A 144,179-nucleotide genomic window follows, 5' to 3' on the forward strand; every position below is an offset into this window, starting at 1 on the left:
TTGCGTCTATACGGAGTAAACATGTCGCTATACGAAGTTATACTCCGTATACGCATGCCTACACGGAGCCGTACTCTGTATAGCTGCACACTCCGAATGGAACATATACATCAAAACACAAAATGGCTACTGCGAGGGCTGTAGAGTGAGAAGATGACAAAAGGAACAAAATGACGATTCAATAAACCCCTAACCTAAAACTATCCCATGGAAAGGTCCTTAAGAAAGGAAACCTTCTCTGCATTTTAGCAGAAAAAGGAGAATTCAAAAGGCTTTTTGTGAATACCATGAGGCAACCTTAAACGATACGTCCCTTTTTTTAAGCAAAACCTTGAATACATCTTTACGATAATTCGGGAAAACTAACACTCCATCGCAGCTTATTTTGAAATCAGAGGAGGTAAACACTTTTATCAGAGTTTATTAAGGAGAAAACACGTTTTTTCGTGATAACTTTTCTTGCCGTGTTTTGTTTTAATGAAAAGTATACATAAGTTGTATCTTATTATTATTATTAACGTTTCCTGAAAATTTGAAAGAAATTGATACAACGGAAGTTATAAAACTGAAGAAAACACGCTTTCGTCTCTAACAAACTCTCATAAAAACACAATTTTTACCTCCTTTTTATCCAATATTGTAAAACGATGGAGAGCCGTAGGAATGCATGTACAATTGAATTATCGTAAAGGTGTATTGTTTGCTCCTAGATCTTTAAATCTTGAATACACTCAATCATAGTGCCGTGTTTTTCCTGCGCACAGAAATGGAGGTAACTTTTCCGCTTAGTTTGTGTACATTTTTACCTCCATTTCTGTGCGCACATCGGGCGTTACGTAATCACTTTAGATGCATGGCGCAAGTAAATATCGGGACTGTGATTCCATGTATTGAATCCTTGAACACCCCTATGAAATATTACTTTTTCAAGTATATACATATTTTAGGTTTGGGTGCATGGTTATCTGTCTCTTGTACTGTACTCTCTCACTCTCTCCTTTCTTAACAATAAATACTCTTATCTATCTAGTTAGTTGATTCGTTCAATCTTCTTCTAATCATTTTCTTTTTTACTTTGGTACATTCTATTTATGTTTGATTGTCTTCTTTTTTCCAAACTTTCATCTTCTTTCTTTTCCTAGCTAGGTTAGTGTCTATTTTAACCATTTCTAATCTCCATCTTATTATCTTCCCTTATTTTTGATTCCGACTTCCTATAGCTAGATAAAATTTATCTTGACTTGGCAGACTTTGTTTAGTCCGTGGTGGGTACAAAGCAGTTGCGCGTACAAGCTAATCTAAACATGATTAAAACATAAGTAAGTGTTTTAAAAATATTACCACTTATCTGTTCAGTCATCGTCTTTGAATAATATAAATATTATCATGTCATGAACAATTAAAGTAATTAACTTTTTCACGGACCCAGATGGAAGCAATAAATTGATTTAGATCTTTCCTTTTTCTAAAAGTTCGCTTTATGTTATGTTTCTTTTTCTAAAAGTTCGCTTTTTTGTTACGTTTGTAAGTAAGTAAGTGTCAAGCGAAAATAAATCAAACCATCTTTTTTCCAAAGAGAATTTTCAAATTAATTTGATCTTTATAAAACCATCCTGAGGCATGACTAAGAATAAATGTGCTAAAATAAATAAAATAAATTCTTTCTGTAGATGCAGGAAAGCCAGTCTTAAAACGAAACTCAGTAATAAATAAATTTTGTTTTTTTAAACGTATTAACGATGAGTGCGAAGTTGAAACAACAACATTTTTGATTTCTCTTTCCCCTTTTAAAAAGATGTTTTAAACTTTATTCAACATGCTTTTTCTTCGGTATTGCATCACGAGAACATTCGTCCAAAATCTGTATTAAGGTACAGGACACCTAACCTCTCCCATGTTCTGGTTATATTTAACTTGCATGGGTGCGCACTCTTCTCGCAGTATTCTCTGTGACGATGAAGGTCGGACTGACTTGTGGAGTGGTTCCAAACGGTCTTCCGTCTTTCGTTTGAGTCTCAGTGTAATGCACCAGCCGAGCATAAGAGTGTCAGCATGAAGGGGCCGACTTTAATGTTCTCTATACCTCACATTCTTCCTAATAACACCGACCATTTTTTGATCGCAGGCTTTATAAGCTTTGTGTTTTTGGTGCTTCTTATTTAGTACATTCAATTAAAATATAAGAAAAATATATCGTAGATAAAATAAAATCACAACCGACCGACCAGGTCAGTGCTGAAACACTCACCTCGGTGACGGCAAACATATTTTAAAGTCCAGCCTAACAAGAGATTATGGTTAGTTTAAAATCACACATATAGAAAAAACTAGTCAAGAAAAAGTAAAAAGCAAACCTTTAACTTAAATCTTTTTTGTCAAAGGGATTTCTAAATCAAAACCTATTAAACTTAAACAAGTTTTATCTGCAGAACCTTGGTAGATTCATTCCCTTCAGGTTTTATTAACGGTATTGGGAAGTATAATGTAGGCACTAACTACGACAAGCTCCACACCTCAGTGATCACGATTATTCTTCCCATTGTAACTTGTGAGAGGACGACGAAGGTTTATTCATTGTAGTGAAGGCTCTCAGGTTTTCCTTTTTCAAAGGTCATTTTAAAAAGCTTATGAACTTTCTCTTAATATATATATACAGAATTGATAAGGTCAATGTTATGACGATGCTGGCAATGTATCTGTTAAAATTAATAGTTGTCATGCTAACATTTTAAAGCAAAACAGATTAGCTTTATACATATCCTTGTTCTTCTCATTGCTTAAATTTAGTGGTCTGTAATTCATGCTTTGTACATTATTTCTGAAACATGATGAATCGAATCAAACGTAACATATTTTTACAAATTTTCCAAAAGTAGGTTAAAATTTTTATGCAAGAATGTTCCTTACTTAACTAATAATCTTATAATTTTAATGTTTGTAACACGATGTGTGGAACGTATTATTAACACGAGGGTTTTCTTTAATTTTCTTTAATAACTTTTAATCTATAAAAAAACATTATGATGGTGTTGTGTTGTCTTATTGCTGGTTTGATTACACCCTTGATGATAAAGGTTTTAATGTATTTTATGTTGTTCTTTATTCCCCTTTTTCGGTCAATTCGATCAATACGTCTATTGCCTATGTCAGAGAGTCGGTTTTAAGACGTTTCAGTGCTTAAAGGGTGTAAAAAGGCATTGGCTTTCAGGGCTCCGCCCTGGACTCGTTGGGGGGCTCACAACGCCCCTCAAACCCCCAGTTGGTTATTATCGCACCTGCGGTGCTATGTTCACCCTGCTGGTCAATGGTTCAACTAAGGTTTATTTTTTTCTGGCTACACCCCTGTTACCCTATTTCCCACAGCAAGATCAGCGTTGCAGCTATAGAAATAAAAAAACTCAATAAAAATTACAGCAATCGCGCATGCTGGAAAACTGAGACGCACAATAATTTTTTAAACCCATACCAAAAAGCGTGTTTACTAGGGTACCTGTATTTTCATTTTAAATTCAACACATCAAAATTTGCTTGAAGAAAGACAACTCTAATAAGCGCCTCTTTTTGGCCGTTTATTGCAGAATGGGGTTTATTATATTTTGTATTTTCAAGGAGGGTGCGTTTATTGGATTCAGGCGTTTCTTATTGTATTTAACGCATTATACATAAATAAACCTTTGCAAACAAGAAGCAAAAGTCATAGGTTATAAAATTCAGATTTGGGTTGTTCTTAGTTTTAAAAACTGAAATGATTTGAGCCCAAGCCTGTTCTTATTTTGTTCTTACTTTTCAGGAAATTACGAGGCTCTTGTTTTTATAACATTTATCTTATAAAAAACATGAAGATGCTTTTTAGAAAAAAATCTTTTTGGTAGTGTTGATGTTTTTTAGACATCGCAAGAGATGTTTTTGGAATTTTCTTAACAAATTGTGTTGCTGGTAATTTCTCAGAAAAGATACAGTGATTTTACCCTTCGTAAGAAATCTTTTAAACAATTAAAGGGGGAAGAAATTGCACAAATTTTATTTAAATTTCAATACATTTTCGGGAATTCTAAATTCGGGAATTTATTTAGAGGTTTTTTTCCTTGGGCAAAATTATGGGTTGTCCCTAAAGACATTTAAGCTCCTTTTTCTCTAATACAAACTTTGGTATAAATGACCAAGGCAAATTTATATGTTGTATGCTGAGGACCAAGCTTTCCTTATGATAAACCGGATAGGTGGTAAGTTAATGCTCAAGCTGAAGGGTCCACTTGAATCTTTTGGCACATCATTTTTGACTTGACTCTGACCACTGAGTTTGCTTGTATCAACTCCATTTTGAGCTTGAGCGCGTATTTCTATTAGCTATTGTGGAGCTCACCCTCTTGCACAATCAAGCAGCGCTTAAAATTTGCCTATAATTGCTTATAGTTGCTGACGTAAAATACCAAAATAGCGTCACAGGCTTCTTATTTAGTAAATATGTGCTTACATGATCAATCACGTACGCCAGTTGACGACATTACGCGATTGCAGTGTACCTAACTGCAATCGCGTAATGTAGCGTAGTGTACCTAATTTGCTGCAGGTACGCGGTTTTCAAAATGACTATTTATTTGTTTAACAACGCACATGCAAAGAATGTTACGCATGCAATATGGGCTCCAAGGTTAATCTTTGTTGCGCATTCATTTTGCGGAAGAAAAGTGGGGGACGTTTTAAATCGTTAACCCCAAAAACAATAACAAGCGTCTACGTATAGTGACTCTTTCAATCTGAACTTCCTTTTCTACTTGTACGAAATAGCATGGCTATACTGTCATTTTTATAAATTTATTGTTTATTTTTAAGGTCATCCAAGCAAAGAGGCAAAAATGTGCTTGTTTTCAAATTAAAAAATTTTTTTATCCACATGGCTTAAATAAAACTTTAAAATTCATTTGGAAAGTTCAACTACATTTTAACCTAAATTTATACATAAAAAAAAATTATACCGCATGTTGTCATTTTCAAAATTGTTTGAATAAAACTTGTGGCATAAAGAAAAAATCTAAAATTCGGACCTGCTATGGTTTCAATTGTTTTGTCAAATAAAGAAATTATCTACAATTAGATCCATAATAAAACGCTGTTCCGTCTGTAAGTGCAGTCTTGCAGACTTGCTTTATCCGTGCTCTGTCGGCGTTCACCTCCGCTTTAGTTAAGAATCACATGGCTGGTTTTCTTGCGTAAGACCTGGCTACCAACTACTAAGAGGCCAGGCAAAAAAAGATTTATGTCTACGTAGTTGTTTTAACTAAGTCAGGCGTCAGTGAATTAGCTAGGATGGTCAGGTAGGCTATATATAGGCTTGCTCATGGATTAAAAGGACCAGGGCTATTCAAAAGAACACAAGTTTTGTTTTTACAATATGACTATTTTTCATTAGGAAGTAATCTGTCAATGGAGGTACACAGTTCTTCCCCTACCTCACCTAATTCAGGTACGTGATAGGGCGCAGAAACGGGATTGCGAAAAATGTATAAAAAGAAGTTCAGAAGTTCTTTCTCGTACATGACGCAGTAGGCAAAAGTCAGCCCTGCTCTCGGTTTTGTGATGAGAGACGTTCTGTGAAGACTCATTTGAGTCTCCTGTACAGTTTTGCTTCATATTGAACTGTGCCCGTGACAACCATTTTCGAAGCATGTCACTGGCGACTTCTGCCATATACAACGTAATATGCCTGACCTAATGACTTCAACTCGAAACATAAAAAGCCAGTTGGCAGTGAACTACTAACTTATAGCGAAGTTCACCGTCAGGAAGGTATATCAATGAGACTTGTACTCCATTTCTATTTGTCATCATCTTAGGAGATCAATACATCTAATTTATGAGAAGTTCAGCCCCAATACAAGGTGATTGGGATGAGTTTTTGCCAGCTAAAAAATTTTACTGCCAAAAAATATTGTTGATGCAAATCAGCTGAGTACTACGTTGTACTTTGCGATTAAAATGTCCTTTTTTTCCAGACTCCGCTTTCATCATCATGATTTTTATCGTTTAGCCTGGTTTAAAATCCAATGCACACAAATATTCCTATAAATAATAGGAATTTATTTTATGTATTGCTTATTATAGCATAAAGACATATTTTGACTAATATGTTGTTACTATTCACCACTGCATATTTTCCAATGAACTTTTAAAACATTTATTTGTGATTTTTTTTTCCCAACGTGCTAATAGCCTTTTAGGTGCGCAATCTGAAAATACTTTTAGCAGCGAGTTACAAATTAATTTTCTTTTCCATACAGTCTCTGTGTTTTTTGGTCTTGATTTTTAATCTGGCAACTAACGTATAGGCAGAAGCATATTAGATATGCCTTGTTTGTTCAGCATAGTGTTTACAAAATAGAGGACGAAAGTAGCTGTGTGAGGAAGGAAGCTCTAAAAGTTTGAAAAACAACATCATTGTACTGGTACTTTAAATTTATTAATTTTTAACCTGAAATTCGTTAATAATAGTATGTATTCTTTATGTAAAATGACTTCTCGTTTTTAGCAGACACTACCCTTAAAGATATTCTTTCCAGGACCACTTAATGTTGTACTGGACATTTCTTCTATTTCAATTTCTTGTCCACTGCCACTACTACACCCGTGAAAACTTGTGTAAAAAAGTTCACTATTTTAAAATTTTCATTATTTGTGTAAAAATTTCCATTTCTTATCCATAATTCATTTCTCCCTTTATGAAACTCTACCAAAGCTGGAATGCTGAACATTTTTTCGTTTTTTAATGTTCATTTTTTTGGTAATGTCAAAGCACCAATCATTTTCAACCTTTAAGGCTGAAATACACTATTTTTTTTTGATAAACTTTTTTCACAAGCTGCCTTGGGTTTCTGCATTTTTACTGTTTAGCCATCTGTAAACAGACCTTTTAACATCAAAATAATATAGGCGTTTTTAATGTAGTTCATTGGTTCCTACAATCAAACAACCCCCTATCCTAAAAGTATTTCTATCAAAAGAGAGTAACTTGTACGGATGTAGAATGCATCTAATGCAAAAGAATTTACAGGGATGATCTAGTACTTACAAAATTTTAACTAGTTTTTTAATGTGGAAACTATCCCCATCACAACACAATTTTTTAAACAAGAAACTATATTTGCATTTTATTAAAAAGTAAAAAAAAAACAGGTTTTTTGAAATTGAATTTTGACACACAGAAAATGTTACTTTATTTGTATGTTATACTAAACTGAGTACATATGGTATTTAAACATTTTTTTCTATTTTATACCTGTATATGCTGTCAAAGAGGGAGTTAACCCAAAATTTCCAGTTTTGTTTTATACTTCTCACAGAAAAAATTAAAAAAACTCACACTTTCACTTTGTACGTTTGGATCAAAATCTTGACCTGTTTAAAAGTAAAGAAAATCTAGATTGAGTACAGTTTATGATGTGAATGTATTAAGAAAGTTGTTCCTATTAAAAAAAATTACAAGGTTCAGTCTGAATAAACACAAATCCTCTAACAGTAAACATTATGAGAACATTATGACATAGAACATTATGACAGAGGTGTGGTACCATGAGGTAGACAACAGGTGTGGGACACAAAAGAAGCTCGATAGAGCTCATAAAAAGTAAGGTTCTTGTGATGTGTGGTATAGAAAATAAAAAATTACAGGAGAGAATTAGTTAGGATGATAACATTTCTATGAGAGAAGCTTTGGATGAAGTGGAAAAGAGTGTATTTTTATTAGGTGCATGCACTTGAATTTGAGCCTAGAATTCTCCCCCAAATTCTTTATATTGTTATTCTCTGCTTTGCTTATTTACTAAGATAAAATCCACACACCTAAAGTTTATTCGGAAACGACATTGGACCTGTAATCATAATAATAACCCTCATCCAGGTAAATTTCATTACTTCAAGGTAACTGGCAGGTAAGGATGCATAAAATAGTGATGTGGGATTTTAGTTTTCATTTTCATACGTAACAAGAACCTACTCTTTATGAGCCATTCTAGCTTCTTTTGTATCTCAAACCTGTAAGTAACCTTTGTATTTACCCAACTTTTCCTGGGATTACATACATCTTGACCGTTTATGATTGCCCAGGGCAACTCAGCATCTCCACCAGTAAAAGTTCACAAATCTTTACAATCACAGTGGAATAGCCAATCGCTTCTACAACTAGATCAAAACCTTGCTGGTTCTAACCCAAATTTAACGCATACAAGAAAAGGGTGGTAGCTATGGTTTAGGCAGTATTACCTGCTTTGTTTAACTAAGACAAACTATTTTAGGTGAATCAGACTGCCTTATGCATCCATATTGGTACACATATACCATGTTAGGTCTAATCTTTAGATAGTAAAGTTACTAAAATAAGAAATTCTAATCCCCTGGAGTAAATCTTGGTTTTTTGTGTGAAAAGGTTACTAAGTCCCAAACCTTTTAATTTTCAATTATTTTTTGCAATTATTTTGTTAGTAATCAGTCCTTTTGATATCACCAGGTTAAATGTCAGATTCATGCTTGTATGAGAAATTCAAAAACTAATATCCAAATCGGCTGCTTAAGGCTTCTCTCTCCTCAGTATTGTCACTTTGAATAAACAAAGCCAATTTTATTTGAATATTCACACTGGTTTCCTGTAGAGTAATCTGATAGGAAACATAAATTTGGTATTCCTAATATATCGTTAACACAAAGATATCTCTAATGTGATTAGCTATAAGAGGAGTAAGATATTGAAAATATTCAAAATCATCTCATAATGGATGGAATTGGCAGAGGTTAAATTGTTAAAATTTTCGAAAAATATGTCATATTGCACTAGAAATGTTCAGTACTTTATAATCTGTTGATTTCAAATTATGATTAAATAATAATTGGCGTATAACGTATCAGTCATTTTGTTTAAATGTTAATATTTTATAATTTTAATTTTATTATAATTTTATTTTTTATTATCCTAATTTTATTTTCAAGTCAACAAAAAAATGCCTGTCAAGTGCCGACGTGAATTAGAAAGATCAAGTGTGAAGCACTGTTTGACAACACAACTGTTGACTTAATGTTTGTTTTTAATTTAGATATAACTAGTACAAAAATGTCAATCTAAAATCTGTATTGTAGAAGTAATGCATGGTGTGTTGTTTTTTTCAGGTAAATTTTAATTTAATTTACTAATTTCGTCATTAAGTCATCTTTATATTATCTATATATTATTGGCGTTTCTTAATGTTTATATATAGTTTCTTTGTTTTTTTAAGATATCTACAAAAAGATGTAAGAGGTTAAAAAAGAATATTAGAAAAACTTACTCTATTGTTTTCAATTTGTTTTCTGTGTCATTTTTTAAGTCTTTGTGGGTGGTAATGTATTGTATTGAAGGAAACATAAATATTCTTTTAATCTGTAGTTGTTTAGCATTGCCTTAAGTAATTTTATTAAAGCTAAATTTAGGTTTATTTGTTAATCAATAATATTGAAAAAAAAAGCATTTTAAGAGCTAGTGTCAGAGAAGTCGCAATATTTTTTATGTATATAAAACAGCATGACTGTGATTATTATGTTATATAATTACTTACTTATGTTACTTACTTACTTATGTTAACTTTTGAAGTTGTAGCTTCACGCCTGTCGTGGACGACCGACGTCAGTCACTTCTTCCTTTTTTTCTACTCCATCTCTAAAGAGAGGAGGATGCGGATTCGATCTGAACTACAGTGACTATACTGTTTTCTGAGGCTTCTACCTACTATTATTTATTTTTTTTATTATTATTTATTTATTTTATTACCTACTTATATTATTTAAAGGATTTTTTTTTAATTTTGAAACATTTTTATGTATATATATTATATGTTTAATGTCTACTTTGTTTAGGTAAGAAACCATGACACGTGACAAGGACATTTGCCATTCTGATGTGGATTCGAAACGAGAAAAACTGAAGAAACTAATCAGTAAGGCACCAAAAGCTCAACTACATCTTCATTTAGATGGATCCCTCTCTTGCGATTTCATTATGAAAGCAGCAAAACGTTTGAAAGAGGACAACAAGGACAAGGTTTTGTTTGAACATAATTGGGAACCAGAAGACGAAGAAAGTTTAGTACGCTGGTTTATGAATACAGCCAAAGTCCAACAGAAAAATAATTCCAAAGCAGATGACAATGCTAATTGGAAGGTTTTTGATGTTTGCAATCAGTTTCTTCAAACTAAAGAAAATTTAAATGATGCTACGTTCGACTTAACAAAGCGATTGTGTGTTGATCATGCAGTCAACTACATAGAAATTCGATTTGCTCCACTCTTACATACACAAGAAGGACTGTCTGAAAGAGAAGCTGTACTCGCTGTTATAGAGGGCTTTTTAAAGGCTAAAAGGTTTCTAAGCCATAATGGCTACAATATATCTGGTGGGATTATCTTATGTGCTTTGAGATCTTTTTCTGTTAGTGAAGCAATAAAAGTTGTGAAGTTAATCAAAAGTTTGGATAACGAAAACGTTGTTGGATTCGACATTGCAGGAGATGAGGCTTCGTATCCTCTGCATTTATTTAGTGAAGCTTTGCATCTTGCGAAAGAAGAGAAAATTAATATAACAGTTCATGCTGGTGAATGGAACGAGAATAAAAATAAAAATATTTTGGAAAATCTCAAGTTAGCCATTGAGCTTGGTGTAAACAGAATTGGTCATGGCTTAGCGTTACGTTCCTTTGAAAAAAACAGTGATATATTGGTGCAAATGAAAGCTAAAAATATTTCAGTTGAAGTGTGCTTAACTTCTAATTGTGACAATCCAGAAAAATGTGCTGACTTTTCCTCCCATCCTCTGCCATCCTTCCTGAAGAATAAACTAGCTATTGCTGGCCTTAATGTTGACAACCTGATGTTAGCTGGAGATCATCAAACTGGTTTACCAGATCCTTCCGGTGAGATTGCACGAGCAATAATTGATTGTGGTGTGCAGGGAGATGATTTGTTGACAATCATTGAGAGTAGTTACAAAGCTGCTTTTAAAGCTGTGCCTAATAATGTAATTGCAGACTCGTTGAAAGTTTGGAAAGAAGATATTATTCCCCATATTGACTTTGATTGACAACGTCCTGGATTTTAAATTTTTAAACATTTTCATATACACTTAGGTTACTGTTGGTTTTACTGATTGACTGGGGTGGAAATAATTTCTTGGCTTATATAGCAAATCTTAATGTTGTTTAAGTGATTAAGGGGGAGGCATTGATTGTGATTGCTGAATCTGTTACACAAGAGGAATTCCAATAAGATTACCATTCATTCACCTGTGTAGAATTGAAATGTTTATTACACAACCCTTCTCTTGTCTCCTAGTGTTTTTTCCTGAATCTAGATTATCTATGTTACCTAATAACAAAGATGAGATCTTTTTATATGTATAATGCATCATAACAAAGATCTATTTCTCCCACACTGCACCCAATATCACCTAGAGTGTAGACGGCTGTGTTTACTTTCTTTATAAAACATAGGATTAAGATGTTTTAATTTTATTGCCATTTTTAGAATTACCAGATCATGTTTTTGACTTGTATAATTATCTAAAATATGCAAAACTAAATTTTCTATAATATAGTTATTTTTATATGCCTATTTTAATTACGTTCTGTTTTGTTATAAATTATTTTATGTAGAATTTCATCTGGTACAATATTAGTTGTGGAAAAATATGTAAAATAGTAACTATAAAGTTTAAATAAAGTTTTATTGTTTTGTTCATCGTTTGTTCATCTTTAATTTGTCACGACCAGTATATCTACAAGTAAATTCATAATTATTACGTCTTCTTCATTTTTTTTTTAGTTTTTGCCAGCAAACTGCCAAAATATACAAAACTACCCTATATTAACTAAACTTACTTCATACAATCAGTAGTTACTTTTTTCCTCATAAAGAAAGTATTATGTATATAGTCATGCATAGAGTGTGTATTTTTGATTTAAATCTAATTTTTATGATATATACTTATTTGTTTTAATTTTACAATTTTACATATATATATATATATTTAACTTTTGTTGTTGTTTTTCAGTGTTTCTTTTTAAGTAATAAAAGTTGGACAATGTTTTCGAGATGTTTGTATATCTCCTTTGTGAGCTTGAAATGACGTTTTGAGTAATTTACTTATGAAAAGTTCTCTAAGACCACTTGAGAATGTAAAGTGTTAAAAAGGTTTATTCCAAAATTAGATGGAAGTATATATCATATTCCTAAACAAAATTATTGATTTTTCCCTTTCCATGCAAGGAAAATTTAGAATGTATCATATTAACTTTATTGTGAAAATCATAATGTATATATTCAACAAGCTATGAAACAGTGTATCAGTTATTTTTCTTTCCTTCCCAAATTAAAATTTGTAGCACATTTTTGTTGAGTTGCATCGTATTCTGTGTGTGAAAGATTGTGGAATGAGAGACCAGCCGTTATTGCTGTTATTTTTGAAATTTTAACACATAAAGGACTGAATCTAAGCTTTGGGTCTCAAGGTATTTAAGGTCAAAGTAGTACTAGTAGCTACCATGACAGTGTCAGTGAGGACTTTCTGTTTGGTAAATTACTAACTTGTGTTACATAAGTCAGTAGGGATGTAAACAAACGCATTTTGAATGAACCAAGTAAGGTAATGCTAAAGGAATGAATCACTGGTATTTCCTGTGAGATTGTTTGAGATTGTTGGGAATAAATGTCCTTAATCTGCTAGTTTTAAAAACAAAACTTTAAATGATTATATCCTGAAATTGAATTTGTAAATATAAAACAAAAACAGTTTAAAGTTTTTATTTCTTTACCTACTTACATGGTAAATTCTTAAAAATTGTTTTACTGGAATCTACCTCGTCTCCTTCATTGCTTGAACCTGACCATAAATTTAAATCACTTTGAGGAGATGAAGAAGTGAGTGAGCCTTCAGTGAGCGAATCCATCATTTTACAAATCCTGTTAGCAATGTACATTTGTTGATATAATTATCATTTTTAAGGGGCAAAAATATTTAAAAATCTTTAGATTCTCTCAAAGATACATTTTTTTGCAAGTGGGCTTTAAAAACCTAATGCATTGGCCATTTTATTAACATAAATTAAAAGAATATTTCAAGGAATGATTGGATTTGGACAATTTAGTATTTAAAAAATCAATGTTGAGCTGTACTAACTTAATATAAATAAATCTAAAAAAATTGCATGTGTTTCATTCTTAATAAAATAGTAAAATTGCATTATATTATTTGTAATCAAAGAGTTGTTAAAAAGAAATTTACGTTATGGCAAACAAAAAAAAAGGATGACACTGGATTTGCCCCTACCACAATTGTAATGCCAGCATTCAAAACAATCTTTGCAAACGTAATAACTTTGATCTGATTTTTTTGCTATTACAGTCAAAAATACATCACACAATGGACAAGGGAAATCACTGTACAACAGCAACTATGCCATGGTGAGTTTTTTAATAGCAAGAAGTGACGGAGACTAAAGTAGTAGTCCAGTAGAAGTATTATGGTGCCACTTTTACCTAGACCAATTTTCATTCATATTTTCTCATTCATACATGTTTTGTTATTTTCATGGGATGGTTTACAGGCAGATTGTGGTATTTTGCAGACCTTATAAAAACCGCTGTGAAATTTACTTGTTGCTATACAAAGTGTGTCAAATTCGGAAAACAGCCAAAATTTGGCAGAATTTAAACATTTCTGTCCTAAATGTTTAAAAAATGAATGGAATCGTTAAGAGGATAAAAATTTTTTTTAAATTTTTTTATGGTTTTACAATTTGCCTTTAAGGAGATATTCCAAGTTATAATAATGACTTTGCAAAATTTGTAAAAAAATTAAGAATTGATTTTTGTTGTGTATGTATATATTGTTTTGGATTTTATTTTTTTTAACTTTCTATTTCACTTATTGTATGCTTATATATTTGTAAGAATACATAAAAAAAACTAAAAAAGCTAATGTCAATTTCTCACGTTTAAGTTTTAAGTGCTACAAATTATAGCCTATAGCTTATTATAAGTAGGTTGATACTATTCTTGTTAGTCGGTGTGTTCTATACTTCCAAGTGATCACACCAACGCATAACTAAACTTAAAGAAATCACTTTTGTTTTTGTAGTATGTTATCGTCTCAGCCATTTGTTTTGATTAAATATCAAAACATTCTTTTGTTTATCTTAGAATGGATTTTTAAATCAATGTGGTTTTTATTTGTGGGAAGACCAGATCATATGTAAGTGCTCTTAATAATTTTTAACCCCCTTTTATTATAGATTCACAAATTTTAAAACCAGTATCACAAACATATTTCTCTACACAATTTTTTGTTGCTGTTTGTAATCAAATTTGTTTGTGATCAAGATTGTTTGATTTCTGTTGTATTTATGCCCTTGTGGGTAAAGATATATACATATACATTTGTAAATTAAAAACTGAATTATATGGCAGCAATAACTGCTTTGTAAATATTGATACTACTTTTATAAATCTTAACATTGATTTAGAATGACATACCCAAGGTTTCTCTTATAAGCTCAAAAATACATATGCTATAATAAACACCCTACAAGTAAATGCTCAGATAAGAAAACCTCTTAAACTTAAACCTCTTGAAGGAATAGTGTTTAGGGTCAATAAGAAAATAAAAAAAGTTTTTTTTTCACTTTCGTGTTAAATGAAAAGTACTTTGTCAGTGTTAAATGTTTTAAGCTAATGTAAGTAAATGCCCTTCCTGATTGTAAAAAATATTTTTCTTGTTAACAACTTAATTTTTTTTAAAACATGTGCCTTTCTTAGGTAAAGGAGTTTTTGGAGTTACAAGTTCTTTACTTATGATAACTGTCTTTCCCAGACTGAAAATATTTGTTGTGTTTTTACCCGTTGTCCCGTCTGCCATAAGTATGCAAGATGTAAATAGAATTTGATACCTCTTTGTGCTGTATCATTTTTAATTTTAGAATAGAAAAAAGTCAGTTTTCACATAAGTGTGAAGTCATAAACAAAAAGTCATTTAAATTCCTATGAAAATAGATGAATTTTTCCACTTTGATAGTATTATAAAACCATGTTATTTTTCTTGACTAAAAAAAACCTTTTTAGATTAATATTCTAGTATCATTTTACGCTTTTATTACATTTAATTTTTATGCCTTTGATTTTATTAACGTTGATAACAAGGGATTATATTTTTATAATTTATAATTTCATCGTATTTATGCTTTTTTTAGTGTGCTGGTAAACTATCGAACAAATGTTACATGAGCAGAGCAGCATAAGAAGGTAGAGATATTTAATACTCTTAATCTTTAAATGTTGTTTACAATTATATCCTGTACAAACTTGCTACTTAGGATGACGTTAGTCTGTATAAATTGTCATCAAGCTATGGATCATAAATTTCGTCACAACTCCTTTATTTCAACAAAAAATGTGATTAGCTGTTTAAACAAATGTTGGGTTACAAAAACAAAACTCTCTGTTGATATCAACAAGTTATACATCATACCAAAATGATATGATTTCATTTTGCATGTTGGGTGTTTATTGTAAACAAAGATGTTTTTTATAAACATGACTGTGCTAGAATTTTGTAAACATTGATTTTTAGGTCCTTGATTTATAATAATCGTTAAGTGCTGTGTTTTTATTTTTCTATTTTATTCATTCAATGAATTATTCATAATTGTTTGTTTTTCTTATGAAGCATTAGGTAGTTCAGATGCATTGTTGCCACTCGGTGACATAAGGTTTTAAAATCCATTTGTATTATTGCGTTATGAAAAAGGGTGCCAGCTTAAGTATTTTTCACAAAGTTTTAGTTTCTTTTCTTAAAAACAGAAATGCATTTATTACATAACAAAAGGAAGAAGATAACAAACAAAAGACCCAAAGTAAAAGTGAAATCAGATATTCGTTTTAAATGTAACTTTCTTATGTTTGTTTAGATCTTAATAATGCAGTATTCATACAGATACTTATGTTTTGTTTGAATGTTTTCATCATTTTTGCTTTTGTTGTCTCTCCAATTAATTTAAACCACAAAAGTTTGTTTTCATGAGTTTTTCTGCTAATTAAAAAGCTAGTGAAACTAAAAAATATTTGTAAGAAATATTCTGCTCAGGTATGCAGTATCTTAGTCGGCCTTCTAACATTTAAAATACCAAACAAACTTTTTAAAACAAATTAACTCTTAAAGATGCCACTGATTGGCTCATTACATAAAAGATGTACTTTATTTTCCAATTTTGTGTCTAATTTGAATGTTATTTGAACATTTCAGTATAAACCTTTTGTATTGAAAGTAAGTCAACACACTGAAGAGGAGAAATGACGTTGAAAATATATGTGGAGTGATTTTGTTATTACCATATTTTTATTTTTATTTATTTAATGCTTGATATTCTCCCTATTTTAGGTAACAGCAAAATTTATCAGCACAATATGTTGTCTCGTAAGCCAAGGAAAGACAGAACATGGACAGTGACAAAAAGTGACGATGATCTGATGAATCCAATAGAGAAAGTAAAATTTTGGTAAGTCAACTCATCTGCAGGTGCTAATTTTTTTTCCTGTCCTGTCCTGAGAAATGTTATTGTCTAAGAGAACATTTTAGAAGGTTATACAGGGTCTATTGATAGGTCTATTGAAGTTGAGAAGAGAATACTAGTAACAAAAAAATTCTCCCTTTTAATTACTGTATTTACTCACCTAATCATTCGGGTGTTAATTTTTAGACTTTTAGACTTTTTAGGTAGAGGAAGGTGCCCTTTTAAGGAAGATGTTAACTTGATTTTTTATTAAAAAGGCATTAATCTGCAATTTTTTTCTATAATTTTTTGTAAGGTGTAATAGTGCCGCAGACAATTTGGTTGCAATATTTTGTTTTATTAAAAAGTCCTGAAATAAGCACTATTTCATTTAAATGAGTGCCTTTTTTTGTAAATAGTGTGAACGCTCATCCAAGAAAGCACTCAAAAATATTTACACAAATGATGTGTCTACTGCAGGTACATAACACAGTTTTAAAGTCATCATAATGGATTACTTATTTTTTTTGTTATGTTAAAAGTCAAGTACTTAAAGGCTTAAAACAGGAAATTACAATTTTGTTGGTTAAAGAAACTATTTAGGGACTTGCATTGAAAAGCAGTGGCAAGTATCCAAAATATTTTTTTACAGTCTTGAAATTTGTTAAATGGGCCCGGCAAAGATATATTAGATATTGTATGGGTTAGCAAGTTTTATCCAGTACAGATAATAGACTCTAAAAAGACTTGTGTGAAAGTAAGTTATGAGAGTCTAATTCCCTTATCTTTGTGCACTATAGACAATTCTGGTGAATTTTATTAAAAGTTAATGATTGCCTCTGAAAATTTCTTTTTTAAATACAATAAATACAAACATCATGTTTGTATTCTCAAAACAATTGTTTATGGATGCACTTGTTATTGATGCCCTCTTTGCTGAGGTTGAGACTTTTACTTAAAGTTAATGAAGACGGTATCAGTCTGAGTTCTTTTATAATATATTAAGTAGATGAAAACTTTTTCTGAGTTATAGAACAATGTTTTTCTTTAAATTTGACCCTAAATTATAACTGTTTTTATTAATGGACTGATATACTACATGGGGTGATGTTTTCAAAACAATTGCTTTCAATGCCATCCATTGTGGACGGTGTCAAATAAATTTGACATTAATGTTATGTTTATTTCAATCTAATAAATGAATTTAATCTAATATTTTCCTTTCTTCACAAGTTTTTCAATTAAAGTTTATTTTTTATATTGACATTTCAACAAAATGTCTGGACTTTCCTTTCTTTTCAAGAATTCAAGTTCTTTTGATGTTTTTAGTAAACAATAATCAATATTGTTAATACTTTTTTTGTCTGTTTATTTGTTTATTAAATCAATTTCTGTAAAATAAGTTGACTTGTTAGTGTTACTGGGTTACAAACTTGATAGTTAAAGATAACGGTAAAATGATCTACATAACAAGTCAGTTTTTAATTGTATAATTTTATCCAAATTTTGAGATACTTAGCATAAATTAAATTGTAGAGACAGGAAACATATAGATATAGCTGCAGGTGGTGTATAATACCTAATATAACATAATGTTAATAAAATCAAAGGTTGCTCCATCTACACCTTTTTTTTTAGTATAGGAACTTGCAAAATTGCAGCCAATTAAATATTTGATTTAATTAAACTGCAAACAAGACTTTTTTATTCAGTTCTTAAGTCTTAATTTTTTAGATTTCATTTTCAATTTGTAATTGCAACTTAACATTCATAAAAAGTAAAAGTAAAACCTCAATCATAATTATCATTGAAGATTTTTTTATTAGAAAAAATGGAACGTAACTTAACATAACATTTAGTAAGACAATCCTGTGAGAGGTGACATCTTTTAGTTCTGAGAAAAAATTATGCAACAGGGAAGCTTCATAAAACGAAGGCGTTCTTCATTGACGCAACAGTTACTTTTGTACCAAGAAGCTTTTGTTGCTTTATTTTCAAAAAGGTAAGTGTTATCTAATTTTTTTAGTCCTTTGAGATATTTAAATAAAAAAAGGTGCTCTTACAGAGGTATAAGCTATTCATATTTTATCAAATCCAGAAAAATATTCTGTTCATTGCTGCAATTGCATTCTGCATTTTTTATGTCTTCATTTGCTAAAATGTCTTATTTGATCCTTATTTGAATAATCCAGATTGTTTTTTATTACTTCTTTGGAAAGATTTTATAAAAAGAAAGATAACTTTTATAAATTGGACACATGAAAACATCAGTGCACATTCAGCTCACATAAAGATAACATAAATATTTTATCTGTGTTACATGATGAGGCTTGAAAATATAAATATTTAAATTTTGGTGTATATGTAACATGAATCAGATATTGTGTTGGTATCTTTGAAAACAATAACAATGTATCGTGTGAAATGCATTCTTCTCTTTGACGGAATCCTTCATGTGTATTTATATTTCAAACATTTGTGGTCAGCAGAAATAAGTTTTAGTTAAGATATGACCATGTTGTGATTTGTGTTGCAAGTGAAGCTACAGAGAGATTTGTTGATAAACTTTTTCAGTCGTGATGTTGTTTTTTCTTGATCTTTGTATATTGTACTTTGAAAGTGCCAAACTTGTGACTTAATTTTTGCAATAGATAGTCTCCTTTCTTCATTATTTTTGTATTATATGCAACTTTTTAATGTTAAATGGCATGTTATAGCTGATTAAACACAAACTTTGGTGTTATTAAGTAGATTAGATACTGTATATTTTTCCTAGCATCACCAGGTAGCAAATAAAACATTACTATTATAATATTACATGCTTTTTAAAACAATTTTGAATGACTTTTAGTAAGTGAAGCAGTTTCCATATTATAGGCACAAAACCAACAACAATGTATTCGAATACAAGAACTTACTAAGTTTTCTTATGAAAGTTAAGGTTGTTTTAGATATTTGAATGTTACTTCACATTTTTTTCTCTTATTTAAACTCTTAGTTAGAAAGCATATTTGTTGCTAAAAGTGCCTTCTATTTCTTTCTTTCTGATTAATTGAGTGTGCCCTTTTGATAAACCAGTTACTTGTTGAACATCTGTGATAATTATCATCATGGAAGAATAATTTTGCATAGTGAAAAAAATAAATAATGTTGATGTAAAAATATTTTCTTGTACCTTCTGTGTTTAGATTAAAACAATGTATTTATTTTGACATAATATATTAAAATGTTTCCAAGTTACGGAGCATCACTTTACTCTTCAACAAGCTTACTGTTAGCAACATTGTAAGTATAGCGTGAGAAAATATATTCACGCATCAAAGCCAATTTTTATAAGCTTTGTTAGGTGTGAGTCTCTCTAATAATAGCTACTTTTCCCTGTTTGTCAGACAAAACTGTGTCATACTAAAGCACTAGCAAAATCTTGAAGCTAAAAATAGCAAATGCGTTTAATTTTTATGGACTTTGCTGCTTTGCTGATTAGTATTGCTAGATTAGCTTTTAGACTTGTTAATTAGGTTCTAAGACAAAAATCGTTAAATAATTGGGTAATTGTTTACGTCATTAGACTGAATATTTTAGAAGAACTTAAAGTAAATCTTAGACCAGATGTGACAGAACAAGTTTAGTTGCCCTTGCAGAGAGGCTAAACTAACTGTTAGAGATTTTAGGAGAAGAAGAAGCTCAATTGTTTCAGTTGTTAAGTGTTTCTAGCATACCTAATATACATGTATAAAGCACCAACCAATCATGTGACTGATCATATCATATCATTCAATTTGTTTCAAGAGTTTTAATGTTTATAAACTTGGCAGCTGTCAACATAATCTAAAGTAAATAAAACCACTTCTTAAAGGACTTTACTAAACATATGAAGTGTATATTTATATATTCTGTTTAACACATTTTGTTATAGCGAAAGACATCTCTCTCTTTTTCTACACTTTCTTGTTACACCTGCAAATTTGCTTGTTAATTTGATTACAAAATGAAATATGGAAAGCTAGTAATTTTTTATCATTTGAGAAACTGTATTTAGTGTTTGATGTAGCAAATAGTTGTGGATAAAAATGTAGGTCGAATTTTTTCTGTCAGGCATGTGGTGTTATTGATTATCAATTTTTGGATAGGACCTTTCAGAAGCTGTTACCTTCCATGAGAGTAATAATATAACTGACGTTGCAGACTTGGCTAAGTTATGACTTGGTCATTATACTTTTTAACCTGATTCTTTTCTTTCTGTCTTAACATAGTCTGTATCTTGAGAACTATTAGTTTGCTTATTGTAAGTCTTAGTCACACATTTATTTTTGTATTTAGTATTAAGATATTATTTCTTTCCAGCTTGGAAGATAATCAGAACAACCAAAAATACTCCAATATTTTAATGTTAATGGAAAAAATACTGACACATGGGAGGTATTAAAAACAAAAAAAGACTGAATGTCCAGTTAAAACTAGACTCTAAGATACTGTTATACTTTTATTCAATTAATAAATAAATTTCACACATGAAGATCAATATGCTGTTGAAAATAGTGTATTTGCAACTTGCTTTCTGTGCATAAAAAATAAATGACTTATATTCTTAAGTAGCTATTTAACATTCCTTATTGTCTACAAAATCCTTCCAGAATCTAAGCTAAGGAAATTACGTCTATAAAAAGAAATATTGTAAAATGTTATACATTTTTGACTTACTTCTAGCAAAAAAGCAATGCAACAAAATGATTATTATACCTCTTAGTTGCACCTTTGTTTTTTATGTATTTGTACAACAATTAACGTTAAAATGTTTGTACAAAGTGACATTGAACAAAGTCAGGTTACTAAAATTAACATTATTATTGTTATTGAGATTTTATTTACCCAGGATAGCGTTATTTCTATTGGTACTGCTATCGATTCTACATTCTTGTTAATTAATGAACAATGCACTAACCAGCCTTTTTCCTAACATCGTTAACACTTGGTCACATTGTTTAATGTGTAATTTAAACTCTATTTGGTTGTTTATATAAAGCAAGTAGGCTTACCTTACTGGCTGACTTCGCAAAGTGACCACTACCTTTACTAGAAAGATGGGATTTCAATCCGATTCGTTAGGAAGGCAGGATAAATTTTTTGTATGTAACATTTTACTGGACCAGATCGATTGATGTAGGCAGGATGGGTTTCCTATGTAGATGTACATGTATTTTCTTTTCTTTTTTTCTTTTGTAATGAATTTTTTGTTTTATTTATTCTGTGTGGTTTAGTGTTTTAAAAGCTTCAGCTTTTGATCCCACCCATTGGGACACTTCTTGTATAAATACACAGTGTGAAATCTAGGAAGTAAGCCATCTTAGTTTGCTGAATCAGTCAGTCATTATGTAACAGCCCCAAGTTAGACATTACAGTAATTCGGAACCCAATATTCTCGTCTCTAATGAACTTTTTCATTGGGCTGTAAAGCTAACTTATAATACTAAAGCTTTGGACGATGTTAAAGATTATTTCTTCCATATTTATTTTTGAAAAGAATTTGAATTTGCCAAAACAGGAAATTAGAAGTTATTAGTGCTATATCTTATCTGTTATGTAAACCACAATTTTTTAATCATTTTGTCTTATTGTATAGATTATAATCATGATCTAAAGCTCAAGGCAGTATACTATTGTCCAAGTTTAACTAGACTAACCTTTTTTAACATGAAGATGTAGATACAATTTAAACTTTTTGTCAGTAAGCAACAGTGGCTTTTTTGGAGTTATGGTGGCTTGTTAACTGCTATGTTTTTGTTTCATGTATAAAAAAGACATTTTTAAAGTGTTTTGTTTTGATAGAAAATGTTTTTTTAATAAATTCACACACTTATAAAATTATTCATAAGAAAATAGTCAACTTTATTAAATATGTTTTTTAAGAAAAAATTAAATAGTTGCAGAACTAAAAGTATCATCTAGATTGTTGTATTTTAATGGATTTATAAAGAACACAATGATGGAGTGTGTCATATATTTATGTTTTACTTGTTACTATTTTCTTCTGCTGTAATTTTTGGTAAGAAGGAAAACTTTAGATTGCAAAAAGTGTAATTTTATACTTTGGATATTGTTAAGTATCACATCGTATTCCTTACTTTTGTTTAAAATATGAATTCTTTTAATTTACAACAATAACTTGCATTTCAAACTAACGTGAGTGGATTAGGATTAAGGCCTTGTTAGTAACATCACTTAGTTGACTTTCAGGCCCAACCATGGTTGTTCAAACAAACGTTTTTGTTTGTATGACAAAGGAGGAAGGGTTAATCTGCCCAACCCCCCAGTGAAGCTCTCCCCACTCCTAGTGGAGCTCTCCTCACTCCTAGTGGAGCTCCCCTCACTCTAATTGGAGCTCCCCTCACTCCTAGTGGAGCTCCCTTCACTCCTAGTGGAGCTCCTTTCACTCCTAGTGGAGCTCCCCTCACCCTGAAATCTACAAAATGAACCATTTAATGAACTTCTTACAATCTGATCCTTCTACCAAGTATTTCTTGGTTATTTCTGCTCTTTGTCCCATGATTTATCAAGTATAATCTCTCTCTCTAATCTCTCAAACTCTGTTCATCATTGATTGGTGGTTGGATTTTATTTTGTGGCAATTAATTGTATCTACATTTTGTAGCCGCTCACATAAATTTCACATCTTCATTTTATTTGTCTTTATTTGTTGTTTTCATTAGTATTACTGAATATTAGTCAAATATGTCTTACACTGTATTGTTTAGGTCATCCAGAAGCAGTTTTGGCAGTGGTGGTGACTGTGATTCACTCTCTCCCACAGATCCGTACCAAACAGATCAAAACAGAAAGAACAGTAAGTTTTATAGTTTCACATTATCTCGATTTAATAAACTTCCAGTCTCTTATTCCTTGGTAGTATGGCATCCTATTAATGTTTTATTGTTTTTATATATTATTGTTTTAACTACAGTTGCTTGCATTTGCCTGCATTCCAGCAATTTAGAAGCTGTTTTATTGACTAGCTTTTAAAAAATCATAAAATAGTAGTGCTTAGATGTGTGTAGATGTAGTATTAATAAATAAATATATTAAAGACATATAACCAAGTATGTCAAGATGCAGTTAAAGTCCACTTTGCTTTGTCACCTACCGGATCTGATTTATTACACTTGTATCGCATATCCCAAGGTTATACAAAGTTAATGAATCAAGTTATTTTCGATTGAATGCAATGAATTTGAAAATAACCATAATATTTATCTGGAACTTTACCTACAAACGGAAACTATATACATGTGAAACAGTGAATTATGTTTGAATGAACAAGTATAATATATTTTCTGTTATCATTTTCTCTAGTGTATATAATAATTGATTGTCAATAATTGTATTAAACTCTCACAAGAGGTGTAAATAATAATTATAAACAAATTTAGTGTTGTAGTCATGTAGTAAAAGTAAAGGAAAGCAAAAAGGTGGGTTAGTTGTTTTGGTTTTAATTTCATTTATAAACTTAGCTACCTTTCTAGACTGTTATTTGCTCTTCCTTGTTTATCAATCAGTTGTGGGTAAATAGAAATTAATAATTGTCAATAGAATGCCAATAAATATAAACATGGAACTCAATACCAACTCACTACACAGCTGGTATTTTAAATATTTGCATCATTTGTCTGCTATTTCAAAGGTATCTATTTAGTTGGGTTTTTTTTCTTTTCTTAGGAAAAATTTGATACAAAAGAAACATAAATATGTTTTTTTAGCAAAGTTCTTCTATTTTTGATGTATTCAGGATTGGCTACCTTGTAGTGTTTAAAAAAAGTTTAAGAATTTGGCATCACCTAGCTGATTTTCCTGTCTTTATTTGATAAATCCTCTAAAGGTCCTTTTGGCTAATAAATTATTCTCGTATGGTAACGTAATAATTTGATTTACATTCGAATACACTGAGTTGTTTAAAAAAATTATTCCTTATCTGTTGAGTTTTTTAAAAGCTTTATTTATTCTCACTCATTGTATTCAAAAGTTAAACTTTACAGCATGATAGTTCTGTACAAGTTACTAAATTTGGAGCCACATGTATTCTTTGATTTTTGCTTAACTACTGTTGATTAAATTAAAACGTTTTGATTTTATTCGTAGCCTAAACTAAACAATTTTTTTGCTTCTGCTAACAGTTCTTCAATGATTTTCAGTACACTATTCCATTAAGTATTCTATTTTTAGTAAACTTGATGTATAATTTATTGAGCCTTAAAAAGCAGTAGTTACTATGACTCCTATAAGTTTTTGTCAATACCCGATTAACCCACAAGTAATCAAGCTCGGAACACTAGGTTGATTAAGCTTTGCTATGCTGTTTTGTAGCTTTCCAGTTTCATTTTTTCATTGGGTGTTTTGTTTACTTAATTTGTTTGCTAGAGACTAACAGAGGTGCAATGAAAAGTGCATTAACATTCCCATAGCAATTTGCTCGTCGTTCTAAACAAAACAGTAGATGTTAAATGGATTATCTGACTGATGCATTTATTAAGGTTTCGTGTATGATCACCATGGGCTTCTATGTTATGTTTCTATTGATAGATTGGCTTTTTATGCTGTTCCAATACACTGGTCATTGTTAAAATTTTAACTATTAAGTTTTCTCAGTTTGCCCTTAAAAGTCACTGGTACTTGGGAATTACAATTTTGGATATTTAAAGGACTATTGCCCATGTTTTTTCCATATTTTCAGAACTTACTTGTTAGGTTGCCTGTGTACTTAGTATGGAGTAAGAGTTTAAGAGAAAGGTTTAGACTTTTGTTCATTGTAGGTGTAGCATGGTTATCACTGTATAAGACCCTACATACTCCAATGTTAAAAACATTTGGATGTAGGTACCTTTAGTTTTCTTGTTTGTGATATTATTTCCGTTGTAGCTGCTTAGTTTATTCTGATCTATTCTTCTCTACATCAAACATTTTGCTTTCTTATCAACAGTTGGATGTGATAATAAAATACATCAAAGACTTCAATGCTTGACAAAAATTATAGGGATGTATGCACTGGTTTTTACATGTGTCTGATAAATTAAGATCCATAAACTTTAAGGAACAAATGTCTGTCATAAATTGTGCTCATATATTTTTTAAGTTTTGGAGAAGTATAAGAATTCTAAAAAAAGTTGTTAAATCTTTATTGAGAAATTACCCTAAAAGGAGCTATTTTAATTAGCAATTAAAATAATTAACTAATATTAAAACCAAAAAATGTCTACACTCCACCACACTTTTGAATTTTTTAATACATTTTTATTACCTGGCCTTTTTATCTCTCTTGTTTCATTTTTTTTGTTTGCATTAAAGGATTTTAATTTTTTTATGTGTAATGTAAGCAGGTAGAAACCACGTCTATGAGTTCATCTTTCAGCAGTTTATTGACCATAGATCATTAAATCCCAAAGAAAGGAACATTTAAAATGTTTTTTATTTTGAACTAAAGTAGCATTTAAATTGCTTTGTTGTTTTATCCTAATCTGTTAAATCAGATTTTTTAATTTATATTTTTTTATGCTCTTCTGGCATATCAATATAAGGAAATGCAAATAAGAACATCCAAAAATAATATTTCAATTTATGTCAACAATTTTGTGTAAATTTAGCATCAACAGTGTGTATGAAGTTTTCGTTCAAGAAGTGAATAATGATCTGTTCTTAAGTTAACAATAAAATGCAAACAGTCACTGACATAACCATAAATCCTGTTAGCCAATATTAAAGGAAGGCTTTAGATTTTGTTTTTGTTTTGAGCTAGAGAAAGGTTTCAGCCAGTTGTTATGGCTACAGATATTGGTAACCCTTTGTTTAATTTGGTCAAATTGGGACAAGCTGTGAAAGGTAAGAAACTCATCTTGAATTTATCTTGTCATCAGTCATAACTCGTTATGCTTGATAATTAAACTCCTTAATTACATTTTTGCTTTCGTCATTACACCTAATATGCAGTCACATACTTTTGCCACAAATTATGAAATAAAAACATTGTAGTATCAGTTTTGTTTTCAAGTAAATTCCTGATTGTTTACGATTTTTGTTTAGCATGAAAACAGGTATGTGGAACAGTATCTAAAATTTTAACGCTAATTATTAAACTTTTTTTTGTTTCCAGAAAGTACTTATGATATTCCTTAAGATTTGTTGACACAGTAAATGAAAGTGTTGCCCTCAGTATTTAGATTGTGAAGAATGTTTTTGTCAAGCTTTGTGATTTATGCTTTTTGTGTCAGTAGTCCTTCATGTTTAAGCACAGCATGCTTACTAAATTGAACTTAGATTGAACTAGGCTAACACCAACATTGGCTGAACAAACCTGTGGTTTTCTAACACACTGGTAACATTATAATTTAAGAATAGTAATAATATCATGGGTTTTGAAAATTCCTTCGACATCTAAGAAATTTTCCTTCTTTCCAAAGTTTCTTATCAATGTATTTGTAGCATTTTATATTTCTTTAAACATACTTTTGCTTTGACAATCAATTAATGCAACGTAGCTTTTGTTCTTTCCACCTTCAAACTTTGCTTCTCAGTGAAATTTTTTGTTAATAATTTAATAATGTAAATCTGTTGGCCTGTTTTTCTTCTTTTTAGCAGTAATTTTGTGTGAAAATATCAAATATAAACATAACGCTAAGCATACTTCTTGTCTCGTGATCAAAAATACAATAACAAATAATCATACATATAGCTTTGCTCTAGCTTGTGTGGCTAATTAGCTTTCGGTCAAAAACGTTTCTTTTCATCTTATTTGGGAGTTTGCCTGCCGCTACTTGCAGCTACTATGAAATTCTTTGATAGCAAAATGTTAAAGTACCTGTTTGTATTGGAAAATATTTTCCTGTATCTAATTTTTGTGAGGGTGGGTAAAATAATCTATATTATAATACCCATATACGTCTGTCCGTCTGTCACGCAAAATGGTACCGCAAGTAGCGAGATGTACGCAACGTGATCTAAAAAGGAAGGGTGAACTCGTGGATTTTTCTACGGGCTATCGACTAGTGTAATAAAATATTATTAATTGTTAAAGCATGGCTGGATTTCCTTTTGTGGGAGGTACTCAAGAGGTGTTGTTATTGAAAGGTCTTCGATAGTCAGAAAAATATTAATATTAAAAATCAAAACAAAGATGACAAAAAAGTTAACTGGGAAATTTCTTTTACCTATTCAGTCCACTATCTCTTTTACAATTTTTTATGGCTATGATATTGAGTTTTTATTTGTTTATCTATTAGCCGTATATCAAACATTTAGGCCCCATACCTACAGAGCCTTAGATATGGCTATTACTCAAAACTACCCCTTAAATTTAAATGAAATTCTTATAATCTTAGTAAAAATAATGACTTTCGTTATGAACATTTTTCCCACACATTGTAAAGTTTGGTCACATTAACCCGAAAAATTGCCCCAAAAATGTGATTTTCGAGCAATTTTGACTTTTTAAATATGAACTATGTAAAAACGGGAAAATATGTTATATAACTTTTCTCTGGATGTTAGGAAAAACAATGTTAAAATCACAAAAAAGTCCTGACGTAAGCAAAAATTATTGTTGCCATTTACTTTTTTTTATGACGCACTATAAGTGTGCCAGTTTGATTCTATTTGAAAAAACAGAATCAGTTCCCTCAGTCATAATATGTTGAAAATACCCTGAACCAAATAGGCCTAAATGTATATAGACAAACTAATTTATGTTAAGATTGCATTGCTATAGTGGGTGTTTACTTTAGAGAATTTTTGTACTGAAATTGTTGAATTAAAGACAAAAAACGAGAAGAATAATGTTTGTGACACAGATTGTGACATGGTTATTTTTTGGATTTTGCCATGCAAACAGATCAACTCTGTAACTTATTTATCAAAGTGTAGGTCAGCATACCATTTTTTCATAAATTTACGAATTAATCTTTTACAACAAATGATCAATTTTTTTACTTATAGTTAAATTTTAAATAAAAATATTGCTAAGATATTTTGGTTACTGATCCTGTTCTTGCCATGTAAATACCACTGCCATTTCTTACGTAGATATTTATCTAGAGAACTGGATTTGATACCAAAAAACTGTCTGTTTGGAAGTCTGTTAAACAAAAATCTTGTACTCCCTCTGTAGACAATGGTGGTTTGAAAAACTGTATTCACAAAAGTCTGAAAAATTGTCTTTTTAGTCAAAAAAAGGCAGAAAAATTGAAAATGAAAATTGACTTGCCATTCTGTTGAGTCAGAACTTAAATAGTGTGCCTGGAGGGTGAAAATCTTTTTAAGGTTCTTTTAAAATCTTAATAATTAACTGTTGTTGTTGTGCTGTTACCTTTTTAGGTAATCCCGCCTACTTGAGTGGATCCTTGAATATGCACCCACTTGCTTCATTTATGTATTTGGCTGTTTAAAAATAAAAAAATATTACTTTCCTGTAACCCACTTATGTCATCAGAGCAAGATATTACATACTATTTCAAAATGATTAGTCTTATAATTGGTTGTTTAAAAACAATAATTTAAACCTTTGTCATTGTTTATAAATTTATTAATTGGTGTGTGCTCACAAAATATAATTGACCACATTACGGTCTGACTTGACCTCTCTGTTATGTAATAAAAGTTTAAAGAATACTAATTGTATGATGGTCTGGTGGCCTTGCGGTGGAGTACCTGTTTTCCGACATGGAAGGCTTTAAATTTTTTATATAAATTTTTATAAGAAAGTTAATTCGTTGAGCATAACAAAACCATGGAAAAAACTTGTCCTGCCTTTATAGGTCAGGGCGTAATTAACCATCTCTCAGCATGGCTGGCTGGCTCTCTTCACGTATAAAGACGTTTTGTTTTTATTGAAGGTAGATAGACTTGTTCAGACGGAGTCAGCCTGAACAACTGGGCTACATAAAACGCTTCCTATCCTATATTTAGCCAAAAATGCACCACATTTTTTTAAAGAAATTTAAGCAAAACTTTTTACATATTTTTTGCAAGTACATGCACGCTCAAGCATAATGACGAGAATCAGCTAAAAAAGTTAAGCAAGGATAGACAGCAAGCATTATAGTGTCGGCTAGTTAACCGGTGGGAAATCCATAAATTTATTTGCCAGCCGAAAATTTTCTGGGCTTCATTGGTATTATGTGCAATTTTGTCTGGCTGGGAGCACAAAGTAATGCAATTACCATTAACCATTTTCAAGATACAGCTTTAAGATAGTTTACTTTTGTTTGACACTTTTAAAGTTGTTTTGTCCAAAGAGCATTATTTTTAAGATATTATTTTTTAAATAGGCCAAGCATTGACAGTTTATAAGCCTGTCTTTAATAATACCGACTGAAGGATGTCAAAAATATGGATGCTAATTGTATGTCTAATATTCAATACAAAGTTATAAGAAAAACATGGTATGAATGTGATAAAAAATTTATGTCGTGTATATTGGCTTTTGCGTGCAATGTAAAAAAACTATATCATTTTCAGCACATTTTGGATTCTTCACCCAAATCTGATACTTAAAGTGTCACTTTGGCAAGATAAACCTTCTTAAGCTTTTTAATCAAACAACTGATTAGATTCTACTCATCAAATGAAACCATTTTCTCAGAAAAGCAATATTTTTATTTGTGATAATTGTAACATTTAATATATTTTTGATTATCATTATCAATATTTTTTGTTGTAATTTTGTTTGCATAGTACATTAAGAACTTTCTTTCTAAATTACTTACATCTTCAAACCTTACCTCTGGCATTCTATTGAAATTTTCATAGTTTTTTTGTTGTGAAGAGCTATGTGCAACATTTCAGTGATAATCGTTATCACAACAAGACACTTATCATTGAAGCCTTAATTTAGGAACAAAGACTAAATATATCATCAGATTTTTTTTAACTTGGTAGAATTATTCCACATCGTAGGTTAAAATTTGAAGTTTGATTATGTCAACACAGGTTCAAACGATTTTCTAGATTTATACGACTCTGCATTTCATCAACAATGAAATCAATTTCCAATTGATTTCTTTGAATGTGTGGGTAAATCCTTTGTATTATTCTTCAGTCAGGTATCCAAATTTATCATTCTAAAATTAAAATAAAACCCGAAAAATTTGAAATCGATAAAGGTTACATACTATGTAGACAACTGTCAATTAAAAGACAATTTGCATGCAGCTTGCCATTACATGTCTAATGTACTTTAAATGATGTCTGCCTTTCTCTTGGAAGATAATAATCAGCAGTGTGGGTTGGCCTTTTTGTTTGCTTGTTTGTTTGTTTCTGTTGGTTCCAGATTCCACAAAATCATCGGTTTTTTCCAGAATGACATTGCTAAAACATCTAATCATCAATCTTTCCATTGTATAAAGTTTTACATCTCAAACAATTCATATAGTATTTAGCTGATTTTCTGGTGCGTTGAAGTTCATGTATCTTTTATCATTACTTGTTATAAGATTTGTGAAATAATTCTTCATCACTGTGATGTAACAGCACTGGTTTATTCATGGAAGTTCTTTATGGACTGTGAATTTCCATCTTAACGATGCAGATGTGGTAAATGTAATAGAAATAAATGACATTGCCATTTGAATTACTACCATTAGAATTACATCTCTTCTGAGCTTGTCATGAATCACTATATTACTGTAGATATCTGTTTTGCATTCGTAGTATGTAGGCTTCTAATTTATATAAAAATAGTTTTACAGTGGGAGGTTTATATAAGTAACTGTCGCATACTTCTTGTAAACTTAAAATAAATAAATGAATAAATCACAATAATGACACCAACTGTCCACTGTAAAAACCGCCTGCAATTAAACCGAAATACCGAGTTAATTAATCGTTTAGCAACAATTTTGGGTGATTAAATTCCTTTGATTGCTACACTTGTACTTTCAACCATGTCAGTCGGCTTTTGTTACTGTTTCGCTTATCCTGACGTTAAGGAAAAAGTTGTGGAAGTATATGGAGGGTTTTATTCAATTGAAATTGTCTTCTTTGATTTGTTTGTTTTGTTTTTTGAAGTAAGGTAGGCTCGTGTAGGATTGTAAGCTGTTACAGTTTTAAAGATTTTTTGTTTTAGTTTTGCTCGGTAATTTAAATTGGAACATAGTTATCATTTGTATAGATTATTAAGTGTTATCAGATGTTTGATTACAGTCAGCAAGAAAGTTGTTTTGAATGCATGTTGTGTGTTGAGACTTGTTACAATGTTTTATATGGTGGTTGGTTTGAAACATGGTAAAATTCATTTTTTAGATTTTTTACACTGTCATTGTGTTCGAGTTGTTACTTCAACCTGTGTTTATGCATTTCTTTTTGAAACTATTGTACTCTTGATATTTTGCTATTTGGGAATTTTTCGTTGTTGTTTGCTGTAGTTTTTTTATTTTTGTTGTTGTTGTTATTGTTGTTGTTATTGTTGTTCTTTTGTTATTGTTGCTGTTCTTATTTTTAAATGTTGTATTTATTTTTGTTGTTATTGTCTTTTTTAGAAATTTCTTTGTTGTTGTTGTTGTTGTTTTTTTGTCGGTAATAATGTTGTTTTTATTAGTTCCTCTTCCTCTTCTTCTTCTTCTTCTTATTTTTTACAAATTATTTTTTATTTCTTTGCCTCTTACGATTTTAAAGAAAAACTTCGTCAAATCATCCAAATTTATCTTTTAGAATTTACCATTAGGTCTTTTCAGGCAAGGAAAAAATTATTTTTATTAAAATGGTTTTCTGTTTTTGCTTCTTGTGTGTGTGGTTTTTGTTCTTCTAATTGAAGCAATTACATTACAAAAAAAGAGGGATGGAGAGTGATCAATACATCTACCGTCAATCATTAGATGCAGACAACTGTAGAAATAATTACATGAGATACATTGATGTAGCAATTATCCTCAACATCAAAGGTGATCAGGGAGGAAACCGCTAAATACGCTCAGGAAATCAATCCCATTTACTGGGATTCCAAAATAACTGTGATTCAATTATGTTGACAGTTCAATAATTTGTAATTTTGAAATTTAACTTTCTCAGCTCTTAAACTATACCTTGCACTTTTATCTTTCTCATTAAAAGTTTTTTAAATGCTTGTCTTGTGACAAAATTATTTCCCTGTTTTAACTAAAGCTCCTTTACATAGAATTGTATACACACAAGAAACAATACATCATAATTAAGTGGAAAGACAGGAGACAATAGATTTAATTTTTTGTTGTTATTAAAACGAGAAGCTTGAACTAAATTAAATTATGTCATGGCAGTAGATGTTGTAGCTTGCGATTTTATGTCAGTCAAGTTTTATCAAAAGGGTTATCAGCATACTTAGGGTTACTATTGGATACTCCTTTTTTTTCTTGATTAGTAAAATAATGAATTTGAATATATTTATTTCTAATTACTTCCGTTATTTTTATTTTTTTAATTTTGCATTTTGTCTTTATTTTTTATTTTTTTAGCTTAATTATTGGTTGTGTTAACCTTGATCATGTTTAGATTTTATTTGGAAAGTTGAAAAAAAGTTATTTTGAGAAATTCAAGACTTTTTATGACAGTTATTAAGTAAAAGTCACTTAACAGCTAGCTTAATTGGATCACCCTTATTACTAAGTGAATAATGAACTATTCCTTCAGTGTATCATAAACAGTTATCAGCCAGCAAGAATGTCTAACATCTGCTGTATGTGACTTGAATTTGTACCATTGTTTACACTATGGCCTGCTTTGGTGTGTATTCTCAGGATAATTGTCATTTATAATTTCTGTTTTGTAAACACGGTGTACTAAGGAGGGGATAGTTAGGGAGAAACATATTGATGTTCTGTTTGACTTAATTTCAATTAGTCATATGAGGTATAAAGTGCTATATGGGTATTTGCTTTGTTTCAGGAATGATTACTTTTAGGTGGTACTGCGAAGAGTAGCTTGTGAAAGATTTTATGTAGATGATATCCAAATATATGTGGTATATTTTAATCAAGTCGTTTCATTTCATAACAGATTTTGAAAGTATTTATATCCAATGCTAGTTTCCTTTCTCATGGAATAAGGTTAGAAGTGCCTCCGGTTAAGACAAATAGAAAGATCTTTCACTAGTGAATGGAAAAACAGAGCAGATTGTTTGCCTTAGAGATACCATTGTGTATAATGGTTAATACTATAGATATTCTACCAAACAAGTTTCATTTCAGTATGTTAGCACCATTTTTGGTGTAAGTTGACATATGATTTCTCTTTTGGGTTGTTTCGTATAAGCCTCGTTATAAATTACAGACCTTCCTTAATGAGACCAGGATTTTTCCATTCACCTGTGCAGGGTGAAGTTGGATCAGGAAGTTGCTATTGAAGTCACTTCTTGGTAACTGCTTGTCATATAGAAACACAAAATTGTTGCGTCCGTTGTTAGGATTTATGTCCGCTGACATATAGAGATTAACAATGGATAATAATTAGCTGATTGTTTTTAACGTTATCAGATTCAACAAGTCGTTTTCAGTTGTTGTCATTATGCCATGGCCATAACTTAATTAATGTGTGATAAATCTCAAAATTTTATTTTTTTATATATATTTATATATATATATTTAGAGAACATTTAATCAAAAAAGGAGACTAAAGCAGGGAGAGTTTAGGCCTGTGTTATTGTTTTTATAGACTAATTATGTTTATAACCGAATTTGGTTAATTTGATTTTTTTATTCTGTATACCTCGTCATATAATATGTGCTAATTAGTATTGATAAGTTGATTCAATTGTGATTACAAAAAGTGAGTTTATAGCTTAAGAAGAAAGTTTGTGAGCAAGGATATGTTAGAAAATGTTTTTGCTCGCTTAGTTTATTGGAAATATCTTGAACAGTAGATTTTTTTATAAATAAATTTTAAAATCGATACATAAAGTGTAGCCACTACAACCAGCAGATAACAATGTTTAATCGCCAGGTCGTTTGTTGTAAAACTGTGTTAAGCGAGGCAAAACTTAGGTTTACCTCGTTTATCACAGACACAAACATGTAGTTTTTGTATTAATACGTGAATCTTTTATTTAGTTTAGCATACTTTTTGATCTAACCAATTTAGCTTTAAATGTATTAGTAGTAATGTCAAAGACAAGTTTCGTTCGATAGACGATGTTTATGTTTCTCTCGTCATAGGGCGAAAGTGTTAAATCCATTTTGATAGTGCAAAATTTTTTACTGTTTTTATGTAGGGTGCTGTGAAAGAAATCGATTTGCCAATATTAGTTTGTTGTTGTATACATTTTGAAGTTTCTTTTCTCGTTTTTTGCATCGATCTTACTTGACTTGTTGTCCCAGCAAATTAAAATGGTTTGTTTTTCAAATTTTCTTTGAACAACACAGTGCAGATATCAATTCTCCACTAAGTCAACAATGCTGTGTCACTTCTGACTCCCTTGTAACGCTTTTTTCAAAGAAGGGGGAAAGCCTTTCTTGATGTTTTTGTAGAGAAAATGTTTTTTCTAACACGTGTCACACTACATGATGTCAATTATTTTCCACATCAAGATAAAAGTTTTTTAAATAATACGATTTTTTATCTGATAGGCAAAAACGTTTATTCATTCGAAGTTAAGTTTGTCAAATTTACATGAAATGTCTTTAGCTATCCAAGAAATTTTTTATTTGTTACGTAATTACTAGACTGCTTATAGAGTGTGGGAATTGGTTACATTTTGGGTGCTTATGCTTTTAACTTCTCTTCACGTCCCATGGGGTGTTGTCTACAGAGCGCATATAGACGTTTTATACTTGCAAAGGGTTGAGTTAAACTCAAATGCTTTGCTTACTAGAAGTTTGAACGTAAAATCTTTTGAACAGATAAGGTTAAGGGAGACAACAAAATATTTGTTTCGTTGAATCCGAACGTCTATTTGAAGACTTTGTACTAGGTGTTTGTTGTCGCCAAAGATATCTTAGTTAGGTCTATGATATTTTTTTTACACTAGCTGTTTTTTTATCAATTTAAAAGCACGTAAGCAAAATGATAAATTGTGATTCGATAATCTTGTTCAGTTATTTGCGTCAATGGTAGTTCAAGCATGTATGAATATTTCAGATATTTGATAAGTAACAGAAAAAAGTCGAAGTGGATGTATAAACACAAAATATTGTTTGTGATTGATATAATACTCTGTCGTGGACTGGAGAGTAAGTGAGTGACTGAATGAGTGAGTGAGCAAAATGAATGAATGAATAAATGAATGGATGAAGAATTAATGAATGAATGAATGAATGAGAGAAAGATGAAATAAAGAAAAATGAATGACAGAGTGAGTGAGTGCGTGAGTGCGTGAGTGACTGAGGGAATTAGTAAGCGAATAAATAAATAAATGAATAAGCGAATGAATGGATGAATAATAAATGAATGAATGGATAAATAATGAATGAATGGATTGATAAATATTACTGCAGCAGTACTGTACACAAGAGATAATTGTTGTTATGTTAGATTAGACGTTCGTGATTTTTTGTTAGTAGTTAGGAAAACGTGTTATAATTTGATTTACAGTTTAACCGAACTTTCTAATGTGCAGTGTAACGATCACGCAATTAGGTAACATGAGCCGTATTGGTCTATCAGTTAAGCATGCTATATTTAATTACCCCTTGTAATTAGGTGTTCCGAACTTCAGTGAAGCATGGCTGGAAGAGCTTTTTCTTTTGCAGTTCCTCTTTAGAAGGTTTAACATGTTTGGCGTTTATTATGATACCATTTTTTTACTGCAGATGATTGTGATATTTTACGGAATTGTCTTGAATTTCTTATTAGTGGTATAAGCAAGCTAAGGTTTATTGTTCTGTGTTTTATACTCTTTGCGAAGGCTTTGGTGTGTTAAAAATTTTTCAGGTTTTTAAGTTTTCCCTGATATATGTAGAAAATAGGGAGAAATTTTATGAAAGTAATAAAAACTTTGAGGTAGTGAGGATATTGAGATTGAATTTAGTGCTGTATACATCGCAGTGGTGTGTTTAAATAATTGGGGATTATATAACGTGGCGTACTGACTTTAGTGACATGCATACGAACATGATATAAATATAATTAATTGGCTGACAATATGTTGAATAAACATTTGAAAAAAAAAGGACTTCGACGTTCGGTTTCCGATGTGTCTGGCGGGAACTCGATATGGAAAAATATGGCGTCCGTTGTGACGAACCTCCGCTCCGGAGGGTGTTACAGTGAAACGCATGCCAGGGAGAGCAGAATGTTAGGTAAGAATTTGTTGTGAAATACAATTTCAGATGGAAGCATTGTAGACAACATAGATTTCTCAAACATGTCACTAAAGACTAGAAGCGTCCCCCTTTTTTCTTGACAGCTGTGTGATATGTGCACATATTGTGGTCCAAGATTGCAGGGCGTCGCCTATAAGGTTCAGATTCTGCATGTGTGTTGGGAAGATATACTTTTCTAAAATAATCATCAAGAGAGGAGAAAAAATACCTCCTGTATACCTTGTTTTCTTTCCTTGTTACGTCCTGTATACATCGGGTTTACAGTTACTAATGGTGACTTTTGTTAACAGATGCACAAAATGAACTGTCAAGTCACCATAAAATTTTCTGTTCAATTAAATCTTTAACACTTTGCTTATCTATTAACACGTGAGTTCCGTAAACGTTATAGAGATTTTTAGGTTTAATGTTTCTCTTGAAAACCCAAAGTGAATTAAAAAAAATACAAGAAGAATTCATATAGCACATGTTTTATTAAATGGTTAATTCATTCTTAGCATTAAACCGCATAATCTTAATTGTCAATTTGATATATTCTGTCTTTGTCTTTTTTAGACTTGATCCATCTCAAGTCACCATCTGCAACTAACGCTACAGAACCGAAAATAGTTGACGAAACCTCACGACGAAAGTCTGCCGACTTAATTTTACACCCACGAGCTGAGAGAGTAAACTCCGCGGCCCCTTCTGATCGGTTTAGTACATGTTTAACCCCTACTGCTACCTCCTTCTCTAAAGATGAACTTAATGAGATCTTTAATATCAAACGTAATGCAATGGAGGTAGATAATTCGCCAGATAAATCTCCGCAGAAGCAAACATCGTTTGAGTTTGTCGAAAATCTGGACGCATCCATGCAGTCCACTCACGACACGTCCATGCATAACGTCGCGTTAGACCAATCAAATATTTCGCTTGATAGTGGTTTCGAGCATAATTCGCCTGTAAAAACTGTGGACTCACCTTCCGTTCCAACAGAAACAGAAGTGAATACTTCACTACAGAGTGCTTCGAGGACCAGCTTGCCACCGTTAGACCTTCAAACTATCAGCAGTATAAACGAACAAGAGACGGAAACTACAAAAACACCAAATGATAATGGACAGTTACTTAATCCACGTTCTCCATTTACACCGAGTCCTGATAAAAATGTATCATTTTCGCCCGTTCAAATGGTGTGTCGAGAAATCTTTATGACAGAGAAAAGTTACGTAAACGATCTGCAAGAAGTAATCGAGGTAGGTGATGTCAGAGTAATCGTTAGATGTTTTATACATAACGCGACAAAGTCATTAAAAATATATCCCCTTTGCTATTTTGTGTGTTTGTAGCGATTATGAACAAACAACGGTTATTATTCCCAGCAGTTTAGGGCAACTAAATAATAAGTTTAGGAAATTTATTTTCGCAAATTTGGCTGTTTTAATCAATTTCTGCGAAAATTAGTCTAAATATTTACGGCAGCACAAATAAATAAATCTGCAGTAAAATGCAAATTGACTGTAATTCCTAATGTTTTGGCTTTCGGCACCAAAATAAATGCTTTGTTTAGCCAGATTTTCCTACTTATCGAGCACATATACTTTGAAATACTTTAGTTTTACTTTTGGCATTTTCAGAGCACTTCGTAAGGTCAATAGTTATTGTTCATTCCTGATTAGTTAATACCAGAGTCGTGAAACTTGGTAAAGCAAGACAAAGAGGAACAAATTGACATTATTGTGTTTTTGCTTATGTTAGCATTTTGTCACGACGTCATTAAAAATCGTCACTAAAGAATATCGAGAATGTTAACTGCACAGTATTTTTTTGAGGCTGGTTTCCATTTACCTAGAATTTTCATCTTTTTTCTCATCTAAGTTAATGGAATCAGTAAAAACCAGTTTTAAAAAATCGCAAATCTTAAAACTGCAAGGTTGGAGAAATTAAAGTTGCTTCAGAAAACAGGCTGTGTCGTTGTGACAAAATTTACCTACAAAATGTGAAATGATATACTTAGTCAAAAATAAAGACCATACATACCCAACACAACCATAGATTGGATAAGTTTAACGCTTATTCGGTCCACGAAATAAAACCTAATAATTCGGGTAGGATCTTTTTTTTATAAGAAATTTACGAGGGGTCTATAGTTCTGAAAGTTTTTTAATTCAACATAATTTTGGTTTAAAAAATGTCTTTTTTGGTTAAAAAGATGTCTTGTCTATTGAGAGTATGTTCTTGACAAGAACATTTATTAGGTACTACTGAAAAAAATTTGTGTTTGTCGTTCATAACATGATGCACTCCATCACGCTTGTTTCCGCAGGGATATATCTACCATTTGAAACCACAGACAGATTTAGATGTGGAGAGCATTTTTGGTAATTTGGAAGAGATTTACGAATTCAACAAGTAAATGGTTATTATGTTATTTTTTTTCGCAATTTATCGTATTTGCGTTCGATCGTATTCGCGTTCGATCGTATTCGCGTTCGATTGTATTCGCGTTCGATCGTATTCGCGTTCGATCGTATTCGCGTTCGATCGTATTCGCGTTCGATCGTATTCGCGTTCGATCGTATTCGCGTTCGCCTATATTTGCGTTCAATCGTATGATCGTATGATCGTTTGTTTCTTCACTATAATAAGCAGGACTCAGTATTCATGCTGAGTTTTTTTGTTGCATTTACTCTATATGTTTCATATATCATTTCTTCTAGGGAGGTGTTGTATCAGTTGGAACAATGCGAAAAAGATGGTTATGAGATAGACCCGATTGAATTAGCAAAAGTTTTTTGTGAGAAGGTACAATATTGTGAATCTAGAAATACCTTTTACACCGAAAAGGATTGCAATATTGCTGTGATTGATCCTTCCGTTAATGTGATGCTAAAGATTTTTCTTTCGCGATTCAAGCCGAAAATATACCCAAGAAAACTTCATTGATTTCCAACCGTTAGCAAAAAAGGAAATAAGAATTAGAATTCATAAAGATCAGAAATCATAAAGCTGGTACTCACCATAATCATTCCCCGTCACTTTGTATTTAGTGATTTCTCATTATTTTAGGCGAGAGGATTTAATCACCACTATGCGCAGTATTGTACAAATTACCCAGAGTAAGTAACGAACAGAGAAGCTTTTTTAGAGGCAGAGATTTAAAGTTGTCTACAGTACGCGCAGTGTTTTCAAAATATATATATTTATAATTGTTTTTTTCTTAGAGCTTCGTCGTTTTTTTCAATTATCATGCAAGATCCTGGAATAGCACAATTTTTCTTGGTAATAATTCTTTCATACGTTGCTGCTTCTTGCTGCAGCTCTTATTAATGTTAGTTTGCGGTCAAACTCTCATAGGGGAAGGCCTAATGCTTGACTCTGTTTACGCCCTTGAAAAATTTACGCCCTGGCGTGAAACAGTAGCTTTATGTTTATTATTCCATTCACTAGCGTTCGTTGTTGTACCTATTTCTTATCATTCTCTTTTTTTTACTTCAGGAGAGACAGAAAAAGATCGGCCATGCTTTATCTTTGGAGAGTTACCTTTTAAAGCCAGTCCAACGCATCATGAAATACCATCTTCTGTTTAGGGTAAGTGCATTCTGTTGTATATAGGGCTGAAAATGATTTTATACTCCGTAGTACTATCTGTAGTTAGGAAGCTTCGTGGAATGTTGTGTATCTTGAAATCGCTAAAATTAAGTTTATATTTTTAATAAACAATGCCTCTGGAATTTTTCTATCTGAATACCGCACCCTTGAATGCCAATCGCGCTCTATATCTGTTCTACACTAAATCTAGCTGATTTATATTTAGGATATTTTGAAAAGATATGATGGTGATGAAGAAGGGTACAATACAATTAATGTGAGTTGTTGTACATACAAAAATTGTTGAAAAAATTCTTAAATGATAAATTTTTGGCTATACATTAAAGCTGCAATGAACTCAATTCAGGTCTGCATATTACACGAAGGAGAAGAGGAACATAATCGGAAATTATACTAAATGAATAGCCAATCAAATTAAAGAATCTCTGTTGTTTTGCTTCGTTTTTTTCGAGAATAGAAATCGATGAAAACGCGAAGCTGGAACCCTATTGTAGTGCTTTTTAGCGAGAGCAATTTTTCTATTTTTAGACGGCTGTTTATGCGATGAGTGACGTCGCTGAATACATCAACGAGATGAAAAGATTACATGAAAATGCGGTGAAAGTGCAAGAAATACTCAGTAAAATTCTCGATCTAGATGTAAGTTCTTATCTTTGATATACTAGCCTCGAAATAGGATACAATGCAGCAAATTTGAGGTACAGTCTAATGTATTTGAGCCATCCTATACGTATGGTTGAAGAAATGTATCTCCCAGAACTGTTGTAAACTTTTCTTCTACAAATTAAATAATGGCTTTTCACGTCCTACCTTCTCTTAATAATTTCATATTTGTTAAATCTGCTGTTTTGATTTGCTTATTTATTTTGCTTAAGGTTCCAATCAATGTCTTTGAAACTGGGCGTCTTGTTTTGGAGGTAAGTGTACCTTCATAAAACTTTCTTTCGTACAACGTATACATTTTAGCGTTTACTGCAATGTATAATGTTCGATTTTTTTATCTTTACCCCTATTCTTGTCGTGTGTTGTTTAGAACACATTTAAAGTTCATGGTTCGCGTGGTGACAGGATAATGTACCTGTTCGAAAAACTGTTACTGATTTGTAAGAAAAGTGAAGACAAATTGTATCAGTTTAAAGAGAAGATCGAGGTATGTGTCTCTCTTATTAGTCGAAACTTTCCCCTCGTCATTTTTTTCTGTTCCTTTTCGAGAAATTCAGCAAATATGAAGTATCTTGCTAGAGCTGTAAGAGAACAAAGGTTTTGTTTATTCATACAAGCAGAAATATCCTGCAAGATATCTTCTCTGGACCTTTTTCTTGTTATTGTTTTTTGTTGCTACGCTCGACTTTCCAGGGTGTATGAAATGTTTTGAATACTTTTCGTTATATAGTGTTCCAATATGATGCTTGTTGAATCGTTACCTAAAGATCCATTAGCATTCCAAATCATGAGGTTTGATAACCAGAAAGTTAACTATACTATCATGGTAGGGTGTTTTCTTTTGTTTATATTGTTTATTTTGTTTGTTTATTTGTTTATATTGCTTATTCTTTTGTGTGTTTGTTTGTTTGTTTAATTTTTTGTGTTACTTTTCATAACTTTTATGAAATGACAAAGTTTTGAACTTTCCCTGTGAAAACATATTTTTAATTTCTACTTAAATTCGTTCGTCTTGTTATCATAAATTTCTAGTATAAAAAAAGTTTTGTTTGTAGGCAAAAACTGTAGACATTAAGAAGCAATGGACGCAACATTTGAAACGTTTAATTCTGGAAAACCATGCTGCCATGATCCCACAAACGGTAACAACTTGTTCTTTCTCAAGACACGCTATAGAATTTTTGCTTACAATCCTGATCGAAATTTTAAATTTGTCTTCTACAAAAAGGTTTCTCTCAAAAATGTCATGTTTGAAATCTTGTTATTGTTGTCAAACATGTTTTAGGCTCGTCAGGCGATTCTCGGTGTGGAAGAAAAAGCTAAAAGTAAATACAATTCATGTAAGTACACATCACTTTATGTCTGGTTTGTGGTGGGCAAACCGCTGTTAGATTTTTAGAAAGGTCGCCTTGGAACATTAATTAACAGATCGTATTTTTCGGGGAAAAAACGAACGGTTTCAGTATGATTTGTGTTGCTGCCTTTAGTACCCATCCAAGCATTAGATGATTCAGTTATGAATAACCTCCGTAATCTTACAAAAGCTGGTATCAAGAGTCCAACTGGTAAAGAAAATGGTAAGATTTTTTTTATCTTATTTTGCTACCCGTTATTTTCGTACATACCTCGACTGCTACAATATTGTAATAAAAATTTGTCGCTGCTTTTAAGCGAGAGCCTGTGTGGTTTCTTCAGAAATGTTGTTATAGGGTTCACAAATGTTCGTATTTTATTGAATATTTCATATTAATTAGTTTGACCCTTTCTATTTAGTTGCTCTACCAGCAGGAGTAAAGAGGGTAAGTGAAACCATGGATATTAAACCACTGCTTATAAGAAAATTTAATTGTTCTCTCAAACAAAATCAAACAGATGTATAATCGATATATAACCGATGTATAAACGATTCTTAAACGATATATAGGAGTTTTTAAACGTATTTTAGGAGAGCAACGAAAAGGATTCAGCAAACGCTCCGAAAAGATCTCTTAATGTGAAAGCCAAAGAATACTTAATGGAAAAGAGAAGCCGAAGTAATCTTCTTCCGCATTTGCATCATAGTCAGCCTTCCCCAGAAAAGGTTTGTACAAAGTTATGAAGACGTTAGTTATTGCGTTAGATCAATGATAAATGCAACTGTGCGTTTTTATCAGGAGAAAACAAACCATGGAATTGTGATGAACTTATTCCTGACAAACTTTGTAAAAATAAATAAATAAATAATATGTAAATATTAAATGTAGAAGTTGTAATGTATATATAAATAATTCTATATATAATTAAAACTATTATATAGTCTTAGATTTAATAAAAATAATAATAAATAAAATACCTAAAAATGTTACCTATAGTAATCGTGTAGTATGTAGTAATGTTAATCTAAATTTTCTCTAAGCCTAGTTGGTTTTTGTAAAAGATAATTCTGTAAAATACCCAAACAAGAACGTAATTCAACTAAAGTAAACAAAGTTATCAGAAAACGGTAAGAAATTGAATAATTTTGTCCGTTACAAGTTCCATTTGGTTTAATGAATGCAAGGATTATCTCTTTTTATATTGTTGGTTTGTTCAATTCTTCGCGTTCCCTAACTGACTTCGTTTTTTATACCATTGTTTACTGAACTTTTTTAGGAGAAGAAAGAAAAGAGATGGAAGCGCAACAAGCACAAACGTAAACCAAGTCTTGAGTCTGAATTGTTATTGAATGGAAGAACTGCTGACGATGCAGAAAAGGAGGCCGCCGAAGCTCGTCTGAAATCGAGAAGTTTGGAATCATTGAAAGCCTCGATTAAGCTCCAGGACGAGGAAGATAATGACGAGGTTGGTCTTGATAACTCAGTTTATAGGTTTTTTTCGCAAGATGGTACAATGTAAAGGGTTATGTAATATTTTGTTTATGTAAGAAGAAAGAAGGCACTCGAATTTTGAAAGTAAATCTTTGTTTAAGAGATCTATAAATCTTTTTACTTTTTTTATTTAGACGGAGGAGAGCAGCAATATTTTGCAGGAAATCATTAACCATAACTACGATAAAAAAGAAGAGGCAACTGAGAAGGAAATAGAAGAAACTGTAAAAAGTAGACCAATTTCTATGGTCGAAGTGGAGGGATTGACGGACATTGTGTTATCAGGGAATGTCGAGAAATCGGTTAAACCTACGGAGGCCGAAGACAAATCTGGTGCTCAATATTTACGACCGCGAAGATTATCAAAATCGGCAAGTTTAAATATGCACAGTAACGGTGCCGTAAAAACGGACAATAATCCTAAACGGAGGAGTTTATTGAGTGATATTGACCCAATGGAATTGCTGGAAAAGCGACTCTCCATCCTCAATGATGATGATGCCGCTTCTGATTCGATTAAGAATATGGTGCGCAAAGTAAGCAACGCTTTTAACAGTTCGTTTCAAGCTTACGATGACAGTCCACGTAGTGTCGTATCCAGTGAAATGGATATATCACGTGATTTGGGTAAAATCTTGGGCACACCTGAAAAACCTGATAAAACTGTTTATAGACGAAGTACTGGTTGTATGGGAACGACTGGAATCAAAATAACGACGTCTTCAATCGCTCGATCAAGAAGTGAATTGTCGGTGTTTAGTGAGAAACCTACAGTGTCAGCCGTCGATATAAAAATTGAGGGTAAACCTTTGAAGGAAACTGATACAATGTCAGATAATCAAAACGTTGAGCAAACACAAGACGAAAACCGATGGTCGGCCGATGTTGACCAGGTGTTTGATGAAGTAAATGCCGACCTAGATAGTATTGCCGACAGCATTGCGAGCGATACAGCGAAAAGCAACGAAAGTGAAGCCGATGTTGGAGCGACAACTGCTACCCCGTCAAATAGTACTACTAATATATCGACATCTGTTGGCATGGAAATAAACGAAAGAGCAGCTCTAGTGGATGCGCGTTTAAAAGAAGTCAATGTGAATGATATGTCGCCGAATTCTACGCGAAAAGTTAACGTTGAGGTGAAGCGAGTTGCCGACAGAATTAAGGAATACAAAAAACTAATCGATGCTGAAAAGCAAAGAAATTCCTGGCGCAGGCGTGAACCAAAAAGTATGAATGAAATGATCGAGACATTAGACTCGATTAATACTGTACAAAATGGATTGTCTCCAGTTTACTCCACTCACCGGCGTCGATTTAGATCGTCGCGGAATTTTGACAACGAAAACGGACGATTAAGCTCTGACGACTCCTCTCACGGTGGATCAGTGAGACGAAGTTTTTCGGAGAATTTCAACCCTGAACGAAATACCAATGCGTCTCTTCCGCTTAAAACGTCGGTGGCTCGAACTTCCTCACATAGTACGAATCTAACGTCAGTTTCGGATAGTCGTTTGTCGGACTCGTCCAGTTCTTTAAGTAGCGGTGATATAAAGACTTTAAAGGAAACTGAAAATGTTGCAAGAAGAACTGAAAGGTATAAGAAAGCGTTGAAAAATTTTGATCAGAGGGCAACTTCCGCAGCGACGTCTTCTAGTAATAATCATTCTCCTCGTGTTCATCGCGGAAGTGATAAAGACGACGATAATGACTCTTCAGATGTGTTTGATGGATCTGACAAAGAGAATCGACTAAGTCCCGACCAATGGAAAGATAAGTCGACTTCTTTACCTAGCCCCCGTCGTACGAATGCCATTAAACGAACGACGCGTCAAATGAGCGAAGATTTACATGAACAAAAAAAAGACGATAAACCTCTTTTGTGCAAAAGCATGTCGCTTAATACCAAAGAGATTAGCGAAGAAGCGAAGCCTATCAAGCGGCCTCCGCCTGTGAGCAAGCGCCCTCCTCGCAGTTCGTCAGTTCCACCAGAGCGTCGCCTCAGTTCTGCACCTACGACGGAGAGTGTTATACACGAGGAGGTGTCTTCACAATATGTCAATCAAAGGTTAACACACCGTGCTATGTCGGAAACGTCAACATCTCGCGAGGGTAGAAGTCGAGGCCGATCGGATAATATTAAAAATAATAATAACTCGAAAAATGATAACTCGTTATCTAGCAAATATTGCTCGCTACCAAGAAGTCGTAAAAAGCACTCTACAAGTAGTTCTTCGTCGAATATCTCGCATCGTAGCACCTCTTTACCAAGACGGACAGTTAACGCTCCTTCTCCGACACATGTCGACGATTTAAAAAAAGAACTTGACGATAATCACAACAGTATATTGCGTTCGCCGTCAATGCGTTGTATCCAACAGAACCACGTAAACTATAAAATAAAGGAATATTTTACAAATTTACAGCGATCTTCACAGATTTCAAGAAGCCGTCCAAACCTTGTGCTTGTCGGGGGGAGTGGCAGTTCGGACTCAGATAACGACACGTCATCAAACGATGGACGTAGTAATTCGCCGACGAACAACCACGTCGAAATTTTGAGAGGGACAGTACGATCAATGATCAAGCGGTACGGACAAAACCACTATGTGTTTGACGATTTTTGATAGAGAATGTTATTTTTTAAAATGTGAATTCAAAATTTGTCATTTTAAATTGGACCGTCAAAGCAATAATTTGGAGTTCAATACCCATGAATATTTTTTCTAAACCCTAAACAGCCTTTTTAAAACTCCATATACAAAACTGTCACAGACAGTCTCATACACTCTTTTCTATGCATATATGAAAATTGCATTCTGGGTAAAAATACCCATCATTGTTGTTTCTAAAATATTTTTGTAGACTAGAAAGTAATTTATATTTTTGTAATGTTTCATGCAAATCTTTTTTATGAAAAAGTTATTTTTGTGTAAAAATCTTCACGCTTTTTCTTCTCGATAAAAACCTCACTTGGGTGAAAGAAGTAAAAAAGATTAAGATATTGAAAAAGTAAAGTGATATTTCTTGCACAAAAGTCCTAGGGATGAGGTTGGCGTTGATCAAAAACAACCATTAGCTCACTGGGTTGGGTTTTAGGTGTGTCGATCGACGGTTGTGAGGTGTTGGATTCTGTTCTCTTTGCTAATCAGTTGAAGTTTGATGTGACAAGTATTTTGTGAGAGTACGTCAAGTAATTATTTTGAGTTTTTTTCGAGCAACAATTTTTAGGTAGATGGGAGAAAGCAAGCTTTTGTTTTCTGAAGTGAGCCTCCCAAAAGATACAAATATGATTATTCTTTCACAATTTTGATCGCTTAGACTTTGGGTTCAACTTCCATGTCGTGAGTTCCCTGTTGTCAACTTCCATGTGGTTTTATAATTTACAAATTACCTTGTATTGACATGTTATCATATTCAAATCTAGTTTGCCTAGCCCATCAAAAATAGTAAACAAAACAGAAGAACGACCCAGTGTGTGGTAGATACTTATTATCATCCTATATTTTGGTAAATGTTAATAATTAGATTGTTTGACAAACTAATTTTGCAAATTATGCAAGTAAACAAACCATATCTCGTCACTTCGCTATAAACTAAAACATTACTCATGACTAACCTCGTTTTCATTCTATTCTGTTTCGCATGTGTATTTCGCAGAACAAACACAGATATGAATAGGCTCATTGAAAAATATCCATCCTCGTTCCCAGCGCCTGTTGTCTCTTTTTTTTTATAAACTGAGCGGCGAAACGAACATAATATCACCGATCGATGTTAGAAAAGATACAAGATACCCTGGGGGCGAGGTTGAGAAATAACATTGTCGGAGTTTCATTTCAAAGGCATCATGGCAAACACAAATGTTTAAAAGAGCAATCAATGAAGACACGTGTACTTAAATAGTTTACAGCAGTTCTTACCTGTACTAATAAGATGGAGTGTATTAACCAAAAAAACTCCCTTTAATTAGCAGGGAAAACTGCTCGAAAAGTTTACATTAAGATGGCAATTCGAAGTGTAAGGACCTTCTATTCAAGTACATTTATTCTAGAATTGTGAGCTATTTTCGAAATCAGAAAAACAATATTTAAAAACATTCGATTGTTGAAAGATCGAAATTTCTAAAAATGTCGTTCTTGAATTACTGACATTGTCAAAAAAGAAAAAACATAAACTTGGTATTTACTTATTTATTTTTTAAACCTCGTATACAAGTGCAGCGATATATACTTTTGTAGTTATATACTCTCCTTCACAAAGTTATTTAGGATTTAAACAGAGTTAATCATCTTTCTTGATATAACTTTGTGGAGGAGAGAACAAAAAATAATAATTAGTCTACATAGAAAAGATTTTGCTACTATACAAAAACGCTTCTGCGCAACGAATATAAAATTCAAAGAATTATCTCAAAAAATTTCTATACATATATATTTTTGTGAGTCCACTCGCAAAAAAAGGAAGAAAATTTACAGCCAAGAAGTACTGCACTTTAAGATACGCCTATTACAAAACCTTTTTTCTAGATTCTTAATTGCAGTAAAGTGAAATAAAAAAGCACGTGTTTTGGCGAGCGTATATCATTTTACAAGTGAAAAATCCATGTGTCAAGAGAATGATTAAAAACGTGAATATTGCTACAAAGATCGCTTTAAATAAATAGCATAACATAAGGGACGTTAAACATTATCTATAAAATGCAAAATAATAATAATAATAATAATAATAATAATAATAATAATAACAGGAAAAAATGGCCGCCAATAAACGCTATGGCGTTAACAACCTCGAAAAAAATATTGGGGTCAGCTTATTACTGGATTGTACAAGTTACAGAGTATGGAACATTAAAAATATTTTGAAAAAAATTGTTTTTATTCTTTAAAAAATCGTATTGGAAAAGCTAATATTGAAAAGCGTTTTTTAATTTTGAGAGAGTCTTAAGAATATACAAAGGCTTTCACGAGGTTTGTTGTTATTCTAAAAAAGGGTTGGATTGGGAAGAAAAAAAAACAATAAAAACAGAACTAAACCAGTAAACAGGAAAACAGATACGTAAACAAACAAACAAACAAGTACACACATGCCAGACAACTTATGAAAAAATATCATGATAAACAATGAATGCATTACAATAAAATGACGATAACACAAGTTGATGTATAAATTTTCATCTCTTTAAAAAAATATTCGAACGTTATTGCTCTTGAAAGCTAGTTACTAGCTCAAATATAGGCGACCAAAAAAAAATACATTAAAAAAATATTAGAAATAAAATAATATATTCTCTTTCTCCTTCTACCATAATTATTTTGTTCCATGTAAAAGTAACTTGGCTCAATAACTCTGTCTCCATTACTACCTGTCTTAAATACAAGAGGCACAACGTTAAAAATCGATATTTATTCTTCTCCGTTTTTATACAAAAATTAATTTCGTAAGATCGTATTTACCAAAAAGTAATTTATGTAACAAAACAAGCATAGTGTACACGTAGATATACAGCATTAGGCCCGCATTACACAGAGTTTAATTTCCTCTTAAATACTATATAAGAAAAAAAAAATCTTGATTTTCTTCTCTGAGAAAGATACAGATGTTATATTCGTGTCTTAACTGTGATGACAACATCACCTATCAATAGATACTTTTTCATTCCGTGAAATACATCGGCGACCAGCACCGCATCTTAACACGTGACTCCGTCCATCCAATGACTTTTTATGAATCTAGTGTACGACTTTATACTTTCCTTTCCAAAATTGTAACTTGTCTTTAGCTGATTTGTGGTCCTTATTTTTTCCTTTATTAAATGAGTCCTTTCCAAGTTGTTGACGAAACTCTTTAATGCGTTTTTTAATTTCAGCGCGATGATCGGTGTTGTTCACACCATATTCCTAAAACACACAAAACAAAGGGGAGTAGATTGAAGAGCACTGGATAGTCGTTATTTGGGTTCTCCAACCGTTTTTTTGAGGCAAACTTGTTTAAGCCAAGATTACATTCAGAAACCAAATTCTAAAAATATCTGTTTATGTAATATACCGAATAGTCATGCAGTATAAATATTACTTTCATTTTCAAAGGGACAAAGATTTCGGTGGCAAAACCAGCATTTTGCAGGTTTCTCATCAATTTTATAGTTTTGCCCAACTAAAAGATATTTTTATGCGTAGTGTCACAAGAGGAGGAACCAAACTTAACAATTATCTTCTCAGTCAAATCCTTTTAGATACACCATTGAGTGTACTTGCTAACCCCGTCATAATTATTTTCTATAAAAAAATGTTCCGACTATCCTAAAAGCTGAAACTGTCTAGTAGACCACATTTTTTCTTTTAAATTATCAAAACCTGAAATTTTGAGAAGCTAATATAGCAAGGTTTCTATCGAGAATTTAGAATTTTGAAGGAAAGGGTTAATTCGCACTGTGAAAAATACGAATTCAAAATAGAAACCAGATCTAAACTAACGGTCCACGATACCTTCAGACGGTTTCCATCAGCTCTCAGCAATGCATGACCATCCACATTGTGCGATTTGAAGCTATTCACGTATTGACTCATGTTCATCTCCACTAACCACAGACCAACCTAACAGAAGATACAAAGTAAAAGTGAAACATCAACATTCGTATCAGGCTTAACCCACGGACAGTTTTTACCATCGCAAAACGCAAACAGCTAAACAAAAAATCTAAGACCATCACAACAACAACGACGTTGACAACAACGAAAACAACAACGACAACAACGACGACAACAACGATTACAGCAACAACAACGACAACGGCATAAACAATCACAACAACCCCGACAACCACGACAACGACAACAACGATTACAATAAAAACAAAAACGACAACAACGACGATTACAATAACAACAACAACGACAACAACGATTACAATAAAAACAACAACGACAACAACGACGATTACAATAACAACAACAACAAAGACAACGACAACAACGATTACAATAAAAACAACAACGACAACAATGACGATTACAGTAACAACAACAACGACAACGACAACAAAGATTACAATAAAAACAACAACGACAACAATGACGATTACAATAACAACAACAACGACAACGACAACAAAGATTACAATAAAAACAACAACGACAACAACGACGATTACAACAACAACAACGACAACCACGACAACGACAACGACATAACAACAATAACGACAAGATATTTACCTGTCTAACATCCCAATCGTTAGCAGCTCTTCTAGTCCAATGTGTAATGTTGTCCTCCTCTGCGTGTCCTGAGAAAATAAAATTTGAAACATTAATGACCCAACAACATCTCTAAAAACGAAATTTCGACGCCACTTTAACCCAATGCGGTGGTTTTCATAAAACAGCATTAAGAGTCTCCTTCAATATACCACCTAAAAATCAACACCAAATTTCTACATCAACTTATTGGCGTAAGATTTTAAAATCTCGGCCTTATGGTGTCGTCCAGGTTGATTTTAAAAAACACAATAAGATATTCGGTATTGAAGCCGACACATTGATTTTGATAATTTGCTTTTCTTTTCAAAAAAACAACAACAACCAAATAAAAGGATATGAAAACTAACCATTTTCCATTGTGCCAACATCAATTGCTCTTTCATTAAATGTTTCGTTCTCTTTTGATTCGGGTATTGTCATAGATTTCGAAGAGGTAGGAGAAGGATTTGGTGAGGGAGACGAGGGTAGCTTGATCTCTACGTCATCAACAGAAGTGACAGATCCGCTAGATGACACGTGAACTGTGGCTGGTAGTTGTAGGGACGAAGCTTCCACGTTGAGCGAGACTCCCTGAAAATAAAAATAATAATACCAAGTAGTTTTTTTTAACATTTGTTTGGAGTCAGATGACCTTAAACATAAAAAGAATGAGTTGGCATTCGACAGTTCTTACCCTGTTAATAGGTTCTTCTTCTACACTTTCTTTTCGAGCCTTCTCCATAAGTAGCTCTGTGTAAGAAAAAAAACCGTAAAATAATATTTGAACATTATCCTAATACAACAGATTTTGTTTTTTGTAATAATCGTCAAAGGTACTAACGCTACACAAACTACACTTTTTCTGCTGAAGCAATACTAGTGGAGGAGAATACTTACCTTTAGTAGCAAAAGGAACTACGGCTTCCTCTGTCGCAGCATCATTGGCTCGTTCTTGACTCATTGATTCAGCTCTTTGTTCCATAGGAACTATTTCAGCGTCTGCAATCATTGGAGACATTTGCGGTGGCTGAGTGTTTACTTCCAGCGAGGCAGTTTTCACATTTATCTGGGAGGTACTTTCATTTCGTTCCATGGCAGGTGGAGAAGAATTCTTACGCTCCTCCGCAGATGTTGGCAGTGTTGCGGTACCATCTTCGTGTATACTTTTCTTTCCACCAGCTTTACCTTTCTTGAATACTTTCGGAATGTGGAAACCAAACTTATGTTTCTGCTTTTCCGGTTTGTCGATGTTACTACTTGAATTGGACGTTTTTAACAAGTTGGGTTCGGATACAGCCGATTTCAGAGGACTTGGTGTGAATGCTGAACCTTCTTTACTTTTACGAGGTAGCGTACTGATCTAAAAAAATTACGGTAATCGAAATCAAAGTTAGTTTAAATGTTTTCGTATAGAAGTTACATAACGCTTTGTCCTTTCTCCTACTTTTTTGATTTTCTTTGTCAACTAATTAGTAACTATAGTTGATGACTGTCACCGCGTGAAATTAACAGATTATGGACGTCTTCAAATGAGTAAAGGTGGAGCTTTTTTCACAAGAGTCACAATTAGCCGTAATACTTGCGTGTAATAAAAACTATCACAATGTTTTGCTGTACACATATCAAAAGAAACATTTAGCCTGCAATCAAATTCAAGTTGAGCGATGATCCGGCCACTGATTAGTTTACGTAAAAATATTCCTCCTAACCTGCACTTTTAACCGAACAGCAGTGATTGCAAACCACATGTTGTGAAAAAAATGTTTGCGTTAAACACTTAAAAATGAGAGACTATACTTGCATACGATTCTCACACAAGGGTGTGAGAAAAGGTTTGTAAATTGATATTCAAGCGTGAGACAGGATATGTCACCTGCATTCATTTATTAACACAAAACTTTCAACAGGAAAAGAATATTTTTGAAAACATTATATGTTTTCAAAAATCATGGTGCTAGAACCCTTTAAAATATTTTAATTATACATCCACATTGCATTTTGTACTTGATTTATTTGACCTTGATATCTCAGCGTTGGGTTAATTTTTGCTACACGTAAAAAAAAACGTGGACTGGGTACGAAGCGTGAGGAGGCGCGCAATTTTACGCCGAAAATTGTCTACAACACAGCTGACGTCATCATTTAGTGACAAAATTGACTTTTTCAGGTTTCCTCCATTTAAACTTTAATTTTCTAATTTGCCTTTGTTACTATCAAAATTATTTTTTTCTGAACACAAGCTTTTCTTAAGTTGGTATAGCAAGTTAACAATAGCAACTGAAAATTGGAAACATTTTTGTTTTGAATTCAAAATGAAATGGATGGGTTACTACATCATCACAACCAGCTTTTTTAAAAAACAAAGCAGCATGGCAACTACAAAAATGCTTACCTGAAACGAATCATTTTCTTCCGCTAGTTGACCACGAGCTCCATGAGTTGGCTTTCGTTTCTCGTCTCGTTTAACCAGCTGACGTTTGTCGAGAGCAATCCTATTGTCTAGCATTTGTGTTGGTGGGATAGCAGAGTCAAAACTAGTGCTTTTAATAATTCCTGAATCTAGAAAAAACAGAACGTTTATTTATACAACATAAAACAGTTAATCAGGTTAGCCTGTTGATAAAGAATGTGTAATTAAAGTTGCAGTAGTGAAGAAACCAAAAGGAAGATGAATGAAAAGGAGAGAAAGAGATCAAGTCTAGTTGCACATGTTAATATTCCTTTATGCTCAGTAACACCTAATCGTAAAATAATTTTCGAAAGTAATCACTGAAGATAACTGAAGAGCTTAGGAACATCGCACTAACAGGGAAATTAACAGATCATCGTTAGTTGTTAGAACTATGTTTATAAAAAGCCTTGAGAGACAAAAGAAAATATACTACTAATAAAAGAGCCCTACCTTTGTTATCTCGTTCTTGCTCTTCGTCTAATATAGACACTTCAGTGTCAAAACTATCTTGGAGAGTTGACTTTTCGAAATATGAAGAGTCAATCTTGATACTCTGAGTTCGACTCCAATTCTCATCTTTTAAAATTTCCACTTTTTTCTCTTCTTGTTCGTATTCACTTTCAGAAGAGCTGGACGATGTAGATGATGTTCTTCTCACAGGGGATTTGGCAGTTACCTAAAAGGTAGTGCAACGATGTAAGAAAAAGTATTCGTACAGAACTATTCTCAGTGTAGAAACATCACACACTATAGTCTAAAATTGAAATAAATTTACAGAGTACCAGAATCTTCAGAATCCCCATGAGGAAGTTATAATTATACTGACTAAATGTTTGAGTATCAAGCTACTGAGCTTTAGAATGCGGAAATCACAATCTACAAGAATGTGTATAGAGCATTCCTTGTATATCAATCAATCACATAAAAAATCTTCAATACTGTAGGCCTTCTGTAAGCTTATAAAAACATACGTATGTTAAGAAATATTATTTTTCTAGAAGTGACTAACAGAGGCTTGCATATGTTCAACATAGAAAATTCATTTATATAATATCGAGTTATCTCAAATTCTGAAGCAAGGATAATTTTTAAATACAAGACACAGCCAAAATGCATTCGAATTTAGAATAAATTAAACTCGATAAATTAAACTCGACCAAACGGATACTTTTCACAATAACCTAAAAGTATGTCTAAATTATACAAGCTACAAGAGCATCTCTGCCTAACATCCTTAAAGATTGTAAGGATGTTAGATAGAGCACTGAAGTACCAAAAAATAGATTTAATTTTGCTAACTACATTGAACATGAACATTGGTCGTTGCTTAACAACACATAACGTATGCAAATAAGTATAAAAACTGATTTTTAAGAAGTTTTGTCTTATAGCACCCTATCCATCAATATCGACATCACTTACAATGAACGTAAATGATGACTGTAGAAAAAATTAATTTACGTACTTGGGCAGCAATCTTTTCCGCCTGTTCTTCTCTCTTCTGAGAATCCAACCTTTTCCATTCATCGTCCAACCAAGAATTAAAACCTGGTTCATTATTTAAGGCCTGAAAGAAACTCGAGCGGTCTCCACTACTGGCTTTCTTCTGATCGACATTACGTCTGTTCAGTGAATCTGGTGTTGATTGCTCCTCTTGGATTTCTTCAGCAATCAACTGAAACTGTCCTTGGTCGCTATCACTATCATTATCAACAGTGTCTTCTGTTAGATTATCAAATTCAATTGAGTCAGGTATAGTCACAGTTGTCGGTGATGCAGGTTTTTTCGACTCAAGTAAATACTTCAACTGCATTTCTTTTTTCACTTTATCCTCGTCTTTCGGCAGCTTAGGCTCCTCAGTTTCTTGCTTTGTTTCAAACTCTGCAACAAATGATTTTTGCTCTGTTCCAGGTGATGATGCTTCAGCAACAGCAGAAGTAATAATAGAATTTGAAACACCCTCTACTAGCAAAGAATTTTCAAGTACAACTTTATCGTCACTACTGTCAACAGGCTTTACCTCCTCCTGCTCTAATTTAAGGTCTAATTGTATTGAGGGTAACTGTTCAACTTCTTCCTCTTCTACAGCAGTTATTATGTCCTTATTCTCTTTTACAGGTGTCTGAACTATCACAAAGTCCTCCTCAACGTCAACAAAATGACCTCTGGGTGGTTTTGGAACAGGATTTGTAATACTAGGGTCACTCAATGTATCAGAGGAATCAATGGTAAAATCTATTTTGGGGTTCCCAGATTCTACATTATCTACTGTGACAGCTTCAAGAACTTCTTCACATTGTGTATCGCTTGCGCTATCAACATCAGCTAAGGAGACTTCTTCGGAGGTAAAATTGTTTTCAGTTGGTGAAGTCGGTTTGCTATCTCGTGATACTAAAGGAGGTTGTGTGAAATTGATATTGACGTATTCTCGCTTTGGCAAAAGTGGCGTATCACTATCAAAAAAATCAGGTGTCGATTCAACTTCAGATTCCGCTGTTACTGATACTTCCTCTGTGATGATATCGGGGAAAAATTTTGACTTCTCTGGCTGAATTTGGAATTCTAATTCTGATATCTAAACACAAAGAAAATATTGAAGGTATATAATTACTGAGCTTTTGAAATAAACTCCTGCATCAACCCTTGTAGAAATCTTAACAACAACAATGCTGTCAAATGATGTTATGTAAAAACATAAAATTAACCAACTTTAAACACTCCATTCTGTGTAATTAGCATTTACTCTATAACATTTCTAACATTACAAGACTTATTTCTGAATGACATCGTCTAAACCTTAACTGTTTATTAACATCAAGATCTATCTGCATAAAATTGCTAGTTATATTCCAAATTCATTAACATGTCCTCAGCTCAGGAAAGTACAATTTTATAATATGCGCGCTAAGATTGCCATCAATAGTGATAATTATCAAACTATGTTTACTATAAACATTATATGAATCTAGTTTTGTGAATTATATATATTTAATTACTGTGATAAACAAATAATCAAAACAATCTTAAACAAATAAAAGTATTTGATTAAATGTTACAAGTCATCAAACCTATTTCTCTCTCAGGAGGCTTACTATGTAAAGGTTTTACGTAAGTTTTAAAATGCATACAATACCCCATAAAACATGAAAGCAAATATATATAAAATTAGTTTAGGGTATTGAATTCTTTTTATAATCTCTCTTGTAAAAAAAACATATCAACACATACCATCTTTATTGTAAACAAAACTAGAAACTATAAGTATCTTAAATCTTACTTCTAAATATATAATAACACCAGAATGTTATAGTTGAATAGTTATAAATTTCTTATAACATCAACCCCATACACAGTATGTGCTAGATGATATTTTCTCAGATGTCAACATTCATCACTAAACTTTGTTTTAAAGATAAGAACTTGTAAAAATATTTTTAAAAAAATGTTTATTATTTATTAATAGGCCATCAGTAATTACTTTCGTAATGACATTTAAATTCCATAATTGTTCACTAAGAAGTGACGACAAAAACTCGTTAAGGTGAGGTAATTAACATAGGGAGGGAAACAAGATGTCTGAATGCTTTTGCACGAAACCATGACTATTATTTGGTATCAGAAAAATACAACTTGTCAGACAAATCAATATAATAAAAGACGGTCAAATGTTCAAAAAAAGACAATAAATGTTCAATAAAAGACGTTAAATGTTCGATAAAAGGTAAGGGATATACAGGAAATAAAAGATTTTTTAATCACATGACATCACAATTTTTTTCCTTACCGCATGTGTTCCATGGAGATATAAGCAACACACAATGCAGTGTTTAACATAGGAACAATACATTTGCCAAATACAAGGTAGAAAGTGTCATTTAAATTAAATCTTCAAAAATCTCAATTCATATAATTATTACTACATCGCTGTCTTTTTAATTCCAGAGGTCTAGAACAACTATTTAAATTCAACATTTTTTAAAAACAGTTAACAAAACAACAAACATTCTGTTGCCTTGGTTTAATGTTCATTTCCCATGCTGCATTGGGTAAGACCGATTTAACTCCAAAGCCAATCTAGACTGGTTTACTTATGGACTCTGCTCTTAATTTCTAATACTAACTTCTTAATGTCTTTTTAATCTTAAACACTTAAACCCAGGAAATAATAAATTTCAATAGCTACATAGTTTTCTTCCTCCAACCCTCTCGAAAACATTTCCATCAGAATTCGCAATAAAGTTTTTCTATTTCCAATGTTCGGCAAATGAAAGAAATTATATTCTTACTGTGTACATTCAAACATATAGTAAAGTATTCCATTCAACAACCAATGGTATGTATACATACCAGATTTATTATTCTTACTCAACCATATTCGTATGTGTAAATACCGCATTTATTAATCTCGCTTAACCATATTATTATTTACATACATCATGTTTGTAAATGATATTTGTGAAGCAACAAAAAAATTTCACAGGTAACATTAGAAGATCTTAGCATTAAAAAGCAATTTTACTTGAAGTCTTATCTAAATAACTTTGCAAGCTCTATACAACCTGAACAATATTCACTCTATTATTCACTCAATATGTACCTTTTTCTAAACCCAGTTACTCTTTTCTTGCCAGTTAGAGTAGCACTGTATACATCAACTACCACTAATCTAAAATGATTGTACTATAACTATCAGAATTTTTACACCATGCAGTATCTACATAAAAATGATACTCCTATCAACAATACAAAAAAAACAAAAACAAAATCTAGTTGTACAGACAGGATTACCTTTCTCTGTAGTTCTTGATTTTCTTTCATATACTGTTCTTCCTTCAGTTTAAATTGTTCTTCCAAATCAGTTTTTTCAGCAGATGTTTGGCCATGACTAAGAAACAAAAAATGTCTGTCACAACTTTGTGTTTGATGCATCTTAGTGCAACTGGCACAATGCAATGAACCATGGTGGCCACAGATATAAAACTTTTTGGCGGTTTTTGGATCAAACTTAAGAGAAAACACTAAGTAACTTTGAGACATTTTACCAAAAATGGCCACTCAGGGACTAACACCATTCTCCAGCAATTGGTACAATGGAATTTAGTAAAGTTTTGCAAGATTACAGAAATAAGTTAAGTTGTTTAATTAACCAGCCTGGTTTTTTAAAGCATGCGCTCACTTAAAAATACGAAAAATAAGCCAGGGTTAAGACTTAACTGGTAGATCAGGAAATGGCAAGTGAAACAAACAATAAAGGTATTAAATACAATTTTACATACAAGAATTCGTCAATACAACTATAACACAAACCTCCTATCAAGTTTTGTAATTAATGATTGCAAGTAATCATTCTGTGCTGTTAAGGTTTCAATTTCTAGTTTTAATTCTCCATTTAATTTCTGAGAAGTGTGTAGGTTCTCTTCGGTGACAGCTAATTTTTTTTGGTTTTCTGATAATTCTGCAATTGATCTTTTCAAGCTTTCGTTTTCCAATGATAATGCTTCTTTTGCTTTCAACTTGTCCTGAAGCTCTTTCACTTCTTCTTTTAAATTTTGGTTTGTATTTTCCAGTTCGAAAAATTTATTAGTCAAGTCTTTTTCTTCTTGTGCAACCTAAAGTGCATGTAAATTAATACCCAACCTCTTAAAAAGTTACTTATGATTTTTAAAGGAAAACAGAACTTGCGAGGCAAAATAAACGTAAAGATATTCCTATTTCTATTCTTTTTTACTTTCTACTTACCATTTTTTTTTTTTAATAATTATTTTGGTCACAATTAATAGCACATAATAAAACAAGACAAGAAAAAAAATAAGCCGGCATTGACAACGTTTTCTTACTGAGTAAAGTTATTAATGTGTAAGTAAGTCTTATTTCCTTGTGTCTTATCAAAATATCTTACAACAGCAAATTAATACTACCGTTTGCAACTCTATCAAAGTACAAAAACACAGATCTTCCCACAAAACTTTGTAATTTGCTCTGCACTTAGATCTCACAAACAAACAGCTATTCAAATAGATTTCTTCTATGTTGCTTTATGTAAATAAAAGGATAAAATCCTGGATTAGCTGAGAGAAATATAATAACAAAGTTGGTACACATGTTCTGACATGCATAATACTATGAGAAGCTGTGTTATCTGTCAGTTGTCACATATTTCAACACTTCAAATGCGAAAATAAAAATTAAAGTTCAGCGCAGAAAAAGAATTTTTAATTAAATAAATTTTTGCGTTTTTCATGATTTAATTTAACTACATGTGGTTAAAACTGTTTAATTAATTTTTTGCTTTAGGCTTTTAATGGATAAAAGTTTCATGCATTCCTGTATGGGGGCAACTACCCTATAGAAAAATGGAATTCTTTCTTCTTGTCAGGGGACGATTTACTCAACAAACTCCAAATATTGGAGGTTCTGTGGCACATATACCTTTGACTTAAAGAAAAGTCTATTAAATTGGATTGTTTTCACTTGTAGCTGTAGATACTTAAGCTGCATAGAATTGGGGTTTTCATTAATTTATTATTAAAATTTTAATTTATTGTCTCCTTCTGAAATATATAAAATAGGTTCAGAAAGAGATGCATAAATTTCCACTTTCACATTTTTTAATGTGCAAGCTTTTAGGTTTCACAAGGATCACTCAAGCAGAGTAATTTACGTGTGTGATTCAACACCCGCATAGGTAAATTTTCCTGACTGGACCTTCTCCCTTACTGATGATAATTACAAAAAAATTAAAAGCAGCACATATGTTTTAGTTCCAAAGTTAGAGCAGTTTATTTTTATGCGGTTCCAAATGGAAATAACATGCATTCTCAACTATAGTGATTATGTAGATGAATTACACATCAGCAAAATCAAACAGTCAGCAATTGAGGTGGCTATAACTCAATGACATTCCAATAACCACAACAGTTCAAACTTAAAAAGGGTTAATATTTTGGACGAGATTAAGTGCCTGGCTGCCGTACATCATCGTTATTGATATAATGTAAAGAAAAGTGGCAACTACCTTTGCCATGTGTTGTGCTTCTATGAGTTCAAAACTTGCTTTTTGTTCCTCAAACAATTTTACTTGTTCATCCAACTTTAGTTGCATCTTGGTGCTTTCCTGTTGCAGTCCAGCAACCAATTCGGATTTAGTGTTGAGTTCATTTCGTAAGGCAATGTTGGATTCTTCAAGTTGCTTTTGTTGAGCAGCATTTTCTTCCACCATGCCATAGAGCTAATACATAAACATAATATAATGATAAGAATTTTCCTCTAGTATTTAGGTCGACATAGAAAGGTTAGGTGGATGGTACTTTGCTTGCTTAAAATTGTTTCTATGTTGTCCAGGTGTGTGATTTTTAATTCTTATGAATATTCGATGTGATTTTGTTAAAAATCACAATAAAATTAACTTTTGTATGATCCCTATTGCCTTCTGTGTGCGTGATTAAAACATGAAAACAACATGCCAAATTCTCTTTCAGGTGCAATAGAAGGCATGTAAGTGCATTGCACACGCTAGAATATAGAGAGTACATGGAACTTTCTATATAGTATACTGGCAGTTATTCTGCTTATAGGAAAAACAAGTCAGAAAATAGAAAAAAATCATTCTTTGAGATTTTAGTTTGCAAAAATCTTTACCTCTGCTAACTCTTTTTCTTTGTTGTCTTTTACAGAAGTTAACATTAACAAATTCTCTTCTGAAGTACTCAACCGGTTTGACACTTCTTTTAAATTTTTTTGCAACTCGTCAACTTTCTCTTTATTACCACCCTTCTAAAATTAGAAATAAACAATAATGCATTGGAGCATGACAAAACAAAAAATATGTAAGAGCTTCTTTCTATTGGACTTCTTAACATTGATTTACAAATAACTTCTTGTCACATAACCTACCATACTGAACAACATCATAAAATCTATCGCTAATGTTTATACACATGAATGAAAATTTAATGTGTTTACTTTTTATCAACAAGTGTTCTATCTCCAAAGGGAAAGTAGACATTGTATTTCTAGACACCACTGTTTGAAAAATCTTCTTTTGTGCGAGAACCAGAATAGAATGTAAACAAAAACCCCAAATAACAACCATGACCTCCTACCTTCTTGATTTCGTTTTTAAGCTTTCTTTGGTTGCCAATAAAAGGTGACTAGAAAACGAAAAGTTATAGGGTAAGCACACAAAAACTGCAGTGAGCATTGACTCTTGATGCATTAAAACAAAGTAAAAAAAAAATCAATTTTAACAAATACACACTTCTGTGACTGCTTTCAGCTGCTCTCTTTTCTCCAGTAATTGGTGTTCGGCTTCATGTGCTCTTTCTTCAGCCTGAAGTATTTAATATTCAAAATAATTATACAAAGGTAGGAAATCATCATAGTGGTGTGGACGATTGTACCCCATGATGCAAATGAAAATATCATAGTTAAATCATAATAATTTAGGAAAAAAACTGGATAATAAATATTTTTAGCAAGTAATTTAAATTTCAATGCTGTGACTTAAATAAAAAAATTAAAAGGTGAATTTAAAACAAATGATCTTACTCTTAATAACTCAGCTCGAACATCATCTAACGTAGTTTCAGAATTCACTGCACGTTGTTCTAATTCATCGACTTGTTGGAGAACTTTGTTCATCTCCTCAATATGTTTCTAAATGCACAAACAAGCTATTAAAAGATCTAGGAACACTACAAGCAATTACAATAAAAACTAACGAAATCAAATTCAAAACGATTTGTGAAGCAATGCCTATTGAGGTATTAAATAATGATACCCAATTTTTAAAATTTTTATCAAGACCTTTCTAAATAACAATGTATCTCAGCTAAAAATATTATTCTTATATGCTTTATTGTGTCTTATTCCTTGCTTATTAATAAAATGGACTTAATAAACAATCTTAACCGGTTAACACCATTTACACCGTCTAAAGTTGTTGTTTTTAAAAACCCACACAGGATTTTAATGAAGATAAAAATACTAAAAATGCAATGACTTCACAAAATCTGTCATACTATACATTGCTGTATTAAGAGCACATATTCTCAATCAAAAGCAATTCTCCAAACCATCAACTTTAACCATAAAGAATAATATTTAAACTTGGCCATATTGAACTTTTAATGCATGGTGCATTTGATGAACTTTATAAAAACAAAAACAAAAATTCAAGAAGAAAAAAAAATCATAAAATCTATAATTGAAAATATGTTGTGCAAAATCTTGTAGCTTGAGAAGAAAGGTATATAGTTCAAAAATTTGTAACATATTTACACTCATCATTAGCTTCATTGCTTTGAAAATGTCAAGAAAAACCATAAGTCGGTCCTTACTCTATCCAACATGTTTTCACTGCATCCAAAACTTACAAAAATGCTTAGCATTCAAATGTGGCATTCAATACCATAATGAAATACTTAGTTACAATCACGTGTGGGGTATTTTAGGTCCAATATTGATACTTTTAGGTAATAACCCATCTCTTTATCCTTAGGTACATTGTTGCAATTAAAATCCCACAAGATGTCATTTTAGCTTCCTTATAATTATTGCTGCATAAGTCAGCATATTGAAATACATGAAATTGTGAGAAAACGAAAACATTGAGAAGTGCATTGAGCTGATGTACTCACTGTGAATTTAAGGTTTTCTTGGTCCACCTTAAATAAAAGGCCAAGATAGCAATTTAAACTCCCTCCCAAGGCATGTCACACAATTATTTTTCAAATTTTTTGGCTTGACGATAAGCTTTTAATTTAACTATTATGTGTCGTCAGGTTCAACCCATGCGTACAATACAATAATAGCAAGCTAATAAAATTTGTGGTTAAACACTTCACAGATCCTTTTACATTTACTTTCAAAATGTTGTATACAAACTATGTATCTACAAGCAGTAAAATCAAAAGTATAAATTACATAAACAGCTAGGTTAGAGCAAGCATAGACAGAGAAAATTGCAGTATTAGCCAAATATTAGGGCAAAGTTAATAAAACAAGCTTTTGGTTTAATTTAATGCTAACAGGAATGTTAAAAGTACCAACATGAATTTGTAATAACATTTGTTTGTTAAACTTAATAAGTTACTTGTTACGTTTTCAGGAAAAATGAATCATAATTTTTAAATACAAAAGTTTTACAAAATATCTCATAAAGTGAGAGCATGAAGAAAGTCTGGTTATAGAAACCAATGCACAACTTAAAGTACATAATCTGTGTAATTAAGAGACAACTAGAACTATATTTGTAAAAAGAGGAAATTAGGCAAAAAAAGCTTCATGATTTTACCATGTAACACTTGCATTTTCCTGTCACATAAATCCACATCTTTTATACATACAAAGATTATTTTTTCCAACCCAACTAAGTAAACTACACACAGAAAAGGTACACTTCAATTCAATGATTAACAAATAAGTGCTTGCTAAAATAAGTATTCGTAGAGAAGTGTTGTAAAAATTTATTTATAACGAGAACACAAAAACATTGTAAAAGGGTCCACACAACTGTGCTAACAAAATAAATAAATAAGAAAAATGTGTATGAAGAAGGTGTTTTGCTAAAAAATATAACTTTTTTGACCACTGTACAATAGTGTGATAATATTAACTTGACTTTTTAAATTACTTAAAAGACTAGCAATAACCGTCAAAGAAAATTGTGCTTGTGATAGAAATTGGGTATCATTATTAACTATCTTCATACTGATGTGAGTATCCTCATATCGCATTACCTATTATATTACTAGCCTGACATGAATAAGATTCTAATCAACCAATAAATTATATTACCTGCATTTCTGGGCTTTCTGCAAGCAGTGCTCCTGGAGCATAGTGAGACCGCCGTGATTTTTCTCTACCCATTAAAAACCTATAATAGCAAAGATTACTTACTTTTTATTTAATTCAGTATTTACAGCATTATAATTTCCCTGTAGAAAAGTTTAAACATTGAATGTTACGCAGAGAATGATTGAAACATATAAGTTATAAAAATGTTTAACATAAAATATAAACAAATTTCTTCTTCTTTTCTTTTTTTGTTGACAGCACACAGATAATATTGACACTGTTAATGTAAGGTCACATAATTTTAGTTACAAAAGCATAGACAAATATTACCAAATGAATATTTACCACACCAACAAACAGGAAAAAACTAATGTTATATTTTCAAGCAATTTTTTTGTTCACAGTTGCCAGGCTGGCCATGGTTTAAAACTAGAACTCTTTTAGAAGGAATTAATAGCTGTGCTACTATCAAAAACACAAATAGTGTATTTAATCTTATGGTGTAGTCATTCGACATAAAAGATCAAGATAATGGGTTTTACTCATCACTTGCTAATTTAATTATAATAAAATTAATTACTTGTAAAAATATATACATTAAAAAAGCACCAAAAAGAAAAGATAAGGGTAAAAGAATAAAGAAAATAAAGATGTAGAAATAACCTCATCGATCAACAAACCACAATGTAATAACTCTTTTTCAATCTTATGGATAGTAGAAATGAAAAATGCTCTACCATACAGTTTTCTATTCAGAAATTCCCCTTCTTAATAGTACTTAATTGCTACATATGTTAAAAGGATGCTTTGTTGCACAAATTTTTTACTCAGAAATTCCCCCTTCTGAGAAAAAATGATAAAATCATGTAATTAACAGTCAAGGTGGAAATCATACACCTAGCACAACAGCATTGTCATTAAAAAAATTTGTGGAGATAGAACTTTTGTAGTAACTTAAAAAAAGGGTATATAAACAAATGTTTGAATGCTCCCATAAAGTTTCTTACACTTCCTCATTTGCACATGCAGTCATAGGGATAAGGACATAAAAAAGCAAGGGGTTTTAAGATATAGAGTTACAATAAAATTAATGAAAATAAGGCTCTTATTTTAATGTTACCAAAACATTTTCTAAGTTAGCTTAAACCTAAATCATAGTGTAAAATAGAAGAGCTTGCTATACATATATATGTTCACGTCACCAACTTATAGCCAAAGTGTTTTTTTCCAAATTGGATGCAACTTCAACTTATACTAAGGTTTTGCTCTTATTTTCACTCTTAAATTTAACTGCTGTTTGTGTATACAATCGTAAAACAAAATATGACATGAAGTGTGAAGTAGCCCAATGACATTTTGTGTTTTGCTGATGCCAAATAAATTAATTAGAAAGGCTGTGAGTAATATCATAACATAACCAAGAAAAGTATGTTATAACATACATGTATTGCTTGCCTACCTGACAATTCCACTTGTGCCTTTCAAGGTCTGTGCAGCGAAATATTGGGTAACACCAACAAGTGATACACCATTGACTTCCAAGATTTGATCATTAACTTGTATTCTTAAAAAAAATAAAAGATAAATTTATTTAACCTTTTGAAGGACTATATTATAGGGGTAATTACTTGCTTGGATTTATTGTTGCAAATCCTATGTTCTATACATTTTACATAAATTTTGTTTTTCACAGATGAACAAAACTTTAACTATGAAAAGTGCAACAGAGAAAAATCCAAAAATAAAATCTTTATTATTTTTGTCATATACACAGATCACGGACATGCATGACGTAAAACAAATTAACATCAACTTGATATGGTTCACATGTGGTAAGGAAAGCTGAAGGACATTTTAGTGCCGTTTTGAAAAAAATGAAAGAAACTTGTTATCAATGAACTCATTGTCAAAATAAAGATTAACCTGTATATACAGAATAATTTTCATTTAATTTTCTAATTCACATTGTTTTGATGCTTTTTAAATTTCAGTGAAGCTAAATCGCGTTAATTAAAATTCTTTTTTACAAGTTGTTATAAGTATTTGCTTAACTTTCTTTGTGTTTTTTTTGTGTATCGTTAATTTCCTGAAAAAACGGAATCAATTATTAAAAGCAAGGAAAAAGTAATAAGACAAGTAATTCATTGTGCCTTGTAACTTTTTTTCAACCTCTTAAGACTACTCAAAAAAAAAAAAATTCACATTTTTTGATAAGCATATTGAATTATTATACAGGGATTCTGGATTGAATCTCTGTGCAACCACTTTTAACAGACCAAATACAGTTATTTTTATAGACATTATTCAGATTCAGACATTGCTTACCGGCCATCTTTCTGAGCAGCACCATTCTCTGTCAGCGTTTTCACAAAAATGCCTAGCTTTTCCACACCACTTTCAGTACCAACGCCCAAACCAATAATGCTGAGTCCCAAACCTCTTTCATCTAGTTTAAATATAAAAAAACAAAATAATGTAAACTGCATAAACAATGTGTTTGGAAAAAAAATTAAAACATTTTAGAAGAAATAATGCAAATGATATATTGCCTATTCTGCTTGTAAGCACGATTATGCAGAGTTGTTATGGAGTCATTAATTATAGCTTCTAATCACTTGTGGAACAAACAATATTTTTAATGAGGGAAAGTTAAATAGCAGCTAATAATGATATCTGATGCTAACAATAAATCACGAATCATTACTTAAAATAATATCCCATTACTATCAAAGAGTTTTACTTATTGTATTTTATACCACCAATTAAAATAATGTTTTTAAACCTAATAATTAGTACAGTATCTTGTGAAATATGGCTTCACCTTGTGTGAGTGCCAAAACTGTTCAATATTTGTCACGAAAATATAACTTTTATTAAATTTAACCTTGCAATGATTTTTATTTTTTGTAATTTTCACTCATTCCTAAATTAGTTGTTTTGATAAAACTATATTATTTTGAAGTATCTTCTTCTGTTGAGATGCTGATATTGCACAAACATTTTTTATTCTCTTCTATATTATACTATGACTGTACAACTTGATTTTGCTTGAATTTTTTCAATGAATTTATTCTTACATTAAACAATTTAAGCTGGCTGGATTCAGTAAACACTATGGATAATAATAATAACAGTAATATATATATACCACACACATTTTTGGGCCTTCTTGGACAAAGGAACCAATCTGATTGAGCCTTTAAAATTTATGTTGGCATGCAGCAAATACCGAGGTTGAGGTGGTTCGGAAAAAACATTGTTGGCAAAATTTTTCTAGCCAAATTTTTTCTTTACAAATGACAATTTTCGAAATTTATGGAATCCTGCAATTGCCTCGAATGGCCCTGCCTGAATTTCATCAGTCTCTGAGAAAAACTTTAAAAATCGTTAACGGTGTCGTAACATTAATATTGATAACTGAAAATCATATAATGGCAAAGGATGTATGAAACAACTGAATAGTTGCCAATAACACTGTTTTATAAAAAATGGTATATACATTTTTTCAGATTTATTAGTTTGAAAGGGCATTAGGAGGGTTCTTCTACATCGTCTTAGCATGAATATTATTGGTTAAGCAATGAGATCTTTATTGCACTTGGAAATTCAGTCCACCAACATTCTACATATATTTTAATATAGATTTAGTTGTGGAATAAATTTCCACCCTATTATAACAACAAATTAAAAACTGGTATTAAAAGAGTACAAAGTTTTATGCACATGGTACATTTTTGTAGAACTTATGTGGCAGATGTTTCACGATTTCCTAACACACAAAATATCACAATATTTAACATGATTACACACTTTTTTTTGCTTTCTGATTGCTTTTACTTTTAGCATTATTATTTAGTTAAAGGTTGCCATGCTGAAGGATAACTTCTATACATTATGACCTAATCAACTGAAACCATTGGGATAAGTCTTAATAACAACAATTATAGATAGAAAAAACATTTTGTTATTAACATTGTGTAGAAAACTTCTTATTTAAATCAAATATACCATTATGTTTATTAGTACCCTAATGTTTCATTTTATGATGTAAACAAAAATATAAAGGGCAATAAGGTAGTTATGGAAATTAGGAAATTTAATGCTTAAGTGTGCTTTGTATATTATCTTTAGAAGAAAATAAAAAAATAATGAAGAGGCATTTTCAACCCCCAGAATAATGTATCACCAGCCCTATTTCTATGACCCTTCTCTTAATTGCTTGCAAAGTTATTACCACATGTACCAAACCTAACAACAAGTTAGTAGTTACTTGATAATTACAGCTACATGCTTTAACATTTTGGCATAAGGACATTAAAGGTAAATTAGAAAAATCAGTAGAGTGTGTAAATTTTTGGTAATTAGTTATTACTTAACTTTTTGGTTTATTTTTATCTTTTATTGACACTTTAAGTTGTAAAACTTTATTAACGTGTTGTTCCACCAGACAAAGATAAATATAAAAAATAAACAGGTGCAGTTAAAGTGGTCGGTTAAGGATTTAAGGGATGATACAATAAACAAAAAGTGGAAGTTTGATCATAACGTAAACATAAAAACTGATGTATGTTTTTCGTGCCTAGATCAGATTTCAACTGTAAATTTTAACTGCATAAAAAACTACTTTCAAATTTTAATTTAAAGTATTCATATTTACTTATTAAAGAAAAGCAAAATATGAACTAATAACCTGTATAAGACCGTATACACCAATATTAAAAGCTAAACAGATGCTAAACAACAAAATAAACATTACACTATAAGAAGGGAGACCATCATTCTATTAAGAGCTAATAACTGCATTTATAATTCCAATGAATAGAAACTGAAGCTACTCAATTTTATCAAAATTTGGAAATGAAACATCTTGTAAACAGCTAGAAAATGAAATATATGTTGGCAGCCATTAAAAAAAATAAATACCCAACCTATATAAAAGCACTTTTTTTTTTACCTTTTTGTAAATCCACAGAGAAAATATCCATATTATCAACTCTCTTTTCCAATTCCCATTCTGCTGATGAAGCAATGGGGTCAATATCAGCATTTGCACGATCATATTCTGAAGGACCGTATGTAAATATAACATCATGTAATGTTTCTTTTCTGAAATTAACCTGAATTGTAGATGTAATAATAAATAATAATTAATATTCACTTAACTAGACAGGAAAGTAGTAATAATGGTAATGAAATATAAATATAAAATTTATATACTAGAAAAATAGAGAAGTTGGAATCCCTTTTTCCCCAGCTTTTGCTGGCATCTTGTCCTATTTTCTATGAACATCTCAAAATTTTGCCTGCCTTATATTTATTACCCTCCCATACCTTGAAAGAAGGCAATTTTTGCTAGAAACAAATTCGTAAAATTCTCTTTCTTATTCTAGTAGCAAAACTAATTGATGAAGTGAGGCACGTGTAATATAAATATTCCTATTCTTAGGGCATCCAATTACTTTATGGAAAAAATAATTTACTTTCATGAATCGAACAATTTCAATTTCTTTTGCTGAGAATTAATTTTCATGAATGAATTTAGTTTATTTTGCGAGAAGAATGTTATTGAATTAAAATGAAAAGCTGCAAAATTTCTTACTGAAAAAATTAATATTATAATTTGAGTCACTTGATAGTAAATAATTTTCACTAAATAATAAATCTTACACGTAGGCCTTCTCGTGACTTATCACGTGAAATGTTAGACTTTCCAGGTGGTGGTGGTAACTGAAACTCGTCACTAGAACAAGTATCAGTATACTCTGACTCGCATTCTGTTGTTGACCTACTGTGCATCTCAGACGTCTGGGTATCTGATGTATCACTGCGAGCAGGTTCTATTGAGCTCTGAAAACTTAAAGCTACTTGTTCATCTTCACTCAAAGGAGGAGTGACAGCAGCAGTCTGATTGTAGGCTAACTGTTTACTTAATCGAGGTAAAACTTCAGGGGCATAACCTCTATTTTCAACAATCTTGTTTTTTCGATCTTCTTCAGTTAAGGAGGAAGAACGCAAAAGTGATATATAATCTTTTCCAATACTCTTTGGAGAAGTTGAAGTCTCCATATGATCTAGGATACTGTCCATTAAATCAGAATTGTCTGTTTTGGAGCTGGTATTATTCTCAATACCTAGATGGTTGGTACGTGAATGGTCATAACCTCCAAACTTCACCAAGTTATCGTTATGATCTGTAGTTGGTGACAATGTGTCTTTACTGTTTATTTTCAAACTTAAATCAGCCTGTGATTTTGAACTATGTAAATCTTCAGAAATGTCTTCCTTTGTTATAAATTCGTCAAACCGTTCAAGCGCACTTTTGTAGTTTTCATTAGACTTCTTTTCACTCTTGTCATCAGTAAACAAGTCATTTTCCTCCTGAGTATCAGTGACATGCACCGGTTCAATAATGTCTTCTGGTGGTTCAACATTTTTTATTTCAGAAGAATTCTCAGTTGCTTTAGTTTCATAAGAAGAAACTATAGCACCATCTTCTTCTGCAGCTAGTAAACTTAATCTCTCCTTCAGTGATCTTCTCTTTACGTTAAAACGCTTTTCAATATTAACCTCTTCTTGAGTACGTTTCATTCTCTCAATTTCTAAAATCTGTTTTATGTCTACTTCCTTACGTGGACTTTCTGGAATTTTTTCTTCTGTCTTTATTGGTGCAACATTCTCCTTCTCTGAATCCATTTGAGCAAGAATTGAGCCAACATCAATTTTTTTTTTACCTGTTGGAACTATATGATCTTCAAAGTTTTCAAATTCCGAGTTAGATATTTTTCTTGGCGATTGCTTAGTTGGACTGCGAGGCACATTTATATTTTTATCAGTTTTATCCTTAACATTTTCATTGATCAGCAAAGACTCAATATCAAGTGATTTACGTTGCTCTTTAGAATTTTGTTTTTCATATATTCCTGACACATTGGATTTCTTGTCCTGAAAAACATAACCTGTGGATAAAGGCCGATCAGTACGTTTATTTGTATTCTTTCGAAATTGGACAGTTTGTTTAGCGTTTTCTTCAGCATTTTTATCAAAAAGTGATCTTAGCCTTCCCACAGACCCAATGGAATCACTTTGAGCATGTTTTAAGCTATCAAAATTAAATTCATCATTTGATTTTGTTGATCCACTACGATTCCTTCCTGTGTTCGTATTATTATTGAAATTTGATTCAATTTTTTTAGAGTGGGGAACAGATGAAAATTCTTCATACATGGCTTTTTGTGCCCTCACTTTTTCTTCCTCTTTTTCCTTCTCTGATTTTTGATTTATTGCAACTTTCAGCATTCTATTGTTTTCACGATTTGTTTTGTTAAACTCAGATACTGACTGTGTTCTAGCAGCACTATCAACAAAACTTTTTGGTTCCTGCTGCTGTTGTTTTATATTAGATGCTGTGCTGTTGCTTTTTACCCTTGGCTTTATACCTGATAGAAAATTTTTATACTGCACATCGCTGCTATTTAAACCACTTGAGAGTCTCGTTCTTGGGTTACTTCTGTCCAATTGATCTTTATCTTTTAATGCACTGTGGTATAAATCTGTGGCCATTTTTGTTTTTGTGTTAAAACGACGACAATATTTACTTTCTTCAAAACGTCTTGGTTAGTATCTATGTTACTACCAACGGCAACAAATACTGCAGTATATAATTTAATTGAGTTATATACATTTATTATCAGGTTAAGGCCATACAATTATCGGAGCTAGTTGTTCTTCTTCTCTTCGTGAGCAGCCATTATTGACATCTTCATACCACAGAGATCTGGGACGAGTATAATTTAAAGGACATTCTTAGAATTTTTACTCGCTGTTCGAGCATCACAAAATACTATGTGTAATTTACTTTATATAAAAGATGCTTTTACTACATGTATTTTGTAATTAATTCTGTTGCCAGGTGTCAATAATCTGATTAGTTGTTTCACAACCTCCTAAGATCAAACGTAATTTAGAAAGAAATTTTAGGACAAAAAAATGACGTTTTTGATGAATGACAAAAATGACAAAAAAACTCTCTAGCAATAGTTATATTTTTTGTCCAAAAAAATAGAGGCTTGCGATGTTGGTACCTCTTTTCACCGCAATATTCTATGAACAAAATAGAGAGGAAAGGCAAGGTTAACTAAATTACAAAAAGGCGGAGATTAAACAACGAATATTCTAAGTTTAAACACAGATCACAAGCATCTTTTTGCAAGCATCTTTTTTAACAACACTAGGTTTTTAAAACCGTGAAAAGTAAAAAAATATTATACGAATTATACTCCGTCAGAAATATAGCGAGATTTAAGAGATTAGATTCGTGGATTTCGTTTATTTTTTTTGCATTGAGTGTAAAAAAATACCCTTCAATTTTTCCTTATAATGATCTCCATTAAAAAAGAAACAAAGCCAAATTAAAATTTCCAAAAAATATGTACTAAAATAAGCACTCATTAACGCAAAAATTGTCTGCTATGACAGGTGTCTGTTATGTAGCGTTTATTTTATAAGGGTTTGACTGTGAACAGTGTATAAAAAAGTATTCGCTGTGAATAGGTGCCCGCTATATAGAGTATGTCAGTTATTATGTACATATTTGTCTGTAGTTAAACCCCACCCAAGATACCCAGAAAGTTGTAGAATAGAAATTCGACTTTCTTTTTTACTACAAAGTATGCAGGAAATGAATCGAAATGGTTATGTGCAGGACCCTATTTACACAATGTCAAAAAATTTAAATTGTTTTCCATCACCTAAATTTTTGTCCTCCCATATCGATCTTATTACATAATGTCCCTCTCTTTTAAAGAAAAAAGATCCAGATTCAGAATTGCACATTTTCTCTTTTGGCATAAAAATGGAACTTCTAAAGAACGATGACAAATGATGATTACAAAATTGCCAATCTAAGAATTTATTAGTAGAAGTGCAAAAAAGAGTAAAAGTCAAAGAATGTAAACTTGTTTGGTTGAATAAGCATTCCCGTATAAACATTTTAAAATTTTGAAATATTGATAACCATGTCTAGGCAACAAAAATATTTTCACAGAGAAGTAATACTTTCTTTTTAAATCAATATATTGTTTAAACTTTTTTCTAAAATGTTCGCGTTTAAATTCAATACAAACATTAACTTTTTTATATTGCACTTCTCCTGGTCAATAAAAACCCATCCTTCTTTAAATTAACGCCCATTGCGAATAAGCGCCCAGCAGTGTAAATATCATGGATCAATTACAAACCTGACGTATTCTGGGCGCATTACGGTCTGTCCACCGCAAACAAAAAGTAAATCAAACAAATTTGTATTTTAGATTTCTATACCGCCATTTACCCTTTCTAAAATGGCACTGCCATTCCATGTTATTCGAAGTAGCCACACCCAAAGAAGCAGTCACGGTAAGTCACTTTCCGCTGGGAACAATATAGATCATAAAAATTCCGAATCAGATTGTTTCAAGTCGTGACAATAAGGAGACCTGGGGTTTAAGTTGCTAACTTCAATTTGCCACTTCAAGCTCATTTTAATCAACTTCGTCGCCTGTCACATCTACCTATGCACGAATCAAAAATGGTAAGCTACGATAGATGCTGAAGAGGAATGAGGAAAACAACGCAAGATTAGATAAAAAAAAAATACTTGTATAAACAAAAAATTTATTTAAAGTTTTGAACTTGTTTTTTCCGGCCTAATGTATTTCTGCTAAGCAACCTGCGTGGCCTGGAAAATGTTAGATTCTAAGCTGGCTGTGATAATGCTAATTATGATGTTAACTGTTGTTGAAACTTCAGGAAAAAATTCAGGTTATATCGAAAACAATCGTAGAATGGCACTAAAGAAGAAAAAACAGCTGAAATATTACCAACTATCGAAAAGCCACGATTTTGGAGATGTATGCGTCATCTGACATTACACGTGTTACTGAAGTTATAGTTTCATTTTGAAGAGCTTGACCATCAACCCAATCCACAGGGTCTTTTGGCCCCTGAGCCGTTATTACGGAGTGGCCAACACCTTTTTGCCGCCATCAAATTAATTAAAAAGGAAAAATGCCCTGGGAACGAGGTTGTCTAATCATTACTGCTGTTTTCTCTCTTCCAATCTCTCCGACCCTGAGACACTGTAAGACGCACTTCTGCGTCTGCAAAAAAAAAAAAATTTTTCTGCGGTAGTTTAACCACACCCTCATCTAAAGGTGTGTTTTGCTTTTTGGTATGAGAGATGACGGAAAAAATATTTTTCGCTATCTTCTCTCGGCAAAAAATCTGAGGACGGAGGTGGTTTAACCCATGTTTTAATGTCACCGGCTATGATCGAACATTAGACATCTTGCAACATTAAAAAAGGGCAAAAGGGATGTAAACAGAGCAAAAAATGTGTTATGTGAAAAGGTCCAATATGTGTTGTCCAAAATTTCTGGAACGACAGATAACCAGAAATTGAATTCAACGACGATGTATTCTTAGAGAAATCTTAGATTAACTTAAGAAAACATTTAGCGTTAATGTGTTACATCTAACAACAGACCATTGAATCTTAATAAATGAAAAAAGAAACTTCAAACTTTTTTCCAAAGCTTAATTAAGACACTTGAATTGATTACAATTTTTAGACACTTGTTACGTGCGTACGAAAGCTTATTACATCTCGTGTCAGCTGACAACGAAACATATGACTCTGCTGGCACTAACTTTTGTTAAATTAACACGACAACTATAAACAATAAGTCGCTTAGCAACACCTTTTATTAGGTAATTACTACTAAAAATCCGAGACGTGATATAACATGACTCATTTTTATCGTAGTCATCAGTGTAATAACTTTACAACAGTAGAATATTTAAAGTAAAAATCCAACCTCGTTCCCAGGGCATTTTGCCTAGTTGATGAAGTTCATAGCGCGGCCACTTCGTAATAACAGCGCAGAGGTCAGAAGACCCTGGGGAAAAGGTTGGTAAGAATATGTCGACAGTAAATTGAGGCTGTGTCTACACATGTACTCAAATTATGGAAGATCACATTTCAAGATTTTAATACGTTTGGTAATGTAGCATTTACAAGTGGGTCGATTACCTTATACCAGAACGGGCTGTTTTACGACGGTCTTTTCAACGCAGGCTCTGGTCAAACGTCATTTAGGACCGCGTTTTTTATTTCTAAAGAGCTCATTCTTTGGCTTTTAGAACGGCCCCTAATTTTAAGAGACAGTTGTTGCGTAAAAACCATCTCTAAGGCATTAATAAGATAAAATGCAAAAAATATGGTGTGCACTAAGTTCTACATAGCAATCAGTAACGCTTAGGGGATGACGTAAAAAGGGCCGATTCTTATACAAGATTCTTATACAAGATATTTATACAAGACTCTGGTAGTTAATTGTCATCGGAGAAGACACAAGTATAAATTTGCATAATTTATGACCTCATAAAAAATTACGCGATACACATAAAGCTTCTAATGTACTTAATTTTTCGGGAAGTGTAATACGTCATTTCTATTTAAATGCTTTAAACTCATCATTATAAGAAACATGTCTAGTGGCGCGTAAATAAAAGTCTTAAACAAATGGAAACTTGAACTAAAAAATTATAAACAACATTTAAGCGAAAACAAAGAAATAATTTCATATTATGGGTTGTCTACATAGCTCTTACAAAATAAAACAATGGTTTCATCGTTATCCTGTCATGGTGAAGAATCGTTTTGGCATACAAAGGGTCATCATAGATGAACCTCCTCCAGCATCGATTAGAACTTATTGTCATTGGTTTCGATTCTTCAGTTAAAGATCTTGCAATATTTCTTGTGGTTGTACATAACATGCTTCGGCTTTTATTGTCCAAGCTATATTGTATTTGAGCTAGAAAAATAGAAAAACATTGATGAATATTTCTTTCGTCTCTCTTTCGTTTCTATTTTTATCATGTCCACTTTGTAGTGAGGATTTTATTTAGTGCAAGAAAAATTGTTACATGTCCGTTTTATGACTGTACATTGGAATCTCTCTTAAGCGGACACCATTTGTGCAAAAAATAATATCTGCTTTATAGAGTTGTCCGCTTTACACAGATTTTGTAAAAAATATAGCAAAAATTTAAATAGAAAAATAGACTTGATCTTGAGGCAAAAAACCTATAAAAAAGTATTTGAAAGTGTAAATAAAAAAAAACTTGTAAATGTTCAAAAGAGAAAAATGTCAATATAAATACATTACCCCCTGGAACTGACCTCTCTACAGCGGACAGGCTTAAGAATGGGTCATACTAAACAAATTTTTGTAAAGATTAATAATTCTTCAATCTTTGGTATGTTGTCTTTCAGACAGTTTATGGCTTTTTCAGGGCCATAAAAACGAAAATTTGCAGGGATTTCCAGGCCGTATTCACCTCCCCGGTTAATTTCCATAGAGTAATAAGGAAGGGATATGCTGCAAGTTTCAGATCTCTGCTTGTTTGAAACGAAAAAACTTGGCATTGGACAAAAAGATGAGGGTCATCGCTTACGCAGACAACATTCCAAAAATGGGATGTCAAGTGATTGCGGAACACTTCAAGATTGGGAAGGATTGTGTCTCAAATATCTAAGTTTTTAAAGAAAGGAAGCATACCTTCAAATATTGTCTTCACTGTCTTTCTTCTCCCGAAACCAGTCTCTTGATACACCTTACGGTCGATCTCAATACGCTCTAATAGCCCCAGGGTAGTTTTTGAAAAAATTTGAGCTCATTTTGAGAAGAACCTCTATGTAGCGGGTTTATAGCGGACACCTTTTTGAGGTCCCGATGGTGTCCGCTATTTAGAGGCTATTTTGTAACAGTTTAGCCTCAGATCTATCCGTTCTTCCAAGTACCACCTGTCTGTCATATAGAACTGTTTGTTTAAGATGCCGTCCACTTTACCAGGGTTCCACTGTAATTAAAATACGTTCCCCTTACTTTTCTCGTATCTAGGTAATTCTTTATGTGTAATTTTTTTTCAATCAACTTATTGGAGATTTTCTTTCTTTTTGATTAAAACTAATTTTTGGTTCGCCCAAGGAGACTCCTTGTTTCACCTGAGCGCTAGAACAGACACATTTTAATTCGATTAACACAATTACGTAATTAACATAAGTATCAACAACAGGATACAAATGAGTGCACAGACGCTAGCGTCTTAAATCTGGGAACCCTGTTAAAAATGCTTGATAAATAGATCCAAAGTTTTGGTGATCCTCAAAATTTTGACGGCACCGGTGAAGATTATATCGACCTGTCGAAGTTGATAGCAAAGAGCAGGAGGAGATGATCCTGGTGAATCACCTAAAAAATGTTTCAATCGATTATTAAAACCTAAACATAGCAAACAATTTGTCGCAGTTTACAAGCCGCGAGCTGGTAGGAAAATTTAAAACTATAGCAGTTGTTTCTTTAAAGGGTCACGCACTATCAAACAACAAATTTCGTTAAAAGAAGTTTCTACCGTTTACAGAAAAAGGCATCGCTTGGGCTGTGGGGTGTTTCCAGGTTTGTAGAACTTTGGAGTTTTATTTTAGCTGAGAACAACATGAAAGAATCCGAAAGTTTATTGGATGAGTCGTACTGGGGTACTCGTCAACAGTTTTTGGGAGGAAAGATCATCGTTGATTGGGTGGATGCAAGTTATGGCAGTGGTCCGCTTGGTCCAATATTTGGGCTTCTGCTGAACCCTACTGTGGGTAAGACGTTTTTATATGGCAACAGTTACCACACGCTCCTGACATGAAAAAGTGGAAAGAGGGTTAGTGGCACTTCACAACATCATTGCTTTTTAATTAATATACCTTTAGGAAAATTAGACCACTGAATCATCCATTATTAATTGTCAATGACTACTGTAGTAGAGATTACAATGTCGCACTGCATGATGGATTTAATTACCTGAAGAACTTTCATGACAAAGGACCTGGGTACAATTATTCGGGACGGAATTATTTATTAAGTAACTTAAATCCTTTTGCAGGACAACATTCTGGAATATGTTGCTGGAGGACTTTTCTTAAAGAAAAACAAGAAGAAAAAGAAAAAGCACCATTGTTAGAATAAAAGAGAAAATATCGTATCAGATAGCGAGTCGAAATTAAACAAGGAGAATCGGATATGTAGTGCAACAATACCAATTAGAAAAATAGGAGACCATCATTTTGTCCGAGATGAGATCATCATATATCACCTAACCTGAAAAAAAGGCTAAATCGGTGGAACATGAACTTTGAAACATGAAAAAATCTTGCAAATGATTTAGATGTGCGAAATTTTTGATACAATTGCTCTTAAAATGTTGTTTTATATTTCTATCATTGACCACCTAATAACAGATGCGTCACCATGACAACAGACGCCATGTCGAACAAATTTCCTTGACTTTCCTCATCAAGCTAACTAAAAATTATGAAAAACTACCAAATTTCAACTCTTTTAACGGTATCTTCCAGAAGTTATTACAAAAAATTAGAGGGGGACTTTCCCCCGTCCCGGTTTGGGTTAATAACACATTCTTTTTTATAATACTGCAAGATATGCTTGGACTGACATTACACGTGTTACTGAAATTATGATTTTATTTCAGAGAGTCTGATAATGTCCTCTCTTTAAGTATCTCTAACTTCGAGACACGGAAAGACGAATATCTGGGTCTGCGCAAAGCAAAAATACTGACATGCAGCCATAGCTCATGACCCTTCAACTTTAAAACATGGAAGAGATGTTAATGGCCCACGTGAAAGACAATTAGACTTTTCTTTTACCAGTGCCCAAACTAGTCCACTTTAGAACAACAGCTGACAGAGATCGAGTTCGATAACGAAATTTTTCCAGGATAAAATTGTGGATATTTTGAGTTGAGACGCTTCGACGATCGAATGTTAGACTAAACCGAATATTAAAACATGATATCGAAAAGCAACATCAAACTTTTTTCTTATTGCAAATGCCCTCGGAGGAAGACAGTTTGTTGCTAAATAAATAAAATTCTGTTGCAAATTAAATAGACTTGCTACCGTTTGGATGAGAAAAACATTTGGACACTTGTTACGTGCGTACGAAATGTTATAACACCTCGCGTCAGCTGACATCACAACTTTTGTTAAATTAATAAAACAAAACAACAATAGTTTGCATGGCAACAGCATTTATCAGGTAATTACGACTGGAAATTTGAGAATTAATATAACATTACACAATGTAATAATTATACTGCACTTTAATATTTAAAGTAAAGATAATGTCAACATAACGATTGTAAATACTTCTACGCATGTGCCGACCTTTGTTTTATTTTAGCAATTTCACTCCTTCAAGGATGCCCCTTTTTAGAATTTAATACAATTCGTAATGCAAAGTTATGAAAATACTACATTCCGACATCTCTTAGACTAATTTTTAAAAAAATACACCTTTTTTTCATTGTCAGTTACATTGCATACAAATTATCGTGCTGGGTTATAACAGGATCACCCACGGAGGAGACACAAGTATAATTTGCATAATTTATGACCTCATTAGGAATAATGTGTTTAATTATTTTGGCAAGTTTTGTACGTCATCTGTTTACATGCTTTAAATCACATCATTATAACTCTCAGCCGTACATAAAAACATGCATAGTGGCCAGAAGAGATAAACAGAGATCTTAAACTGAGGTGGAAACTTGTAAAATTTTAAGCAAAACTTAAAAAAGCACAAAAGTACTTTCATATTATGGGCTGTCTACATAGCTCTTACAAACGAAAACAATGGTTTCATCGTTATCCTGGCATGGTGATGAATCGTTTTGCCATACAAATGGGCATCATAGATGAACCTCCTCCAGCATCGATTAAAACTTATTGTCTGCGGTTGTTACACTTGAAGTTTTTTGGACAAACAAGTGATGGTGTAAGTATATTATTTCATAATACCTAATTCCGAGGTCTCTCCGTTTCATGCAACTGCTTAGATTGAAGTTAAAGTTCTTCGTATGTTTGGCATAAATGGTCATTTTATTAAAAACCTAAAGGAGCAGGCTTGTGGGCAATTTTTGCTCTCGCAATTTTTACACGGATTTTCAAAGCAATCCTGCTCTTGTGTTAGTACCTTGGTTAATAAAAAAAATTCCCTTAAATTGATGATAAAAAATGAAATAAGCTATTCTATATCCAATATTACTTCTATTAAACTTTAGTTAAACCCTGCCTCTAGTTAGCAAACAATTCTTTATAAAAATATGTCTTTTATTTTTTGTATTACTGATACATTTTTTATTTTTTTTTTCTCGTCTCAGAATATGTACTGATATCAAACACAAAAAATATCTCCAATTTAAATTTGTTCGCGTGATTGAAAATTGTCAACCTGATATGTTTTGCCGAGCGCCGATGCATCTGCTAAGATCTTTATCGAAGTATTTATATGTAACTGAGAAGTCGATTAACTTAATCTATTTTTAAATCCACAGGATACAGATGAGTGCACAGACGCTAGCGTATTAAATTTGGGAACCCTGTTGAAAATGCTCGATAAATACATCCGAAGTTTTGAAGATCCTCAAAACTTCGATGGCACTGGTGAAGATTATATCGACCTGTTGAAGTTGATAGCAAACAGAAGAAGAAGATTCCCTGGTGAATCACCTAAAAAATGTTTCAATCGATTATTAAAACATAGCAAACAATTCGTCACAGTTTACAGGTCACGAGCTGGTAATAATATTTCCGACTATGCCGCGTTGTTGTTTTTTAAAAGGGCACGCACACTGTCAAACAACAAGTTTTGTTAAGAATTCTTTACCGTTTACGCAAAGCGTCGTTTGTAGATTCATTTTTACTTGACAATTACTTTCAAGTTTCCATAAGCGATGTATAACAATTATGGGCAGCGGCAATTCAAGCTTAGACTTAACGTAACCGTTTTTTGATTTAATACCGATATTTTCAGCGTATGGACGAAATACGACGTCGAAAATTATGACGTCGAAACGACGTTGTAGCGATTTCCCTGACTACGACATCGTGTGCTTGTTGATTGCTCTAAAAATTCCACTTTGTGCTCCAATTTTCCAAATCCAAAAGGATTTCAGGAATGTTCCCTAGATTTTACAGCTTAAAGTTATCATATTTTAGCTGACCACAATATGAAAGAATCCGAAAGTTTATCGGATGACTCGTACTGGGGTACTCGTCAACAGTTGTTGGGAGGAAAGATCATCGCTGATTGGGTGGATGCAAGTTATGGCGGTGGTCCGCTTGATCCAATATTTGGGGTTATGCTAAACCCTACTGTGGGTAAGACGGTTTATAACACTGATAAAACAACTCTTCTTAGCAACCTCATCCGGGTGACTTTTTTATCATTTTATCATCCGTATACGGTATGTCTGCCCGCAAGAAAAACGTCGTGCAATAAAAACACGTAATGTTTTTATATTAATAATACTAGCCTGTCTTTGTGCGATTTTATAGTGATGCTACGGACTCACGAAATAGTAAATGTATTATGTGAAGAATGGACACGCCCCTCAGTTTATCCATCAGCTACTGACAAGTACAAAATCATTACTTTTTGGTTCATTAAACTTCCATTATATATTTAGGGAAAGTTGGACCAGGGAATGGCTCCATCATACATCGATGGTTATTTGATAATGACGGTTGTATGGCTTACCATGCCGCAGTGCATGACGGATTCGGTTACCTAAAAAACTTTCATGACAAGGGACCTGGGTACGATTATTTAGAACGAAACTATTTATTAAGCAATTTAAATCCGTTGGCAGGACAACGTACTGGAATATGTTTCTGGAAGACTCTTCTTAAAGAAGAAAAGGAAAGGGAAGAAAAAGAAGAAAGAGAAGGAGAAAAAGCACCGTTAATAGACCAATACAAGGAGAGAATATTGTAAATTCTGTCAGATAATGAGGTAAAATTAAAGAAGAATGATGGATATGAAATGTCATGTGCAGAAAAAAAGCAATCAGCATGTCACGCTTGATTTGAGATGATTCAAGTAAAAAAAGTGATCAGTTGCTACGACAACCTAATACGCTTTAAAAGATGTTACTCATGCCCCAGTAATGTGTACCAGAAAAACAAGTGCATGACGTAGATAAGACTGAGAGATTTTCTTAAAAAAAATGCCTTCATGTGCTTGTGAAAGGCAAAAATCTGTTGTAGAATACATTTAGATAAACTTCAAAATTATCTTTTTTGTAATAATTACCTAAGAGAATGTACTTCAAAGATAATTTATTTATTTTACAGACTAATAGCTACATAATATTTTAACTATAAAATCTGTTTGATAAAATAATTTCTAGAATAAATATTTTATTATCCCCCTCGAGTATTAATTTTTGTATTTATCATCTGGATTTATTCAAATCCCCTATTAAACTTAATAACAGAAAGAAGCAGCCGTTTTTCCACGAAATATTCCCTTAATTGTTCCAACATTAATTGTCCCATCCCCTCAATTATCAGTTTTTAATACTCTCTGCAAATCCACTGCCCTCCCCCCACCCCTCCCACTTATCCCTATCTTCCGCTTATTCGACACCCTGTAGCAGATAGACGCGAAATGAAAATTAAAACTGGCGAAAAGCCTTGAATTGGGGACAAAGATTTACTATCAGCAATAATAAAAATGTGACTAAAACGCGTACAAAATATGTCTTATTTGTTATTTTTGCAAACTGCTTGACCTTCCATAGGCTTACCAATGTGTCGCACATTAACATACAAGCTATCCTTCTTGTTAAAATTAAAAGATTCTGCTTCATACGTTGCTTGGTATGGGCCTGCAAGTCCATCACCCCCTTCGTCATCACCAATGCATACAACTAACTCCATGCCACGTGGAACCTTAAATGATTTGATACGGAAATTTCCACATTTATATCCATTTGTTTTGTATGGTCGAAAATGATGTCGTTTGGTAATGAAAGGTTTTTCGTATTGCAAACAAAATCCTCCCAAATCAGGCTCACTGCATGCAGAAACAACGTCATTGTTGCTCACAACTCGGTCAGCTTTTTCTTCAATTACTACTGTCAATCCACTCGAAGTTATTCTTGTTCCAGTCATCTTCACCCCAGCCTTGTACTTAGTAAGCCTCATTCTTTTCCAGTTATCATCACACACATCTATATGTCGAAGTGTATAGGGACCATAAATTTTCAATTCACTTTTAAACTCTCCACTCCCTCCTTGAGTTGTTAGTTCAAGCATTTGATTGGCTGGAACATAAATTGAACCAATGTTTTCATCTGTCCAATCAATACCATGGAAATCAGAAAGATCGACTTTGTATGTGTACTCTCCCAGGGTGTCGCACCAGTGGTCGTCTGTATAAAGGTAAATAGATAATAAAGGTTGGATTATGATATTATAATCATCTTTAAGAGCTAACACAACTTAGTTTTCGAAGCACCTTGTCTCTAAGACAAGAGGGCATAGAAATGCGGCTAAAGAAAACATTTAAATGCATTCCGGAAAACTTGTAACGTCTGTCTATGCATTATTTTAAATGTTTTCGTCAGCCCCATTCCCATGCTCTCTTGTCATCAGGTGATATTACAAGAAACTGGTTACCTTCTTTTGGTGTGCATATCCTGACGTAATCGGAAGCGTCAAAAGAATACTTTAGTGTCAGCCGATTGTACGAATTTATTTTGTTTTTGCTAGTATACACAGCTAAACCTTTAAATGGTCCAAGAGTTGGTTTGTTGTAGCCATGCAATATTATTTCCAGAGTTGGAGGAATAAACATGGAGCCAGTGCTTCTAGATGTTGACATGCTTATCTAGAAAGTAGAAACAAAAAAACATTATCGCCACGATTAATTTTTATGCAGATAATTTGTGGCTACTGTGTAACTTATAGAATCTATTTGGATCAAATTTTTATTTTTTTATCACTTTTAGCTATATTTGTCTAATTTACGTGGACATGTATTGTTATATTGATTAAACGAGTTGTTACTTGCTAGAAAATATTCCAGCCAGTTTCTAAAAAATGTACAAAACTATACAAATATACCGCATTTGCTTTTAAAGCTGAAATTAAACAGCTTCGCGTAAACCATAACATACAACTTATTCAACTAGAAAAAAAAATCACCAAAAAACAACTGATAGGTTTGGCAAACAAAAAGTGAAGTGGAGGGTCAAACAGTCAACGATATTTTGTATCCATCGCGCTAACGAAAGCCCACTTGCAATTCTTGACATCGAAAAAAAGCATAGCTTAGCGACTAATGAAATTAAATCTGAGAAAGCTTCTTTCGAAAATATGCAAGCAAAAGAATCGCAGGACGTTACTCCTGCCACTTACAACATTGTTAATTTTTCCACCCATCTTTCGACAATTTCCTTTCAAATGTTCCCTTTCACATAACACCACGTTATATTTATCAAAGAGAAAAGTATTGTGCTCTGTGTAATATTCGTTGTCGATGGAGATCAGATATCGAATCAAAACCAAGTGACTATGAGTATTTTCATACACCGTACTCAAAACTTCCCATTGTTTCCTTGAGTTTAATGGATTGAAGTAGAACATGAGAGCTTTACGATCTTCTTCTCTGTAATATTCGATTTTGAATTTCAAATCACTTCTCACACTTGCTTTATCTTCATCAGACATATTTGACGATTCCACATATCCAACACATTGCATCATAAGTGCTTGACCGGCGATGGAAAAATGAGCTAAAGACTCAGTCAGCGAAACACATCTACGAGCGTTATTAGGATCAGTTGATATTGTTGCATCGCCACAATAATCGGGGATCAATGAATATATTTTGAAATTCAATTCCATAGAGGACGCAATCTTTCCCAAAAGTTCTTTTGCCTTTTCCTTGGAAAGTTCCAATTCGTCTTCCTTATCTTTGTCAAATCGTTTAAAGTCTTGCAAGATCATGTTAAATTCTCTTTGTGCTGATGAAAGCTCGAGTTTCATTATCTTTACCAACTGATCTTCCAAAGCTCTGAAAATAAAACATTTTTGTTGAATTTCTGCTTGCTTTAGGGCTTCAAAAAGGAATCGCTTAAATGTTAAAATGATTTCCGTAGCTGCTATTTTTTATTGTGTGCTATTTTTTATTTCGAAATTTGCAAAAAACTTGAAATATGTCTTATTTAACCCAGACATTGGACTAGGAGAGTTGTAGAAACTATTACTCATATTTGCCCTTCCTGGTGCGACTGATTGCCAGTTCCGGGTTCCGGAAATGGCAATCATATTCATGCAAATAATTTGAAATACGTTTATTAATTATTAATGTTTATTAATTATTAATGTAAGGCACACCTATTATATTGTTTTCAGTAAATCTTTACCCTTAATCCGACCGAACCTTAAAACACATAAACCTTGGCTTGGGATCAGCCATGTTAAATTTAAACAAATCTTATAAAAATCTAGATTTAGCAAGATTCTTTTATTATACTTACGTTTTGATTTCGCTTGGTTGTGCCACTGGTTTTGATCCAAATAAGGAAAGGGTTTTGGTAAGCATTTTTAATACTCCGGCAGCAAGTTGACCATATGGTCCCAACAAAGGGAGAACAGTCGTTATCAATGTTGATGTACCTAAATAAGAGTAAAGTTGTTCTTATTTCTTAAGCAGTGTGATGCACTAATGAAAGCAGACCATCTGAAGGTTAAAAAAGGCGCCAAAAAGTTTTGTCACTTTTTATCGACTCAAGTTACAATGCGATTAAACATATGAGTTTTTCTCTGTAACGATAGATGTATTTATCTGCTTGTTTAAAATGGTCGCCTGCAGCATTAATTCGAACCACGTCTGAGCAATTTCATTACTTCGTGTTAACAGGGGAAAAAATGCACGATATGCAAGAAAGTAGTAACGTGGGCAATATAATCTGAGGACCGGCGAACCTGTGAATTTTTCAGCGGGCCAGCGACTAGTATGAACATATTGCGTAAAGCTAGTTAAATCAGCAAAGAATGTTGTTGAGTAGTTAAAAATCAATCACATATGTTAGTAAGAACTAATAATGAATAAAGCAAATAAAAAAACTTTAGTTTAATTTAATTTTTGTCACTTTTTGGTCAAATTTTGTTAACAGTCATTTTTTTGTAAGCTTACCATTAAAGACTTTTATTTTAACTACTTGGTTTGTTGTCTTGCTAAAAATTAAATTTTAAAATGTGAACCAGAGGTATCCGACATTTGTATCAACTTTTCGTTTATTCATAAGCTTTAAAAAAGAAAATTAAACTGGACATTGAAAAAGTGATTTGCAAATTGTAAAATTGAGTTTTGTCGGTTCTCCTTAACTAAAAATAAAACAAAGAACTATAGAAGGCCTCTGTTTAAGTTGCAGCATATTTTGCCAAATTTTGATAAAGTCAACCTCGTACCCAGGTCCTGTACCGTTTTTTGATATGAGAAAGGCGAGTTCTCCTCATAATATAAAACCTGGATCCATCTTCACTCAAAGCTATTTTTATAATTTATGCAAACATTTTATAATATATTCAGGATTCTTTATAATATAGGCATAATTTTTATCATTTTTCCCTAAAATATCCTTGATGCCATAATTAATACTTTATTGCACACTCTTTACGCATGCGCATTTTAAGGTTCTAATGCAATTGAAATATCATTTAGCTTCTGTGTTATAACTAGATTAATTTTAAAGTAAAAACATCACAAGTGGTACGACAAACAACAAAATGAGGCCCGTTGAACACAATGATTTTAAATGAGATGTCAAACAACACCCAATACACCTCTCGTGGTAGTAATAATCAAATGGAGAGAATTATTTATAATAACGACCGCTTATAACAGAACATTTGGCAAAAAAAGAAATTAAATGAAGATTAAAGATGCTTGCCGAAAAATGTTTCTAAGCGACCTTTCGTTAGAACCGTCCTTTCCTTAGCAAAAATAAGGGCTAGGACAAAGACATTTGCTTCATAACAACATACAAAAGATATAGTAACGCTTTCAGGGATTCCTCTATGTTGTATTTCTGCCAGAAACCATTAAATCATTGCTCTATCTTACTTGCCTGCTGCACAAGCCGGTTCGCAGTTGGTAGATGGCTGGAAATAGGTCGACAATAGTACATTCAGAGTAGGCTGGAGTTGGGATTCGAACGTGAAAATCTATTAGCCGAGTACGCTACCGTTGCATTATCTCCGTAAATTTTGGGCTAGTTTTTTTTAACATTCAATTATTTTTTTCTAAATTGATAATTATTATTCGTTATGTATCTTTCTCATGTTCATTGTCTAATTTTTGAAAGTGAAAAAGAATCTCTAATAGCCGTCGTTTATCTTTTTGTTAGAGAAACATGAAATGCGATATATAAAGGACGGGCGACCCCGTGGAATTTTCCCACGGGGGAACGACTTAAGTAATATTACTTCAAATTAAAAGAAAAAATCAGTTTGGAGATCTACCTGTAAGCACTGCTTTCCAATCTTTAGCTTTTATTCCCTTCACAATATCAGGCAAGTTGTCTGCTAATCCATTGAACACAGTATCAACTTTATTAAAATATTTTAATGCAGTTTCACCAGCATCTTCTTTTACTTCTTCTTTATCACCTTTCGTTTCTTTTTCTGCCCCTTCTTCCATTTCTTTCGCATCATTTTTCATATCCTTAATAATTTCATCCGCATCTGCATCTACTCCTAAATTCGCTGTTTTCATGCTCTTGTACACTGTTTCAATTTCTTTAAAAGAATTATCAAGACTTTCTATGCTGGCTTGGTTCACTTTGCTTTCGCAAAAAGCGAATAAGAAAACGCAAAAAAGAAGCTTCAACACCATCTTTGGTCAAAAAACCGTGCTAATAAAATAACTAGCCTATGTTTTTCTTTTTAAATGTCACATTTCACAGTTGAGCAGTTTTTTAAAAAGGAAATATGAAATATGCAATCGAGAAATATGGCATTCTCACTTTTGTATGAGTTTTTCATAAAAATACGCATGAACGTTTTAACAACGCTTTTAGGTATGTGCTGAGATAAAAGCAAACTAGTTCCTAGGATATTCACTCTATTTGATTAATTTACCGCTCCGCCGTAATGGCTCAGATCCTGGGCACGAGGATGGTCGATAGTTATGTGAATTTTAGTTATTTGCGTCAGCATGTCATGGCCGATGTACGGTACCTTGAGTTTGCCTCTAATAAGCAATATATAGGTTAACCCTACGTGCTAGTCATAACCCCAGTTTTCTTCTGGAAAAAAATGGAATAAGTGTGTTTTTCTTACAATTTTAGTCAGATATCGCTTCTTTAGCCTTAAAAATCTTGATATTCTCCGATCTTTGTTTTTAAGTCGTTTTATTTTCACTTGTTTTATTTGTTATATTCTTTTTTGTAAGAACAAGGAAATTCATGTTAATGTGTTTTTATTTTTTAAGAATGTCCATCTAGAGACTGTTTATAATTATGTTCTTATATTTTCAATTAAATTATAAAATTGAAAAATAACATGTAGGAGAGTATACACAAGTTTCTCAAAATCACAACCAACTACAAAAACTTCGGAGTTGAAAAATATTTCTACATAATGTTTTGTTTAGGGAAAGAGAAAATCTTCAACACACCATCATAGCTTTCATTTTGTTCTTATTTTTGAGCCATTCCCATCCTTAGATTTGATGTAATATAAAGAAGTTTGAACGCGAGGCTAAATAAATTGAAAAAGTTCTGGTAACAAACCAAAGGTATGCCCAATATAAACAAGTGCTGTTTCTTGAACGATCTGGTATAGAAATACAGTAAATTTTTTACAAATTTCAAATGATGGGTTAAAAACAATTATTTAGAGCTTTGTAGAATTTTTATACATCCCCTACCTGTTTTTCAAATATCGGCAAAAACCAAACTTATTGAAGCAAGAAAACGATTTTTTTAAAAATATTTTTTTGAATTTTTTATGATTGTTTAAGTGGGTACGCGTTTAGTTTAAAAAAAAATATGTAAAATGTGAGAAATGTGTAAGTTATTCGTTTCTATGAAAACAAAAAAAATATGTTTGCATTTATGCTTAAGAACAGCTTCGTGCCCAGTACTTTTTTCGGCAACTACTTACAATGCAAAAAAAAGATAAGGCTCAAATTTGTAGCTATTATTATTATTATTATTATTATTATTATTATTATTATTATTATTATTATTATTATTATTATTATTATTATTATTATTATTATTATTATTATTATTATTATTATTATTATTATTATTATTATTATTATTATTATTATTATTATTATTATTATTATTATTATTATTATTATTATTATTATTATTATTATTATTATTATTATTATTATTATTATTATTATTATTATTATTATTATTATTATTTTATTAGTAGTACTATTCTAACATTAGTAGTACTATTCTAACATAGTAGTACTATTCTACCTTTTAGTAGTACTATTCTAACAGAGTAGTATTATTCTATCAGCAGGACTATTCTAACATAAAGTAGTATTATTCTAACCTGTTGTTATAATAAGACCTCTCTGCAATCCATTTCCAAAGGGTAAATTTGACAGATTGTAAAATACAAAATTGTGCCCTGAATTGTTTCTGGATCTCATTTAATATCTGCTTTCGACATAATTTGGAATAGTAAACAAAAAAATGTGTTTTTTTCACCTAAGTATCGCTTTAGGCACTAATTGGTCGAAATATTTGAAAATGATTTTTTAGACAAAGATTAGCACAGCAAAAAAAAGTATGCCGAACATGATGATGGCATTAAAAACACATTTTTTGTGAAGTACCGCTTTCAGCAAGTTTAAAAATCTTTTTTCTTTTTTTTTCACAAATTTTGCAGGAAACATAAACACAACAGACCTATTTAAGTCCCACCTATCTTGAATTGTAATGTGTGGTTCTAATAGACCATTGTACTTATTCAGGTATTAGGAGGAGTATCAGGAAGTCACAGGAACACAGTTTCAAAAGAAAATTTTTTTTTTAAATATAGCAGTTGTAGTAGGCTATTTATTGGATAAAAAGTTTGCGATTTTTTCAGGATTTATGGACTTTTTCATGAAGAATAAACTTCGTTATTTGGTGGAAAAAAAGGCGAAAAACAATGCGACAGACAAATGAATTGCATAGAAGAAAGGGCTAGCGGTGCAATTTTCTCTTTTTTTAGTCTGATAAACCAACTTGTTTTTCTAAAAAAATTGTTTTTTAGAAAGAGAGAATTGGTTTGTCTATTTACAAATAAAAATAATAGCTACACCACGTAATTAACACCAGCCCAATAATAATAAAAAAGTACGTTAAGAACATATGGTTTGTTTACAATTGAAAAGATAATTAGAAATTCAATCATAACGGTTAATGAAAAAAATAAGCGTTGTTGCAACAAAAATTTATTTGTACCAGAAAGCAACTAAAACAAAATATTTCAAACAGGGGTAAACATAAAAAGTCTTAGTCCTTTGATCGTTACTATTTGAATAGTATGTGACGCAAACTGGACTGGACCTAAATGTGGAAAAAACTTATTGTTTCCTTTCGTAAGTATGTTTTGTACGCAGTTGAGCAAATGAGTATTTTCCCAGCAATTCGCAACCTTCCAAGCTTTCTAAAACTCTATACTCTGTAATTGGCCTAAATCTTATTATTTTAGCACATTTTGCTTGCAACTCTTTAATTTCACTACTTGAAAACATCTTTCTTCGTGTATTGGATTTTTTCGCCTCGATCTCGCTGTAGGATAAGGTGTCATCGAAGTTATCGTGATGTTCAGGATCTACTTCTGTTATTTCTCTACCAGTTTGTTTGGTATGGTGAAAATCGACATCACTTACATCGTTGGCGTTATCGTCGGCTTCAGTGTTTAGATCAAAGTGTGTCTGAAATATATAATGTGTTTAAACAGAGGAAATGACACCTTTCCTACACAGACAATTTATAATAAATTCTTCATACGATGTTTCGACGTCTTTTTGGATACACTTTTTTACACACATTTGATTTTGACATGCATTTTAGGCGAAAGGAACCGAGTGCTAAGAACTTCACAACTTTAGTAAAGAAGATCACTTTGTATTTTTAAATGCATATTAAACACAATCGTTGAACATACGAAACATACATATCGTATCACTTTTCCATTTATGTTAAGTCAATCTCTACCTAGCATACTTAAGGATTAGCTAACCCAACGACCCTGAAATTTTTAGTAGCTCTTTTTTTTCATTTTGGAATTAAAGGTAAAAAATTTTGATTCAAAGTAGTAAAAAAGGTTTCTTTACAACCAAAAATACACTAAATAAGCCACATCTCATTAAAAAGGTGAATCAACCTTTTCGGACTTTTTGTCTAATTGGCACCTGAGTATCTCGATAGTGCTTACATAGTTGAATGTCATTAAAGTATCAAAATAATACTTTTTTTTGAATAATTTTAAACAAACTAGTCGTTTAACCCGTGGAACAACCCACGGAAATTAGCCGACGTAATTATTTCGCGCACCTGTTATGAGATTACTCTGTTGTAGCCATGGTTCCTGGAAATATACACTTATAAGCACGGAAGCAGTGTAAACTACACTATTTTTTATAGTATAGATTATCGGAAGTAGTGTTACGCCGCTTTCTCGTAAAATTCATATATTTAACAAAAACTGACGCATTTTTACGACTTGATTGAGGTTAAAAAAAAGGCCTTTCTTGCAAATAGCTTTTAAAAAACCAAATTTGACATTTTCTTACACTTTTTGTTCAGTTAAAAACATAATGAGTTTCGGCAAAAAAAATTAAGCACATTCAGCTTTATTGTTGTCAAAAAAAAAAAAAAAAAAATGGTTGAAGATGAAACAAAATTTTACAAATTAATATTCAAATTTATGTTTAGAAGAAACAAAAAATCACTTACTTAATTTTTCTAAAATTTATTGTTCTCCTATTATCAAAAACTTGTTTTTGTTAATTTCCTTTCAAAGGTGCGAATAATTAAAGCTTCTTTAATGAAATAGACAACGCAATGTCAATTGTCCGCAACTTTGTTTGTCCGTGTAGTTATTTATAACAAAGAAACTGCATCGAAGGAACAATAAAAGTTAATTAACCATGAATTTTGTATAAAAAAACTTTTTGAATTAAACTTTTGGACTACGCAAAAGACAAAATAAGAATAAAACTTTAAAATAGCGTAGCGAAAAGATCAGAGAGCTGCGCGCAATTTCGTGCGTGGTTAACACAAGATGCTTTTGACGCACGAACAGACAGACGGAATACGGCTATTATTATAGAGATATTGATAAAAATATCTGTCGAACAATAGATCTTCTTTTTACAAAAATGCTGACGTCAGCAAGAAGTAATGCTGACAGCATGACTCTTGCTGATTTTAATTTTCATATGACAGACATAATTTATACCAAGCGCGCGAGTCAAAAAACGCAAAATCAAGGGGAAAAACATTAGCGAATGACACCCTTCAATTATTTTCGCGGGAAAAACTTTCGCGACCTGTCATTTCTATAATTTTTTCGCGAGAATTACCTTTCGCGATGGGCGGTGGTGTTGAGAGCATTTGTCCTATTTTTGTTTCTTGTCTTTCAGTGAAGTACATGTTTCTACAAAAGAAATTAGCTACACAGAAAACAAAATTCGTGAGAATTAACTTTCGCGAATAGGCTGTGTCAACATATTGTGCGGGAATAAACTTTCGCGATTGGGCCCAAAAATCGCGAAATTTCTTTCGCTAAAGTTTTTTTCTTTGAAGTAATATCATTTCTGCTTAGAAATAAATTACTAGATCGAAATTTTAACATTCTGTTTGAAGTTTCTGACAGCCAAATAAAAGTTGCTTAACAACATATCTTCCGTTTTATCATATTTCGTATTGCCCAAAAATGCAATTTTTCCTGATTTTTGGGTAAAATCCGAAAAAATCCTGTTAACCACGTGTGAAAACTTCCTAGAATGATTTTTGTTGATAAAAAGAAGTTATGTTGTTAGTCACAAGTTTTAAGTATCATCCTAGCAAAAATTACTTTATTTTACGGATCTTGGAGGACCTCAAAAAAATTTAGGGGCTAGTGTCCAAAAATGGCCAATATCTAAGACTCTGGGAGGTATGTAACCTAAATATTTGGTAGGCAGGTGTCTAATAGATAAATACGAAAACTCAAAAAGTATCATAGCTATGCTACATAGCAAAAAAAAAGAGGGGGAAAGGGTGGGGGGCGAGGTTAGTCAGGGAGCGAACCGAATAGTGTTAATCCCAAAAATGACTGAAATGACACAAACAGCCATGCGAATACTTAAAAACTATTCTGAATGCTTGCTTGATTGAATGAAGTTTCTTTTCTTAAGAAATATTCATTGATAGTTAGTTCTAAATAACAAAATCACGTTGTCTTCAAACAGGGCTCTGTAACAAAAAAGGGTAAAAATCCATATAACTGATATAGAAAACGTAGCCGCAAAATAGCGCTAGCTGGTCACGTGGCATTGTAACTTAGATTGTCGATTATTCTCCTGTCTCTGAACTCATCTGCAAAATAAGCTACACCTCCATTGCATAGCTTAACAGAGAAATATTACTGTACAAACTTTCGATTTTTTGAGTAGTATTATTCTAACATTAGATATATATGCGTCGCAGCAGGTACCTGTTAGGAAAAATAATATAAAAAAAAGTTTATCATTATACAGCTGCAGTCATGTTACATATATTTCCAACATTATTTTTTAATTATTTTACTATATTTCAACGTAGGAAGAATTTTCGCTGAAATGTTGAAACTTGCTTCCGTGATTTTGAGCATCGAGTAAGCTGAGATATGTTTTACTTGAATTTTCGGCAAATTGAAAAATAATAACAATAAAACAAAAGAGACTCCAAATCTTTATTGTAGTGTTAAAGGACATTTAAAACTTACCCCAAAAAATATAATCTGGGTGTGAAAGGGATTATGGGTAAGAATTTATTGCCAATTTAATGTAGTAGTACTATTCTAACATGGTATTAATTTTTTAGCGTTTAAATAAATTTTAGACAAATTCGTTTGGTATATGAAATAAACAACTTATAAGTACACCATATATGAAAGGTTATCACTTTTAATCAAATAGAAAGAAAATTATGGCAATTTAAATTTCATGATAGAATAGTACTACTCAATAAATATAATTATTATTATTATTATTATTATTACTATTATTATTATTATTATTATTATTATTATTATTATTATTATTATTATTATTATTATTATTATTATTATTATTATTATTATTTTGGTGGAATATGTCGGACTTTGGTGGAATATGTCGGACGTGGTGGAATATATCGGACATATGGTGGAATATGTCGGACAAGGTGGAATATGTTGGACTGGTGGAATAATTCTGACATTATGCATATGTATTTCAATTATTAGCTTTTTGGTGGAATATTTCGGACATTTTAAATTTGATTAAATAATTTATTTTGTAGATGATCGCTTATGTTTACCACATAAAAAAGCAAAATTTATTATTAGATAACTAATAAATTCTACTTTTTCACAATATTGCAGCTAAAAGACCTTTATAGATTTTCTATCGCAATTATCAAACCTGTTATTTACGGCGAGTTCGAGCATATATTTACAAAATTTATAAAGGGACTTGTGTTAAGTGTGCTTCTTCTTCTTTTCCCGATTTCTGTATTTATCGATTTATCGCGAAACACCTTTTAATTCAGAAAAGCAAACAAGTTACTTAAGTGTATCCATGGATGTACGAAAAGAAATATCCATGGTGTAACTAAAATTTTTTATGCAAAAATCTGAAAGTGTAAGCAATAGGCAGGAAAATTTACTCGTCCCCGATTTTGTTCATTAAAGTCATTAAGACGTCACAAGTATACAGAGCACTGTTTAGATATGCCAATTTACGGCAATTATCGATTATGCTTAGCGTATCGTGAGTAAAGTTTCTTTCCGTGACTTAACAGCATAGGCAGTGTATAAGTAACTGAAAAGGATAAAAAAATCTTTCGCGAACATAAATTTTTTTAACACAATCACTCAGGTCATTAACATATAGATTGGACCCAGTATGGAGCCTTGGGGCACTCCGAAAACTACTTGAGATATGCTAGATTTTTTATCATTTACTTGTATGTATTTTTCTCGAGCAGAAAGATGTTTAACAGCATTATTATGGCAGGTTTCGATAATCCTATTCGATAAAGTTTTCGTATTTTGAAAAATCTGCCATGACAGCCAATGTTATTTCACTTTTGTTCATTGCTTTAATAATGTCATCCTTTAGTTTTGATAAGAGGGTAACCGTTGAATGATTTTCCGAAAATCGGATAGAGTGTTACTGTATATCGATTTATTGTCAATGTACTCTAATAACTGCTTGCATAATAATTTTTCAAAAACCTTTGAAAGAGCTGGAAGAATTGTGATTGGTCTGAAATCGTTATAAGACATTGGTTGATTAACCTTCGGTATAGGAACCACTCATCCAATCTTCCATTGATTAGAAAAGTGTTATTTTTTGATACAACAGTTGATTATATGCATTAAAGGCGATGCAAGATGCTTTCTTTACAGGTTTTATGAGCCATATCGGTATTTCATCATCACCAGTAGAACAGTAGTTTCTCAATAAGCGTAATAGGTCAACAACTTTACTGTATTTAACTTCGTGAAAATGAAAACCTTCCTCACTGAAGTTGAAAGCTTTAACTGTTTCCATACTTATGTTTCGGTGATTTATTGTCGTTCGGCAGTGGTAAAGTGATTATTTAAAGCATTGATGTCCTTGATGTCATTCATAGAAAAGAATGGTTTCAAAATTTTCTTTAAAACTTTCCAAAAATCAGCCGGTCGTTTTGAGCTTAATGCAGTTGTGAGAAAGGACTTTTTTTGCTGATTTGATAGAGAAGCAAGTCCATTTTTAATTTCTACAAACTTGTGTCTATCTACTTTTTTGCTTGTTTCGAATGCGGTTTTTCGACTAGAGTTCCTCTGTTGTTTTAACTCTAGTATAGCAGAATCACGCATCCAAGGTGCTGGCGCTGGAGTGATTTTGTTTCGAATAAGTGGAGCATGTCTGTCAGTACATTCTTTCGTTAAATCGTTAAAAATGGAGAAAAGTCTTTTATATACAAATTTGCATTAAATGTTTTAATATTAAGGATATACTTATAGCACTTTTTGAACCAGTCTGGTCTTATGTTAATAAAGATATACGTTGCATTGTGGTCACTCACTTCGTCTGCCGGTAACACGTCTTGTACTTTAACTTTGCTATTTGTTACTTGTCCAAATATGTTCAATAGACGCTTTTTGTCTCGTAGGTTTCGTTATATGTTGATGTAAGTCGTAAGACTGCAACATGTCCAAGTACTGTTGACTTATATTATGTTCTTTAAATAAGTCATTGTTCATATCTCCAGTCAAGATTATTTGGACCTGCCGCATGTAACTTACTTTACTTAGTACACTACTACCTTTTCTAACCACAGTTCTTGTTCGTGAATCAAAAACTTGGGTTGGTATATTACTCCAACTAATATATTGCTCTGACTGTTTCGACCTTTGACTTTAAGTGTTTTTTTAATAAATCTGAGCCAGCTTAGACTTTTAAAAACGTTTGGATTTCTTTTTGTGGGTCGAGTGAATTGTTACCTTTAAACTCCATTTTTAATTTTACATTCTTTAGTACCTACAAGGCTAGAAAACTAGAACACCAAGTTAACTATGTAGCCTGTCAAAACTTCGCAAAATATTCTTGCCATGTCTGTATAATACATAACTGCTTTTGTGAATTGATGTTATTTTTTTTCAAGGTAGTAACTTATAGGCATCTGATATTGTACTGGTATTTAAAAACCCAAGCCTACCTGTTAAGTTCATAACTATTTAAAAATTTGTAGAGTCCACCATATTTCTCATTTTTCTTTCGTTCATAATAAATGAAAACAGAAAATTTGAGTAGACATATATATTCGATTGAAAATAATGAACAAAGGATATATAACATATTTTAGATAGAAACAATCTTTCTTTACAAAATGTACTTTAGTGTTGCCGTAATTGACCCATAACTATGAATAACCGCTTACGCTTGAAGAAAGTCCAGGGTGTACATTCATAAAAAGATAAAGCTAAAATCAGACTTAAAGCGAAAGAAACGCAACTAGTAATCACAATGTAACATTTAATCGTTGTTTCAATAAACACCCATTACGTTTAATTGGTCATTTACTGCAATTAATATATAATATTGAATAAAGGAAAATATTATTTCCACTTCTTTCGCTTTATTCCTATTGGTTTATTGATTTGCTTCGGCATCTTCAAAAGTGGCATCATCCATCATAAAGTAAAAGTGAATGAATGAATGAATTAATTAATTAATTAATGAATACCTGAATTACGCTTGATTATAAAAGAAAGAAATATAACATTCCAAACTATACTCACGAGCATCTCCAAAGTAAACGGTCTTTTATAATTGTTCTAAACACAAATTACCATAAGTTTAACCAAATTTATTACAGAGGATGCTACGCACTTTCTCAAAACAGTATAATTTTATGACATAATGGTGCTGTACAACGTCAATTAATTAATCATTGCGAAAAATGTAAAGTGGGGTATTAAAAGTTAGGGGAACGATGTAGTACCGAAATTCCACAGACTCGTGATTACTCTTATTCCTTTGACAAAATGGAGGCCAGGCATGCTTATACATGTTGTGCTTATAAAAAAACATAGCTAGCGCACTTACCAAAGTTTTCTGCCATTAAAATTAAAAAAAAAACAAGTAACAGCCACGACCTTCTTTTTCGTAAAGAAGCTCGCGCTCTGCCCCAACTTTTGCATCAACCAATTCCCCAGGATATTGCAATAAGAAATCATTGGGTAAAAAGGTCTTTAAAGCAAAAACTCCTCTGCCTAAAAAATAACAGAGTAGGGTTAAAAGCATGTCAAATACACGAAATGCTGTGTATGTAAAAAAATATATTGATTTACCAGTGAAATCATCATTTTTCTTACAAATGAAGCTTTCTTTTGGATCCGTTGCGGCCACACAATATCTTTCCCCCGTCGCTTCAGATTGTGACTAGACTTTAATAAGAAAATGCCTAAGTAAGTTCACAAGCTTAAGAATTATTAAATAAAAGTAAAACCACAAACATTAAGCACCAATCCTTCAAAAAGGTAAGCATTAATAAAGAGGATTACCTCCGATGGTTTTGCAAATTCTTTTTTTACATTTGGCTAAAAGAAATAAAGTTCTGTTATATTACGAGGCTATTGGCTGTAACACCCAAAGTGGATACGCCCATTTCTTTGTAAAGTAGACGAAAAGTTTATGCCTAATTTCTTGAATCTTTGAGATTCCGGCACGACTCAATGGAGGCATTTGTAACAATATCTTTTTAAAAATTTACCAGACTTACCATCTTCACACAATAGTAGGGAGATATGTTGGAACTTTTGAAGACAAAACGATTTAAGCCTATTATATTATTACGTTAAGCCTGCGTATAGCGTAAGAGAAGGAATCGGTTCTGCAATTTCTAATGCATGAAGACATTGAACTTACGTCAATTAATTTGAGGCTAATGATACTATTTATTAAAATCTAAAAGACAAACTTAAGACCCTAATCAAGTAGGTAATGTACTAGTAACTGTTATTATATTTATTTCTCAGGATAGCTTCTTCAATGGCTTCTGGTACTTTATCAACAAGGGTGCTACGAAGAGTGTTCTAGGTTTCCTATTTAAACTACGAAACTTCAAACAAAGCAATTGCTTAACCAGGTAGCCACCTAAAATTCTATTCTTATGCTGTATGCTTAGCAAAATCAATTCTCACTCTTATAGTATTCGACATGACTCTGCTAACCGGTGATAAAGATTAAAACGGACACAGTAACAAATAAAGAGACAAATGATAGATTTTAATGGAAAGGTGTACATGCTAACGTAAAACAATTTAAAAGCGGTACTTACATCGTTCATAAATATAGGCATACTACATGTTGGTGGCGGTATGTAGCTACTTTGACACCTTCTCACTGTACTTTTCTAGTAATAACAAAACGAGCAATAATATCAAACATTGGGCGAGGGAGGAGGGGAAATTGAGGAATCTTAAAAAAAAAGTAGCATGCAAAATAAAGATAGATAAATATAACTATAATTATGTATCATTATTTAACAACGCACAACATACTTTCCACTATCCTCTATTTCATCTTTCTCATCCTCAGTAACCTATAAATAATATATTGTTTATTTTATGGGAAAATGAGGCCAGGACTTATTAAAAAGGTTTTATGTGATACAAAACAGAGATTATAAAAACGGAATTCGTTGTTTATAAAAGTTAAAGAGCGAATAAGGTTTTTTAAATATTTGGAGATATTTTAAAAAAAAATTAGGGACTTAAACTTAAAAGTCTCAGCTTTTTTGTTAAAACAGAGCTTATAAAAAAGTGGGTTCGTCGTTCACAAAATTAAAAGAGAACAAAGTCTTTTAAAAGTGTAAAAATCCTGCGAGAAAGGTAATCTAAATATTAACCCTTTAGCAACTAGGGAGTCCGAAAACGGACCCCCCAAAAAAAATCCGGAATATATTCGGCTTGCCTGCCCGGATTTTCTTCAAAATTCATATGCACAGTCTTGAAGTAGCACAGAATCCATATTCAACACATCTGATTGGTTTAGAGTAACATAAACATTGAAAAAATGCCTTTGAAGTTCAGTAACTGAACAAAAACAAACCAAAAAATGGCTGACCAAGACAGAAGTGCTACTGGTAAAAAAGTGTACAAACATAAAAACTTGAGCCTGCAAGAGGTTATAAATGCTGTACTTGATTCCTGAGAAGTGTTAAGCAGTGATGATGAGTGTTGGGAAGAAAGTTCTCTTAAAGAAACAAGCAGCGAAGACGAAGAAAATATTCCAATCCGCTTTGTTTCAGATACAAATGGGCCTTCAAAAGAAATCCTAGATTACTTAGACAAAGCTTTTCATTTATATATTGACAACTAGTACACTAGTCTTCAACTCATTAAAGATTTGAAAGATAGGAAAACATTTGCTTGCGGCGAAAACTTCCAAAGGCATTCAAGGAGGCAAAACTTGAAGATCCTTGCTGTGCTTTGGAAGAACAACAGAGATTTGTTTCTTATGTCCTCCATTCATGCAAATCAGGAAAAAATTGTCCATCGTCATAAAGGGGATGTTTAAAAACCTGTCATGAACAAGGCGTATAATGACAATATGGGTGGTGTCGACAAATTCGATTATCCTATTATGGTTTGAATCGAAAAGCGAGAAAATGGTGGAAAAAAGTATTTTTCAGACTTTTTGAAATGGCCATATTGAATAGCATGATTTTATTTTTCAAAAAATTCCCTGAGTTCCAAACGAAACAACAGAAACATCATAAATATCGTGAAATGCTGATTCATCAATTGGTTCAGCCATTCCTGGACGAGAAATATGAAAGCCTTGTCGACAATGCAGGTCGCCCGAGCCAAATAAAAACTGCATCAAAGGTTGATGTTTTGCCTTCTAGAAGATTGACTGGAAAGCATTATGCATCAAAGAAAAACCCAAGGAGAAAATGCTTTATGTGTGCTTACAAATTAGATGCACAGACTGGAAAGCGGAAAAACAAACATACAGTCAACTACTGTGTCAAATGTGAAAAATATATCTGCGAAGACTGTTTTCAGGATTTTCACTCTAAAAGTAACATCTAAAGTAACATCTACTATTTTAATCTTTAAAGTGGTTATTTATTTTTTCTTATATAAAATATGGCTTTCTTTTGATAAGTAATGCAGAGTTATATTATTAGATGTAGACTTTTATAAGCTGCTGCTTACGAGAGGCTCTTCGTACATAAAACTGCCTAGCTGGATTTCCTTTAAAAAGGCTATCATCAACTCCACAATGAAGATGAAGAGTGCTTTAAATGGAGTGGCATAGCATCTTTGCACCATGAAAAGATCGTGAAAGACGTGCAAAGGATATCCAAACTACGAGAGTTCAAAAATCACTACAACTGGCAGAATTTAGATTTTTCTACAAGTATCAAAAGTATATCCAAGTTTGAGAAGAACAACCCAGACATTGCTGTAAACGTGTTTTACGTGACGAAAAAGAGCATTAGTACCCTGCGATGATCCGGCTATAACATCACGAGTAGTAAACAGGTGAACCTACAGCTCATCAAAGAAGGTAAGAAGACGCACTACACCTCTGCTTAAAAACATATTAAGATTGTTGAGTCGGTTGAATTGTAAAAAACATCATCAACAGCATTTCTGTCTGAACTGCCTCGCAGCATTCAACACGATAGAATTGAGAGACAAGCACTACAAATACTGCATAGATTACGATGCAAAAGGAGAGCGAAAAAATGGTTGAAATACCAGGATGGTCAGATGCAGTTTAGGGTCCCATATACGCAGACTTCGTAAATCTAATCATCCGGGTTGAAGATCGTAGAGAGAGCAAGAACAAGAAGCTAAACAAGCATGAATCATCTGGATGGTGCACATATAGCAAATTTACTTACGTACCGAACCCACTAACGGTTTATCGCGGGAAAGATTGTGTTAAGCGATTGATTCGTGGACCATTTGGAAGACGAGGTGAAGAGATTGTACGTTACGTTTCTTCAGCAATAAATGATAGAACTTACAGAGGTGCTGAAGATAGAATACAATGAGGCTGCGGAATGTCATATCTGTATGAAACCATTCGTCTATCCTGTACAAAATCACTGTCACTATACTGGTCTTTATCGAGGAGCAGCACATAACAACTGCAACCTGGCGTATAAGATTCCAAAACAAATCCTTATCATCTTCTACAACCTGAGTGGCTACGACGCGCATCTAAATTAGGAAAGAAATACACGGTTCTTCGATAAGGATAATATAACAACAACCAGTATGAATGGGCAATGATTGAAGGCTTACCGATAGATAGCTTCAAATGGATTTCCGAGACGGAGAAGTTTGCAGTAAAAAAATCGCAAAGTTAGTAAAAAAAAAAACAAGCATGGATACCTACTCCAGGTTGATATAGACTACCCTGAGAAGTCTCTGTCTTTAGGAAGACGATGGAAAATGTTAGAAATCATCGTCATCTTAAGCTTGTCACAAACCAAGAAAATATTCAAAGCTTGTACCAAAGCCAAACTTCAAAGGTTGCATTCGTTTTAGCAAACATTAAATGGGTATAGAAATGGGTAAAACGGAGATTAAAATGTTGAAGCTTGTGTATGTTGGTCAGGCGATTCTAGATATATCTAAGCTACTGATGTATGAATTGCATTATGACTATATGCAACCGAAATATGGTAGCAAGCTCCAACTCTGTTATATGGATACTGACAGTTTCGTTTACCACATTCGCACGGAAGATTTCTACAAAGAAATGGCAGACGACGTTGAGAAACGCTTTGATACAAGGGGGTACAGTGAAGAAGATAATAGACCACCTCCAATTGGAAAGAATAAAAAATTCGTTCGCTTGATGAAGGACGAAAATCATGACGCAGTTCATAGCACGGAGAGCAAAACTCTATACCTACAAATGTTTCACGAAAAATGGTGGTGATCGTAAAGCCAAAGGTGTGAAGAAATGTATAACGGAGTAATCTATCACTTTCGACGATTATATACAAGCAATGGTTGGATATAGGTGCTCATCCAGGAGAAAAATCATTAAGACTACACTCCAAAGGTAAACAAACTAGCCCTAAATCGCGCTGATGATAAAAGGCTTGTCCAAGAGGATCAGACTCCAACACTAGCTCGTGGGCACTATGCTGTTAAAAAATAGTGAAACAAAATTGACACACATGTGATGCAAACTTGTCTAAGTATATCTTGCACATGCGCATTCGCTCTACCTTACGTGTTGCTCTTACTCTGTTTTCTAAAATATAGGCCAATAATAAACAGAATGAAAGAGATTGCTAAAATATTCGATGACATTTCATGCAAGTGGATACTCTCACAGAAGTAAACGTAAAGTCTTAGAAGAAGCTCTGCGAAAATGAAAAGGGCATATTTAACCGAAGAAATGTACTGGGGGGTTTGTAGACAAGGCACCGGGTGAAGCAATCGCAAAAGCATATACTGAGTATGCTCAACGCGAGATCAACGAAAAGGGGCAAAAAACGGCACTAGCTCTATCTTCACATGCAATCTCCCTGTATGCAAATGTTGTAGAAAATGTCTTTCAACTCGGTAGTGTTGAAGCTCTGACGCAAGATATTGAGCAGAAACCAATCATTAAGGATAGTATGGCAGATCTAGGAATCCTTGTGTACTCTGCCCTTGGTAAATTTTTATCGTCCCTTCTGGTTGCTGCACACACAGTGAAGCATGTGTCCAGAAAAAGGAAGATGTTAAGCAGTTAGATGTAGAAGACACGCATGTGATGCAAGAAGATGGGGAATAAACTTAAAATTATCTATATAAGAATCTATAAGAATACAACAATACAACGATAGGAGTGGATTTTATAGAGGTAATTGAAAAAAATGAAGGCTGATTTGCTGCTGGTAAGAAACTTGCTGAATGGAAACGTAAGAATAAGGAAAACTTACGAAAGAACCAGAGCGAAATTACTTCATCAAGTGATCAACCTAAGTCAAGTTCAAGCATCGCTAATGTGTATTAATTATGTAATAGGAGCGAGAGTTTGCGTCCTGGCGATAGGCATCTGGTATGCGCGAGGTTTCGTACGTTTACGCTCGCCAGCAAATGTAGAAGGAGCGACAGCTTTCGCATTCGCTCCTTCTCCAAAGTCTCTCGAAAAGCCGATTCCTAATTTCATCAACAGTAAGCACCTGTATCAAATGCCGAAGATTTAAGCATATTCAAATGATGTAAAAGTATATAATAAAAAGACTTTTGTCAGACTTGTCCAAATTGACTCAAACTTTATCAGAGCTATATAGTACTATGCTGTGAAAGAGTGTAATGCGTCACATGCGTCACATCAAAATTTCTAAATGAATGGTATATAGATCTTAAAAAAATGTTGTGACGCATATGACGCATACATTTTACAGTTAAACCCATGCAAAATCCGAGTGACGCAAAACGCATAAATTTTTTTGGCACAAGTGCGTCAAAATTAATACCCATAAAAATTAGTAACAATAACGTATTCACCTAACTACAATTGTACACGGAATATTATAATGTCTTTCGATTATAGGAAACTGCCCATTTGCCTCGTCATCTATTGCTTTAGCATTTCTATTGTTTTCAATTTTAGCATGGCACAAAAAACAACGCTGTTACATACATCAAACCATATATATAGTATCCACCTTTAGAATTAATCTAAAAATTAAGTCAAAAAAATTACTGCAAAAAATGGCCTGAAGTCTAAAATTTCAGAGACAATCTCGGTCAAAATATATTGGCAGAAAGCTACAAAAAGTGCAGTATAATCCTTTCCTACCCGGTCTCCCTCATTATTAATGTTTGGAAACGTGTTAGCACAACTTTTGAACATTGATACTGGGGGAAAGGGGACTTTGTACTTATATTGCTTTTGCTACACATGAAAAAAGAGTTTACTTCAATATTATCTGTAAACTAGCAAGGGAAATCTAAATGACGGTATTTACCAAAACAAACGGGGATGATAAAAATTTTGAAAGAAAAGTAATCTTCACAAATTTAATTTGTACACTTTAGAAATGTAATAGTTGTTTTTATATCCATAATTCTACCAATAGTCGACAATTCGACGATTTCAAATATAGTAAATAAGATACTATTTGTGAAATAAATGTCTATTATAACCCTGATTAATAATAAAGCACTATTTCAGATACAGTGGCATACGCGAAACAACTCGAAATTGGTGTGATGAAACTTTCCTGAAAAACGCCGCCGCCACGACGAAAGGGTAAACCAACATATCACACTACTACGTATGTGTGATTTAAAAATTAGTAAAAGAATCCAAATTTTGCGGGACTTAATTTTCGCGAATTACAAAGTTACCAATAATTATTGTGGGGATTAATTTTCCCCAAATTGGCAAAGTCTTGCCAAAATTAATTTCTACAAACAATAATTTCCTTCAGGCATAAGTTTAATGCGGTGTAGAAAAGCCATCAAAAGTTGGGAAGGGGGCGGATTAATTTACAGGCCTTAAAAAAGGGTTAACGATGACATATATTGTGTCACTTTGATAAGAAAAATGTTCTAGTTTTTGTATAAAACTTACAAAACTTTTAAGGCGTTCTAATAGTTATTTGATTAGTTGTTAATTTCTGTGTAGCATTGGTTATTTTTTAGCAGACTGTGTCTTTTATCAATCGATTTTCTTAATATTTTTTTGTTATTTTATGAGACTAGATTCTATCCACATCTTCGTAACAATAAATTAGAACAGAAAAACAACAGTATTGGAGTAACTTGTTGTATTTGTTGGTATTGGTTATATTGGTGTAGTGGTACATCGCATGGGATATTTTAAAAAAACATATTTCATATTTATCACAGATTTTTGCACTTGACATCGACCGACTTGTGACCAGCAACTTGATTGAAAACTTTCTCGGTATCCACGGCCAAATGTGGATTGCATCTTTTGTGCGTATTTTTCAAAAAAGAAAACTGTGAAGATGGTCATTTTAGAGTTGTCGATGTCCGTCTGTTCTTCTTCAGGCCAACAATTTCTTGATTTTTTGCGCCGGTGAGGTACATAAAACAAAAATTGCATCAATTATTATTAATGACAGTTAAAGTTTGCGATGCTTTCCACGCGACCAAAGACCGAGCCTTTCTGAAAAGAAACTTCGTTCCCGACTTATCGCAGAACGTCGGAAACAGCGCATAGTAACTCAGTGTTTCTGTTCCACCTGTATGTGTAGATTTTAGGGGCTGTTCATATGGGAAATATTTCCTCGGGAACCGTGTAAATGTTTTAGCATGATATCAAGTCGAGATCAACAAAGTTTAGTTGCCTTCAGATGAGAAAAAATATTTACCCGCTTACCAAGATCTCGGGGGCGCATGATCGAGAACTCGGTAAGCGGGTAATGCATTTTCCCATATGAACATAAGTTTCCTCGGTAGGCGAGATAAATTTATGTCGATTCGGCATAATTTTCAAAAATAAACAATAGATTCTTATCACGATAAACAATAGAAATTATCACATGGTATTTTCTCACTCGAAGAAAAGTTTTCTCGCCCATGTCATAAAATTATATCATGCTTAAATATTCCCCCCCCCCCCCCTAACTGAGGAAATATCTCCCATAAGAACAGCCCCTTACAAATTAAAATTTTAAAGAAACGTTCCCAAAACCAATCTCGTAAAAACTTAATTTACGCCAAATTTTTCAAATTTCTTTCGCCACTTTTTCTCTGAGTGAAGTATAATCTATTTAAAAGACCATGCTGGCACTTTTTCAAATCTTTAACCCTTGACAAAATCCAGCCTAAATGTTTTTATATACAGGTTCTTAAAACACTAATTTTAAAACAGACCTCTTTATAGAACACAATTTGTACTGTTAAATAAATGATACATATTAGTAGTGCATGCAAACTCTACATAACTATGTAAGGATTTATAGTGAATATTAGGGTAAATGATTTACAGTTCAGTATTAATTTACTGCTTTCATAGCGTGTGCTGATAATAAAACCCAATACATACAAATATATATATATATGTATTCACAATATTTTAGTAAGTTATGTAAACAAAAGGACGGACAGTGTGATTATATTTTAAAGATCCGATATTACTGCTAGTCTTTCATCAATTGTTCTCGATCAGTCAATCTCAGTTCTTGTTTTATAACAGTTAAATTTTAACACAATCTAACATTGGTAAAATGACACTTCTTCCTTCGTTAAGCAGGATCTAGATGCTTCCAATAATCGTATTTTCGATACTTTCTTGCTTTATTTTCTTGTATATTAGGTGCAAGTTCTTACCCATGTTAAAGTTTTGGTCTATACAACCGTGCGGAAATATTTATAAGTCGCAGTTGAGTTAATTTTGATGGCTTGATGTACGAGATAATTTCGATTTTTTTAGACATCTTTCTAAAAAAACGATGCACTTATTTAATATATTTGATGACAAGGAAAACAATGTATATATACATCAGGTAAAAACATCTTCAATTGGGAGAAGAAGAAATACAAGATTAACAATGGCTAGCTTACGGCGTTAAAGATAAGAACATTTTGCAGATCTTATTTTTGCGATTCTGGCCTTAAAATGTTTTTCGCAGAACAAAGTAAAAGTTTTTTTTATCTTTTTTTAAGTTATTACACTCCCTATATTAAGAAAATTAACGTTGACTGTTTTTTAAGATTACCCTCAATTATTCAAAAGGGAAAGAAATATTAAGTAGAATTAGGGAATAATTTTTTTTTTAAAAAAAAACATCAAGAAACTAATGATTTCAAACACCATGAAAATATCAACGTTATTTTTCTAGAATCTAAGCAGATAATGTGACGGGAAACAATGCGAAAAAGTACACCTGGCTTTTCCACTTTATAATAAATATTCACTAACACAATCACTAACTACTACTCCTTATCTTTAGTATTTAGATCTATATAGCATAAACTTTCAGTAACATCTTTTTCATCAACTGTACCATTACACAGGCATATACAAATTAATAGAAGATCACATCTTACTCAAATTAGAGGAGTCAAAACAGAATCAAAAATGTATGAAAGATTGAGTTTCAATTTGTATTCGATTTTTGTAAACTGGTTTGGTTGTTAACCGATTTCAGCTTGATAATCACTTAAAATTATTTATTGAAAACTTTTGTTTTGAGAGTATTGTGGATTGCTTATTAGATCATGCAAGTTTCGACATTGGTTCTTATAAAAGGACATTTTATATGAAACACTTTATTTATCCAAACGTTTCTGCATTTATGACTATACGAATGCAATTATCATCATACATATACTATTTTCAACTAACTGCTAAACATTTAGTTAATACGTTGTTAATTCCTAGTTTTTAAAAATAAATCTGCTTTGCATAAAGGGTGTTATTCTTTAAGTTTCCAAATGCAAGTTATTAATTTAGGTATTAGGCAGACAAGACAGACAACTCTTACAGGCTTCACAAATTAATTCCAATACAAACTTTTCTCATTTGTCTCATTTCATTTTATGTAAAATGAAGAATGCCAAAGGAATTGAACAAGGGATACAAATGGGATACCCGATTTGATTTCTGCATTAGCTGATGCGGAAGATGGATATTCCACAAAAATCAATTACAATTTTCACAAATAGATAAAAATGTAAGAGTTTTCACAAAAAGTCATTGAGGTTTTTTGATTTTTAGAAGGAATCCTGGAAACAATTGTGGAGACAGTCCCTAAGTAGTTTTATACAATACAAAAAGGAAATCAGCTTGTGAAACCAAAAGCTGTCCAACTTGACATACTTAGTACAAAATTCTAGTACCCATATTTGTACGTGGTAATGACTTAAGAGTCAGATAACACAGTCAAATTACATTAATTTGATTTCCTTTGATAATAATTTTTGTTTTTAGTCCCTCTAATACACTAAGAATTATGTAAAAAAAAACACTTCTAAGGCAGTTAAACCTTAAGTTGTAGTGTTTTTAGCCACATGTATATGAATGTTAAAGTAATTTCTTTTAATATTTTAGCTACCAACCTTCATGGTTGTGACCAGAAAAAAGTTTTTTGTTTAGTTTGGAATTAATCCATTCCGCCAAACTTTATACTTTCTTTTTGTGTTGCTCCAAAACTCTTATATAAAACCGACTTGGGTTGTGTTTGGCTACTAATCCAAAAAGGTTATGTGTAAATTACTTAATTTATATTTGCAATCATAAAACAAACTGCAACATTGATGCTGTGTGCTTTATTGCAAGTAGGTAGTTGCACCTTCCAAAGTCTATAACATGTGCCTAATGTTTGACCGTGGTTACCTAGATTTTAGTGTAGTGATTATTGAACAGTTTTATTACTGCGACAACAATAAAAACTATAGGACAAATTTAAAGAATGAATTTAAAATTGGCATGCTGTGTTCCTACACCAGCATGATAAAATGGACCCAAAAAAAATTTCACTATTATCATATTTCCTAAGACCCTAATTTTAGCTGTTAAAAGGAGGTCGATAAACAACACAGAATACCAAATTTCACAAAGATACATATTCAAATATATTAAAGGCAAAAGGCATATCAGGCCCAAACAAACTGTGTGCAAAATACTTATGGTCAAAAAACTTTTTTCTTCATCTTTATGTAACTGATTCACCAAACACGTCACATAAATGAAATGTTTGCGTTCTACATAGTATCAACAACAACTTCCCAAAGGCCATAAACTGGCATAAATAAAGAGTGAGCCTATACCGTTCATATTACGTGAACATCCTAATTATGTGATTTCACTTCCTCTTTCCACTGGCAACACTGTATGGCTAGACATGATATTCTGAGCCTTATGTCTCAGGATAAATATTGCCGTTTTTACCGGCACCGAAACTTGAGCACGTTACAGAGTAGACAATAGACAAATTTTTGAGTGATATTGGGTATTACTAAGTATGAAACTAGACAGGTTGGTGAAAATTATTAAGACAAAAAATTTATCTACCTTGTTCACCTGCATTTTTTGAAGTTCTTTTAGAGGATTGCTTATAATAAAAACCATAAAAATATGTGGTGAGCAAGTTTCTAGATTCTTGCCTCTGTTTTTTTAATATAATATAATCACATAATTAAGATGGTATATGCTACACATTATTTAAGACATTTAGTTATAGTGCAACAATTTGCATGCTACCGACAAATCAACCATGCATAGCTATCTTACTTTTTTTCAAATGTATACAACAATAACTAGCTAGCTAGCAATATGCTAGCCCTTGCTAGCACTAATCTAAAATGATAGTTGACATTTATATATTCTTCAGTCAAAACAAACTAGAAGCTACTCTTAGAAAATCACAATAAGCAGAAAATGTGATAGCTAATAAAAATTAACAATAACAAACGGCAAAAACAAATACACTAAATAAAGTAATATCTCATGCACATCTTCTCTTCGGGAACAACATAGTAAATGATTGCTACAATTTTTGCGGGGTCAAAGTTACAAATTCATAAATTGTTGGCACGCCATACTAAAACAATCATTCCGACAAGACGCTTAAATGACAACATGGCGTATATAAACAATGGATATCAAATGGTGGAACATGTCGGACTAATGTAACTTTTTTATTCCAAATTTTGGGCAAATTTTAATCCCCATTTGATAAAACTTAAGTGAAAAATTAGTACATAACTTAAATATTTCATCTCACATCCTCCCAACGTTCAAATTTCTACAGAAGATCGGAATTTCAGGATTTATGTTGCAGCATACTAATAACCATTTTTCGTTTTCTAGTGCAAGTTGTTCTCAAACGACCCTTCAAGAAGTTTGCTGGGTTTTTCAGGCTACCTTAAAAATTTAAAATAATATACCTACCACCAAAAAAAATCGTCTTTGAGTTAAAATTGCAAAAGGATAAATGAACAAAAATATCCAATAACAATGGTGTAAATCCTTCCGTAGAGCGGTTGCACGCGTATATCAAAAGGTGGAACATATCGGACCAAACGAAAATATTTTCATCACGGATCATTTTTCAGCTGACACAAATGAGATAAAATAAAGTTAGAAATGTCAAGAATTTAAAAAAACGATGCATTTTGCTCAATTACTTTGTCTTTTTCTTATTTCACCCTTTTACTAATGGGTCCGAATTATTCCACCTTATCGCTATAATTATTATTATTATTATTATTATTATTATTATTATTATTATTATTATTATTATTATTATTATTATTATTATTATTATTATTATTATTATTATTATTATTATTATTATTATTATTATTATTATTATTATTATTATTATTATTATTATTATTATTATTATTCGAAAACAGGATATAGCCACTTCAGTGTTGGAAACACTGTTATGAGGATCCTGTGTCCTTGTAAACACTAATTATACACCGGCATTGCCTACCCAATTTCTCTCACATGGCATGGGTTGACGCGTAGCTGTGGCAAAGACACTTGCTGTGGACACGTAGGTCATAGACTAAAATAACTAAAAATTCTCTGTTACATAAGCTGTGAATCTCTTGTAAGAAGGCCAACTTTTCTTACGTTTTTATTTCTACCTCCATGGTTTTGAATGTGTGAGTTACAGTGGAATCTCTCTATCTGGACTACTTTCTATCTCAAACTTCTCTCTATCTGGAGAAAGTCTCGGTCCCTTTGTAGTATTTTCCTTTCTCTATCTCGAACTTTCTCTATCTCGAACAAATTTTTTGGTTCCTTGCGAGTTCAAGATAGAGAGATTCCACTGTATTTAGTAGCTTATAAAAAAGGCACCATTTAACCAAATTTTAGACATTCTTATAAAAACACGTGTATAAGGACTTTCCGTCATCCAATATAAATCCAAAATCCATCCAATATATATGTTTTTTAGTTTAGTAAATCTCACTTGTTCTAAAATCATGCATGTCCCACTTGGTTATCGCTTAGTTACAGCTTGGAGGGTTACAGTGGAACAAATTATTTCATTTTTACTTTAGTAAATCTCACTTGTTCTAAAATCATGCATGTCTCACTTGGTTATCGCTTAGTTACAGTGGAACAAATTATTTCATTTTTAATTTAGTAAATCTCACTTGTTTTCTTTTTAAAATCATGCATGTCTTACTCACAAATACTTTATAATTTCTAACATATTTTACGGTTGAGTAATTGTTCGAAAAAAAAATATGCGAAGGCAATTTTTTTTTGACATTCTCATTTTGTATGAGAATTTTTTATCGTTGAGTACCAATCTCGTTCCCAGGACATTTTTTCTTTAAGAGTTCAAAGCCGCCCAGTGATAAGACCTTTAGGCAAAAAAGCCTTGGAGTGAAGATGCACTGAGTAACGTATTTTTTCTGAACCAAACCTCTTAAATGTATGATGTTTCACTTAATTCGAGCCGATGTTTGGGTGGGGAGGGCGAGTGTAGTGCAGGCTTGAACAAAGTACCTACCCCCAAAACTTCCTCAGTGTTCACTTGCATCTAGCAAAACTTCCCTCGAATGATGTACATAATAGTTAATGATTTTTACTATTTCGTCATAACGAAATAGTTAACAAAGCGCCACTCACAATCAAGAGGTGTTTTTATGAGTTGGTATCATTTTTAATTGAAAATATTTTACTGTTTTTTGAAAATAATAATAAATGATTTCCCTCAAAAACTTTAAAAAATAATAATTGAGAAATATATATGTATATATAAATCGGTTTCACTTCAGGGAAAATTAACCCTCTGCGGCGTAGATAGCCTTTGCAGCAAGAGGCGTAAAATGTTTTAAATATTTACAACGTACGAACCTTGAATTAGCCCGTCAATAAAGAAAATCACCGCAAAAAATATGAGATAATTTTTGTGGAATATTACAAGCGATTTGATTATCCACCATTTTTTTTCGTCTTTTCAATCATAAATGACAAAAAATCGTTTATCATCGTACCAGGATAGGGCGATCTTGTTTACTGTTTCTGCATAGATATCGTGTTTATATGATCTGATTACACTCATTTCCAGTCATTTATCTTCCTGGGTGAATAAACATTTCACATAATCCTCATAACACAAGTTCTTCGTTATAACTGGCTTAGTCACCCCCTTACACTTTTTCTCCTCATATTCCATCACCTTTAAAGCATACAGTTTTGATCTGAGCCGACGAATCCTGTCATGATCCTACCACCACACTCATCCTTGAATTTCCCGATGACCTTTTCGTTTCGTGTTGTGGTCCAAGTGATCCTTTTTCTCACATCCTCATACACATCCTCTGTTTCAATCTCATAACATAAACTGTCTGTGTCTGTGAAAAGCAACCTAGCTCTCTCACCATACTCTTTCTTGATTGTGTTGTAGTGAAAATCATACATCATGGTTTTACTCAAATCCAATATGCATACACCCATATGCACTGGTTTTTTGAATATCAGCTTTGTCTTTTTCATGTAAACTGCTACAAGGTTCTTGTTGAAAGTCGTCCTCTTCTCACAGTTAGGCAGCGAATTCAGCTTTATTCCCTTCTCCTCTGATTTCACCATGGTTATATTCGTCCTGTTCCTAATATTTTCCATCGTCCTCCCAAATACTGAGTTGTTCATCAGCTTGAAAAAATCTTTCTAAAAATCATTCGTAGCGATCATCCTCAGATCGGTATTCTTCCTGATGTACGGCTCCATCCATGAGGATTGCCTGAACTTGATACCACTGTGAATTTTTTTTAACTTTAACCCAAGGGATAGGTATAGCTGCAAATTTTTATAGTACACAATATAATTCTTTTTATCATGCAAGGTTGGGATCAGCTTTTTAATCCTAATTACAAGAATTTTCTCAGGAGCGAGTGAATATCCGTTGTGCAAATCGTGTAGATTTTACGAATATTCCAAGTCCACCTCTAGCATATGTCCCTTATCAACGCAATCAAAATCAATATGCTCCAGTTCTTTCAGTTTCATCCACTTAAACCCACCGGTAGGTAATAATCTCAACATTGTGTGTCCGTAGAGGTTTTTTGCGTCCAAATACATCAGATATTTCGACGTTTTTTTGTCGTCATAGTCCTTCATGTATTTGTTGTTGGCTTCTGAATATCGATGTGAGATCATAGATACTCCACCTCTTATCGATCTTTCAAAGACAAGCAACATATTAACAACACTAAGTAAATCCAACTCGACGTCTGTTGATTTGAGAAGTGCGTCCCACGACAACCCTGGTGCTGTGTAATACCAGGCTGGATCCAGCTTGCAATTTTTCATACAAACATCCTTGAAAGTCTAAAACACATCAACCAGCAGCAGCACCTTGGTTCTCAGATAGAGGTCATAATATTCCTCCATGTTCTTCTTCCCGAATACTTCCCACATCTTCTCGGCGTAATCATAGTTCTTTTAGTTCTTGGAAAGGGAGTCCAGTGAGCTTGACATAAACCTGAATGAGTCGATGAACCCTAATTGCATCTTACTGGTTTTTTTGTGAACGAGATGTACTTTTCTTCGTTCTTGGTAATACCTTATATCTCCCTCCGTTTCCCGTTTTCCCCAACTCTCTGATAAACATGACTGTCATAGCCTTCCAGATTGTGGAATATAACTGAAATAAAGTTGGGAACCTTGAAGTTGATATTGCAGCTATTGTGTGCTGGTCCTCTGAATTTTCCTGTGATGTGATCATAGTCCTTCACCTTTCCATTAATAACCGATTTGTTGCAAACATGAAAATTCCTAGTCGAATATAACTCTCTCCTGTCTACCTTGACGGTATCCTTGTCAATTAAGTAATATCCACTATCTTCCTTTTCCATTCTACTATTTCCTGTACACCTTCTTGTGATGATCCAGTGCCGATTCGAATTGAAAAGCATTCATACACCTCTTGCAGATAAACTTCTTGTGTTCGTTATTATTTGTCATGAGATCAACCTAAAAAGGTTCTCAATCCAACAGTAGTGGAACGTTTTTTCATCAGAGATGAGCAATAGATCGCATTGTCATCGCCGGAAAGCCTTATGGGGTACACGCTCCTAGCATCATATCCAAATACATTGACCCTGATATTGTTTTGCTTCTTAAACTTACCAATTTCTTTTATTTTCACTGGAAACTCTATCCCATCGAAGTTAAGTTCGCCTAAGAATCGTTTATAAAGGCTTGCTCTTCCACCATTTTTCGACAGGAGTGTATTGCCGACAAATTTGCATACACAAAACACCTATTATCATTATTTTGCACATTTAGCATACCCTTGCTTGTTTTAATTTTCTTAGGAAGGTCTATCCACGTGGACCCTTTCAATGGTTTCAATACCTCAATCTCGACATCCATACCAAGAATTGCACTCATCCTCTATTCTGAACCGTTGTACGGGAATTGATCAATCCTCTACATTCCCTTCATGATCTCCTCCACCAGCTTATTAAAGAGATCTTCAAACTGACTTGAATCGAGATACCTATGCTTTTTTGTTCTGATGTTTTAACCTTTTCCAATTTTCCAGTCGTCATGTTTTGTCGCTCGAGTTTAATAAATAGAATAAAGGAAATTGTTATTTGTGTTTCAATAACATGGTTTAGACCACACCGACATCTTACATAATAATACGGAGTGTTTGTGACGGTCATAGTGGATATCGTCATTTTCCCTTGATGTCGCCGAAATTTCCTTTGAAGATCTATACGATGAAGGCAACAGGTATAAAAATTTCTGAAAATATTTTTCAAGTTTTTACGGACCATTGCTGACGTCAGCAAAATTTTTAAAACCTTATATTTGACGGCGTTAAAGGAAAAGCGGTCTGCGCATGGCACGGCTGCTGAATAAAAATTCATGATGAAAGTGTTAATTTTAAAGACCAGACCGACTGACTGGCTTAAGTCTGCTCCATAATAAATCAATTTACATGTTAAAGCAATCATGACAAAAAAAGACCTAAAAAACGGTATTTTCACCTAAAAAAGGACAAAAAACTAGACCCAAAATTTATACCATAATTATTTACATCTTTGTGAGTGCTGCATTATTTATGATTCAGTTTTTAACAGCTTAAAACGATGTGTTGTCGAAGAGAGCTCCTCCTTTATGTCTGATTAGTCTTATATGCGCATGCGTTTGGAAATTATTACTTTATTTGGTGATTCTGTTTTGTTTATGTTTTCTTATTTGCGGTTGTTTTTGTTTGTTTTTAATATGCAAAATCATTAACGTAATTAGAAAACAAAAAAGAAAGACTTTGGGAGAATATGTTTTATTTGAAGAGAAAAAACCGAAACTTGCAAAAAACCGTATTCGATATATTCTTCCTCGCGCTTTTTATGATACTTTAAAGTCCTTTTTTCTTGAGTTTGTCTATCAAAAGTAAACTGAAAACCTTTTTCACCAGAAGGAATAAGGTAGCCTTTACTTGGAATCGACATGAGATTCACCTGAAATGAGATTTCAAAGTGCGATGAAGTTTTGATGTGTTTACATGGAGTTTTTCATTTTTGGAGTCACGTCAACTGTATATGAGCAAAACTTTGCAGACATGCGTAGTTATTTTTTGAACATCTCGATGGTTTCATTTCTTGTTGACCGTCTAGATTTTGCAAGCGGGTAGTGCGGGTTTTTAGGAGATCTGATTAGCTTAGCGCTCTTGACGATGGTCTGATGTGGAGCGATATTGCCCGTTGTTAAAAAAATGATAGCTTAAAATGTAAACAAGAACGAAAAAACAAGTTTTAAGAAGCATTGGAAATGAATACAGTAGAGTCTCCATAACTCGAACCTCTGCTACTTGAACGTCTCCTTAACTCGAACGAATTCGTTGGCACCGTGAAAATTTCCTAATAAACTCTTATAAAAAAAACCTCTACTACTCGAACCTCCATAACTGGAATGTTCCCTTAAGTCAAACAGATTATTTTGTCCATTGAAGGTTTTTTTTTGATAAGTTGATTGATAAAATTGATAAGTTTTCCTGATCATTTAACTCTTTATCATTTTCATATTTTAATGTTTACGTGTGTTGTTGGCCTTATATTGTTCGAATGCAAGATTCGAATGTTTTGTTTGTGTTTCGAACGACAACGCTTTCTCAACCAATTTTCAAAAACAGAATTGACAATGGCGCCTGTGGCAGGGTCAAAAAGAAGTAGAGCCAATAACAAGACCTTTAAAATAAAATACAGTGCCCTGAAAGAGCTTGAAAAAAGAACTGCTTCAAAGGATGTTGCAAAAGCTTTCAATATTCCTTCAAGCACATTGTCGACGTGGAAAAAAAATCAGGAAAAAATCTTTAAACAGTTTAACAAAGGGTTAATCTCTAAGAGATCAAAACCTGAAAAATTTGAAGATGTGAACAAGGCTGTTCATAAGTGGCTACTTGTGATGAGAAGCGAAAATATTCCGATAAGTGGAGGGATTCAGAAGGAGAAAGCTCTTGAGGTCGCAGAAGAACTGGGTGTTGAGTCGTTTCAAGCTTCACAAGGGTGGCTAGCTAAATGGAAAACCAGGTTTGTTAAACACACTTTTATATTTAAATTTATATAAATCTTATGAATATTACAATAGCTTTGGTAGTTGTCTTTGCAAAATATCAATAGACTTTTTTTCTGAGATGAAGGATAACTTGCATGGAACTTTCATCCCCAAACCATCACCAGCATTTAATGACTTTCCAGTAATTGTTATTTTGCAAACATTGAAGCTTTCATTCTTAAGAAAATAAAAAATGACTTTTGCAAAACGGCCGGACTTCCCGAGGGGTAGATGACCTATGACTTCTGCATCATTTTTCTTGACTGCAACTGCATATTTATCCATTTTATTTGTCGGTTTCATAAAACCATAATTTCGTCTCCGGTAGAGGATGTCCAGTTACTTTTATAAACATGATAACCCATTACAAAAGCGTTGATTTCGTAAGTAAGAAGCCTAATGATGGGAAGTTCTATGAAGCAAATTAATTTTTTGACTTGTTTGACTTCCATGGCATCAATACTTTTTTAAAATTTTGTTCCGAAAACAAAGTAAACAAAATTAGAAAAGTCGAATCTTTTATATTCGAATCAAGCAAAGCTTAAAGCTCTAATCACACTTGACACAACAACGGAGATACACATTTTTCTTATCTTATATTTTCAGGTATGGCGTATCTTTCAAAACCATCAAGATCTGTCACTGAGGAGATGAAATGTTGGCTTCCCTAAAGCACTTCAATAAAAACATCAAACGAGATTATGATGATACTTGTAAACAATCAATTATAACTGATTTTTTCACAAAATTTGAGCAAAAAGCAACTAAAACGCTCTGTTTTTGTATTTCACCAACCCAGAACCCCCAATAAGTAAGACTACGTACTTAATATACTGTTTTTGTACATCTGGTAGGCAAATAAGGGAAAAATTTTGAAAAAACTTGAAAACCTCTACTACTCGAGCGTCTCCTTAACTCGAACGGTTTCCTTTTCCCCCTGGCCGTTCGAGTTATGGAGACTCTACTGTATGTATCTAACTCCTACAATACATTTATCGATAAAAACATTTTTTAGGATAGAAACAACAACAATGTCAAGTTTTACTGTTAAAATACTCAGATTTAGTGTCAATAAATTTTCCCGCTTGCAAAATCTAGACGGTTAACAATGTCTTAGGGTAAATCGTTTTTCTTGACTATTTCGAGGACGAAATGGTATTTATTTTGTTTTTTTAGACCAACATAAAATTAACTTCGAGGCTATGTAGGACAATGAAGTAAAATTTGTATTTCGCCCTTAAAAAGAAAACTAAGGTTGCATAATTGCACAAATATTGAACCACGCCCAGCTGGAACAACTAATAACTTTATTATACTTAATAAGCTTTGTTTTTTTTAAGAACAAAAGAACCCATTTGGAACAAATAACGTCAAACTTTCGTTAAATTTTGCTCATAATTTTAGCAGACAATGTTCAGTTAAAAGCTTAAACTTTTGTTTTTCGCTTAAATTAATTTCACTGAGGAAATTGTTATGGTGTCTCATTTGACTACTCGTTAGTCTGTGGAAGAATCCGCTGATTTGCAGGTCCTCAGATTTTTCCCTGTCGTACATATTTTCCGCATCATTTTTCGCGTATCTTGTCCGTCTGTTACCACAAGTAATGAAATTATTTAGACGGAGGTATCACATAAAGCTGCAGGACAGCCATTTTGAATACACACACAAAATATGGTTATCAATAGAGAGACAATATGGTAATATGCACAATTTTCGTTGAATAACTTTAGCCAACTCGTTCCCAGGACATTTTTTGTTAATGGTGATACTTCCAAATAAATAAATTTATTGAAGGCATCGGTATGAGAAAGTACAGTTAATTCCTCTTTGCTTTATCACGTGACTAGGAAAATAAGAGGGCGAAATAAACGAGGGAAAAGCACACATCGTTAGTTAGTTTTACAGACCCACCCACCAGCCCTCGGTGAGTGTGATCGCATAATATAATTATATATATTTTTTTGTTAAAACTATATTATTTTGTAAACATTTATCATGTTACAAAGGTTACAAAGAGTTAACAAGAAACCCTAAGAAACTCTAAGAATTTCCGCTCGCTACCAAAACATTTGATGACAACCTGCTAATTCGTTGTGTTATCGTGCCAAACATTCGAAGAGGTTTGGTGCATGAAGCTGTGAAGATAAAGCACACAAGTGACATTATATCTTAAAACAAACGCAAACAAAACGAAACGTGTCATAATAAACTCACATTTTAAAAGAAATTGGTAACAAAAAATATAGCCTATCATTCATGGTTGAAGGTCTTGCGCTTAAAACGTTTATGGTCTTAAAGGGCATTTGGTTGACAAAAAAACGTGACCATCCTGTTCAGCATATTTTTTTATTAACTGTGCCATATTTTGTCGAAAATAAAGTAGTTTTAATTTTTGGACAAATTTTGGCCTGAAATGACATTTAGATGACAAAAAATCAAACTTTTGTATCACCATCATTTTCGGCATACTTTATTTGTTAACTGTGCCATATTTTGTCAAAAATAAAGTAGTTTTAATTTTTAGACCAATTTTGGCCTAAAATGACATTTAGGTAAAAAAAATCAAAATTTTGATGTCACCATCATGTTCAGCATTCTTTATTTGTTAACTGTGCCAAATTTTGTTGAAATAAAGAAGTTTTAATTTTTGGACCAATTTTGGCCTAAAATGACATTTAGATGACAAAAATCAAAATTATAATGTCACCATTATGGTCAGCATACTTTTTTTGTTAACTGTGCCATATTTTGTCGAAAATATAGTAGTTTTAATTTTTGGACCAATTTTGGCATAAAATGGCATTTAGGTGACAAAAATCAAAATTATAATGTCACCATTATGTTCAGCATACTTTTTTTGTTAACTGTGCCATATTTTGTCAAAAAAAATACCAATTTGGCCTGAAACGTCAGTGAGATGACTTCCCAGTACCTAGGGAGTTTGGGTACGAAGTTTAAATCTGTGAGGTTGCAATTGACCATTTGGGACAGGGCTAGTTAGTTAGTCAGTTATACCAATACTATCCTCCTTTCAAAGAAAACGTGAAATCCCAGGGTCGATCTTTCTCAAAAAATGCTCCGAAAGAAAAAAACGACGGTTTTAAAGAATTTCCTACGCCTTCGGGCGCGGAAATTCAATAAATCAAGTTATTGTCAATTGAATGCCAGGAATTAGAAAATAAAATTAAAGCAGGGTAACCAATCAAAAGGCTTTTACTAAAACGTATAATTTTATTCGGGATACTTTAAAATATATTAAATATTTTGATTTTTAAATCAAAGTGATATTTTGTAAATATTCATGGAATGATGATTATGAAATTAATTATTAAAAAAAATGAAAGTAAGAAAATTGAGCCTCCTTTTTTAATATGTTGCGTACAACCAAGTCTCCAGAAGCAGCAAGAAACTTCTGGTACAGACTGATAATTTCTGTATGTAATGCGATTGGTTTAAATCTGACATAGATAATTTATTCACGCATTATAATATATGCAACGATTTACTATAAAGATTTTGTTACAAAAACATTGAAAATGAAAGACTCCTGACTATAACAAATGTTTAAAAAATTGACTAAAAAAATGCCAATTTTTTTCATTCTCAATCATTTAAATGAAAAAAAAGTTCTTTTTACATTTTTTATTTTCATTCATTTTTTACTTTAAAAAACAATAGTCTTGTAGTTTAAGTCGGAACCAGCTAAATGCAGTTCTTCAATTTTTAACAACTGACGGGATTACTTCAGCAAGTTAGCTCGATATATCAAACTTGTGCAAAATTTATTCTGCCTATTCTGTGCTACCAGATAAAATCAGGAAATAAACGGTCAACTTCATTTGCTTTTTTTCGGCTTGTTTCGTTCATGTCCCTGTCTTTTTTCCTTGATTTTTTTGGCTTTACCTAATAAAAAGTGAACACAATAGAAGCTCATAACCTCAATTTTTATATGTTGTTGGTTTTAAACACAATTTTAATCAGTTAATTTTTGTCAGCGTAAAGCACACTGAGATGACGCCTGACATAAAAACTAGGTTTGAACAATACGAGCAACTCCTAATGTCAACCGAACAGGTGAGTCCAGTGTACTAATCAAGTTGCTTAATATTTGTTGCAACATTAAAACTAGTGTTAACGACTGGATTGCTTATAAAAAATATCTCGCTGATATTTATAAGATGTTAAAAACATTTTATTTTATATTTATGTAGCTAGCCGTTGAGAAAGTTTTTTAGTTCCTCTCTTTAATTGGTTTATTTTTAAAACTAGCGGGGAGACCCAGTCAATATTATTTTATTTTGTGAAATAAGTTTTCGTGAAAGTTTAAAAATTTATCGTGACTGGGCACTTGTATACACAGGTATATATATAACCTTGTCGCATATTCGTATATGAATAATACCCCTTTTCCAAAAAACTTTATTGTAGCCTTGATTTAAATAAAAGTGCAGAGAACAGTCCGTTGTTAATTCCGGGCTTAATGCTTATTACAGGTAAACCATGTCACACATGCGTATAGGCGTAATACGCTTTTCATAAAAAAATTTATAATTCTACCTTTGTAGCCCAAAATCCTAAAAATTCATTTGTTTAAGTTTTATACATAGCTAGAAAACGTGACAATATTTTTATCTTAACATGCAAAACATATAAAAACCACAATACAAATATTTAAGGAACTAAAAGGGCAACAACGTCCTACAAGCCTTCAAAATGGCAACCATTACAATAGATCCTCCACCAAGCACGCTGTCATCGCTAGAACTTTGAAGCGTACGGGAGTGTATAATTAAAATGGCGTTTACATGATTTTCAAATTTTGCTTTTTGGTTTTCATAACACGTTCATCTTTTAAAAAATGTTAACCATAACTGTTCTTTTTAATTAATGAATAAAAACAAATAGCATACTAACGTATAACAAAATGAGATATTTCAAACCCTCGGTTTCTCAATGACTTAAAAATTATCCGTTACATAACAAATTAGCTCTAACCCTGCACCACTCCCTTCTCCCATTAAAAAATGACCATACTCCACCCCTCAATCGTTACGTGTTAGTTGAACGGCCCCTAGCAACATAAATTTTTTCTTTGGTTCGTATGTTTTTAGATGTAAATCCTCTATGTGGTGTTTTTTTAGACACAAATTTTGATTCGAAACGTGGCATTTTTCTGCATAACTCACATGAGACTGATGTGGCTAAATAAAGTGTGAATTGTCTGTTAGCTGGCTATACATAACAGCAACAAACTTTTAAACTTGTTGTTAAGTAGTCACATCAGTTGTTTGAAATTGGAAGTTGAATTTAGCTGGTCTGACTAAAACTACACTTTTGGAATAGCACTTGTCTAAGTAGAAAAATGAACAAAAGATTTATTTTTATTTAGTAATGGCTTATTTACATTATGGCTTATTTAGTAACGCCTCCTATTTACATGTTATCAAGATAGAGATGTCTTTTCTTATCCAGCTAAATTGCCAAAGTCATATTTTTTACAAAACCTTAAAATAAAAAAAATTATTTTCATTTAAAATGTCAACAAGAAGCCCTGGGGGCTCTAAGAATTTCCGCTCGCTACCAAAATATTTGATGACAACCTTCTAATTCGTTGTGTTATCGTGCCAAACATTCGAAGAGTTTGGTGCATGAAGCTCTGAAGATAAAGCACACAAGTGACATTATATCTTACAACAAACGCAAACAAAACAAAAACGTGTCATAATAAACTGACATTTTAAAAGAAATTGCTAACAAAAAATACAGCCTATCATTCATGGTTAAAAGTCTTGTGATTGAAACGTTTATGATCTTAAACGACATTTAAGGTGGCAAAAAATCAAAATTTTGATTTCACCATTATGTTCAACATACTTTTTTTTGTTACCTGTGCCAAATTTTGTCGAAAACAATTAGCAATTTTGGCCTGAAACGTCATTTAGATGACTTCCCAGTTACTTAGGGAGCTTGGGTACGCAGTTTAAGTCTGTGACGTTGCAATTGACCATTTGGGACAGGGTTAGTTAGTTAGTCAGTTATACCAATACTATTCTCCTCTCAGGGGAACGTGAAATCCCAGGGTCGATTTTTTCTCAAAAATGCTCCGAAAGAAAAAAACGACGGTTTTAAAGAATTTCCTACGCCTTCGGGCGCTGAAATTCAACAATAGAAATCTGCCAAAGTAACATCTTTCATAAAAATATTTACTCTTTGCTCACTGTTTTTTTTGCCAATCTTTTTAACATTTTTTATAGTCAGGAATCATTTTATGCTTCAATTTTTGTAACGAAATCTGCCATCATTATAGTAAATCGTTGAACATATTATATATTATGACGCATGAATAAATTATCTATGTTGCATGTAAACCAATCGCATGGCAGAACTCACCACTCTATAGCAGGGTTTTTTTCGCCGCCGGCTTCGATGTCAAAAAGGCAAAAGCCCTGTAAAGGAGTTTGCTGAGCAGGGTAGCGACGGGCTGTTTTCTATGTTTTTATTTAAACTGACGTTGCAATAAAGTTTTCTGGAAAGGAGTATTACGTCTATAGGACGCACTTCTGCAACGCAACTACTCCACAAAAAAAATTTTTTTAAATAAACATAGATTGTTGAGAAACGCATTGAAATTCAATAAAATTAGTGCAATGAAAAACGATATTGTCCCTTCCAATAGAACTGCACAAAACCTTAAACGGTCAAGTAAAAACCTTATATATACAGGTGATAGGCGTGAATATGGGTGATAGGCGTATACACCCAGTGGGCGAACAATATCATCTATTTATATAATATACTAAAAATACATCGTAAAAGGTGACGGTGAATCCTTACACCAACCACCTCAATAAATTTTTTTTGCTAACTTTTTTTTTAATTTTGCATTCTATAATATATAATATATAATATATAAAAAGAATAGACAAGAAATTTATTAGCTGTCCCTGTTCACTGTTTTAGATTGGCAAGATTCTTGCAGCCGTAAGAACGATGAGCGGAAAGTGTCGCGATTTTAACGATTTTTTAAACTTGTCGCGAAAGTTTGTGTGCTTCAACATTCTAAATCAAAAATCTTAGATTTTCTTTCTCTCCTCTCTCCCCTGCCGTCCTATCGGAAATTTGAATTGGAATGGAGGTAGCAATGGGCGGGAAAGGTTACTGAAAGAGACTTGTTTAATTGTATTTGGACTATTTTTTTCTCCCGAAACTTTTTGCACGCAAATTTTTCTGCCTCAAAGGAGACTCATATCTTTTTTGAGAATATATATTTCAAAATTGTCAATATGAAACCCAATACACCCTTCTCCGTATCTTCGTATTATTAATCAATTTCTTGACAAAAAAGTTGAATATCCGTGTAGGAGATACTGTTCTGATGTATTTTTAAGGGGAGATTTGAAAATCACATAGAAACAGCGCAACAAATCGCTGAGAAGATTCAGTTTGAGTTGATCATGCATATTTTATGAAGGAGGAATAAATTAAAACACCAGTGAGAAGTTAAATAAACTATACAACATTGAAAAATAGAATATTTAAAAAATAAAGAAAAAATAGTATATCTTATAGATTAATAATTAACTTGGAAAAAAAGAAGAACATTTTTTTTCTTAGATAATATCTTATATTAGCTAGTCAAATATTTGATATCGCGAGTTGTTTTTAATTCGTTTCGTTATTTTTATTTGTGTATTTTCACCTGGATATAAGATGGCGGTTTATATCGTGTATTTACTCTTGTTCGTACTTGGGGTAAGTAAAGTTTTTTGGGAAAAAAAAATTAGAAAAAGATTTTTGCGATGATTGGTATTTATTAACTTACCATCAACAAATACAAAAGCTTTTTCCCCCCAAAAATGCAGTAATAGAAATTGTACCCAGATATAATTAGTAATAATATCTAAAAATAATCATTTGTTTACTTTAGGTGATAAGTTGTCAAGATCCTTTGGCAGATATACGTAAGGTTCTTCCCAATTATTTTTTTTTACACCTGGAATGTTTTATAGGAATTTTTTAAGAAATGCATACGTTTTTTCTGTATATGTTGTTCAGCCTTAAATTTGAGTTGTTAATAAAGTAAATTCTACTTACTTTTTATCATGATATTCTAACGCTAAAACAGAGACAATTTACAGCGGGACAAAAATCCATGTATATACATTTAAGATTGTTTTAAGTACAGTATTTAATTTTAGAATTGCCAAAGGTGATTAAATTTCATGCTAAATTTTTATTAAATATTATCCTTATCGTGAAGAGAAAACACGTGAAATTATGATGTATGAATAAATACACATTAAGTATATAATAAAGAAAATGAAAATAAAATTAGCTCCGGATTCGATGTAGTATCTATTGTGAAAAATGCTTTGTTTTTAGCCAAAGCCAACTTAAAAACATTTAACAAGACTAACCCAAACATTGTGCTAAAAACACCCTTTTTCCCTGGAACCTACCCAGTCAGCAAGACATATGGATGGCTTATTGAATCTCCAGAAGCAGCGGCTGACATAACGATACGGTTCAAATATTTTGACCTCGAAAGCAGCAAACGATGCGTAAAATATGATTACGTCATGCTGTACAAGCAAGATAATGGCCAATCAAATTGGGACAAGGTAAATGGAAAACGATTATTGTTTTTCTTTCTTTTTTTAAATTAAAGGTTTCAATTTAAAAAAAGAATTTTTAATTGCCCTTTTCCTAAAATTTATTGGAAAGTACCCCCATCCATTGTCTAATAATCTCTGTCTAATAACATTCAACCAGCTTCTATGTCGGCCAGAAATAAAACAAAAATCATGTTGTTTTTATGAAACTCTGATATGTTACTTAATAATGTAACTGATCATGTAACTGTCGCATAATTTTTTTTATTTTGGATGAACAAAATATTACTTCCGAATGAAAATCTTATGTTTTTATAAAAATATCGTCCTCTGTTTAACGCCGTTCGTCCTTAAATATTTGCATTGCGCAGTTTACAGCAATTGACTAACTTTTTCCATTTTTAGGCTGGTTACACTGAAGGTTACTGTGGAAAACTTGATCCATTTGACGTGACAGCTGAAACCAAACGTGTTTTGATCAAGTTTGTTTCTGACTCCTCCAGAACATTTTCTGGTTTCAATGCAACTTTCGAAATTAAAATCACACAAAGTAAGTTATGCAGAAATTAGAAAACCCAGGGCGAAATAGTTAGATCGAGAACTCTGTCCGTTCCATTCTTGAATCTCAAAATGTTTGTTATCGAAATGAAATATTATTAAATCATTATTGAAAACATTTGATGGTTTTCTAAATTACTAGTTGTTAATCGGTGCAATATATGTATAAGATAGGGATCCTCCCTTATACATATCGCCATCTACGTGGCGTGTCGTGCATCCGTGCTGCGTGTTAGTGTAAACTAATAAATTTTATTTATACGGGGGTTACTACTATGGTTATAGGTGAGATAATAATATCGTTTTCGATTAAAATACCCCCGTTATTTAAGTTCGCTCACAAACGTTCAACGATTATTAACCTTGAATGTTTTTAGAACCACCGCATGTTACATGTTTGAGTAAACTCGGTGACGATACATGCAATCGAACTGTAAAATCAGAAGAACGGGCAACAATCACAATACAATGTCGGACTCTTGCAATCCCACCAGCAACTTTTAAATGGCAGAAAGTGATCAACAAGACCCATGGTGTGGATTTGCGAAGCGAAATGGTTAAAGTGAGTTCTTGTTTTTTGACATTTTACAGATTGTAATGTGAAAGAAGTTGTTTTCCACTTTCTAGGTTTGACGTATAAATGCCCTCTCTGTGTTTAATACATCTCAAACAATACATTAATAGAAAACCAAAAAAATAATTCTAGTTCATCAATATTCGTCTTCACCTTAGAACACCTTTCCTAATGGTTCAATACAACTTCAAAATTTGAATGCCTCCGATGAGGGTTGGTATCGATGCATTGCTAAAAACAAACATGATACGACAAGTGATGATTTTCAATTGTTAGTAGCAGGTAAGACGACATGAAACCATCGCTGCAGAGTTGGTGTTAAATCGAGTATGGAAATTGCTTATCCCGATCAAAGTACAAGGATGCGCCATCTAGGGTTTCATTTCTGTAATTCTTGGTCTTCTTTGCATGATAACCTACTTAAGTACGTGGCTTTCTTCCACAAGACGTTAAATAATAAAAACATTTTTCGCAAAGTAGCTAAAGTGAGAAATAAATTTTGCATTTTCGTGAATATAATGGTACAACTTTTTATTAGTCACCGATAGATGATCATTTTACGTCGGCAAACGTTGAAGTGCCTAAAATGTTCATGCCACATTTATTTTTTTTAAATTGGAATTGGTCTAATTTACTATAAGTGAGCAATTCAGAATTTACAGAAGTAGAGGAATTGCAACAGGGTTAAGTTATAGACAGCTGTAATTATACCACACTGATATAATGATATGGTAAAACAAATAGAAGTGTTATCCACAATTTAAAAAAATAAGCTATGGGTTAATCTTCTTTCTAGAAAAATGCTTATGTCCACAAAAGCTTCGAGCAAGTTGGTATGACTTCCCACCCTATACTAAATATCTAACTTCAGACGGGAGTAACAAAAAAATTGATAAGGGAGTCTTTTATGCGATTATGACGAAAATGGTAGCTGCTGTTTGTGGGAACTGTACTAAGGTATGTATAAGCTAATACAATAGTAAAACCAATTAAGTTAGCTGCATGTTACCAGAATGAATCCTATGTTTGCTTTTAGGGTCATGGTCCTACAGATATTATTTGGGATGACTCGTATAATAAGAAGAAAGACAGAGGACTTAGTGATGTAAAATCAGAGATTGAAAACAACATGTTTGACATTTATTTTCCTATCGAGGGTCTTAAAACTGACAATAAATACAGGTAAAGGTTGCTTTTATTCTTGTTTTTGTTGTTGACATTTTTTCTTACGTTCCAACTCATGATTTAGAAACGTATTTTACTTTTTACCGATTGTGGATTCTCCTGGTGTTGCGTTTTTGGTTATCGGCAGCGAAGAAGGTGCATCTGCTATGGCAATCTTTGACTCTATTTTAACTGGTTGGCCGATTCTAGTACTGACTATCGTAATGGCAATCTTAGCTGGAATAATTATGTGGATGTTGGTAGGTATACCTTTTATTGCAAAAGCTCTAAATATTAACAATAACGTTGATAAATTAAACTTTGTCTTTACAGGATACCTATTGGAACGAGGAACAATTTCCGCGAACATTTTCTGACGGAATTGTTGAAGGATTTTGGTGGGCATTTGTTACCATGACAACAGTTGGGTAGGACTATTAGACATTTTTGCGTATATTTCAAATTTCTTACACAGAAATTTACAAGGAACTACTATTCTATTCACAATTTTTTCGGAAAATATCAATTTTTTGCCATTTTTTTGAAATTGTCGAACTGCATCGCCTAATGAATGCTCTGCATCGTTAGATTGCAAAAGTTCTAAGCAAATATGAAGATCGTTTAAAAAACGTGGAAAATGGGCTACTTAGAGTTCCTGCAATGTCGACATTATAAAACAATTACCGCGGGAACCCGCAAATGATCCGGGAATATAGAAGATCAGCCATATATAGCGTGGGAAGGAATCGCTACGTTGAGGTTTTAGATCTTAATAAACAACCTATGATATTAAGCCTAAGTCCGTTTCTCAACATTGGCAACTGAACGTGTATACAATCTTCGAAATTAATCTTTATTCTATTCATCATTTTCAAAGTTTTTAAAATACCTAACCTCTTGAGGCGCTCATTAGAATAAACACAGTAAAATATTACCAATAAGGGTATAAATATGTAACATGTATTTAACAACTTTTTTCGTATAGATATGGAGATATTGCACCAGTTGGTGTACCTGGCCGCCTATTTGCTGTTATTTGGATTTTAACTGGTTTGGTTATAATTGCTATTTTTACCGGTGTTATAACAACATCTTTGACTGTGACTGCCTTGTCAACAAATGTTAAATTGTACGGGACATCGGTAAGTTGAAAGAAATGTTGATTGCCAGTCTGATTATCTTTAATAAACATTTATAAAGAAGCAATTGTTTTTTCACCTTATGTATCTTTTGATAATAATAAAATAATTGTACGCGTCTTTATTTTAAAGGTTGGCGCAATCAATAACACTGCTGAGTACAGGATGGGGGTGATAAAAAACGCTGAAATGACAAGTATGTATACATCCAGAAGTTGGTTATAGATTCCATCATCCTACCAGCTTTCATTGCTCAGTCACCTTATTGTCTTTTTCGAATTAAGTTGTTCCATCCTCGAAATTAAAGGTTTTTTGTTCACTTTCTGATTGTGATTTTAGATTATTCCAACTATGATGAAATGAGGGCCAGTATGAATGCAAGAAAAGTTGAAGGCTGTCTGATTGATTCGTACGTTGCTGCGTACCACAAAGATTTGTTCAAGAAGTTTCGCGTCAACAACATTATATCAGCTAATAAAGCCTACGGGGTTGTTCTTGGAAAGGAGTTATCAAAGAAATATATTTACGATGCGTTCGCCGAGTATCTGGAGAAAAACAAGGCTGAGATTGTTGCAGATATAGAAAATAATGTTGATACCCTGGAGGTTAGTTTTTATTTATCTTCACCTTTAAAATAAAAATTTTGTAGATAATATATCAATCGACCAGGTATATGGCTGTACGCCTCAAGTATTAAGAAAAGAAAATATTACCACAAGGTTAACCTTGATTGACAGCTATTTAAATGTCAGCACAGGAAAATATATCTTCATGTATTCTGTCCATTAGAATATTGAATTCTGTTGTGCCTCACAAAAAAGTGATACTATAACTTAGATCGTAACGTTACGTGCTACTGCTGTAATCACAATGGTGACATGAAGATTATTCAATTAATTTATTCATTCATTCGTACGTTCATTCATTCATGCATTCATTCATTTATTAATTAATTCTTCTTTCATTAAAACAGGAACCGAAAGGCAGCGCAGCCGAGGAAGCATCTGCAGATTTATTTGATCCGAAGAGTACATTGTTTGTGCGTTCTATGATTGGCTCAGGTGTAATGTTGCTTATAATGACAGTTGGTGGTTTACTGTTTGAGTATGGCTATCTAAGACCAAGACATCGAATGATTGAAGCAGCCAAAAGTAAGTTTATTTACGCAAGTCATTTTACAAAGTTCTTGCATGCTAAAAGTAACTTTCGTGAGTATGATAACAAGAGAAAATTTAAACGTAAGGGTTTTGAGAAGAGAGGGTTTTATGTTTATACTTGACGTAATACTGCATATAGAGAGAGACAGCGGGTTTGTACATATATTAACTTAATTTGTTTGAATATTACCTAGATCTTGAAATGGTGGAATCAACCGAAGTTAAGGAGATGGCCCTACGTGCAAAGATGTTGAAGGATACGTTACTGATGGAAGTGGAAGGGTTTTATGATCGTTGGGCTGAAAAACTGAACAACTTAACCCGAAAACACAAAGCAGAGCAGAAAAAGCTTATGACAAAAGGTGTGTAATTCACTGCATCGATAATAGAACTGTAAATGACTGCACAACACAGTGTTTTTAGGAATCTAATGTCCAATTAGTTTAGCATCAGTTAACAATATCACCAGATCTTCCAGGATGCCTTTTTACTATGTAATGTACATTTTGATAATTATTTCTTCAAATTAGGTACATCCACCGGCCCACCACCTGCTGCTTGGCAGCACCCGCAAGTCGAAGAAGCAGTTGAACTCGATGGTTCTGATGGTTTAGACAAAAGACCATCTACCAGCGGCTCGGTAGCATCATCATCAGGAAGTTCAAGTGGAAAATCACACCGATCCACAGCCTCCCTCGTGGACAATAATGATGAAGAAAAGAAAGAAACCGGTGGTTTGTAAAGAATGTGGTTTGAAAGTAATTTCGCAAAGAAAAAAAGCCGTAAGATACAATTTTATTTAAACATTTCATACATTGTTATAATCCAGATATAGTTTGGTCACATTTGATGACAATTTGACAACAATAATTGGATGGTGTATCTTATTTACCATGTAAATAGCAATAATCTTAGTTTTTTTTATGCACGCAAGAAGTTGCTCAGTGGAACACTTTCGAGATGTTTTGAAGCACTATCGAGTTGTTCAAAGGAGCATTTCCGCGTTGTTATGCAGGCAAAATTTTGATTTGTTATGCAGAGTATTTGACCACTTTGCTTTAAAGATAGGACTCTCTCGAAGGTTTTTATATATAATTTGTTATTATGACTAGAATAGCACTTTTTTGAACAAGTTATATATTATTGTATATAATGCATTGCAATTTATTAGTAATAAATACAACACGCATACAGCAAAACAGTTTTTCGTCCAACGCACTTCACAAATTACCATACTGGAGTTGAATCCTTTTATACTCAGTTACGTATTCACACTAACCCCTGGCAAATCACATTCCAACTGATAGTTCACATAGTGTTTATTATTACGAGTTGGTCATATAATCAGTTATTCTAAACATTTCGTGTTCTGTCTTCAGCAGATTTAAAAAGCTGCATATTTGCCTTACTAATACTCATGAGATGTGCTAAAGGTTTTTCGTGCAGCATCGGAAAAGTTAAGGAACATACATGGTGTCTATTTAGAACTATTCAAGCAGATATTTTCTGACAGTTTAAATAAAAACAAGGTTCTCGTTTAATTTGCCATATTTCGATTCAATAGCTGCAAACAATCATTTCAGATTCTAAACTCATTTCCCTTCTTTTTGACTGTGCATAATTTTTGTTCGGCATTTAATAAGTACTGCGATTTTATGGCTTTTCGTAACTTTTATTGAAGAATTTTTTATACTTTGCTGGGGTATGGCGGTATTGAGGCAAGGGTAATTTTTTTTAAATTTTGAAAAGTACAGACATGCATGTGGTGCAGACATGGATGTTGTAACATGTTGTATTGGTTAAAAAATTATTTATACCATGTTGGTTACCAAATGGTCGCTAAGGTGTTGCTAACGAGTCCTAGGGATAAAATACAGTCCAGATTTAAAGAAAATTTCAAACCAGTGAAATAACGGCATTTGTGATTCTAATGACGTCATTTTTATTGTTTTTTTTCCCCTCAAACATCTATAAACGACATGTAATTTAATTATGTGTTTAGCTTAATGACGTGAACATCAATGTTTCTTCAAACCCGGAAATTTCTAACTTTATCGTTTAAAATCGAAAACTTTCGTAGAAGTATGACGCAACCGCCATTTCTTTGTAATGAAAACATTTGTTTTTCATTCGGTGAATAACTCTAATAATAATGAAGACCGTATCGTCAGTAATGGTTAAGAAATTCAAATTTATTGCGATTTCTGGAACATAATTCTTTCATGAATCACACCGCTGTAAAATTAGACTTAACTTATTGATGACCGATTTTTTCGCAAAACAACTTTATACGGCTTGTGTTTCTTTAGTAGTTAATAGTCACCCATATACATTTGTGGTCTAAATTAGGAAACTAATTTTCACGAAAAATATTTTTCGCGAAATTTGCGTTTTATTTAATGCCCACAAAATACCTCGGGAATGTTAATTCTGAATTCTAAGAAAGCTTTTGTGTGTAGTCGTTAATATTATAAAATGGCCGATAAAAATCATGTTGATTGAATATCCATCTTATCGACTTTGTTAAAATTTAAAAGCTCTCAGAATTTTAGAAGCTTTTTACTGGTTCGTCGTTTACTCGGTTTCTTATGAAATAGAAAGAAGGTGTAGTAGAAATAAATAAAAAATATTTCAAAAATAAGAGACTGTACAATTATCTTAAACTGTACCTTCTTTTGATAACGCCCTTTCTTAAAATGTTGTTTGAATCCACACCTTCACTTCGTTCAGTTTTAACATGGAGAGTTTTTTTAAATTTAAGATTATGCTTGTAGTGCCATAGAATCCAGTTTTAATTTAAGAGCTTCTCTAAAATTAAAAATAGTTGTAAATTAAACACTCCCTTTTGTAGGCATTCCCATAAATCATCACCCAAATGCACCCTGGATAAATAATTAGAATTTAATAACATATTTATTTTAAAGTAGTTAACTTCAGTAACAAACAATTTTAGGATTTCATGTCTTCTTTCAAAAACACGAATCTATTTGCTAATTAACTTTCACCGTATGTTAAATAAGAAAAACAGGATAAGAAAGATTGAGTGATACATCCCTGCGCATTTTTAACACCCGGGTGTCAATTACATTTTTTCAAGTCTTTATTAATTTTAAAAAGCGAGACCGACCTTATTTAAACAAAGCACTTTCATAATTAGTGAAATGCCATACTGTGATCTCTTAAACATTGTATTCATTCGGTACTGTCTTCACAAACCTCACATAGCATGCATTTAAAAAAGCTTTTTGTTTTTTCATTACTCAACTAACATATGCTCTATTAATTGAATTTTTTAAATAGTTAATCCACTTATATAATAAGTTTAAGCCCTATGTCCAATTATAGGCTCGTACTTTAGGCTAGAACCAAGTCTCTAAAACGTCTGATAAAAGGATTAAGCGTTTTGTGTACAAGAAATATCTACTGAAATCTAAGAGCCAAATAAAACGGACATTTATAATCTTACCTGTAAATTGATGACATTGCAAAATAATTTTGATCCAGATTATCTAAGAAAGGCCATTAACAGTTGCAGTCTAGAATGATTAGGATTTTAACAACATTAGAGTTATCAGTAAAGAGCAAAATCTGATGCTTTCTATTATTAAATGATGACTAAAATTATCAAATTATCTTCATCGCTCAAAACTTGAACGAACAATATCTAATCATAGCTACATTTAAGGGGTGACGAAATTAAGTCCAATGAAATTTAGTTCAAAATAATATTTGATGAATACTGTCACTAGTTTTTAGCTGATATTTAGTGACTGCTGATTCTTTTGAAATCTCGAGCCGAAAAGTACAAGCTGTTTTACGCTTATGTTACAATGTGATTCGTCCCAGGTATATCTTGCATATCAAATATCTCTGATTTTTTAGTTCCTGTTGGCTGAACTTTTAAAAATCCAGTAAGTGTCATTGCATTCTTTGCAACCTTTAAAACGTGACTAGGAACATTAATATCGTACCTGCTCCCTTATATAAATGAATGACGTCAGCAGAGGAATATATGACGTCAACAGAGAAATAAAAAGTAAAGTCCGTAAGACATTAAATTAGTTTCAGTATTTTTGAACTAGAAGTATTTCCATAATTTGGTATTTATATGCAATGGTTCTTTAGTCTGAATGATAGAGAAAAGTCTGCAAAAATCTGGGATCAGTAGCTATAGGTAGATTGGTCACTCCTATGAATATTTCTTTAATGAGTTGTTGCTAGGTAACAATTGTTCACATATAGAATTAATTCATTAAAGAAATGCTCTAATTTGTTTTCTATTATTCTCTTTTTAAAGTATCCCAATGTCAACAAAATTCCGCTTAACTTTCTATTGGCGACATCATGCTATGAGAAGTCAATATGAACGATAATTTATGTGAAGTTTTATTTAATACTGCTCACACAGCCCCAGGAAATCGTCGCCACAAATATATGACATACATTTTTATCAAACGTCACTTCATTATGACGTGAAAACAGGTAAATAACCCATTAAAATCGGTATCTTTGATGCAATTTTTAATTAGGTGTGTTGATTTAATTCATGTGGTGCTTATGGGTACATGGGCAATTTGTGTTTCTTTATGAAGGCGTTGGTCCATATAACTTTTGTAGCAACTGTAATCACAGCCTGAAGAATCCTAGCCTAGAAAAATAGTTTAGCACTAAATTTCTGGCTCTTTAACTTAAATTTTGAATTCAAATTACTGCAGTATATTAACTCTTAAATCAAGTTAAATTTTCGTCCTTAAGATACTTTTTTTGTTTTTTGTACTGTATTCGAGTTATAAAACACAATGGAGTTGTTATTAAAGGCTCTCCTTATACTAATCTCTTACACAACCGGATGTTGTAGAATGTTTTAAACAATTCTACATCGAAGCTTGCTTTTCGTGCGCTACTCAATTTTCTCTGAAGTTCCTTTTACCTCATTTTCCGTTTCTTTTCGAAATGCCACTTTATTTGCTGTTTTCATCCGTATTTGAATTGAACACATTTTAAAGTAGTTAATTGACGATAAAAAATCTAATAGGCGGCGATTAGCTGTGTTGTAAGTAAGTTTGTAGGAGATTAATTCCATCAATCACATCGCGACCAATTGGTTTATGTCGGTGATATGTGTTTGAACAAAACAGTGCCTCAAACATCTTAAATATCAAATGAATTGACCTGCACAATACTAAAATTACAAGCACTCCAAATTGGCTTTTGTTATGGATATAATGACCAGTAGTTTGCATTTTGGGAATTTTTTAGGGAATATGTAAATCAAACTGACGCTTTTCCCATTCCTGAAAAATCTGCATGAAAATACTTTCACTTTATGCAAAATTTTAACATTCTCAATTCACTAATGGTTAGATAAACTGAAGTCATAATACAGATGATAAACTCCATCTTTTTATGTATATGACATTCATACATCCAACTACTAACCCTTATATGCTCGACATTGGTCATTCGGTTCGCATTCTTTTAATTTCCTAACCAGCTACCAAATTATCGACCCCTGTTGTGTTTTCCCTTTTAATTATTTAATTTTAATTATTATTTCAAATGTCAAAGGGGTGAATGTTAAACATTAAGCCACATTAATTGGTTGGAAACGCTTGCTCATTTTACACGAACACAAAATCGTCTTTCTTCCTTCTGTCTATGGTATTCCGAATTGTTAAGACACCGTGATCATTCAAAGTCACCGACATAAATATACCAGATTTAAAAATCTTACTTCATTGCAACACACAGCGAAGAGGCTTATGGTATTTCTCAGCGTGTGGCTATTGCAGATCTGCACTTTCAAAGGGTATATATTACACTTAATCGGTCTATCGAAAGATGAGCCAATTAAAATAATGTTTGTTTTTTTGTATTTCCTAAATATTTTATTTGAAGTAATATAATGCATTGATAGCCGATTTATCTGTGTATTAAAACGAAGAATATGCATTAGATATGACATCAGCGGGAAATTGAATTGAATAGAACTATTCTGATGGTATTTAGAATTAATTTACATTTCAGGATAAATCATTTCTCCAAAGCTGTGTTATCCAGTGCAGTATATCAATAGCGCTTGCAAACTACATTACGTGCTATAAATAATTATAAGTGATTTGTTTATTTTACAGAACAATATTTGTGTTTAATACAGTCACTGAAAGGTATGTTATGCGTTTTCTTTGCTTTGATATACTGCAATAATCTAGTTCTTTATTTTCAGTCAAAAAGACATGGTTTGGGTCAAACCTTCAATTATGTTAAAATTTGCAGTCTTGTGTTGTTTAAATAGGACAATCTTAACATTGTGCGATCCAACATCGTTATGCGCATATTTGTTTTTCCAGTCACTTCTGTCTTTTTGACTTATTTCTGTCCCTTTATTTAAAGTGCCACACGCAAGCGTGACAGTCAAAGCAAAGTGATCTGAAGACCACTAACCACTAAAAATTATTTGTGAGGAGGAATGTAAATATGAGTGAAACTGTTACTAGGTACAAAAAATGAATTAAAACAAGTACCATAAATTTAAATCACAAATCGCTAATAACAAGAAAAAATCTCTTTATGTTTTATTTACTTATTGAAATATCTTTACCAGAAAAGAGAAATTAAATAGGCTACACTTTTTATAAACATCAACAGGAAATTCTTCACATATTCTAACTCGTTGGATTAAGTATGATAAACGTACGTTTGGTTTTTTGAATGTTATTACTGTTTCAAATTGTAACTTATACTATATACTTACCATTATAACGGATGATTTTACATCTACTTGAGCAGTACAAGGATTTTAAAATCTTTTTTTTTGATATTTTACCCCTTTTACCCTATTACATTTTAACCCTTCGAAAGTTTTTGTTTTCATATAGCGTTAAATAGGCAAAGAGCTGAGCAAAATTTAAGGCTGAACAGAAAGAGAAATATACTTATAACCGTGGTTTATAGTAGCTTTATAATGCCTGCTATGAAGAGGGCGTCATATTTTTTGTAGCTATATATTTTATACTAAATTATTTGCATAATTTAACCAGCCAATCTCTACGATCTTCGACATAACAGTTTTGAAACAAATAATGCTGTGGACATCATGTTTCTTTTTTTTCTTCTTAAAATGATATAAGATAAATTTTAGCGAAAAATAAAATTGGCATGAAATCTGCTGACGTCAACAGCCTGTAAAACATTGATAATTTTAAATTGCTCACGTCAAAGTTTTTCCATATATTATTAAAATTACATGTATAGTTTTTGGCCTAGCGAGTTTTTTGAAACAAAAATAAAAAAACGAAACGAAACTGCACATGCTCAGATACATTTCGACGTTTAATTCTAATAGTGAAGTCTCATGGAACCAATAACTGAGTACAATTTAAAATCACAGTAACAATTTGTTGCAATTTTGAGACCTCAAATGAAAAACTGACATCAGAAGTTTAACAATAGCTATGGAAGATAGACTGAACCCTATTCATGCTAAGTTTGATTGCTTCCCCATAATGTAAACAAAGCTGTTAGAAATAGGGGTGTTGAGGTGGGTGGCTATAACTAAAAAATGTTGGGTCTAATAAGCCTAGATTATTGTATTCTTCATAAATGTTTGAACAGTCTATAGAACAAATCAAATCGCCACACGAATACCTGTGATCATAAGAAATTTAGTTTATTTTAAGAAATAAGCAAACTAAACAACAAGACTGTGTTTTTATAGTAATTTGTGTGTGTAATCAAGGAGGAATATAGTGCAAAAATGATAGTAATTAATACTACTCCATTTTCCTGTTTGGAAAATATTTATTGTAAGACCTTAATATGGCGTTTACAAAGTAAAATACATAAAAACAGAAATACAAAATGATAGCCGAGCAGTTACAAGTCGTGTGTTTGAAAAGCTAGCGATGATTAGGCGCCATAATTTTTAAATCTCGAAAATTCGATTGAAGTGAAACGCAAATTGTTCTCTTCGTTATCTTTCTAGAATCGCAAATAATAAGGATGAGCTAAGCTTTTATAAATTAGAACTATTGGTGTTCAACTCAACAGACTAAGCTGTATCCTTATTAGTTCAGTATTGTAGTGAAATTTAAGACTAGCATTTACTATTGATAACAAAATAAAAGGCGTCTTCTTGGGCGCATAAATAATGAAGAAACCAGCTGATTGGCTAATAAGATTCCCGTTAATCCTCAGCGCTAGTCTACTAAGACTGTGAAACATAAAGTAAAATAAAAATTATTTAATCGAATACGTCCGAAAGGTTGAACTTTTTAGTATGGTTATGAATATTGCTAGTGATGTTGGTGTTGTTGTTTTTTGTTTTCATTGTTAATGTTGTTGTCGTTGTTATTGTTGTTGTTGTTGTTGATTTTATTGTTAATGTTAATGTTATTGTTGTCGTTGTCTTTGTCGTTATTGCTAGTCATATTTCTGAAGAAACGTTATGCTTTTTTCCAAATATTGAATCACGAATGTTCATGATATGCTCGCCGTATTTTTTTTAGCTGTAGCTTTTGTGTATCTGTTTTAATGCTAATTTTTTCATTTCTTGCGATAGTGTAGGGAAATTGATCTGCCAATAAAATACAAAGTTGTAGGAACAATATCTGATAAAAAATAACTTGACGATGAATAAAGTAAATAAAATGTTTTTAAGGCGATAATTAAAGAGAGATAATTAATAGTGGAAAATCAATTTGAAAAAGGGGCAAAGTTTAGAAAAATACTTTTACAGTTTCTTTAATATTTTATAACTACATTTCTGTCGAGTTATTTTTTGAACGTCTTTGTTCTGGAGATTGTTGCAAGAATATCATATTTATATCAATTTACTAATTGTGAATTAGAAAACTTTAATATATATATATATATAGCACAGAAATGATTTGTCAGTTTTGGAATTTGAAAAATTTTATTCAAGGCATACACAAATTAGTACAGATTTTCCCTCCTATGTTATTATGACGTAATATCTAAATAACAACCAATCGGAGCTAATCATGCTCAGCCATTTTTAATTCAACACAATCCTTGGTAAGTAATCATGATGAGATTTTTCTTTTCAGAGAGAATATCAGCTTTTTAAAACGGTAGCTTTCGCTGGTTTTATTTACTCTTATAAGAAATAGTTTTAATAAATTATGCGACATATAAGCAAAGTTATATTTAAATTCAAAACAATATTTATCTTCAGGCTAAAGCATAAATTTTACGGACATTTACGTTCATTATCAGAAATATCGTTTTTTTTTTTTTTTTTTAATTAGCTGAGTTTATAGAAATGACGTTGAGAAGAAAGGCTTAGAAACTATAACAAAGGTGATAAAGAAGCAGAACAATATTTTTTGTAATTTTTGTCAACGAAAAAAAAAATTTCATTTAAAGGGCTGATGAAATTTCGGAAAATTGCGAAGACATGATCATAGACAAAGAATATTATATAGATTTTTTTTTATATAAAATAATTACAACATTCATATCCTTGGTTTTTATATTGTTTTTTAATACTTCATTATCGGTCCGCAAAAGTTTTTTCCTGTAAAAAAATTCCAAATTGCTCGTCGGCGAAAGTTTTTTCCCGCGCAATGCAAAACTTTCTTCCAGCAAATGTTTCTTCCTTTAAAGTATGTTTTATTGTTTTTTATCTTAGTAATTCTTTTAAACGTTTATAGCACTTTATTTTTTTTATTATATATTGATTTTTGCGTAGGGCTTGCAGTCTATTCAAATTAGCCAATGATAAGAGAGGCGTATTTTAAACCAACACAAAATATTAGCCACTCTCAACAAAACAGAAAGAATCTTCCTTTAACATAAAGTAATGTATCATTTACAAGTTTGAGTGACAAACTTTTTTATTTAGATTCTAAAACGCAGTGTACAATCATGACTTGGCCATATAACACCGTGTCTCCTTATCACACTCCCCATCATCCGTTCAACTTTCCTGTGCACCCTTATCCATACCCGTACGGTAAGTACCTATTCTGAGCATTTCGTGACCTTATTTTTTTATGCAAAACATAAATTTAGTTTTCAGCTTATTAATCCGGATCCTTGATTGGAAAAAATGTCTACCGTGGGATTTTAATCTAATTTGGCTTCTTTGTGTTTTTAGGCTACCATCGTAAACAACGTCGAGAAAGGACGACGTTCACAAAGGGACAATTAGAAATATTGGAAAATCTGTTTCGTGAAACAAAATATCCAGATGTATTCATGCGTGAAGATGTAGCACGAAGGATTTCTCTCCCTGAATCTCGCGTCCAGGTTGTTATTGTTTGATATTATTATATATTACAGTTGCTGTCAACACTGTTCAGATTATATGCGTTAATAGCACTAACGAAACCAGGCTGGGCGACATTCTTAATACTATCTTGCATTTTCGTGTTTTGATGTGATTAAAAAAGGTACATTGCCATGTAGATGGCGCGTATTAGAGAAAGTGTTATTATTAAAAAAAATCGAAAATATATTAACGGACTAAAAATGGAGTATTAGCTCAACGCATTCTTTGAAAAAAATCTACGAAATATTTCAAATATTTCAAGAATGCGCTTATTAAGGGAGATTAATTTATAGTACTGTCTGCATGTGCGGGAATCTCTCGTGGTCTATATAATTCGGTTTTTTTATAAAATCGTTTTACCACTGGGTGTGGTTTTTCAACAATTAGGTTCAGAGGAATGCATAAGGGGAGAATAGATGTGGGATAATTTACTGGTCTGTAAGTTTGTCCAGATCTCTCGTAGTCTATAATTCAATTTCTTATTTTTTTTCTAGGTGTGGTTTAAGAACAGACGTGCAAAACATCGCCAAAAAACAAGAAAGTCGCCAGCAATTTCTCAATCTACAAACAGTGACTCAGATTCAGAAAAAGGCAGGAACTCGCCAGATGAAGTCAGATCACCAACAATAGAAACTGGAAAAGCGTCAAGTGAAACGCTATCAAAGATTGAAAACAATCAATCAGAAACAACAGAATATAAATCACAATGCTCGTACAACAGTACCTATCATCTACCACAACCGAACATTTTACCTAATTCTTACCCTCCCCTTGAAAGAGCACCATCTTATTCGAATTATCTACCTTCGTATCAATCTCCACCTCGTCCATACAACCCTGAACCTTATTGCCCATATTCTCAATCTCGACAATTGTATCATCAGTCTCATGCACACCCACATTCAGTTCAAGAGTATCCACTATGTGCGGTTGACGTGCATGGACCACCCCCAATTAGTCCAAGTTGGGGCGGATATGGACCATCTATTTAGTAGATGTGCAAAGACTGTAAATATGGGCACCAGCTGCTGGAATAAATAGAGGCTTAGAAGTTGTTGCTATGACAATTATACTATTACGTCACATGATGATGTCACTTAAGACTGAAATGTTTTGTTTAAAAATAATGTATTATTTATTTATTTTAGTTACTTACTGTAAATATTAGTTTCTTTTACGTAGCTTTAAGTAACTGAACGAGCCAGTGTTGCACTGGCTTACATCATGTACGTTATGTTGCATCGCATCGACAAATATTTCGTTTGTCAGTATGTTTCAAGATTCTTTTACAATTGAATCTTTTTCTTATTTAGTATTGTATATATTTTTACCTATATTGTTGCAAGACAAGAAGAAAGGTACATTAAATGTTTAACGGTCAATTCTTGCCTTCTCGCTGTGGTTGCGAAATTTTTTTTTTCAAATCTGTTCCCAATGACCTTCCAACAAAACTCGGTCAAATTCTTATGATAAAACAAGTTCTTTAGCCGGCATGTTTTTTTAGATAGTTTCATCGTCTTGTTAAGCCGTATAGGTCAAAAAGTACCTAAATAGATACCTGGCTGTTAGATTTGACAACGTGAAGTAGGCTTCTAGCAATAGGGGTGATTCCAGGGGTAATGCCATAGTACCTTGGCCCCGTTTTATGTTTCAAAAATAAGGAATATCGTCACTATAAAAAGATGTTCGTGTATGCTTTTTTAGTATAAAAGCAATTCAGATCAAGGGTAATTTATAAAGTGCAGACAAAAAACCCTGTCATAAATGATATGACAGAACTTTAGTTAGATCCTTTTTTTTTAAATAAAGTTTAAATAAAAAAAAAGAAAAAAAAAGAAGCAGGGTCTCAGAACGTTTTTTAAGTGAAACGTTTTTTACGTCGCTAAACTATGGTGGACATCATTTTTTTACTTCTGTACCTATCTTCTTCTGTACCCTTCCTTCCCACAGTAAAAATCTTGCGACACGGTCCCTGATGAATATAATATAGAGAACCTATATAATATAGAGAACCTATAAAATTACTTGTAATAATGAACTTTAAAATTAATTGTCTGTCTCAAAATAATCTGTGGAGGGTTGCAGTTCCCTAAACATTCATTTTGTGTAATGGAACGGCTTGTGTTGTGTGTATGAGTATTCTAACTATCGGAACAATAAGCATCAGTAAACAAAAACTGTGCTGAGTTCCAACCACGTAAAATGTAAAATTTTGGCCCAATTATAAGCCTATACTCTTAAGTATGTATAACTATTTGATGCTAATACAATCCATTAAGCCTTTTTGTAAAGAATAATTTTAGCATGACATAGATCATGACTTCTAAAAAGAGCTGACAGGACACCCTGAAAATAATTAAGTCGAGAGGAGGACATTCTAAAATTTCAACGGATATACAAAAAGGTGCGCTCATTCCTCCACCAACAACTTAATTTTCACTATAACTTCTAAAATACTGTTCCAAAACTATTTGTTATTTTTTTATTAACTGTTTATTCTTGGAAAATGTGCTGGTGGTTGCAAAATGTGGTCCGAGAAAAAAAAATCTTCTTCTTTAGCATTATTTATTCCCCTTCTGCAATGTCCAAAATGGTAAAATTACAAAGGATAAATTACGTAGGAAACTTACGTAGGTTAAACAAACTTTATTGGCTCATAATTGTCAGCTGTAAAAAAACATATCCTAAAATAAATGATTATATAAAAATTGTTAACGTCAGCAAAGTTTTACCCCCTTATTTTAAGCTATACCATATATTTACCAAATTTCATCAAACGAGTATTTTTAGCCATTCAAAATTTACTTTAATTTCTCACATCACAAGCTCTCTCCCCCAATCCTCTCCGCAGGGTCATCTCCCTCTTGATACGAGACAAGACGGCTAAAGATACCGTGGTATTTTAGACAAAAAATGGCCAGATTATGTAAATACGACATACGTAATACGTTAATTTATGCTACGAACCATAACGGAACTTAAGCGGCCAGAAATTTTAAGTTTCAGCAACAGAAAAAGTAAACATATCGTGACGATTAAATTTTTCTTGGTAACTGCATTGAACTTCTTTAAAGTTTGGAAA

The 144,179-nt window shown here is 32.4% G+C and overlaps 7 protein-coding genes across 13 annotated transcripts; 6 read left to right on the forward strand and 1 right to left on the reverse strand.

Moving 5' to 3' along the window:
* Window positions 1-9,057: 9,057 nt before the first annotated feature.
* On the forward strand, window positions 9,058-12,449 carry LOC130641405 (adenosine deaminase-like). The gene is made up of 2 exons (XM_057448201.1): window positions 9,058-9,153; window positions 9,877-12,449. Exon 2 carries the CDS (start codon window positions 9,887-9,889, stop codon window positions 11,093-11,095), a length of 1,209 nt encoding a protein of 402 aa, XP_057304184.1. The 5' UTR covers window positions 9,058-9,153; window positions 9,877-9,886; the 3' UTR covers window positions 11,096-12,449.
* Window positions 12,450-13,194: 745 nt separating this feature from the next.
* LOC130641404 (uncharacterized) lies at window positions 13,195-46,633 on the forward strand. Of its 6 annotated transcripts, XM_057448196.1 has the most exons (23): window positions 13,195-13,473; window positions 14,212-14,263; window positions 15,258-15,309; window positions 16,445-16,562; window positions 23,309-23,397; window positions 37,376-38,058; window positions 39,129-39,214; window positions 39,523-39,607; window positions 39,872-39,921; window positions 40,027-40,084; window positions 40,301-40,393; window positions 40,620-40,670; window positions 40,943-41,053; window positions 41,290-41,331; window positions 41,448-41,564; window positions 41,808-41,903; window positions 42,133-42,219; window positions 42,363-42,417; window positions 42,565-42,654; window positions 42,851-42,876; window positions 43,023-43,157; window positions 43,709-43,897; window positions 44,058-46,633. In XM_057448196.1, exons 4-23 carry the CDS (start codon window positions 16,471-16,473, stop codon window positions 46,548-46,550), a joined length of 4,728 nt encoding a protein of 1,575 aa, XP_057304179.1. In that variant the 5' UTR covers window positions 13,195-13,473; window positions 14,212-14,263; window positions 15,258-15,309; window positions 16,445-16,470; the 3' UTR covers window positions 46,551-46,633. The 6 variants fall into 6 exon arrangements, with proteins under 6 accessions (XP_057304179.1, XP_057304177.1, XP_057304178.1 ...); XM_057448194.1 differs by lacking the exons at window positions 13,195-13,473; window positions 14,212-14,263; window positions 15,258-15,309 and adding an exon at window positions 15,631-15,951; XM_057448195.1 differs by lacking the exons at window positions 13,195-13,473; window positions 14,212-14,263; window positions 15,258-15,309; window positions 16,445-16,562 and adding an exon at window positions 18,275-18,558.
* A 1,468-nt stretch (window positions 46,634-48,101) lies between these two features.
* LOC130641406 (uncharacterized) lies at window positions 48,102-72,185 on the reverse strand. Its single transcript, XM_057448202.1, has 21 exons — window positions 70,078-72,185; window positions 69,365-69,527; window positions 66,736-66,856; window positions 65,870-65,974; window positions 64,411-64,489; window positions 62,161-62,268; window positions 61,871-61,942; window positions 61,716-61,763; window positions 61,252-61,386; window positions 60,629-60,841; window positions 58,921-59,222; window positions 58,402-58,498; window positions 55,079-56,188; window positions 54,064-54,289; window positions 53,554-53,720; window positions 52,059-52,521; window positions 51,856-51,911; window positions 51,530-51,752; window positions 51,141-51,208; window positions 50,412-50,519; window positions 48,102-49,823 (listed from the first exon to the last, which is right to left on the reverse strand). Exons 1-21 carry the CDS (start codon window positions 71,968-71,970, stop codon window positions 49,656-49,658), a joined length of 5,925 nt encoding a protein of 1,974 aa, XP_057304185.1. The 5' UTR covers window positions 71,971-72,185; the 3' UTR covers window positions 48,102-49,655.
* Window positions 72,186-79,587: 7,402 nt separating this feature from the next.
* LOC130641407 (uncharacterized) lies at window positions 79,588-82,732 on the forward strand. The gene is made up of 4 exons (XM_057448203.1): window positions 79,588-80,297; window positions 80,857-81,100; window positions 81,521-81,682; window positions 81,991-82,732. The coding sequence occupies exons 1-4, from the start codon at window positions 80,121-80,123 to the stop codon at window positions 82,296-82,298; spliced, it is 891 nt and encodes a 296-aa protein (XP_057304186.1). The 5' UTR covers window positions 79,588-80,120; the 3' UTR covers window positions 82,299-82,732.
* Window positions 82,733-117,185: 34,453 nt separating this feature from the next.
* LOC130642252 (tigger transposable element-derived protein 6-like) lies at window positions 117,186-117,611 on the forward strand. The gene has a single exon (XM_057449340.1). The coding sequence runs from the start codon at window positions 117,186-117,188 to the stop codon at window positions 117,609-117,611; it is 426 nt and encodes a 141-aa protein (XP_057305323.1).
* A 7,574-nt stretch (window positions 117,612-125,185) lies between these two features.
* Window positions 125,186-132,002, forward strand: LOC130641408 (uncharacterized). Its single transcript, XM_057448204.1, has 16 exons — window positions 125,186-125,351; window positions 125,527-125,560; window positions 125,982-126,220; window positions 126,617-126,761; window positions 127,147-127,331; window positions 127,502-127,625; window positions 128,140-128,300; window positions 128,380-128,525; window positions 128,593-128,767; window positions 128,841-128,935; window positions 129,493-129,649; window positions 129,779-129,842; window positions 129,986-130,251; window positions 130,620-130,797; window positions 130,998-131,165; window positions 131,334-132,002. The coding sequence occupies exons 1-16, from the start codon at window positions 125,310-125,312 to the stop codon at window positions 131,543-131,545; spliced, it is 2,391 nt and encodes a 796-aa protein (XP_057304187.1). The 5' UTR covers window positions 125,186-125,309; the 3' UTR covers window positions 131,546-132,002.
* A 4,772-nt stretch (window positions 132,003-136,774) lies between these two features.
* Window positions 136,775-142,472, forward strand: LOC130641409 (homeobox protein OTX1 A-like). Of its 2 annotated transcripts, none has more exons than XM_057448205.1 (4): window positions 136,775-136,970; window positions 140,669-140,779; window positions 140,924-141,075; window positions 141,592-142,472. In XM_057448205.1, the coding sequence occupies exons 2-4, from the start codon at window positions 140,692-140,694 to the stop codon at window positions 142,087-142,089; spliced, it is 738 nt and encodes a 245-aa protein (XP_057304188.1). In that variant the 5' UTR covers window positions 136,775-136,970; window positions 140,669-140,691; the 3' UTR covers window positions 142,090-142,472. The 2 variants fall into 2 exon arrangements, with proteins under 2 accessions (XP_057304188.1, XP_057304189.1); XM_057448206.1 differs by lacking the exon at window positions 136,775-136,970 and adding an exon at window positions 139,816-139,839.
* The last annotated feature ends 1,707 nt before the right edge of the window (window positions 142,473-144,179 follow it).

Source organism: Hydractinia symbiolongicarpus, chromosome 4 (assembly GCF_029227915.1).
Source record: "Hydractinia symbiolongicarpus strain clone_291-10 chromosome 4, HSymV2.1, whole genome shotgun sequence".
In the NCBI taxonomy this organism is placed as follows: domain Eukaryota; kingdom Metazoa; phylum Cnidaria; class Hydrozoa; order Anthoathecata; family Hydractiniidae; genus Hydractinia; species Hydractinia symbiolongicarpus.

Excerpts from the sequence above, each read along its gene's own strand:
- LOC130641405 (XM_057448201.1), top strand. The coding sequence starts at position 9,887 with ATGACACGTGACAAGGACATTTGCCATTCTGATGTGGATTCGAAACGA.
- LOC130641404 (XM_057448194.1), top strand. The coding sequence starts at position 15,870 with ATGCATTTATTACATAACAAAAGGAAGAAGATAACAAACAAAAGACCC. Across the intron at positions 40,085-40,300 it reads GAATAGCACAATTTTTCTTG|GAGAGACAGAAAAAGATCGG; the intron begins GTAATAATTCTT and ends TTTTTACTTCAG. Across the intron at positions 43,158-43,708 it reads GTCAGCCTTCCCCAGAAAAG|GAGAAGAAAGAAAAGAGATG; the intron begins GTTTGTACAAAG and ends GAACTTTTTTAG.
- LOC130641406 (XM_057448202.1), bottom strand. The coding sequence starts at position 71,970 with ATGGCCACAGATTTATACCACAGTGCATTAAAAGATAAAGATCAATTG. Across the intron at positions 56,189-58,401 it reads ATCAAGAACTACAGAGAAAG|ATATCAGAATTAGAATTCCA; the intron begins GTAATCCTGTCT and ends CTTTGTGTTTAG. Across the intron at positions 50,520-51,140 it reads ACGATTGGGATGTTAGACAG|GTTGGTCTGTGGTTAGTGGA; the intron begins GTAAATATCTTG and ends ATCTTCTGTTAG.
- LOC130641407 (XM_057448203.1), top strand. The coding sequence starts at position 80,121 with ATGGGCTGTCTACATAGCTCTTACAAACGAAAACAATGGTTTCATCGT. Across the intron at positions 80,298-80,856 it reads TTGGACAAACAAGTGATGGT|GATACAGATGAGTGCACAGA; the intron begins GTAAGTATATTA and ends TTAAATCCACAG. Across the intron at positions 81,683-81,990 it reads TATGCTAAACCCTACTGTGG|GGAAAGTTGGACCAGGGAAT; the intron begins GTAAGACGGTTT and ends TTATATATTTAG.
- LOC130642252 (XM_057449340.1), top strand. The coding sequence starts at position 117,186 with ATGGCGCCTGTGGCAGGGTCAAAAAGAAGTAGAGCCAATAACAAGACC.
- LOC130641408 (XM_057448204.1), top strand. The coding sequence starts at position 125,310 with ATGGCGGTTTATATCGTGTATTTACTCTTGTTCGTACTTGGG. Across the intron at positions 128,526-128,592 it reads AAAACTGACAATAAATACAG|AAACGTATTTTACTTTTTAC; the intron begins GTAAAGGTTGCT and ends CTCATGATTTAG. Across the intron at positions 129,650-129,778 it reads TTAAATTGTACGGGACATCG|GTTGGCGCAATCAATAACAC; the intron begins GTAAGTTGAAAG and ends TTTATTTTAAAG.
- LOC130641409 (XM_057448205.1), top strand. The coding sequence starts at position 140,692 with ATGACTTGGCCATATAACACCGTGTCTCCTTATCACACTCCCCATCAT. Across the intron at positions 140,780-140,923 it reads CCCTTATCCATACCCGTACG|GCTACCATCGTAAACAACGT; the intron begins GTAAGTACCTAT and ends TTGTGTTTTTAG. Across the intron at positions 141,076-141,591 it reads TCCCTGAATCTCGCGTCCAG|GTGTGGTTTAAGAACAGACG; the intron begins GTTGTTATTGTT and ends TTTTTTTTCTAG.